The following is a 144,179-nucleotide window of genomic DNA, read 5'->3' as shown; positions in this document are numbered from 1 at the left end:
AAGGCTAGAGCTTTCACATTTACTCTACTTAATTATTTATTGATGAGGAGCTGGACTTGAGTACAGCACAGTCTCTAGGGAAAACTCAAGGCAAACACAATAACACTACATCAGATTGTACTTAGACGTATATGTTTAACCTTGGCAATGTGAGCTGTGACATTGAAAGCACTGCAGTATTCTTATGTATTGAATGACACCAACTCTGTATTTTGTAGCCTTTCTCAGACCAACATTTGCCCTTTGGGAGCATTAACAGTTGCAAAAGCGCTAGGAAGCGGTGGGTCTGTGGAAGAATTACTGTAAGTTCAATGTCATATTTATTGTTATCTCCTTGCAAAGATTATGTTCTGAACTGAAATTAACAACTGTAATTTCATGATTATTCAGTCATTATCTATCACTATTATCTGTTGTTTATAAAACTTGATTTGGAAATAATAACATTAAATGTTTTTTTTGGCCAAAGTTCAGAGCTACTGTACTGGAAGATAGCTCATAGTACAAGTTGATCCAGGGACTAGTGATGGGCGAATTTGTCCTGTTTCGCTGAAAAATTTGCGAATTTCCCATGGGCTTCAGATGGGGTTTTTTGCCTTCCCCTGGATCAACTGGCAGATAGGCAAGATAAAAAAAGTAAAAAGGTTGAACTTGATGGACTTGTGTCTTTTTTCAACCTATCTTACTATCTTACTATGTTACTACCATTTTCTGATTAGATAAAAAAACTTGGGAATGAAACACTGAGGGATTATTTATTAAAGTATAATGTTGAAATCTCGAAAAAAATTTGTTTTTTTTTTACTATAAATCTGCATTTTTGGTGGAAAAAAAATCTTGAATTTTTCATGATTCATAATACACCGGGGCTGAAAAAATCTGAATCCGAAAATCTGCCATCTCAGACCTGCCGAGGTTGTCTATAAGTCTATGGGAAAGGTCCCTATCCTATTTGCAAGTTTCTGTGGTGTGTGCTGGAATTAGTCAGAAAATCCGACTATTTCATGCAAAAATCCCAAAAATTTGGATTCAGGTTTTTGCTCGATTTTATCAAGTTTTTCACTGATCCAATTGAATTAAACTTTTTTAATAATAACTAAGGTCAAATTATGGATTCTTTTTTGGTGGACTTTTTTTTAAGTAAATATCTGAAAAATTCAGATTTTGATAAATACCCCCTGAGAGTCTGCATGTAAAAAGATGCAATTGTTGTAGTAAAATATGTCTATTTGTGCTTGATCAGTTTAGCATAATTAAAAAAATGACCAAAGTGAGTGTCTGAATTTAATCACTGTGAACTAGGTATAGACACTTTTTCTGTTTGCTTGAAAAACTGATTTCCAGAAATAAGATTCTATCTATTTTGTCTGAATCAGTGACAAGACTTTAGCAAGCTCAAACATTATCTACCTGAAAGTCTTTTTGGGGTCAGACAATTCTGTCTAACTTGTGTTTTGTGACCTGAGCTTTGGAGGTGCATCTACTAATATGACTGCTGCTGTGCTCTTGTTGTTCAGTAGAGTACACAACTGGGTATCCTATTCAGTGGATACCATATAATATAATTGACTGGAGCACAGTACTGATCTTGGTGGTTGCTGTTCTAAAGCTCAAACATGATCTACCTGATAGTCTTCTTGGGGTCAGCCAATTCTGTCTAACTTGTGTTTAGTGACCTGAGCTTTGGAGGCGCATCTACTAATATGACTGCTGCTGTGCTTTTGTTGCGCAGTAGAGTACACAACTGGGTATTCTATTTAGTGGATACCATATAATATGATTGACTGGAGCACAGTATTGATCTTGGTGGTTGCTGTTCTAAAGCTCTTCTTGCCGGAGAGTTCATGAGAGAGCGATGGAACTGCAAAGTCACTGTGTCCTTGACTGCCTGTGGCTTCTATTACAAGGCACAATGATCCTGGGTGTATTTGTACAATCCCTATACTAGGGCTTATCTCTGTCCTCATTCTTTGTTCGTGTCAAAGGGTATTGGGTTAAAACACCAATACAGATCTTTCACTTTTTTCACCTGAAAATTCAACTGTAGTCTCTCCGCTGGCATGTTCACCTGCCTACCTGACTTGGATGAGAAGCAATAGTGGGTGAATTGTGACATAAAAAATAGAAAAACCATGACCATGAACATGTCCATGTGTCATAAATTAATTGTTAAGTGAGCCTAAGAATAAAAGTAATTTTTCTTGAAAAAAAACCAAATTAAGTAAAATGTATATAAATTATATGAAAACTATGTTGTATATTGTTATATGTTCTTAAGGGAGTTCTGCATCTAAAAACTGATTTTGCTTAATGAAAGAAAATGTAAATCTAAGCAACTTTCCAATACACACTGTGTAGCAGAGGGTCTGGTTTATGTCTCTCCCAAAATGCCAGGATACAGCAGCTAATATATATCTATATCTTTACTAATTGTAGATTTTAGTATCACAATAGCCTTAAATATTACATTTGTACAGTTAAGGGATCCGTTATCCAGAAAGCTCCAAATTACAGAAAGGCCATATCCCAGAAACTCCATTGTATCCAATTAATCCAAATTTTTTAAAATGATTTCCCTTTTCTCTGTTATAACACCTTGCTCTTGATCCAAACCAATATAATTAATCCTGATTGGAAGTAAACCCAACCTATTGGGTTTATTTAATGTTTAAATGATTTTCTAGTAGATTTAAAGTATGAATATCCAAATTACGAAAATATCAGTTATCTGGAAAGCCCAAGGTCCTGAGCATTCTGGATCAGGTCTCATACCTGTACAAAAATTCATCCAAGCCACAAAGGCATTAACAGAATCAGCCATCATAACAACCTCACTGTCCTTACGGGGAAAAACCACCTGCCCTGCTTCAGAAGAAAGTTCTTTTTCTCCATTCTAATGTGGTGGCCTCTGGTGCGGTGATCCTTTTTATGACTAGTAGCCACATAATGAGTTGACACTTCCTAGAATTGGACAACTTATTATCTAGGTGCTATGTTCATTAAAGTGATACTGACACTAAAAAATGAATTTTAGCATATGAATGTACATTAAATGTTACCTATAGGTCATGGTGATCATTTTTTGCCGAAAGGTTTGTTTTTGTATATAATTGTTAGTGGAAGTTCCTAAGCCTGACTCTCTGACACTCTGACTTTGCCAACCTGACTGTCCCATCTCAGCCTGTTAGTTACAGTTTCTAATGCTAACGGACTCCTGCTGCACAAATATGGCAGCCCCCGCATACAGAAACATGGGGCATCAGACAGGTTATGTAAAAGCATCATGCAAATACTTTATGGCAAAGTTAGAAGTAGCTTGCAAAGCCAATATTATAATAGATGTAAAAAAGAGTTTAATTTCAGGTGTCAGTATCTCTTTAAGGCTGGGTATGCCAGTGCAGGTGCTATAATTAATGATTGAGAGAAATGGAAGCTACTCCATGTTTGGTCCTTGTGAGGTTGATAATTAGAGTTTACAACCCCCTCTTTCCCCCTTTGTTGTGACTCCTTTTTTAGCAGGGGACCATTATTCAGTGAGATTATCTGTGCACTGGAAATTTAGTTACATTTGTTACAAGGGCTAAACATGGAGAAGCTGCCTTGTAAGGCAACTTCTGAAATCCGAAGGGATCCCTGCCGTTGATTCGTATTCTTGCCGGAGGGAAGGCAATACTGGGAAATTAGTCGCCCCCACTAGAGGAGATTTGTCGATGGTCAATTTATCTCCCCGTCTGTCGCCCCTTAGATGGTGGAAAAGCAAGTCTCTGAGCAGTGTACCTCCTTTTTCAACATAAACACAATGAATAGGACTTGTCTGGAAGATATTAATCAATACTTATTATTCCATGGCCATTAATTCCACTGCTAATGCAAGGGAAAGGATTTACCCTGTTTAGCTCAAGAAATAACAAAAACCATAGATTTTTTTGTGATTATTGAACTCATGTTGAACAAGGAGGAATACTGTCCCTTTAATAGTGTCTGAAACATTGTAAAAAGCAGTATGTGGAGTGTATACACACTGGCAATTAACCTGTCTATGCTGCTATGCTTTTCTTGCAGATATTTTTTTTTGCGCAGTATTTTTGTGAAAGCTGCTGTGAATAAAAAGAGGCAATATCTACTGAAGTTAATCTGTGTGCGTAGTTGTCTTTCATTTTGGAAAAAAGGTGTTATCACTTCTGCCATTTGAGTGAAATCCCACAAAATCGGCAGCAATTGTGTTTAAATTTATTAATTAATGAATGTTGGAACGTTACTTATAAATTACTTTTTCTGTCATTAGGCAATAAATAATTTATGGGTGGAGGTCCTTTTAAACTGACTGGTGATTTTACTTTTATTTTTCAGTTCAGCAGAAAATAAGTTTGAAAATGAAGTTGCAGATCAGCTAGCAGTGGTGTTACCAGTGATGTCTTGAAGTATAAAGACACTACCTTGCTTTTACATACAACTTTGCCCATTTCAGCAGAACTACTGTATTCCTATATTGTGTGCCAATAAAGTGTATTTGGAGAGTGGCTTTATATAATAGATAGTATCTTGTTATTAGGTTAAAATATTTCATAGCTAATGGACCATTATCTTTTTAGAATTTGTTAATTAGAGTGATCATTTGAACTGCGAGCAAGAGATGAGGGGTCACATCCGTGCTGGTGTGCACCAGGCAGCCCTGTCCTTATTGCTTGCCATAGGGCAGATTGTAAGATATTCCGTCCAACCTAGCAGCAAAAATACTACCAAGGCAATATGCTTGGCTGCGAAGTTGTTTTGCCTCTGGCCCACCTCTGCTCCACTGCAATCCCATCTCTCCACTCCTCCTCGACAATTCTCCATCTACTTTGACCAGTAAAGTCATAGCCCTGCCCCTATTGCATCATACCTATTCCCCTTTATGGCACTGATTTGCCTATTTTATATCACTAATCTGCCCCTCTCAGTCCTGTACGTCATTTGCCGGTAAAGCCCTGATAAAAAGTTGGCAACCCTACTTGCGCATTTAAATGATGTGCAAGTTAGGTGGTGGGCATGGAGGGGAACCAGGATGCCTACATGCATCCCCTTAACCACCCTTTAGGAATACAGCATTGTAACCATTGGGGTCTTTCTTCTCTATTTTAACAAAAAAAATCTGTGCTTTTGGCCCCTTACTCATGGGGCAGGGGGCAAAGTGTAAACCATGGCAGCATGCAGACATTTATGGCATTATACACCCTGCCCATATATATGATCTGCAGTTGTTTGAGGGAAGTACTAACCCCACATAGCATCCCTGATAAACCACGGGGCACTGCCACCTGAGGCAAAATTCTCAACTTGCATCATGGCAGCAATACCTTTGGGAAGCTCAGTGCTAGAACCTTTTTTTCTGCTTTCCACTGCCAATGGTGAATATGGCTTTATATTTCATAATCATCCTTGGGAATTTAAAGGGGCAACCAAATAAAACTTTAATCAGGATATATATATATACTCACTTTGCTGATAGCACCCAGTCACCAAACACTTTTCTTACGAGTAGTGCCGGCCCGACATGGACGCTATATATATATATATATATATATATATATATATATATATATATATATGTGAAAGTTGTGCTCACCACTAATTTTTAAAAAACATTAGGCGGGGGTGCAATGAGGCGATGACCACAAAATACATATAGACAAATACAAGAGATCCTCTGCACTCAACCCATTATCAATATATTTAAGACAGAGACATTTTGTGCATACTGCTACTGAAAAATGCCTTACCCTTTAAACAAAACAGGGATTGTTTATCCATATATTGCAATATATTTAAGCTGGCCAACTACGTCAAAGTCATAATGGGTTGAGTGCAGAGGACCTCTTGCATTTGTCTATAAGTATTTTGTGGTCACAGCCTCATTGCACAACTGTGAGCACAACTTTCCCTTGTTTGTTATAGTTATACAGGAGCAGTGACCAGCTCCATGTTGTAGCACCCACCCTTCCCAGCTATAGTCAGGTGATCCCACTGGTGTCTAATAAAAGGGCAGCCAAGTTTGGGAGTTTTACTTTGAAAGCAGCTAGTAAGTTGCAGGTAAAACTTAGTCCCTTTGTAAAATGTATAATTAAGCAATTGAATTCTTAATGAACAGATGAAAATTGAGCATAGGACTGGCCAGATATAGGATGACTTTGACGTAGTTGGCCAGCTTAAATATATTGCAATATATGGACAAACAATCCCTGTTTTGTTTAAAGGGTAAGGCATTTTTCAGTAGCAGTATGCACAAAATGTCTCTGTCTTAAATATATTGATAATGGGTTGAGTGCAGAGGACCTCTTGCATTTGTCTATATATATATATATATATATATATATATATATATATATATATATATATATATATATATCTATATATATATCTAATAGTCTGGAAGCCGGCACTGCACGTTAAAAGGGTCAAAGTTGCCTGGGTGCAAAAAAGCCCAAGAATAAAATAGAAAAATAGAGAAGCTCGCACTCACAGGACTTAAAAGGTCAAAAAGGTGTTTATTTAGATCAAAAATCGACTAACGTTTCGGCTTGCACTCAAGCCTTTCTCAAAGTGAATATACAAACACTCACCAAACATTTAAACCCAAAAATGGCGGGGGAAACAGTGTGGTGTGACGTCACAGTGACGTTATTTGGGGATTTTCCACTAGGGAATGGGTAGGTACAAGTGCAAAACAAAGGAGGGGTATACAAAATACAAATATAAAGCAATATAAGCAAAAGAAAACAGTTGCAGAACAGCGTATCATAAATGACAAATGTGCAACAATGTATGGCGATATACACAGATCAAACATTAAACAGGGTACGTGAATAGTACAGCTCCGGATATGCGTCCAATCAGTATAGTCATATCTCAAAAGTTCAAAGAATAGGGTAAAATCAATAAAGCAGCGGTTACCGGTCTGCTGGAGTAACATCCCATTAGCGGCTCACTGTACCTTGCAGCGTGCAGCCGCAGCCAAAGTTCCAAGGGTCTCCTGTCAACTAGGAGAGACTGCGCTCGTTGTTGCGCTACGGCACATAATCCCGGTGGTTGCGGTGGCAGTGGGTGTAGGCTCTACCCGGTTCTCTGTCTCGCCCGAGGTCTGTGGGGTAGCTGTGCGAACTTCCCTTCACGGCCTCACTCGTTTGCTAGTGTTCACGGTCCGAGCTACCGCGTAGCGACCTCTTAGTGTACAAAGAGGTTATGTGGGGTCAAAGGGTACATAGAGGGGTGCAGTCGGGGTCATGTCCATATCGACATCACGACAGCGTCGTAGGTCCAGTAATTCGGCTGTTAGTGGCATTAAATTCCGCCTGTGGGGGTGTGCGGTTGCCATGCAGTCCGTGCATAGCAACCCTCCTCCTCCATCAATCAATCCCTTATCAGGATATATACAAAGCGACTCAATGTTCCCCAAGTCATATAACTGCGTTTAGGATTGGCCATGATAAGCAGTTTCATTATAGTACTTGTTACTATATATATATTGCCGGCAGTGGTGGGAGCCGTGTGTGGGGGACCCCTCGCTCAGGTAGCCCAGGCACAACAGGTGGCTAGGACAGATACTGTTCGTTACTCCCACGCATGTACCAGTGATACAAGTCCAGGGTGTGGTGTGGCAAAATCTGTGTCCCCAAAGGAGGTGAGGAGGTTCATTGTGGGGTGCCCTTTTGCAATTACTTGACAGCACAGCCGCAGTTTCGTTGAGGTTGCTGCAAGTGGCGCTGTACTCCATAGCCGTAGTTGTTAAGGTTTCAGTGCATAGCAACCTACTTCCTTGGTTGATCTGTGGGAAAAAGAGCACAAAGTTAGTGTATTTGCTCAGGGACACCTGGTATACACCGATAATATTCAGCCTTAGTCAAGGCTTGCGAATAGGAGCACAGCGATTGGGAGAGGAGCAATAGAGGCAACTTCTAGATCATGCAGTACAGTGCGATTGTAGTGTCCCAATAGGGTTCTAAACTATATATATATATATATCTATATATATATATATATATATATATATAGATATATATATATATATATATACATATAGATATATATATATATATATATATAGATATATATATATATATTGTAATCAATCTTTCTTACTGAAAAATGCAAAAATTAATTCTATACCAAATCAATATTCCCTGTACTCAGACTAATGGTTGTAACTCTATCCTGCTTTCTAAGTAAAATTGCTCTCCTATCAGTCTGAAGTCACCAAATTTGCCATTACTACCTCCTTTAGTGAATTCCTTGTTTACGCTCTCCTTAAAGGAGTCACAATCACTAGGCCTAGGGGGTAGCCCCCAATTATAATTGAGTCCTTGGACTGGTGCACTTGTTCACTGAAACCATTGGCCCAGGGTACTATTGTAGGAAGGCCACATTGTCATCCTCTAACGGTGGCCATACACTGGCAATTGATGTTGGTCCTTTAGACCTCACCGATCGATATCTGGCCAAGATATTGATCGGGGAGGTTTGATTTTTTTGGCGATTGAGGACCACATAAGCTAGTTGATGCGGTCCTGATCCCGTTGGCACCCATTTGAGTATGGCCATCTTTACTCTTCATGGATTCTTTGAATGAATTAGAGCCAAAAGCAGTCTTTTTGGTTCAAAATCCAGCTTTTCACTATGCTGCACATGTGCACAGCAAACATCAACCACAAGAGATCTCTATGTGGTAGAAGAAAATGGTGATGTGGCACTTAACGATAGTATGGTGAACCGCTGCTGCTTTTAGCAACCCAGCCACAGAAAGGGATCATCACTGGGGGTTTCAAGTTGTTTTACAGTGATTTGCTTACTTCAGACCTGGGCCTGCACTTCTCTTTCAAATATGCACACGCCTGTGTTACTTTTCTTCTCAGTGTTATGTTGCCATACACTTCCAGTGCCCAACAACCATTGTGGACAACAAGATGCATGGTCCAGTGCCAGCCAGATGCCCTGAGGCACTGTGTAGGCACTCTCCTCCCTGAGCGCATACACAGAAAAACGCACTTACATGTGTTGCGTACAGATGCTAGGGTAACAACTGAGAATAAGATCCCAGTCGGGCAACAGAGGTACATGCCTAGGGCCCCCTATTGTTACACCCTAGGCATGTGCCTCTTCCAGCCCTACTTTGGTACCAGAATCCATTGCTGGTCTCAGAAATGCACAAGCAAAGAGGATAATGGGACACCAGAAGAGAATGGTATTGCAGGACTGAGATTAGAACAATCTACTATTTATTCAAGCAGCTTTGTATGTATTGTAATGGAATTTTTCAATGAATATCTTCCAGAAGAGGCAGAGCCCTTGCTTTAATCAGCTGGGAGAACCCCACCCTAATATGCGTTTATAGAAAATTATACACTGGGTAACCTTTATATATAAAATATTACACATCTTGTTATTTATTAACTTTTCAGTACATCTAAAACAGGCTTTAATCTGTAGAATGTTTTCACTACATAACATTATTGCTTTTCATTCATATCATTTACAACTATAGATATTTATGGGGTATATACAAATTCACACTTAACAGAAACCAATGCCAATCTGCTTTGTGTGGCATCCTATCATTCATATAATGCAGGTATATATTTTACTGTATGGAAGGCAAAAGATTGGGGTTACTTTAGGCCAGTTAACGCTGCCTTCCACAGCGCGAGCTCGGTTTTGAATACAGATTTTGAGTGCAGGGCCAGTGGTGTAACTAGATGTTACTGGGCCTCACAGCAAATTAATTTTAGGGTTTAAATCGCTCTGGGGCCCTATACCTCCTGGGCCTCCTCTGCCAGGGCCGCTGCTACCATGAGGCAAAGTTAGAACCTTCTTCAGGCAGCAGAGAGCCCTGCCAGTTACAAAGCGCTGCTTTTTTTTGTAACTAACAATTTTTATTAGTTTTGAACAGTACAAAGTGGTTATGCAAGTATGGCAAATTAATCTCAGAAGTTATACAATAACTGTATTCATACCAGTGAGATTATAACCACTTTGGGTTTAGTAGTTCTGCTTGTACCATAATTAAAAGAGGAAGATAAGAAAAGAAAAAGAAAGAAATAGAAAGGAAAATGGATGTGTTGCAAGTAGTCCATGGTATATGTCTATATTGAGCAAAAGAAAAGAAGGGTTTTATTCAAACCAATATAGGCCCATAATCTGAAATGACTTGCATATGGGTGTCTCATGTTGAGGAAACATTTGGTGAGTTGGTTAGTCCTCTTAGTTCCCATAGATCCCATATTTATAGGTGTAGTGGTAAGTTGTTGGAGAGTGGGGATTCCCAGTTCCCACTTTTGGTGTTTACTCGTTGTATTATTTCTGCTAAAGTGGGTGCATTGGGAGTTTTCCATGTAGATGCTATCGCCAAGTGTGTGGCTGTATTTGGTTTATAGGCATTTGGCCACTTTTATGCATCTAAGGGAAAGATTTCCCTAACAGCAAACTCAAGATAGCTAATGGTGTTTGAACAGAAAAAAATACTGCTGAGCAAGTTTATCACTTCCACCCACAGTGGTTGGATGATGGGGCAATCCCAGAATTTATGTCTCAAAGTGCCAGTAGCACTGCTGGCTTTACAACATATTGAGGGATGATCAGGAAAAATTTGTAAAGCTTGTCTGGCGTATGGTACCAGAACATTAAAATCTTAAATATGTGTTCTTTTTATATGACACATGTGAATATCTTCCTAGCATTTTCCCATATGTTTTTCCATTTTGCCTCAGAGAGTGGTTGTGGGAGAAGCGAGTCCCATTTATCCATGTACTTATGCCTAGGTTGGGATCCTTGAAGAGGACTAATGAGGATATTATAAAGAGCAGAAATTAGGTCTTTTTGTGGAAGGCCCTTGCTGGCCAATCTTTGAAATGCTGTCGGTTGCCTCGACTTTGCAGAAATAATGTAAGGCTGTGAAAAAATGGTGAAGTTGAAAATATTCAAAAAGTTTTAAGTTAACAGCTGGGGCTTTGTCTTTTAGATCTTGAAACAAAGGCATCCAGTAGGTCTGAGGATCTAGAATATCTTGTCCTGTATGCAAATTTGATTCTGCCCATCTTTTGTAGAAAGAGGGAGTTGTTGAGTATCTCCACTAGATCGATTAACCTTCTGGTATTGTCCCCAGCCTGCCTCTCCAAGACAAAGCCAACCGGGTCTTTACTTATTTGCTTCGGTAAAATTATAGCTAAACTGTTGGCCAGTATCTTGGCGACTAGCTTAACGTCCAAGTTCAGAAGGGAAATGGGTCTGTAATTAGTGCATTGGGTAGGGTCTTTACCCTCTTTTGGTGTTAGAGAGAGGTATGACATCTGGTTAGTGGTTGGAATGGGGGTGAAATTGGTTAAATAGTCTTAGCAAATAGGTCGAACGTATTGCCTGGTATAACTTGTAGTACTTATAAGGGAAGCCATCAGGGCCGGGTGTTTTGCCATTAGGCATACTTTTAAGAACAAATGTGAATTCTTCAGAATCTCTTTATTCAGGGACTGTAGGTCCTCCTCAGTGAGTTTGGGTAAGTCCAAGTCCCTAAGGAAATCTTTTATGAGGTTTGTATGGTCCTTCGTAGGAGGCAGATTGTACAGGTTTAGATAGTATTGATGAATTTGGGCTCCTATTTGATTGGGATTAAAAGTTATATTGCCTGTGGGAAGTTGGATGCAATTAATTCTAGGTTGGGTCTTTTGATCTCCTAATTTCCTGGCAAGAAGGGTGTGGTGTTTATCAGCTTTTTCGTAATATGTTTGTTTAGTCCAAAGGATGGCTTTATATACTGCCTTATGATTAAGTGTTGCTAAGTCTTTCCGTGTTTGAAGAATTGGTGTCAAAAGTTTGTTTGTGGTAGTTGTATTGTATTGTATTGTGTTTCTAGATCTCCTATGCAAAGCGAGATAGCTAGAGGCAGCCAATTTCTTTTTTATTGGCAGTTACAAATTTCTGGGTTTTATCCTGGAAATTCAGCTCCGCTAGTGTAGAGAGCACTGCCCCCCTTTGACCTGCTCCGATGCTGATTTTTAAATTTGGAGCGGGGTCAGCATCTAGGCTGCTGCCTCAGGCGGCCACAGCCCCAGAATTGCCCCTGGGGTCTGCTTCCTATATAGTTACACCCCTGTCTGGAGCATTAATAAAACTCTCTGTGTGATGTTACACGAACATGTGTTAAAACCAGTTCAGCAGTTATTAATAACTGTCACAGCCAAAGCGCTTCCTGGTACCACATGGGTTTAAAGCTCTGCACTGGCACCTGGTTTTGTTTACAGAAATTTAAGTGGAAAATTCAGTGTTGTAAAGATGAGATTAACGTTAATAAATGTGTTACATAACTGTTTCCCTTGTTTGTCTTTAAGCCGTCTTCATGTTTCAGAAGTGATTTCCCAAGGAGCATTTGTTTGCAGGAGTAGGACTGGGCATCAGTGCAGGGCCACCCAACCCACACATTTCCTAGTGGCTCGCCCCTACCAGCTGCTGTTTATTTGATGGGTTCACAGTCTTGGGGCATCTGATGACATCACCAGTGAGGAGTACACACTGACAGGCACTGACAGGTTGCCATGGCAACTTCCGTTTTAGCAGCAAGTGAAAAGAACATTTTATTTTGTTAGCTTCCCATGCCAGCGTTAATATCCTGTGTACTGACCTATGTTATTGCCAAGCTCAGGCTGCGTTGGCACCAGGTTCCTGCCATGTGACTCTAACAATACTTCTGTGCAGTGTTACAACAATTATTTGTGTTATACAGAGAATTGTGTGTCTCTTTTAAATAAAAAGGGAGCATGTTTCTGTGTGTTGTTCTGGGAGTTGTATACATTGGATTTTTGTTGTATAAAGTTTGTCAGTTTGTCTTATATATTGGCCACTGTGTATCTACTTTACAGAGAGAGACTCGTATATCTGTATGATTTGTTAGCAGGGCCTATCTGCATTATATACATGTCGGTGTGTTAGATACTGATGACTTAATATTTATTTCTATTTATTATAGATATAGGCCAGTTTATCTGTGTTATATGCAAGAAGGTGTTTCTGTGTTATACGGGCTGTGGATTTGCTTTATTTATAGGTCAGTGTGTGTCTTCATTATTTAAATTCCAGTGCATATCTCTGTTTTCCAAAACAGAGATTATATTATAAGTATATACAGTATGTCTATTATATATAGACCAGTGTATATCTGTTATATACAGCACACTGCCTATCCGTATTATATACATGAGATGCAGCAGCTTGCAATTATGGTTAGAAAGCACAGATGATCACATTTTCCAGCAATAATCACAACCTGTGGCTAAGGGCAATTCCCACTGCCCTCGAAGCGCAGCTATTTGTGATGATTTCAGCAGCAGGGAAACACCTCACAGTTGCCGACTTGACACTAAAATGTAAGATGGCCATACAATATATTTATATTGGTTTCTAGCAGTGTGGGGGAAGCAGAGTGGCTGTACTTTCATTCATCTAATATTTCCAATACAGTATGTATTTGCAGGTTGCAGTCCTGCAACCTGGGAGCAAATGGTGGCAGTGCCTTTATAAATGCTCTGATATCTTGCCAGCAGATAGAAGACATTTGGTAAATGCATTTAATTACCTATTTTCTGTTATTTTACAATATGGCATATAGGAGAATGGACAGCCATTCTAATCAATGGAATTGTAAATTTCTCAAAAACCCTTATTACTGCAACTTAAAAAAAGGAAAGGAATAAGAAAGTAGTATGAAAATAACATAATGCTCTTTTCCATTCCCTAGCAAAAGTAGTTTTACTAACAATACTTATCACTTTCATATATCTCATTGAATGGCGACTTTTTAGTATATTGCAGCCATCGGCTACTGACTACTAGTTCCCTTGTTCTAAACTAGTCCATAGAAAGAAGATTTCCAGGCACTGAACTAGGAAACATCTCTAACTGTCTGCTTTTGTTTATTCTGAAGTTCTTGGTATGGTATATTGAGTCTTTCTAGGGTTCTTTATATAAAGGGGACCTGAAGTCAAACTATAGCACAACAAAAAGAAGGGACATGTTTTGTTCTGCTAAACCAAATATTTTGATTTACTATGTAAATAGTGTCAATGTAACAATATTCTTGAAGTATGCCATGTATTACAATGCCCATAATGGAAACATATTTGGGGAAACATGCCTACTGGAATTTTCTAGAAGACTTCAACATTTTAACCAACTTAGGAAGATAAAGTATGTGAACTTTTAATTTTGTAATTAGTCAAATACCTTACAGGGGACCCTTTCTAAGTTTGTTTCACTGTAGTTCTAAATTGGTATTTTCCTTTCTTAAACCGCAGCATTCTTCCCACCAACATTAAGGGGCCCATTCACTAAGCTCGAGTGAAGGATTCGAATGAAAAATACTTCGAATTTCGAAGTATTTTTTGGGTACTTCGACCATCGAATGGGCTACTTCGACCTTCGACTACGACCTTCGACTTCGATTCGAACGTTTCGAACGAAAAATCGTTCGACTATTCGACCATTCGATAGTCGAAGTACTTTCCCTTTAAAAAAAACTTCGACCCCCTACTTCGGCAGATAAAACCTACCGAAGTCAATATTAGCCTATGGGGAAGGTCCCCATAGGTTTGCTAACCTTTTTTTGATCGAAGGATTTTCCTTCGATCGTTGGATTCAAATCCTTCGAATCGTTCGATTCGAAGGATTTAATCGTTCGATCGAACGAAAAATCCTTCGATCGATCGAACGAACGTTTAGCGCTAAATCCTTCGACTTCGATATTCGAAGTCGAAGGATTTCAATTCGAGGGTCGAATTTCGAAGTATTTTTAACTTCGAAATTCGACCCTTAATGAATCTGCCCCTATAACTCAGTTTCAGTAACAACCATTATTTCAATGAATGCAGAGTGAACAGTTTGCTTTATTAACTAATTAAATTATTATGTTTAAAATGAGTATAACAGGTCTCCCAATTACTATCCTTATACTGTAATACTATATATTTACATACCGTAGGTAAATTTGTATGTTTACAACTTAATTGTGCACAACTCATTCTCAGGATAGGTTATGAAGATATCACAACTTAATTTCATCCTTAGTGTTAAGGGACATAGCTGATGCACTGATACATCTTATAATGTGTGTATATACTGATGACACCTACCAAAGTTATCATTTGCTTTTAAACTTGGAGAAAAAAAGACTATTACTGGGAAACTGTGGATATGGAAAAGTGGATTATGTAACTGACAGGCAATAAAATATAATTCATAAGAAGCCAGAATACAGATTTTAATGTATTTTATGTTATTTTTAGAAATGGGATTATAGAATAGTATAGTATGTAAGTGATTCAAAGCTGTAATCTTTGTACCGAATGCAGCACCTATTTTGCTAAAATAATATTTAATGGGAGAGTGCAGAACACAATATATCACATTAGTCACTGAAACAGGTGCTAGTGGCAAAATAAAAAAATAAAAAAGATTTTAAAGGAGAACTAAAGCTTAACTAAAGAAGTAGGCTATTAATGTTGTACATTGTGTTTGGGCTTCTATACCAGCCCAAGGGAACCACAGCCCTTTAGCAATAAAGAAATGTGTCTCCAAAGATGCCCTGAGTTACCTCCCTCTCTTTTTTGCTGATTTACTGCACATGCTCTGTGCTGCTGTCATATAAATGTCACAATACTGTATAAGGCTGATTACTAATTAATACAGATAATTATTACATGGCAACACAGAAAACCAGTGCAAATAGCATCAGAATTTCATACTGTAATCAGCCTTGTAGCATCAGCTTATATTACAGGCCAACCTCATTTTCTACTTGATAATTTCCGGCGACCCCTAAGCTTAATTTCTCAACAGCTGCTCAGAGCCCACTGAGTATACGAGTCTCGCAGACACTTTCGCCATGTGGAAAGTTTGAAGTCCTGGATTACTGCTGCTCTTGACAAGCTGAAACTTTAGGCTGGTGGAATAAGTTCTATATATAAAATATGACATTTTAAGCCATATTAATTTTTAGGGTTTAGTTCTCCTTTCAGGTTGATTATGTGCATCAAAAGAAAGAAAAAATAAAATTTTGCAATTGGTCAGCACTCACCAAACATTTATGGAAGAAAATTAATAGGTTGCACGTGTAGAGCTGTTCACTTCAACCCGAAGATACAGTATTAATAGATGTCACAGCACCCTCCGTAGATTCAATTTAAAAAGACTTTATTGGTTTACATGGCTGGGATCTCCAACAAGCAACAACGTTTCAGGCCCAAATACAATACAGCCCTATCGCAAGTTAATGATCACTTTAAGTCATACAGTTTTATACTTTTTTTACAAAACGCCTGCTACAGGCCAATAGTGAGAATATCATCTGACAAATAAAGGACAGATCAATAACAAATGTAGCAAAAATTTTAACAAAAAAAAGTAACAAATACGCCAGACATACTACCTTCATAAATACAATGTGGTATAAACAGAATGTCAAATACAAGAGTCCTCTGCACTCAACCCATTCTATTGCTTCATTAATGATTTTAGCCACAGCCTGTACTATATTTAGAAACAAAAGTACTTCTTCTCCCACTACTTCTCGGTTGGTACTGGGAATCACTGCCAGAGTTCTTAATACCCAGCCGTTGTTGTCTCAGGAGGGATTCAGGATACCCTCTCTGGAGAAATTTAATTTCCATCTCATCCATGCTTTTAGTTATAACATTCTCATCTGAAACAATCCATTTCACCCAAAAAAATTGAGACTTTGGCAGTGATTTCTTTGTTTGGATTGAGTGGAAAGAATTAAAGTGGAGCAGAGTATTTTTATCAGTGGGTTTGACAAAGAGATCAAAACAAGTCTTCCTTCTCTCTTTATCACCAGAGTGTCCAAAAAGGCAATCTGGTCAAAATCAGAATGAATAGTAAATTTAATGAAGGGGAGTGCAGTATGCAGTATAAATGTTATTATGAAAGGCACCTAGGGTCCATGGGGCCCCTGTCCAAAAGCGAACACCTCCTATATATAACGAAACCATATAATACATGTTGGAACAAATTATTTGGATATATGAATTTGCATTCAAAATCATTCACAAAAATGTTTGCATAGGACGGGGCCACATTGGACCTCATTGCCATACCCCTTATCTGCAAATTAAATTGATCCTGAAAAATAAAGTAACTGTTGTGTAAAACCAATTCAAAAAAATTGTGAAACAAACTTTTTTTGTCACCCATCCATAGAAGTATCGTGCATTATCTCAGTACGAACCGCCTCCACACTCCCATCATGTGGGATGGAGGTGTAGAGGCTCTCCACATCAGATGGCTTAACAATTAAAGCATCATTACATATAATTTCCTGTAGTACTGTATATTCTTTCGCAGTCATTTTAAGAATTGCCCCATTTTTTTATTTAATCTCAAGATCAGCAATGTCACATTTAACCTAGGACATATACTGCAAGTCTCCACAAAAGTATTGTCCACATCAGGCTTGTAATTGCTCAAAAGTTTTTGCCCCAATAAATGTCCTGCAAAGGTATTGACACCCAAACCAGTATCACCCGTATCCTTAGGGAATTGTACTTTTGATTTAATGTCTCGAAAGAAACAATACAGTTCTAAATCCATCTGAAAAAAATCAGGACCAGTCATTACTCCAAAAGATAACCCCTTTGCCATAACGTGCTGCTGTTCAACTGAAAGAGAAAATATTTACCACCGTCCCTGTCTTTCGAAGTATGCTGGACGGCCTCTTTTCTTTGTTGTGCTTTCAGTTGTCAGCGATCCACTTAAAAAAGAATATGTAGTAGACACCGAATTAGACCACGTTGTGGGGAAGGATCCCTTCTGGTCTATACTCTCTGTACCAGACATTCCCCAAAGCCACGTGTAGTGCCTCCTGGTATTTTGCGCATTTCCTTATTCCCGCGAAAAACGGGACAGTTGGGGGGTATGCATCGGTACACCTGGCCAGTGCTGAAAATTAGGAAAACTGGTGGTAGAACGCAGTCTATTGTATCGCAATGCATGGCATCTCTAACTGTTCTGTTCTAAGACGTTTTATTTTCCAAGCTTGAAGTTATGTCAAATATCCAACAGTGTTTCCAGATCCCTTGCTGTTGGCTTTGGAATCATGTACTTATGTATTGATGTACAGAGCATATATAGCACAAGACAACCCTATACATTCATAACAGTGCAGTTTCCCAAATGTTAAACTACCTAAAAGATGTTCTTTCAGTATAATACAGTATATATATTTTATTTCTAATTAGATTTTTGTTACAGTCTAGAGAGAAACCAGATAACTGAACAAGGGGCTGAAGCAATAGGTCAAGTTCTGAGTGGCTCTACTGGGATAAAAGTAATCCGTTATGTAAGGATTGGGTCAGAGCCGGAACTAGGGGTAGGCAGAGTAGGCACGTGCCTAGGGCGCAAAGCTGGGGGGGGCGCCAGGCACGTATCTGCTCTGACGCCTACCCCAATGTCTGGTCCCGTCTCTCCCCGACTGCCATGAATATTTTTTGGTAATAATGCACTTCTGCGCATGTGCGCTCGAGCGCACTTTGGCGCATGTGCGCTCGAGCGCACTTTGGCGCATGCACACACGAGCGCACTCAGCCGGCGCCGTGCCCAGCCGGGTTGCCTAGGGCACTTGGCTGGGTTGACCAGGCTCTGGATTGGGTGATAATTGCATTCTCTATACATTTGTTTCATGTAAATATTCAGGCCTGTGCCACAAGATTTTACCCTTTTCTAATCACTCACTGGCTCATTGGACAGCTGGTTACAAGCTCCATATTAAGTCCTACAGATCTGCTGTTGTGGTTATAATCCCATTATAAAAAGCCAGAAGGGGGCTCAGTTTGGCAGCCAAGAAAGCATTGTATCACTTTAAATGGGCATGGCATGTCAAGCAAGCCAGTAAATTACACACAGCTGGGACCACATTCTGTGTTCGTGTAAGGGGGCCCTGCACTAATTTTTATATAACTTGTAGGGCCCTGGCCATCAATGTTTTTTTTTTATAACTTGTTGGGACTCTGGCCAATCATTTTTTATAACTTGTAGGGGCTCTGGCCACCAATTTTTTTTTCAATAATTTGTAGGTACCCTGGCCACCAAACTTTTTTTTTTAAACTTTTAGGGGCCCTGGCCACCAATGTTTACACACACACAAAAGTGTATTGTTGATGAGGGAAAGAAAAAAATAAATCAATAAGCTTAACAAAAACACATACACATATATATGCAACTATATAATTTATGTGTGAATGATTCCCTACTTTGCACTAAATTTTACATGTTTTCATTTGTATGAATGTTTTAAAGTTTGTAGATTTATTTAAACGCTTAAATAAAAAAAATACAAGATAAGTATATATGCATTGACTGTATATACATTCATAGAAACCGAATAAAAGACTGTGAAATGAAGTACAGTATGCAAAGCGATTAAAGCTTATTAGACCAAATAGTATGAACTGTGTTTGTATCCTAGTATAAACCCTAGAAATGAAAATAAACTCTTATACTGTGAAGCCTGTAATATATTATGTGTAACCGTAAACCCCATTCCAACACAAATTGCAATATTGTAAAACTAATAGCATGAGCATCCTCACCCATAGATAAAGTCATGATGGAGAACTTAATGTTGAATGATCACAGAGAAAGAATAATGAAAGAATAAAGAAGCACACCAACAACAGTTAGATTAAATTTCCAGATAGTTCAATGGTTATAATGATAATTTGAAATATTTTAAACTAAAACGCAAAAGGGAGGGATAGCAAATATTTATGTATGTGCATAAATGCATAATATGGTAAATAACCTTTAAAGAATGAAACAATGGCACAAGGCATGATTTCAAGTGTTTTGACCCTTCAGCCCTGGGATAGATGCAATTTTGATAAATTTCCCTGTAGCTACTAATCAATGTGGGTACTAGCAGTCCAAGCACAATATGCAATATAACAAAGTGGGTATAAGTACAAGAATACATTATATAGTAATAATTGGTGAGCACGGGCACTACAAGCCTATTATAAGTTGTAGTACCTTCACAAACACTGCCTCACTTTATTGCTCTGCATCAGTATTCTGCAATCTCTTCTCTTTAGCAGTTTTCCATTCAGACCATTCTCATGCATTTTCTCCCTTGCTTCCCATTCATTCCTTTTCTGCTCATTTTATCTTTCTTTTCTTATATATTCTGCCTTTTCCTTCTGCCCTCAGACTTTGTCCTCCTCTCCTTTTTATGCCACACTTTCTTTTCCTAGCATCCTAGCGTTCCTGTATCCTCCCTTCAACCTTCCCTTTCCAAGTTCCTTTTTTATTTTACCCACTTACTCTTACACTATATTTTGCTCTCCTCCAATTTGTCCTCCTCCTCATCCCCTTACCCATTTTCTTTTGATCTCCCTCCTTTCATTATGTTCATATCAGCTCACTCCACTCTTAGTCACCTTTTGCTGCCACCAACTTTGATCTCATCCATCTCTCCAAAAAATTTGCCTCAATATTTTGCAGGAGAAAACCTATATATTTACTCCACACCCTCCCACTGGGAGGTTAACTCCACAGTTTGCAAACAACATTATGGGAATACAAAGAGCAGTTGAAATCAAAGACAGTAAGAGTCAGGATATGAAGCAACTACTTTAATCTGTAATCTTTATCAAGGGTATGAAACTTGCCAAGGTTGCAGGCCTGCATTGCTCTGTTGGCGTCACATTACCCTTTTACACCTGGGAAGTCACCATTGATCTTGTTCAGTAAGCATCTAAGCTTTGATCCTCTCTGGTGAGGACTTCCCTGAAGTTTTATAGGTATGGATAATAAATGATTTATGCCATTTGGTCACCATCTGCTTTCATTTGGCCAGTAAACAGAACAGAGGGCTTTTCTGCTGATTTCAAATTGCATTTGGCTTTCAACTAAACAAGAGCACAAAGTCTTACATCTTAAGAATGCCAGCTTGAATAAAATGCATTAATGATATTATAACAAAAATATAGGGAGGTAATTTATAACAAAAATTAGGGAGGTAATTTAATAAAAGTTAGGGTTTGAGCTGAAGAACAATATTGTGTTTTTTTTCAATAGATGTAAAATGTTCCTTAAAAGGAGGTTGCACATTTCCCTAGTGTCAGACTGTGGTAAAGGGCTTTCTTGCAAGATAGAGTCATGAACATTAAAGTATTCAAAAGGTGCAGCACAAAGAGTCAAAGAACAAATTATGATCTGAGAACAAAGAAATATTCAAGGTAGGAACAACAACTATGGTTGAAGGAGAGATATTTGTTACTACTTGAAGGTAATGACTGCCAATGGCCTGCCTTGGAAAGTTATAAAAGTTAAAATATCTCCATTAAGAGTAGAAGGTTGATGTCCTTTCTAGAACCCCTTTGTAGAAATAGGACCAAAGAACCATGACTGGAACTGACCATTAAAGGAGAAGGAAAGGCTTCGTACACTTGGGGGTGCCAAATGTTAGGCACTCCCAAGTGATTGTATTGACTTACCTGAAACCCCGGGCCAGTGCAAAAAACTGCACTGGCCCGGAGTTTCAGGTAAGTCAATACAATCACTTGGGGGTGCCTAACATTTGTCGATCCTCTTCCGTCTTCCTCTTTCCTTCGTGCGGCTGCGCATGAGCAGTAGAACGTAAAGCTGAACTTTAAGTAAAAAGTCGGATATTTTGTTCAACTGCGCATGCGTTTGCCCTGGGAAATTTGAAGAAAGAAGACACCAAAAGAGGATCGCTCCATGGAGCTCACTGGTATAACCCCGGGCCGGTGCAGTTTTCTGCTGACGGGAGCACTGGCCCGGGGTTTCAGGTAAGTCAAAATAATCACTTGGGGGTGCCTAACATTTTGCACCCCAAGTGTATGAAGCCTTTCCTTCTCCTTTAAGTATGGAGGCTGTAAATGAGAACCATCCACTAAGCCATAGTGCTGAAGTGCCATCCTGAACTGACTACTTTTAAATACTTTTCACCCTGTGTCCCCTGGCATGCATTAGTTGCATGTTCTAAATGACACACAAGCTAGTGATGTTCCAGAGGGTGACCATGTGCCACTCAGCCCCTGCGTCTTCTGTATGAAGCACTGGTGAATGTAGGTTAGAACTGCATACATAGAGAGTAGAGCCTTAAGTCACAAGAAGCAAATTCAGTTGGTGCAAAGTCCAAAAAAACCACAGTGTTTTGCACCTTTTTTGTATTTTTTTTTTTTACCTCAATTTCATAAAGTCTTTCAAAAGTCCAAAAGTATTTCATGTAATGGGCATTTAAAGATAAATAAATAAAGAACCTGCTATTTTAATTGAACCAGGCGAAATCATATTCCTGCTAAATTTCACAAAAATAGATGTACTGTGTGTCTGCTGGAATGATGCAAACCATCACCCTCCTTTCTAAGTGATTACTTGTTTAAAGGTACCAGAAAAGTTGAGAAGCCTGTTACCTTATTTTTTAACTTCATTATACAGAAAACAAAAACTATCTTTTGTTGCAGATTAAACATATATTGAAAAATTTAATGAGATATACAAAATTTCTATTATTGTTAAATCCAAGACCAAGCTGTTTCCCATGAAAAACAGATTATAATTGGCTCTCAGTTAAAATAGCTGCATCCAGTTCTTGAGTCATCAATGTCATAATCTGAGATGGGTTCGTAGCATTGCTGGCATCTTCACTGTAAAATAAACAGTAGAATATAATGAGCGAGCTGAGCAGAGAGGCTTAAAAGGGCCCTGCATTTTATTTTTTTACATTGGAATTAATGCTGGGACATGTTCCGTCATGGTGAACCATGTAAGGCCATGTAATAAAATTTTGCTCCATCCATACTTTAGGACATTTATAAGGCATTACATTTATGGGGTCAATACCTCCAGAAATATACAGTATGACAATTTTATAATATTAGATTTAATATAGCATCATCTAATTAAAAGAGAACTAAACCTCCCGCGATCTTAAGTCCCCACTGGCCTACCTCTGTTGGCCCCCTCCCTGCCTCCCCCCCGCATAGTCTTAGCCCAGAATTTTGTGACCGCACATGCAGAGTGAGCACAGCAGAGCTCACGGGCGCCATCTTCTTCTCTTTCATAATCTTCCTGAAGTGAGAGATGCGCAGTTGGAGCAATCTTCCGGCCTCCGACAACTGTGCATGCGGCAAATCCATACTAGCTCTTCCATTCCACACTTTGCAATAATTTTAATACATCCCCTGTATCCTTTAAATAGGAGTCCAGTCAAGTTAATATATATATATATATATATATATATATATATATATATATATATATATATATATATTTGTAATTATACCTGTCTGTTTATAATGTTAATTACTGATGGTTTAAATATATCTTTCTTGGTACTTTCCAAAAGTAGGTGTGCAAAAACTCCTCATAGCGTTGTTTATGCATATACTTACTCTTTCATATATGTGCAAATAGAATTGTGAATAAAAATGTTTATAGTTCACAGTGGTTATGAATTATCTTGTGCTATTTTGTTCAAGTAAAATTTGCTGAATTTTGCAGGATGCTACCCAGAAGTCACCTTGTTGGTCCCAGAGGACATATTTTATTTAATTATTTAATTAACATTTTAGGTTTTGGCTTTTCTCCTGCAGCAATGTTAATTAAACGTGTCACAGGACAACTACTGTATATGTTCCTGCAAAATTCAGCTTACTAAAGGGAAATGTTTTCTGTCATAAATGTGTGGTATTTGTCTGTACAGGCTAAATGTTAAAAGGTTTCTCCTACTATGGACACTCTATAGCCCTAATAGGCTATGCCTCCGGTGATATGCCATGGTTCTAGTTCATAGCTATTTTTTTCTGTATGGGATTATATGAGGAGAAGGCTAATTAAATGGAATAAGGAAATATGTAGCATGCCTGCCAGTGAAGCAAGACAGTAACATCTTTACAGTACTGTATCACAGTACCTTGCAGTGCAGCCATAAAGAGTCAAAAGTCCTGGGAAATGTACATGACTAGCCCCATGTCAGATTTCAAAATTAAATATTAAACAATGGATTTCAATGCAGAAGGAGCACTATTAACCAATGCAATTCTTTTTTAAAAAACAATGTTTTCCCTTTAATATTGCAATTTTTATGCTATCCATAGGGAAAAGTATATGTGTGGATATTACAGAAATAAAAATATAAAGTCTGTCTGATGCTTAATCCAACAAGTAAATTTTCTTCTCCATTGTGTGTGCATGTTTCACATTCTTCTACTGAACTTATGTCCAAAGATATTTTCAAGGAAATATATGTAAACATATATAAAATATATATAAAATAAATATATAAACATATATAAGTTATATAAAATATATAAACATATCTTTGTCATGTACAATATTTTTCATCCTGTGCATTTGAAGTGCATCTCACAGTGAAAAAAAACTTGATTCCTGAATGCTTGGATCATAGCGTTATTTCACATAAGGCAATGTCCCACACCATACTGGCGTGCCAATGAACTCCTAGACTAACTGTCAATTACATTAGCAGCGGAGGAGTAAAAAAATCCTGTTGAATAGGATATCAGCATTGTAATCATTAAGCCATGTACATTCAAATGCATCTTGATTTGTGCTTTTTATTTCTTGATCGGTAGTTTCCCTCTCTTTCAAAGCCATCTCTATAAACAGAGAAGAGCCACCAATATAAGAAAAGCAAATACCCATTTCTGAAGACCTTTTAGATAACATACAGTGTGTTTACATGTGGAAGCCTATCCAGGCAGGGCAGCCATCGGGGGGGGCAGGAGGGAGAGTTGTAGGGGGCCCGAGGGTAAGGGGGTCCCGGCCATGCCACACTTACTTGATTAGCTGGGCCCCCCATCTTTCTGAGAGCTGCTGACTTCGGGAAGGCATGGACTATTAAGGGGCCCTGGCCACCAATTTTCTTATAATATGGGGGGGGGGCTGGCCACCAATTTTGGCCACCAATTTTTTTTTTCTCATGTGGGGTCCTAGCCACCAATATTTTTTAATGGGGGGGCCCTGGCTACAAATGTTTTTTTTATGGGGGGCCCTGACCACCAATATCTTTTTATTTTTTATTAACATGTGGGAACCCTGGCCACCAATATTTTTTTGGTTTTTTTACTGTGTGGTGGGGGGCGGACCTGTGGGGTGGGGATGGTGGACCTGTAGGTGGGGCTTGCGGTGGGCGCAGCCCAGGGGACCCAGGAAATTTTGTTGTATGGGGCCCTGTGATTTTTGATGGCGGTCCTGTATCCAGGTATATAATTACACTGTAATGTGTTTTATTTATGTGCCCAGCAAGAATAAAAATCTACTACAGAACATGTACATTAATAAGGTGTGTTGCTCAGCTGTTGTTTTGTTTTTCTATTCATGTTTCATCGTTTCATTGTCTCTGACTACAGGGTGTGTACAAAAATTGCGGATTATCCTACTTGGCTTGCTCAATCCGTTTAAGGGCTTTGTCCTTTGCATCAGGGGCAATCCTGGCCCCTCCGCTGCCCAAGGCAGCAGCATTTGCTGCCGCCTCCCCCGTGCGCTTACCTTTTTGCCCCTGAGGGGGTCTGGGGGGGGTCCACCAGGGCAGCAGAGAGGACCAGTGCACTAGTGCAGAGAGCCTTACTGCGCTCTCTGCGCTAGAAGAGCCGAATTTCCAGTTTGAAAAGTGGAAATTCGGCTCTTAAAGTACCAGGAGCTGCATTTTTGCCGCCCCTGGTACCTAGTGGGGTGCTGCCGCCTGAGGCGACAGTCTCAAGTCGCCTCATTGGCACATCGCCCCTGCTTGGCATGCAGGTAAATGGATTATAAAGGTATCTGAAACTCTTGAAAATGTTGCAGAATATGGAGGGACTTATTCTGTTGAAAGGGGTATAACTATGATCAGCCCAGACAGTGAGGTGGTCCATAAGCAGTTATAGACATTCTGGTCCAAAGGGTAATAATACAAAAGGTTGTTGGGTGCTTAAAGAAGTATATTATGAATCAGTATAAAAATGCTGCACTACTTGGTTCTGTAACAGGTAATATTTAGTTGTCAAAACCTTACTCCACTCACTGAATATCACTAACGGACAGAGGATTCAGTGTGCTTACATTCATGCAGAACTCCTCATGCTGTGTTCATCCCATGCAAAAATAAAAAAATATATAAGGCACATTAACTCATAAAATAAAAAACACTGTTTATTGAGCCAATAAAGAACACAGATGGCTGCTGTGTAATGGACGCCTAACGTGTTTCAGTAGCCTATGATAAGGGGGTGTTACCAAAATGAGTTAGGCGTCCATTCCAAAGTAGCCATCTCTATTTTTTTAATGTTTCAATAACCAGCGGTTTTAACTTTATGAGGCAGCGTGCCTTATATTTTTGTGGTTTCTGGAAAATGACAGAGGGGCTGCTTTAAGATGCCATAATCACTTTTGGGCTGATGGGGGGGGGTGAAGATGGCACCCATGAGGTCCGCTCCGCTTACTCTGCACCTATACGTGAGTAATCCATTGGGGGCACTTTAAGGGGTTATCACCCATGCGGGGGGAAGCAGGGAGGGGGGACTATGTAGGGTGGTGGGTAGGGGTTTTATTATTGGGGGGTTTGGTTCTCCTTTAAAGGATAAAAGTATACCCTGCTGTGCCTAATTAGGATATTGCAAGTCACAAAGTAAATATCTGGTTATACATTCACAAGGCTACAGACCCAAGTGCTCTTGTAACTGAACAGAAATCTTAGTATGGGACTTTTTGGCTATTACAGTAGATGCAAAGAGACCATGAAAAATATTGATACATTTGAGAAATTGTGATGACAAATAACAATTTTGAGCAGAATATTTGTTAAAAAAAAGTAATATAAAATAACGATATTAAAAATGCATCTGACATCTTCATTGGACTGTATATACATTATGGAAAAAACAATGGCCTCCGCAAACAATAACGGATTTGGCTCAGTTAAATAATGACCGAGCTGCAAAAACCCAGCAGGTGAGGAAAACACCTAGCCATAAATGCTTCCCTCTTCTTAAATGTATGAGTGGGCTCACCATGTGCTCCCATGGAAGTGAATGATTCGATTAGTGGTGTTATGCCCACCATAAGTTACTGTAGTTAACTGCACTGGAGCAAATGAATTCTATGTAAGTAAATGTCCCCCATGACATTTATCTTGTAATGTCATAGGGCTTATATCCTACCGAAGGGCAGACTGAATTCCAATTATTTGTTGGTATGTAAAGGGATGGAGCTTGATGCCTGCCAAGGCTGTCAATCTCAACCATCCCAGTTTATTTGTCACTGGTCCCTCAATTATGAACTCTAATACTGCATGAGTATGAGCAGCATGTGGCGTAATGGGGTCCTAGGTTTGATTCCAGATGGAATAGTATCTGCCCTTTTTCTTTACTAGGTATTTCTGCCTGGCTTTGGAAACAGTAGGCCTAAATTAAAGACTGGATAAAAATTTAAAATGTGCATTTTCACAACAAAAGCTGCTCAGTGACATTATGCAGATTGACACCGTGTCTTTCAGTACACTTACACCAGTCCACTGAGTAGATGGGAGCGGATCAGCTTACGCCTACACAGGTGGAGAAACAGCCTTGTGTGGCACTAGCCTTATATCTGCTGCCAATACAATTTAAAGATAGGAAGTCACTTTTCTATTACTACATTATGCTATTTGATCTATTTTATACAGATATCGGATCCGCTATCCAGAAACTCATTAACCAGAAAGCTAAAAATTATAGGAAGATCATTTCCCATAGATTGCATTTTAATTAAATAATTACAATTTTTAAAAATAATTTTTCTTTTCTCTATTGTAATAAAATAGCACTTTGTAGTTGAACCTAACTAAGAAATAATTAATCCATATTGTAGGCAATATCCTGTTGGGTTTATATATTTTAAGAATTTTTAACAGATAACTAAGATATGGAGATCCAAATTATGGAAAATTCCCTTATCCGGAAAATCCCAGGTTTCCGAACATTCTGGATAATAGGTCCCATACCTGTGCAAAATCTGGTCATAAACTAAAAGAGGTTGGCAAACAAGCAGATCTTTCCCCCTACGTGCCCACCTAAGGAGGACGATATTGGGCTTTAATCTGATGGTTGGCCCTATGTCCAAATGATTGGATTGCAATGATGGGAATTGAGCTGTGGCAGCATAGATCGCATGAACTCGTCCATGCAGCCCCTGTTCCGCTCTGAATATTAAACCTGCTTGATCAACATCTGGATGATTTTGGGAAGGGATTTTGGGAAGGGTGGGCCCGTCGGAAGCTCCCATACATGAGCCCGATAAGATGCTAAATTGGTCTAAAGGGACTGAATTGGTAAATTAAATCTGCTGTCACTGCATTTGTAATTGCATAATTATTCTATACTAGTATGGAATATCTAGTATAGGTAAATCTAAAAAATAGTATGGAATGTATTACTTATGATGCTTGGGGCATTCTGTATAGTTCATTCTGTAATTTGGATCACCATATCACCACACCATTGCCTCATGCTTTAACATTGATTTTTTAAATTACCATATATTATAAAAACATTGACTCAAAATGAACTCTATGTGAAATGTCATTCCTGTATTTCGGAGCTTTCTGGGTAATTTGTGGCCAGATAATAGATCCCTTACTGGAGTATATACACATTTTATTTGATAACAGAATTTCCATCATAAGGTTAATGAATGTATAATCTGTACTTTGGTGCATACCATAAGATTTCTTCTGGTATAACATTATTTTATATATGAGTGGGTTGTTTCCTAGAAGATACATTTTAATGGGAGATATCTTATGCCTTTAGTCTTTGTTATTTGACTTTTACGGCATTCATCAGCCTACAGAAAACAGATGGGATAGTTATTCTGCCACAAACTGGGAATGGTTGCAGTGCTAATTGGAACCAGATCCTGCTTTATAATAATTAATACAATCACCCATTATGAGCTTTCTAACAGAATTCCAAATAATCATCTGACATAAAAAATAAAGCGGTGAGACATTTAAGTTTGAGAGATGGTAGTTCTGGTGCACATACAATGATGTCTCTTTGGGCAGAAAAGAATTCTAGAGGGATTACAGATTATTATTCAATAGCAGTGTATCGTATGTGTTGCTCCTGATTATGTGCCTAGCCACATCCAGAAACCTGTATTTCAGGTCAAGAGAATGGTAAAAAAAACATCACCCAATGAAAGCAATATCTCAGGCATTTGCCCTGCAAGAAAAAATACAGTTTATATTTATATATCTGAAAAATGCAGAAATTCTTCAGAATATTATTCAAAAGTGCTGTATTGCCTCTTGCACTTCACTGAATTGTACCATAAAAAATTAAAAAAAAAGAAAAGCTGCTAGTTAAAGCAATACAATATCACTTGCCCTACAAAAAAGATGTATTTAAAAATGATTTGAATGTTAAAATGAAGAATTTAAATAATAAAATTACATTTTTTTCCTTGAATAAAAGAAGAAGGTGTATAGTTATATAGTGTTTAGGGATACCGTTATGCACTGGACATGATATATCATTAGAAATCAAGCTTATGGGAGACAAAATAAAATAAATTATTTGGCACTATAATGAACTATTTATTTAAAAAATAGCAGTCACCTTTTCAGCCTCAGGGTGGTACCAGCATTACAATACAATACCAGCTTCATCCACTGTAACCTGCATATGGAGAGCAAAACAACAGACACCTACATGATAGAAGCCCTCCAAGCTGTATAGATCATGGAGGTTTACTGATGATAAAATATTGAAGAAAATATATGTGCAAGTACTTTATTGTTAGCATTTAGCATGTAAGCTTACTAGTGTATCATATTGTAAGTTTGTAGTGTATTGTGGAGAGGTTGAGCATTCTAATTTAAAGCTCTTTCTTTGTAAGACATACTATCACTTATTTATGTTTACCAATTATTTTTTTTCATGTTATTTAATATTGCTATCATTCATACATTTTTATCCCAAACCATACAATTAATACAGTATTCATTCATTAACGGAGTCTGCATTCTGCAGAGAAAACGCTTTGTTAAAATCCTTGCAAATTTGCTACAAAGATTATAATATATCCAGCCCCTTTATCATTCTTATAACTCCCTTCTAGATATGCAACAATAGCTTGGAGCAGATTGCCTGCATAGATTTCCTAGGATAATGGCACACGCAGTGTTGAAATACGCTGGCAGAAAAATGCTCAATACCCCTCCGTGCTGCTTGTCATTCACATGAATGGAATAAAAAGAGAATGTGCCTGCTTGAAAAGCTGCCATCAAACCAAATACATAATTACTACTCTAAAATAACAACTCACCCTACTGATGCCATTATTCAGAACCAGTGTAAACCACAATTTTGACTTGACCCTCTCTGCAGAAAATATTAGAATGACCTAATTTCTTAAAGGGTAAATCTACTTTGTTTTAATCCATTTGCCTTGCCACTAATGGAAATGTGACCTGCATAAATAAATCAAAATGTATTGCATTACTTGCCTATATACAGAGATCTGTTTGTACCCGAGATATGGGTTTGATATTAACACATCATAGGCTTGATGGAATTTACAGCTCTAGTGATTTCTAGAAACCATTTAAACTTGGAAAATGAGCTAACTGATACAACTAAAGCTTTCTTTAAAGGGGTTGTTCACCTTCAAACAACTAGTTGTTTTACGATAGATCGCCAGAAATAACGACTTTTGTCCAATTACTTTCTATTTTATATGGGTCACCGTTTTTCTAATATTGAAGTGTAAAGTGTCTTTTTTAACCCTCTAAAGCAGCTCTGGGAGGGAGGGTCACTGACCCTGTAAACTGTTAAATTGATACATTTAGTTGATACATTTCTTATCTTTGTCCCTGCTAAGCAGAAACTCTGTGTTTCGTTAAAGGCAGCTGTTAGAATTGATAACATAGTTGCGAATAGCCCTGAGATGCTGCTGAGAAATGTATCAAATACATGTTATTAAATGCAAAATTGTAACAGTTTAGAGTCTGCACCTGAATTACTGAGCTGCATTCAACTTTAAACTTAGATTTTGGAAAAACAGTAAAAAATAGATAATGGAAAGTAATTGAAAAAGTCTTTATTTCTGGGGCACAATCTGAAAACAACTGAACTGAAAAAAGTGTTTGGAAGGTGAACAACCGCTTTAAGAGGCATATTGCCTTTAACTTAAACTTAAGTATGATTTATACAGTAATGTTTCAATATTGCAATTTTCAGCTGGTCTTAATTTCTAGTTTTAATTAGCTGTATTAAGCTTTTTGTTTGGCAGCTCTCTAATTTTGCATTTCAGCAGATATCTAGTTGCTAGGCAAACTTACTCTGGCCTGGACTCTATCAGAAAGGAGTCTTGTTCTCCCCATGTTCTCCTCTAGGTATAGTTTTCTCCCACACTCCAAAATAACCTCAAAATAACAATGACCCTAGTGAATTAGAGAGATTGCGAAAAAGAGGGAAAGATAAAAGAAGCAATGCTAACTATAAATAAATAAATGCACCAAACAATAAACTGTCTTAGGTTTTATTTAAAAATATGTCCTTCCAAAAACACAAGGTTTGCATGGAGGTTAAATCATAATATTTAAAAGGGGGTTTTTTTTTTTTTTGCAGTGAGAGCTGTGAACTCCGTTTCTAATGCAGAAGCCGCCTGAGGCAGCCCCTGCATTGCTGCCCCCCCCTCGCCCCTCAACGATTAAGCCCCTCAACGATTACCTTTTTATGCACCGGAGGGGGTTGGGGGGCACATCAATAGTGCAGAGAGTGCAATTGTGCTATTTTGCACTCAGTGGCGTAACTAGATGTTGCTGGGCCCCACAGCAAATTAATTTTAGGGCCCCCAACATATCCAGTGTTTGTCCTGTTTTACCAATATATGTTCAAATTGCTCATCAATGAGAGCCTCATGGGGCCCCCTGTACCTCCTGGGCCCCCCTGCAGCCGCAGGGTCTGCTTCCTCTGTAGTTACGCCCCTGTTTGCAATATAAAGCCAAATTTCAGGTGTAAAAAATGAAAATTTGACTCTTAAAATGTATCAGGAGTGGGTTTTTTGGCCCTGGTACTCTGCTCGGTGCTGCTGCCTGAGACAAGTTTTTCAACAGTATCAAGGGTATGTAAAATTTACGTTTCACTGTAAATGGTGTTCTTGTATACAGACCAAATATTATTACACATATTAATTTCATGTTTAATAACAAAAATTAGGGACAAAATAGACCAGGGCATATATGTATATAGACAGGGTCGGACTGGGGGGCCCACCAGGGCTGCTGTCTTAGGGCCCCCATCTGCGCCGCTGAGGTTGCCACCTTTTCTGAAAAAAAATTACCGGCCTTCCTATATATCCTTCCTATATCTTTTTTCCCTATTAATAACATTGGGATCAACCGTCATTTTTACCAGCCAGGCCAGTAAAATACCGACCAGGTGGCAACCTTATGCAATCTTGCACTGCGTTGTTGCCATGATCGGTCCGAAGAAGGGTGGTCACCGCAGGAAGAAGAAGTTCAGGGAGCCAGTCTAGTCCCACAAGAGCCAGGGGTCCACCGGGTTCCAGGTTTTTTCCCCAGTGTCCCACCAGCCCAGTCTGACCCTGTATACAGAGATATATACAGTATATTATATAAAATGCTCAACATTCTACTCACTTCCTTGGTTGTTTTGTGCTTTCTGCTTTTCTTTCCTTATGTTTTAAGGAAATATATTAATAGTAAAAAGATGCAGGTTGAGAGTGTTGCTCCATTAAATAATGGTACCAGTATGATTGTAACAGATACAGAAAAGGCAAATGTGCAAATCAGTTCTTTTCTTCAGTGTATACAATAGAGGAGTCTGAGTTCCAAGGCTCACTTCATAGCTGCACTAAAGGCTCAGCTCAATCTAGTCAGGATATGATTCATAAAGCTTTAAAAAAAATTAATGTAAACAAGGCTCCAGGGCCTGATGGCATACACCCCAGGTTCTAAGAAAGCTTCGTTCAGTTTTAGACCAGCCCCTATTTCTGATTTTCTCAGATTTGCTTTCATCTGGTATGGTGCCTATGGATTGGAGAAAAGCTGATGTTATTCCAATATTTAAAAAGGGATTGCGATCTCAGCCTGGCAATTATAGGCCAGTAAGTTTGACATCTGTGGTGAGCAAATTATTTGAAGGCTTGTTAAGGGATCACATTCAAAATTTTTCCTAGTGAATGGCATTATGAGCAACAATCAGCATGGCTTTATGAAGGATAGGTCATGTCAGACAAATCTGATTGCTTTTTATGATGAGGTAAGTAAGATGCTGGACAGTGGGAGGGCTTTCTAAACTAAGGTCTGTTGGGCTTAATGAAGTCGTTTGCACATGGATAGGAAACTGGCTACAGGATCAGGTACAGAGTGGTTGCTAATGGTACATTCTCTACTTGGAGTAAGGTTCTTAGTGGGGGCCCTCAGGGCTCGGTATTGGGTCCACCTTTATTAAACTTGTTCATTAATGACTTAGGGGATGGTGTTGTAAGTAATGTATCAGTGTTTGCAGATGACACAAAACTATCCAGTCCAATTAATTCCATCCAGGATGTGGCATCCTTGCAACAGGATCTTGACAAACTGGAAATCTGGGCAGCTAAGTGGCAAATGAGATTCAATGTTGATAAATATAACGTCATGCACCTGGAATGTAAAAATATCCACTTATACCCTTAATGGGACTGCACTAGGCAAATCCATCATGAAAAGGGACCTTGGAGTACTTGTAGGTGATCAACTTGGCTCTAGCAAGCAATGCCAGTCAGCAGCATCAAAGGCAAATAAGGTCTTATTATGTATTAAAAGGGGCATAGAGTCACAGAGGAGGGGGTCATTCTTCCACTGTATAAAGCACTTGTAAGGTCCCATCTAGAATATGCCGTACAGTTTTGGTCTCCATCACTCAAACAGGACATTATTGTATTAGAGAGGGTACAGAGAAGGGCAACTTAGCTGGTAAAAGCTATGGAAAATCTTAATAATGGGAAAGATTGGCCAAATTGGGGATGTTCATGCTGGAGAAGAGGCGCTTAAGGGGAGATATAACTATGTATAAAAATATTAGGGCATCATATAATAATCTCTGCTTTATTTGCTTTATTTACCAGTAGGTCTTCTCAGTTGACACTAGGTCACCCATTCTGATTAGAAGAAAAGTGGTTTTGCCTAAATATTCAGAAGGGTTTTTTTACAGTAAGAGCTGTGAAGATGTGGAATTCTCTCCCTGAATCAGTTGTACAGGCTGATACATTAGATAGCTTTAAGAAGGGGTTGGATTGCTTTTTAGCAAGTGAGAGAATACAGGGTTATGGGAGATAGCTCATAGTACAAGTTGATCCAGGGACTACACCGATTTTTCCCCCTCTGAGGCAAATTGGAGAGGCTTCATTTGGGTTTTTTTGCCTCTGGATCAACTAGCAGTTAGGCAGATTAAAAAAAAAACAACTAAAAGGTTGAACTTGATGGACGTGTGTCTTTTTTCAACCTTACTTACTATGATACTATGTTTTCTCTGTATTTTTTCTCCTTGTTACAGCATTTCTTCTCTGTTGTTTTGCTTTTTATTCTGCTCCCACTTTTTTTTAACCATTGTGCTACCACATTCCTTCCTCTTCCACAATCCCAGACTTCCCCTCCCCTTTGTCTAGTTTTGTGGAACTCACAGGATGGCACACTAGCAAATCCATGTATAAATACTCCCAGAACTCATAGCAGGGTGGCACAGTGGCAATTTCATGTATAAATGCCCCTCAGAACTCATAGCAGGATAGCACAGTGGAAATGTCATGTATAAAAAGCCCCAGAAATCACAGCCAGATGACACAGTGGAAATTTCATGTATAAATACCCCCAGAACATCCAGGTAGCTCCACTCTCAGCTGCCACTTGATTATTTGACTGAGAGGGAATATTAACCCTACTTGTGATGGGTATCCCTCTGCAACACATATCATGCAGCTTAAATGCACTCTTTTCAGTTCACTTTCCTCCAAGACAGTGGTGTTTCCCAAACACCTTGTCACAATATATAAATATATATATATATATATATTTTTTCCTACTATATCAGTGAATGGTTACACCAGAACATAAGATGTTATAATGTGTGCACCTGTCTCATGTACAGTATATAATAGATCCATGAATATATTGTAAAGTATATCCTTATAAATGGAGCTTAGAGATGTAATCAGTTATAATTGAGTTGTCAATAGTATCACATGACTTCACGGGATAGTCCCGATTTTGACAGCTCAACCCACAGTTACTGAAATGTCCCAACTTTCTTTTTGATCTCCTGCACTGAACAGCTAGAAAAAGATAAAAAGTCTCTAAAACTTAATTGGCTTTCGGCAGAGAGCCCAGAATATGTGGCAGGTAAGCAGGTCTCACGGGGGAACTGACTTACAGCTTAAAGGGCAAACAGCAAAACTGATTACAGTTTTGCTGATTACATAAAACAATCTGATTACTGATTACATAAAACAATCACAGAACTGTGTTCAAACTTTCATAACCTGCCAAATTTTGTAAAATTGACATGGACCCCGCTCGGGATCAAGATTTCATCAAGTGCAGGATTCCCACCTCTCATCCCCACCCCTCCCCTCCCCTGTGACACAATGGCCAATGTGCTATTGCCCAGGATCAGACTGGGCTGGTGGGAGACAAGGGAAAAACCCAGTTGGGGCCCACAAGAGCAGGGGCCCATCGGGTTTTTTAACAGTGTCCCTCGGCCCAGTCTGCTCCCTGCCGAATACTATGTTACTATAAATCCATTCCCTGCTAAATTCAGTGTTGCATCCTCCCTCTCTGCCCCGTAACAGCAAAAAAAGTATTTGCGGGCGGAGGGTTGGGGGGCTGAAGGACGTTATGGCTGGGGCGGGAGGTTAGGAGGGGGCTTTGTGGCAGAGGAAGGGGGCCCAGAGGGGAGAGCAGCCCCCTAGTCCAACCCTGCTATTGCCCTACGTAAGAGGGTTTGCTGTTAATATAACACATAATAGGTTGGAAAAAGAAGAAGCAAACAGTCATGTACAAGGCTGTCCCAGCTACAACTAATATTAAGCCACTATATAGGTTATCTAGAAAAGCACACATTTACTTATTCTATACTGACTTATTCAGATACTTTATTGAGACTTACTGAGATACTTTAGAAGCAGGACAAATAGGAACAGAACTACCAATCCATAAGTACAGTGGCCCAAAACATAACAGGTTTTAAAGAAAGTGATATACAAACAATACTAACAATACTAACTATGTTACAATGTAACATACTGTATACATTCTTCTAACAAAATAAATACAGAGGCATTTTGATATAAGCCCTTACTGTTGCCCTTTTTGGGGGGAAGCTTCAGAATGGTAAGTGACCACCTTGTCTTCCACCATGGATGCCTATGAGGATTAAGTGCACGTTTTAAAACAAATCCACGCTAGGAAAAGGCAGCTGGGATTGTTTACAGAAAGATACTGATACAGTTTTCCAGAAAGTTCTGGATTACATGAAAGCCATCTCCAATAGAGCCCATTTTAATCAGATAATTATATATTTTTTATAAATGTTTTCCTTTATCTCTGTAATAAAAAAACAGTATCTTGTACTTGATCCAAACTAAGATATGATTAATCCTTATTGGAGACAAAACCAGCCTATTGGATTTATTCCATGTTTAAATGCTTTTCTAGTAGACTTAAGGTGGCCATACACGGGCCGATAAAAGCTGCCGACAGACCGAGTCGGCAGCTTATTGGCCCGTGTATGGGGCCCCCCGACGGGCTTCCCCGATCGAGATCTGGCCGAAAGTCGGGTGGGTGGAGAAGGCATGGCCAAGAAGCACCTGCATGTGAGTTGATCCCGGGACTGGTTAGGAAGCATTTTTGAGGCAATGTAATATAAGGTAAAGTACAGAACACTTCAGATGCTGCTTTCCTCTGGAAACTAGAACTGTGGCCACCCATGTCAAGGGTCCTTAGGTTAATGACTAGATCATTCTTTGAGCCCACTGGGACCTGTTGGGAGTCAATGGCATTGACTTGCCAATGTGGTCCTCTTCCATTGCCCCTGGTTACTACAATGTCCAAAAGCAAGCGGGGGGGGAGGGTGATTCATTATTGTGAAACACAAGCTACTGATTGTACTCTTGATCCTTCAAACTGCTGATTTTACATATGCCTTTGTATTTCCTAGGGTTCATGCCTGGTAAACTGCTGCTAGGCAAGGTTCTCACACTGTGTTTCAAATTGATTGCAGGAAAAATTGCATCCAAATTTCTTTGGTGACTTTATGCTTCCAGGCGGTTTCTTGGTAGACATTTGCTGGATCATACAGGAAAAGCACACCTTGGCTTGTGCTTGGGAATTTGGGATCTATTCAGTGTCGGACTGGGACGCCAGGGGCCCACCCAAAAACCTCAGACCAGGGGCCCACCATAAAACCTTAGACCAGGGGCCACTTTTAGTATTCTTCATCTCCTCAATCAACCTCTATTCTCCTAGTCTGTTTTCTTTACATACTATAATCAATTATTCCATCTGTTAAGCCTCTTTGTTCTCATAGAAATAGGGAATGGCCATGAAATAGGCAAAATATTTAGCAGCATGAGGGCCCACTGACACCTTGGCCAACCGGGAGTTTTCCTGGTATCCCGGTGGGCCAGTCCGACACTGGTAAGGGAATGCAACTCCAAAATTACAGTTTTGTCTTAACTATGTTTTAATTCTAAGCAGCTTCCAGTATTAATAGAGGTTTTTCAGTGGTTTTAATTTTGTTTGGATTTGAAACTGCAGAATCTGTCTGTCCTTTTTATTGGGCTAGACTTTTCCAAAACCCTTAGTTTGGACTGGCCCACCAGGATGTCTGAGAAAACGTTCCCAAAGGGGAGGAGCAGAGATAGACCGGGGGTAAGAGGAGTGTGTAGACAGTGCAGGTGAGTGAGGAGCGAAGAATTGGCCAAAGAGGTCGACAAAGAGACAGAGGGAGCAGAATAGAAATGTACAGATGTTGGTTGACAGACCAGTGCAACAAGGGGGTTAGATCAGAAGCGCAATTGGGGGGCAGGAGATAAGACTTCAGCAAGCAGGTAGAGCAGATGCTGGAGGGAAAGGGCATAGTTGGAAGATAACGGACAAAGAGTGCATATGTAGTAACTGGAACGGAGTGGGTTAAGGTGGAGAAGGTACAAATAGAGTGGAGGTAGCAGGCACATGTATGACATGGAGCGCAGGTAGACATGGGGTTCAGGTAAGTCGTTGACATAGTTATGGGATTTCGTTATGGTCCGCTGGATAATGTGTTAGAGAAAGCAGGAGATAAGGAAGCGCCAGGGCAGACGCAGAGTAGGAAGGAAGCAAAGAGAAGTGACAGTGCGAGGAGGGCAGTTGGCTCCACTCCGGGTTATGAGCGTATTAGCGCTTTCCTCTTCCCACCCAGAGGGGAGGAGACAGCTGCTCAGGCTGTGAGACAGCGCGGGACAGGGGCAGAGAGACAGTCCGATAGACTGCAGGATAACGCCCCCGGCAGCCTGACAGAGAACGCTGAGCGCACAAGTAGCTGCCGGGGAGAAAGAAGTGTCTGCGATCCTTGTGTCGGGAGCCCGGGGCGGTGTCTCACATGGCAGTTGTCGGGGAGACTGGGGAAGCGCTGTGATATCGAACGGTGAGTGTCGGCAGTAAGCTCTGCGCTGTGCCCCCGTCCAATGCCCTAACCTGCTCCTTGCTCTGATCTTTGTGCTGTACTCCAAGTGGAACTGTTGTTGCGTGTGTCCTGTGCCGTACTAAGCTTGTGTCTCAGTGGCACTGCACTCTGCGCTCTAGCCAAGAAGGTTGATGTTCGTTATTCAAGGCTATGCTGCACTTTTAGCACTAAGTGACCAGAGCGTGTTAGAGCTGTTACTTTCTGCGCATTTCGAATTATAACCAAATCACTGGGGGATGAATGACCAAAGTCTCTATAGAAAGTGTCCTTGTGCCTTTCCCCTGTGACGCACAGCTGGAAGATGACATGGTCTGACGCACGGTAAGTAACCCAACTGTGCCTGATCTCTCAAGTCCTCCTTATAATACAGTTACAGTAGTTCCCTTGCCTCTTCTTCCCACGGGCATTATACCGCTACATCACACTTTCCCACCACCTCCTCCAAGTCTACTGCCCCCAGGTGTTGCTGAACTACATCAAACCCTGGGGTTCATCATGGGTTTTGTTTCAGCAACAGTTGGAAGGCCACTACTATTCAATCAGGCGTGCCTAAGAAACAATGCAGTGTGCCAGGCTCAGTACTGTAGGTAAACTGGCAAAATGCTGGCAACTTGGAAGGATTCCATTTTATATATGAACTTTTGCCCAAAACATGCCTCCTTAGCACAGATGCCAGTATTATTTGAAGAGGAAACTTGACTAGTTAGCATTCATTCGAACCTCTTTTTTAGTATACAGTAAGTTATATAGTTTTTAAAAAAATATTTTGCAGGGCTGGACCTTCTTTGCAGCCTGTGCTATAGAAACAAATGGTTAAAAATGTGTTTTCCTTTAAAAAACATTTTTACACATTTTAAACATTTTTGTTTAAAAACAGCTATTCCATAAATAATTTGTGAATGAGTGGTATATATATATATATATATATATATCAATCTAAGGAGTCAGGTGCATACCTGGATTTAAATAGTTAAAATGTCCACATTTTATTTAAATACTTTTACAAAAACAACTGGTCGATGTTTCGGTCTTTCTCTAAGACCTTTCTCAAGACCTATAGAAAGATATATATATATATATATATATATATATATATATATATATATATATATATATATATATATATATATATTAGTGGGGTATATATATATATATATATATATATATATATATATATATATATATATATATATATATATATATATATATATATATATATATATATATATAGTGAATAAAGTACCCCCTTTTGTAAAATATAAGGATATTATAAGTTACCGAGGAGTTTCATGACCATATAAAAACACGAGGCCGAAGGCCGAGTGTTTTTATACAGGTCATGGAACTCCGAGGTAACTTCTAATATCCTCATATTTTGCAACTGGGGGTACTTTATTTATTATAATACACAAGTTTCGGTGAGTCATGTGACAGAAATGACATCAGAACTCACCGTTTATAACTGATGACATCAGAACTCACCGTTTATAAGGATATAATTTATAGGATATTCATGGCTTTTGTGTATTATATATATATATTAGTGGGGAATAGTGTATTAAATATTTACATACCTATATATTAAGCAATTACTTTTTTACCGGTCAGAAGCATATACACTTTGACAGAAGTGTATATGCTATTGTCCTTATTCCTCCCCCCTGAGTATGACGTCACTTCCTGAGTATTTTCCTACATCTGTTAATGGTACAAAAATATACCCACATAAAAAACTTTCTCAATTTACCTTTAAAGGTGAACTTTCACAAAAATGAAAATTTAATATAAGCTTCAGCATACTGAAATAAGAAGTTTTCTAAATATAATCAATTCAAAATTCTGTACCGTTTCTGAAATAATCAAGTTTATCTTCAATATTCCTCTCTCAGCATCTTTTTTTGTTTTCATTCTGACTTCTTGCAGGAGTTGGGTGTCAGATACTCATTGATCGTTAGATCCAATATATCTTATAAGGGGGCTCGTAGAAGATGTGTTAGATTTCACTCTATTAAAATCACCAGACATCATGTCTCTCTACATGCAAAAGGCAGTTATTTTGTTTGTACTGGAATCAGTTATTTGAGTGAGCTCTTAATTCATCTGCTAGAAAAGGAAGCCCCCTATAAGATATATTGAATCTAACTGTCAGTGACTATCTGACACCCAACTGCTGCAAGAAGACAGAATGAAGAGAAACAGATCCTGAGAGAGGGATAATGAAAATAAACTTAATTATTTCAGAAACAATGCAGAATATTTCATTTATTATATTTAGAAATGTTCTTATTTCATTATGATGAAGCTTATATTAAATTTTCATTTTCATGATAGTTCCGCCAATTTTTTTGCTCTGTTCCTTTTTATTGTAATAAAATGTAAGGTGATCACTCTTCTTTTGTATGCTTAGGGGAGGGGAAAAACCCACTTTTCTGCCTAAAATGTCTATTTTTTGGAATAACCTGTAGACTAGAGCTCACCCATTGGGATTTAAAGCAAAGCCCAGGCTGTTGCTGAGAAAAGTCAGATTAATGAATGTTTAATGTAACCTGAAATGTACCTGCAAATGATCTGTAGGAACTTTTCTAAGATCTAGTGATTGCTTATTATGTAAATACTCTATGAAGCAAGAAGAGTCTGCTGCCTTCTGGTCAGTAACCAAATGAATCTCGCCTTATCTGTTGGTTATTTATTTATGAAATTGTATCTCCTCTGTGTGCTGTCTATGTACACAACACACAGTACAGTCTACCGTTTATAGTTAAAGGGATACTGTCATGGGAAAAAATGAATCAGTTAATAGTGCTGCTCCAGCAGAATTCTGCACTGAAATCCATTTCTCAAAAGAGCAAACAGATTTTTTTATATTCAATTTTGAAATCTGACATGGGGCTAGACATTTTGTCAATTTCCCAGTTGCCCCTGGTCATGTGACTTGTGCCTGCACTTTAGGAGAGAAATGCTTTCTGGCAGGCTGCTGTTTTTCCTTCTCAATGTAACTGAATGTGTCTCAGTGAGACATGGGTTTTTACTATTGAATGCTGTTCTTAGATCAACCAGGCAGCTGTTATCTTGTGTTAGGGAGCTGCTATCTGGTTACCTTCCCATTGTTCTTTTGTTTGGCTGCTGGGGGGGGGGAAATGGAGGGGGGTTATATCACTCTAACTTGCAGTACAGCAGTAAAGAGTGATTGTAGTTTATCAGAGCACAAGTCACATGACTTGGGGCAGCTCGGAAATTGAAAATATGTCTAGTCCCATGTCAGATTTCAAAATTGAATATAAAAAAAAAATCTGTTTGCTCTTTTGAGAAATGAATTTCAGTGCAGAATTCTGCTGGAGCAGCACTAATAACTGATTCATTTTGGAAATTTTTTTTTTTCCCATGACAGTATCCCTTTAACTTGGGCAGTGATTTATTTCGACAATTCTGTATCACTGCCCTGGCAAAGAGTAGACCACATTATGGCTTCATCTAGATGTGGAACCTCACATCTTGTATATAAAATGGAGAGTTGCAAGTTGGCTGCACAAACTCCATCTTCCCCAGTCTTTTGTCAGTTTTCCGACACAGATCTTGCAGAAGCATGCACTGTTGAATCTACATCTGGAATCAATCAGATTCATGCTTCTGTTTGATTCGTATTTGTGAAACTGGCAGAGGAGTATCAGATAAAGTGAAGATGGAGATGGTGCATGTGAACTCTTCTGTAAAATTCTGTAGTTTTATGCTAGGTTCACATGCAGGAAAACTTTTGCATGGACTATATGCTGTGAGAAAGGAGCAGTGGAGGGGGTCTAAGGATGGGCTGGACTTTATTTATGGATGCACCAAAATCCGATCTTTAAAAAAACACAATTGTTGTGTGCCAAAATCATTAACTAAAAATACATATTTATATTTATTTGTTTCAGATATTTCAGAGACTGTTTATACATCTGTTCTGCGTAATTCCAACTGAATGATATTAAACATGGGGTATAATTCATCCTCTCTCCAATTTGTCATTTAAGAATGTTCTTTGGTGACCATGGTCAATAGAAGAAGAAAGCAGAATTAATGGGATGCTGGCTCTTCATTGTCATGGATATTTATTAGGGTTTATTTCTCTGCATGGGCCACTTACCTTCCACTTGTTATTAGGATTGAAAATAGATTGAAATGCAAACTTTACAAAAAATAGTGAAGACCAAGTAGAAATTGGTTGCCCTACAATCCTACCTAAAATATATATTCTTAATATTCTCTGTGCACACTGCACAGGGTAATTCCTTGTGTATTACAGAACATAATGTACAGTTGTCTTCAACTTTATAAAATGATAAATAGTTTTTTGGAGAACAGGACTTTTATTTAGAATAATTTTACTTCCACTTTTAGGAGCTCTTTGGCTCAACTGCTTTGGCTCACATGCATATGGAATACTCATGTGGAAATATGTTTGTTTCTTTAACGGAAAGGGGTGTGGACTTGTGTATAGGGTAAATTAACCTGTCTCGTTTGTATCAGGAACAAACACATTATACAGTATGGGATCTGGAAACCCATTATACAGAAAGCTCCGAATTATGGAAATCCAATCTCCCATAGATTCCGTTATATTAAAATTATCCCAATTTTTTAAAAAAATTTCCTTTTTCTCTGTAGGAATAAAACAGTACCTTGAATATGATCCAAACTATGCTATAATTAATCTGTACTGGAAGCAGAACCAGCCTACTGGGTTTATTTAAAGTGTACGTGATACTGTAGTATACTTAAGGTATGAAGATCCAAATTACAGAAAGATATCGAGAAAGCCCCAGGTCTTCTGGATATGTATTCAAGAGTTACTGTTAACAGGTTTCAATTTCAGGTATGCTGTTGTATATGAATAATGTTAATTTGCTACTGGTTCTTTAATTAGTACTGGTTCTTTTCAATAGTAGAAAATATACTATGTATTTAAGGTGTGAAGTTTAGGGGAATTCCAGCGGGATTTTTCACCATAAATGCAGGCCACTCCCAACGTGAAAGGAAAAACCAGAATCTGCGACGAGGGGTGGGGGGGGGCAGTTAGGCTGGGGGAGGGGGGTTTACGTGGGGTGGGCGGTACAGGGTTTTTTTTCTACAGGGTTGAATTCTCCTTTAAAGTGATCACTCTTAACTGGATGGCTCAGAACCTAAAAACAGGGGATACATATCTACCATCCATGATATATCTCCTCCGGTTTGTACAAAGGGGAAATAAATAGCAGTCTAACCTTGCTATATAATATCTTTGTGAGCTCAGTGTTGGCATGCTTCAAAGGAAACATTGAGAGGTAAAATGTAAGGTGATAATTACATGCAAGACAGACATTCTTTTTCTTTGCATGTTATATTCTAGTGTTTCTCAGTGTCCGTGTAAGAAAGTATGCAAAAATTATTTATTTCAAATTTCCATATAGGTAAAGATATTAATAGGAAATAATTTTCTCTTGACGGATTCTTAAGAGATGCCCTAGTTATCGTTTGTATTTTTCCATAAATTTTCTCCACAAAGACCTAAGAAAAAATCCTTTGCTTTTCTTGGATGACCTCATGACTTCTGTGATGTCACAATTTATAGAACATGGACAGTTTAACAAGCTTCTGTTGCCTAGAAACCATGACTTGCATTCTGTGGATTTTGTGCCTTTTCTTATTCATTTGCAGTGTGTTTTCAGCATTGAAAATAATATCCGTTTGGAAAAGAAATACACTTTCATTTAACCAAAGTCATTGAAAACCCAGTTGCTTTATATACATTGCCGTTACTGTTACTTTACAAACCTTCTCATTTACTCGGAGTATGAAGATAAACAAAACTGTCTATATATAGCTCTAACAGACATATTCCAGTGTAGAGTGTACAAGAAGGCATCATGTGCAGAGCCTTTCAGCACTGGCATATTTGTTTGCACATATCTTTGGGAAAACATTGGGAACAGTAAAATCTTTTATGCCCTTAAACACAACTCTGTATGTCCCTGCTAACCATTCCCATACCAGGAATAGACCGTGTCCCACTCCACACTGCTGGCTTTGTTCATGGCCATGGAAATAAAGTGTTTGCTAATCTGGGCTAAATATTCAAATATGATACCTGACCGTTTGGGTGCACTTGAGCTTTGTGATGTCTGTGTGTAAAAGCTTGCATGTTAGTGCATTTGTACATGTATGAGTAAGGTATCTTGGATGGTGTGTATGTGCAAATGTCACACACTCTACTGTGACAGATTGAAAGATTGCTGTACCTCTACACTGTTAGTTTCTTTTCAGTATTTCCATTTTGATGCTTTCTATACCAGTGTGTATGTAACTTCTCCAAGTGTTTGCTAAAAGAAGTTTTCAAAACATTTAATTAAAAGCATACATGTAGACTGCATATTTTTGATGGCAAGATCCCAAGGTTCTGCAGTTCACTCCCTTTGCCGGTATATGACCTGTTCTCCCTCAGATCGACCAAAATGCAAACAACCTTTTCTTCAATTGAAGATATACCAGCGCTAAAAGCTCAGGGTAGACACAAGAAGGAAATGCAAACACAATATAGTGTAGTAGTTTTTAGATCGAATGAAATATATATAACCCCTTGTGCGGTAGTTAAACTATGTGGTTTTGGGGTCTTCCACCAAGGGGTTAAAAGGCCATTTTCCGTGCTTTTGATAAATAATGTGGCCACCTCCTGTGTGGGGCAGTGGGTACTTACAGACGTTTATAAATATCACCAGCATATAATAAAATCCCTTGTCCTATTCTTGGTGAGTATATGGGGCAGTGGGTACTTACAGACGTTTAAAATTAACATCAGCATGTAATAAAAATCCTTTATCCCAGTCTTGGTAAGCTCCAGGTTTCTAAAAAGCATATGCTAAAATTGTGTAAAAACTTCTTTAATAGATTAAAAAGATAAAAACATAGATTGCACTCACATGTGTGTGCTTAATATAAGCATAAAAAGCAGTTTGCATTAGGGTTTCTCAACCCGCAGGACTTGAGAAACCCTAATGCAAACTGCTTTTTATGCTTATATTAAGCACACACATGTGAGTGCAATCTATGTTTTTATCTTTTAATCTATTAAAGAAGTTTTTACACGATTTTAGCATATGCTTTTTAGAAACCTGGAGCTTACCAAGACTGGGATAAAGGATTTTTATTACATGCTGATGTTAATTTTAAACGTCTGTAAGTACCCACTGCCCCATATACTCACCAAGAATAGGACAAGGGATTTTATTATATGCTGGTGATATTTATAAACGTCTGTAAGTACCCACTGCCCCACACAGGAGGTGGCCACATTATTTATCAAAAGCACGGAAAATGGCCTTTTAACCCCTTGGTGGAAGACCCCAAAACCACATAGTTTAACTACCGCACAAGGGGTTATATATATTTCATTCGATCTAAAAACTACTACACTATATTGTGTTTGCATTTCCTTCTTGTGTCTACCCTGAGCTTTTAGCGCTGGTATATCTTCAATTGAAGAAAAGGTTGTTTGCATATTTTTGATGTTTCCTTATGTTGACAGGCACAAATAGCCTGGGTCTATCCAGTTTATCCTGTATGTATGTATGTATATATATATGTGTATATATATATATATATATATATATATATATATATATATATATATATATATATATATACACACACTGGACCATCAGTCCCCCACTGTGAATTCAGTCCCCTTACTACGTTAGACAGGCAGAACAGTTGCTATAGTCCACTACAGCATATTTCCAAAATTGCAAGCAGCAACTGTTTATTAGAATATCAGAACAGTGGCTATACAATGGCTGTATGAAACAGAAACACCTTGACTCAAGTCTATTTTGTAGAATGCTCATTGACCACATTGTTGTTGACTCTCACTGGCTAGTGCCTGGGTGGTGTTGAGGTGTCTAGAAGCTGCAACAAATTGCATCCCAGCCAGTGAGAATCCACAAAGCACGCGGCCAGTACGTTTTGCCTAAAATATGAACATTACCAACTCATAGAAATTGAGCCTAAACAACTAGGTAGTGGAATTTATATTTTTAATTGTTGTCAATTAAAAGCATTATTCTTTGTTTAAAAATAAATGCTCATTAAAATTTAAAGAAAAATAGTAAAACATAGAAAACTTTTGAATAATCCAATATGCAAATATATTCACAGACTGGCACTACAGAGCTGCATTCTGAACATAATGAATGCTATACAAATGTTTGCTAAATATAAAATACGCAGCATTACTCACAAATCTCATATTCACATCACATGCTCTTGAACCTGACCTAAAATCAAGAAGTCACCAAGTATCCCATTTTCAAGTCATAGTAACTCTATTGCTGGGTGGTGTCCAACTTAAGCCAGCATTTAAATGGGAAATATACATTAGTTGCAGCAAATGTTTTTTTCTTTCATTTATTTTCATTCAAAGGGTATTATTATACTATTGGGTAGAGTAATGATTTGCTTATAGTGGACTGACTTGCCATGTTGTATACCACACCAGAACAATGTTTATTTTTAACCTGTAGATGGTGCTGTTCTATGGATCTCGGTGTAAAATGCCTTTAAGCAAAATGTCAGCTACTTTAATGTGTATAATTAAATTTGTAAACAACCAGCTTTGTTTATACAGTTGATAGTACCTCTTATTATTATTTAGACAATTTAGACAACATATAAAGGTGTATATTTTCCTTTAGGGATTTTTTTATCCTTGCTTATATCATTAGTTCACCTTAGAGGGTTGGTTCACCTTTAATTTAACTCTTAGTATTTAATAGAATGGCCATTTCTAAGCAACTTTTCAATTGGTCTTCATTATTTATTTTTAATAGTTTTTTTAATTAGTTGCCTTTTTATTCTGACTCTTTCCAACCTTTAAAGGAGAACTAAACCCTTAATTAAAAAAACCCTACCCCCCTACCCTACATAGACCCCCCTCCCAGCTTCCCCCCCAGCATAGCTATTACCCCTGGTAAATGCCCCTAACTCTTTACTTACCCTCGGTGCAGAATCAGGGCATCAGAGTTAACAGGCGCAATCTTCTTCACTTCGGTAATCTCTGGAAGAGAGCGGCATTTCGGCACATGCGCAGTTGGAGCAATCTTCCATTTGTGATAACTGCGCATGCACGAAAGTCAAGGAAAATGGCGTCGGAAGAAGACCCAAAGATTACCAAAGAGAAGAAGAACTCTGATGCCCTGAATCTGCACCAAGGGGTTAGTAAAGAGTTAGGGGCATTTACCAGGGGTAACAGCAAGGCTGGGGGGAGCAGGAGGGGGTCTATGTAGTGTAGGAGGGTAGGGTTTTTTTTTATTAAGGGGTCACTGACACCATCTTAAAAACAAATGCTCTGTAAGGCTACAAATAGATTTTATTGGTATTTTTTATTACTCATTTTTCTATGCAGGCTCTCTCTTATTTATATCCCAGTCTCTTATTCAGATCAGTCCATGGTTGCTAGGGTAATTTGGACCTTAGCAACCAGACTGCTGAAACTGTAAACTGCAATTGTGAAATAGCTCAAATACCCCAAATAATAAAAAATGAAAAACAAATAAGGGTTGTGATTGACTATTTGGAATCCACTATCTGGACACGCAGTCTAAAGAAGGATCTGTTTGGCACTACACCTGTTTTTAATGCAACCAAAACTTGCATCTAAGCCAGGAATAGCACCTGCTTTGAGGCCACTTGGATCAACAGTCAAGGTTTTAGTGAGCAACATGTTGCTCACAAGCCACTGGTTGGGAATCACTGCTTTAGACAGTGGCAAGACAAGCAACAAGGCATTTAATTTTTTTGCAGTGTTTCAAATATTTACAGTTCTTATTGTGCAGCTTTTAGGCTGAGAATATTACCTGTTATTTGGTTGTTGGGATTAATTTCCCGAGTTATCACAATGGAAGTCAGAAAAATTAATAATACAGCAAAAAATAAAAAAGAATTAGCAATAAAGAAATAATAATAATGATAGATTTGAAGCTTTTCATTCAAATTATTCTTTGGTTATCTTTGTCAATGGGATTTCAGATGACGCAGAATAAAAGGGAAGAAAAATATAAACCTGAAGGCCAATCGAAAAGCTCTAGTCCATGAATAACATTTCCAATATAAAATAATTCTTGAATGAAATAATGTGTGTGTAAAAAAAAAAGTAACCTTTTGCAACGGTGGAGACCAGGCAGGGGGGTGGGCTGTGACCTAGATGGGAGTGTCTATGATGTCAGGAGACGGGGCTATGATGCGTCAATTGCCAATCGCCGTGTCAATCAAGGGAATCCTGCCCGGTTTTCCTTATTTGGAAAACCGGGAAGGATTCCCTTGATTGACACGACGATTGACATCACAGCCCACCCCCTGCCTGGTCTCCACCGTTGCAAAAGGTGGCAACCCTATCGACAACAAATTATTCAGATTTGTAGGAAAAAGAACAAATCAGACAATGTAGTGGCCATGAAATGACAGCAAGTTATGTCCCGGGAATAGTAATGCCAGTCACCCATTGATATTGTCAGATAGGCAATACATGCAGAGCTATTATCTTTAGCCAACACAAATTTTCGAACCGGTTCGATCAAATTAACAACCAATCACCATGGTATGAAAAATGTCTGGATAATTATTCTGAGCCCACAAAGCGGTATGTTTATCAAAGAGTGATATTAGAGATCTCTACAGTCCGCAGAGTGAAATATAACCTCTCTCTATTCATTTCTATGGGATTTTTAAAAGTGTATTTATCAAAGGTCGAACTATAACATTGATAAATACTCTTTTAAAAAGCCCATAGAAATGAATGGATAGTGGCGGTATTTCACTCTAGAGGACTGTGGCGATCTCAAACTTCACTCTTCACTCTTTGATAAATATACCCACAAGATTACAATCGGTCATATGACTCTGTGGTATATTTATCAAAGAGTGAAGAGTGAAGTCTGAGATCTCCACAGTCCGCAGAGTGAAATACTGCCTCTCTCCATTCATTTCTATGGGATTTTAAAGGCATTTGTATCAAATGGTGAACTTTCACTATCACCCTTTGATAAATACTCCTTTAAAAGTCCCATAGAAATGAATGAAGCGATGCGGTTTTTCACTGTGCGGACTGTGGAGATCTCTAACTTCACTCTTTGATAAATATACCCCTTAATCTTTGCTCCTATGGCCATCTTAATCCTCTGGGATAACAAAACATTTGTCAGAACTAACACAGAGTCTCCCATTTATATTGATTGGCATTTCATAATTTTAGATACTTTTGTCTTATAATATGACACTAATGAATAATACATTTATATACAATAATTATGCACTTAATGAATTTTTAGAACCATTTCCTTTTTCTGTGTACAGCTGCGTTGTACTTGATCCCAGCTAAGATCATCCTTCAATCCTTATTGAAGGCAAAACAATCCTATTGAGTTTACTTGATGTTTAAATGAGTTTTTTAGTAGACTTAGTAGGGAGAGCCAAATTACAGAAAGGTCCCTATAATTCTGGATAACAGGCCCTATACCTGTATTTATATAACATCCTTGACACCCACAGTACTGTACAAAGTAAGATGATACCAAAACAATCATAACAGTTTAAATATTATGTCACGGTTTCAATGCATGTTACAATCGCATATTATTAGTAGACAACAGGGGGAGGTCCCTGCACCCCTAGAGCTTACAATCTAAAAGTGGATTTATTTTATTATCAAAGGTGATAAATTGCAACCAATCAGCGTGTTGTAGAAGTTAAATGAAAACAAAGATCTGATTGGTTTCTACGGGCAACTGCATTGGTATGATATGCCATTTGTTTTAGAAGATCAGCCACAGAGCCTTTGGGCTGCTATTTAACATTAAGTGACATAGAAGCAAGAAACAGAATTTGAATGCAAAATGGAAAACCATTTGGAGTAACAATTTTCCAATCAAACGTTGAATATAATTCCCAGCTAATGCATATTTTTTACATACCTGATAAGAGTGTTTCACTAAGTGACTAGTACAAAATGCAAGAACTCTTATGTTGATGATTCTATCCTTAGTAGGGAAACCATACATTTAGTGGTATATGGTGGCCAAGCATGCAGTGCTAGGAGGGTGGGGACAGTAGCAATCAAGTTACAGAAGTATGGTATGAGTTCTGTTATCCAGAAACCTATTATCCAGAGTTATGGGAAGGCCATCTCCCATCTCTCCAATAATTTTTAAAAAATATTTCCTTTGTCTCTATAATAATAAATCAGTACTTTGTACTTGATTCTAACTGAGATTTAATTAAAGGAGAACTAAAGCTTAACTAAAGAATTAGGCTAGAACTGCTGTTCATTATGTTTTGGGCTTCTGTGCCACAGCCCTTTAGCAGGGAAGATCTGAGTCTCCAAAGATGCCCCAGTAGCTCCCCATCTTCTTTTCTGCTGATTCACTGCACATGCTCTGTACTGCTGTCACTTACTGAGTTTAGGGACCAACTCACAATATACAGTACACATAGAATATAAATGTCACAATATAAGTCTGTATTAATTAATCCAGATAATTACTACATGACCGCACAGAAACCAGTGCAACTAACATCAGAATTTAATAATTAGCCTTGTAGCTTCAGTTTACATTACAGGCCATCCTCAATTTGTAACAACCCCTAAGCTTAGCTTCTCAACAGCTGCTCAGAGCCCACTGAGCATGTGAGTGGACACTTTCCAAGATGGTGACCCCGTGAGACATGTTTGAATTTCTGGATTATTGCTGCTATTGAGAAGCTAAAAACTTTACAATAAATTCAGTATATTAAATATGGAATTTTTAGCCATATTTGTTTTTTAGGGTTTAGTTCTCTTTTTTTTTTGTGTTTTGAGATATTGAGATCCAAATTACATAGCCCTTATTCATAAAACCCAAGATCCCGAGCATTCTGGCTATCCCATTAGGCATATTGTAATGTTTGCCTGCCCAAACTAAGCAAGTTGCTAGCTGCTTTATCTGATTGGTCATCCACTGGGTCTCCGCCATTATTAAACCCATGTGTGCAGGGCCGGAACTAGGCAGAAGAGGCACGTGCCCAGGGCACAAAGGTAGAAGGGTGCCAGGCACGTACCTCTTCTGCTGCCTTACCCCTGTTCCGACCAATTTGTCCCCCACATGTGACACATCTTTGTCACGTGCACTCTTATGTATGTACATGCGTGCTTAAACGTGCACGAGGAGGGGGCGGCGTAGTCGACTGGATTGCATAGAGCGCTTGTCCGACTTGGCCCGGCACTGCATGCGTGGTAGTAGTGTTTTTGAAGTAATGAGTAAGGCACAAAATGATCTCAAGATTGTTTTAAGGTTAAAGAAGATAACAGATGGGCACATGGAATGGTGATTCTATGTGCCAGTATTTTAACTGGTATTGGGAAAATGGATCGATGTATTTTTGAGAGCCGGAAGCCTGTGCATAAAAGATGCAGCTGTTATGACTGAGATAAGGAGTGTGGAGCAGCAAGATGGGGATAATCTTGGAAATTACTTGTCACTTGATGCAAGAGCCATGTTTCCTTGGATCCATTCTGTTTATGCTGTGCAGAAACAAAATACATAGCTCCTTAGATTGTGCCAATTTGTGCTAAATTACTTGACGTGATATTACTGCAGAGAGTTGGGTTCATGTACTAACAAACACAGAGGTTGCACTTTTCTGAAAACCAATAACAACCTATGGGTACCTTGTGTCAAAATGTATTGGTCAGGCCAGACTTTCTATCCATTAAAATCCATTTAGTTTATACTTTGAAATAGGTGGTTTCTGCATAACTAGTTAAATAGGAGACACACATGTCTACTGATGTGACCTTTGGGATTGGATTATTGCTTCATACCACTGTGGTCCATAAAAGATATCTGAGCTGAAGTGCATGAATATTTCCTGTAGTGCAGCAATATTAAAATAAATTAAATAATAGATATGTGTATAATGAGCCCCATCAGCGGGGGGGGGGTTGATATTGTTATTTGAAGAGGTTGCCAATAAACACTGGAAAATTTATACAGGCTAAATCTTTATTTTTCTCTACCTGTGTCATTCAGTCTTTGAAATTATTTAGATTTCTAAAATGCCTTGTGCTGTCCAGACCCCACAGACCACCTTGCATACTATATATATATATAGTCAATTGTGGTGAGCGCACTCTTACCGGATTTTTTAGATGATGGGTGCGTTGGTCAAGTTTTTTGCATATGTAGTAAAGAATGGACCCGCACTCCAATGTTCTTAGTGAAAAAGATGATGTGTTTTATTCACAATGCATATCCAACGTTTCGGTCCACGCTGGGACCTTTCTCAAGGACCCTTGAGAAAGGTCCCAGCGTGGACCGAAACGTTGGATATGCATTGTGAATAAAACACATCATCTTTTTCACTAAGAACATTGGAGTGCGGGTCCATTCTTTACTACATATGCAAAAAACTATATATATATATATATATATATATATATATATATATATATAGTCACCAAGATATTCTACCTCAAAATTCTCTTATGTAAACTCCCATACTATTTTTAATAACACATATGAAGATAGGATACTGAAATTATCACTGTTCTCAAAAACCAGTGCAGCATGTTCCAGCCTATAGATTTTATAGTGTGAATGTTCTAGAACACAGAACATTCCACTGTTAAAACAAAGGCACTGTTCCTAGTGTTACGAAGGATCAGAACAAGAATCCTCCCTACTCTGTAACCACCAATATATTCTGCAGCACTGTACAACAGATGGGTGAACATATCGAACAGACAGATAACATACAAGTAGTAACTGATATAGGTGGTAAAGAGATCCCTACTTACGATTTAAAAGTATAGAAATAATCTTTTAGGGAGTCTTTGAGCCCTCCCTGTTTTAACAAAGAGTGTAAATGAATCAGATAAACATTAAGGGGCAGATTCATTAAGGGTCGAATTTCGAAGTTAAAAATACTTCGAAATTCGACCCTCGAATTGAAATCCTTCGACTTCGAATATCGAAGTCGAAGGATTTAGCGCTAATCCTTCGATCGATCGATCGAAGGATTTTTCGTTCGATCGAACGATTAAATCCTTCGAATCGAACGATTCGAAGGATTTTAATCCAACGATCGAAGGAAAATCCTTCGATCAAAAAAAGGTTAGCAAACCTATGGGGACCTTCCCCATAGGCTAACATTGACTTCGGTAGGTTTTACCTGCCGAAGTAGGGGGTCGAAGTTTTTTTTAAAGGGAAAGTACTTCGACTATCGAATGGTCGAATAGTCGAATGATTTTTACTTCGATTCGTTCGATTTCGTTCGAATTCGAACGAATTTAACCAATTCGATGGTCGAAGTACCAAAAAAATACTTCGAAATTCGAATTTTTTTCATTCGAATCCTTCACTCGAGCTTAGTGAATCGGCCCCTAAGAATTGTGCTGACACTAAACATATTAACTGCTACCATTTGAAATAATCTAAATATTGATTGTGTTACTCTGAATTATTAAATGTTCTTGCTCTGTTAATGTGTGATTCGTACAATTATGATTAAAGTCTGTTTACATGAACTAATCTGATTTTTCATTTATACTGATCCATTGAAATTTGCTGGGCTACATTATCTGCTGTAACAATTTGATGAATCTTTCTTGCTCTGAATATATTTTCTTCTGTCACACAGATAAAGGGAAAAATACCTTTTTTTGTCATAGTCTAATTCAGATGAGCTTATGTTAATCGGTTATAGGTGGAAACCAGTATCTAAATATAATTTGCTTACACAGACATACAGTATATGATTCTACAGATTGCAAAAAGAAAAACATGATAGTGTAACACCCTCTTGGCCACCCCTTTGGGGCCAAGGTTGTACTGTTATACCAAATACCAATGCAGGTCCTGAGTCCTCTTTGCAAAGTGAAAGGGTACTGGGAAGTTCCTCTCTTGGCAGTGCCTCCACCTAATGGGATCCGGGAATACACCTGCGGGTGGCCCATTAGGAAAACAGTAATATACACACACAGTGCTGTATAACAAGATCAACTTTATGCCAGATTAAAGGCAAAGTAAACATTCAGTTTAATCATATGCATTCACATAGCATGACCCACTACCCTGGGGAACCTGTGATAGTCCCATCCGGCACCTCCCTGCCAGGCAAAGTCCCGCACTACTCCTTTGGCGGACAAAGAGTCTCAGTCCCTTTTCCCCAGAGATCACCATTGTTCCCAGGTAGCGCTAGCTGCCCAAACACCTTTCCCGCTGGACAAGTATTGGCTCCCACATGGCAGGCACACACAAAACCCATATTACAACTGGAGACACGCTGGATCCTTTCCTTTCCTCTACCATCCCACAGGCAGACTCACCCAGGGGCTCACACAGAGCTGGAACAGGCATCCACGTGATGACATCCTCAAAGGCTCCAAACTCTCCTAGCCGAGCACACAACTTGCTTTATCCACAAAATCCAGGTTTTGCATTTAGGAGCTTCAGACACTCCTGGTCTAGCTCCCTGACTTGGGGCTGCTGCACCCCAGCCATCCAGGGGCTCCTGCCCCTACATCTTTGCAGTAGACTCTGTCCACCCTGTCTCAGTGAAAGTGAAAGCAGGAATGGCTGTGAGCACATGGCTCTCCTATATATCCAAATGTGGTGCAGCGGCGACACCTTGTGACACCCTCCGGTATCTGACAGACATGCTACACAGGGACAAGTGCTCCAGACCCTCCCAAGACTCTAGGAGACCCGGTAGCTGCACAGGCAAGGGGATTTCCACCATGTCGTTCAGACCATAGGAGAATTAACCCTATGGGTCCCTACAATAGTCTTCCACTAAGTCAGTGGTCCCCAAACCAGTTAGTCACCAACCCCTTGGATGTTGCTCCCAGTGGCCTTTATACTTTATAAGTTCCTTGTTTGGAGGCAAGTTTTTGTTGCGAGAAAACCAAATAGCCAATTACAGCCCTGTTTGGTAAACCCCAGGAACATTTTTCATGCTTGTGTTGCCAACTCTGTTTACATTTGAATGTGGCTCATGTGTAAGATAAAGGTGGGGACCCCTGCTCTAACATATAGGAACTATTTCCCTTTGCCTGTCCCATAGGAATCTTTTCCCATTTCCTCTCCCTCCCAACTGTCCCTTTTTAGAGGGACAGTCCCTCTTTTGACAGCTCAACCCGCAGTGCCTCGTTTTTACTGGAAAGTCTTTTTTATCTGCACTGAACAGCCAGAAAAAGAAACAAAGTTTCTAACTTAATTGGCTTTTGGCAGAGAGCCCAGAACAGCCACAGCTGCATAAAAGATACTTTTGTAAAAATTCTGAGATATGCAAATAAGTAAATGCAACAATTTAAGATAACAGGTCCCTTGGGAAAGGTTAGACTCACAGCTTAAAGGGCAATTCACCTTCATTAACAATACTGTAATAACTGAAACAACCATAGAAATATGTTCAAACTTTCATAACCTGCCAAATTTTGTAAAATAAACATGGTAATTAGTGGGTGGCCACTTCAAGTATATGTATATATATATAATCAAAAAAATAAAAGTTTTTTCACTTATTTCACTATCTCAAGTGGAGTGCTGTTTTATTTGTTTGATTAATTAAGCTATGTTTTAACCAGCACCCAGGCAGTTGCCTGCATTACGAGTGTACCACTATAGACTCTATAAATATATATATAAATATATATAAATATATATATATATATATATATATATATATATATTTGAATATACTTGAAGTCCAGTGCATGCACTTACTGGATTGTAGATATTCCTGGGTGCAAGGTTCAAAATCGCTTTATATAATGTTACAGAAGGACCCGCACTCCATTTTGTGAAACAACTGTGCTTTATTTAATGCATATCCAACGTTTCGGCCCCCATTAGGGCCTTTCTCTTTTATATAGTTTTCAGTGATATATTTTTACTCAAGTTTAGCAAAAATGCTTGCTGAGACTGATGAGTTCTGTACATATAAGGCCAGCTTAATAAGAACATGCCTGATAGTTTCTTCTTGCATTTTAATGTTTGAAAGGCAACCTTGAGAACCCTTGTGTCTATGTTTCATACCCAAACTTAAAGGGGACCCGTCACCCAAACAAAATTATTCCAAATCCTATTTTATCATGTTAGTCAAGCAAGATGAACTTTAATTACACTGTATAAATGATTTGAATATTGTTTCCATCAGTCTGGGAACTCATAATTATAGCAACTAGGATGGAGCCATTTTGTGGACACTGTTATTAAGGCAAGCCTTGCATCATCTCAGAATCTTGTGCACCAGGGGACAGGGACCCAATGTCCATCTCCATGCACTGGTTACACAATTAAATCGTTAAGAGAGCTGGGGGAATGTGGGGAGAGCGGTGACATCTAGGAAGTTCTGAATGGAAAGTGAAAGTAATTGCTTGCCCCGCCTCTATATAGAGGCGGGGTAGGCAATATTTGTTTGACAGCTGATATTTTTAAATGTGTTTACAAGAGCTATGAATGCTTTAATAAAAAAAAGAAATTGGATTTCATGTTTAATTTAAAAAGGACTTTTATTATACAGATTTTTATGTCTGGGTGACGGGTCCACTTTAAGATGCTTAGATGAAAATTTCTAAACCTTGATATTGTAGTTGAAGGCATAAATGGTGTGGAGAACAAAACCCTAAGAACAACCGTAGGATCCCTCAAGAGTCTGCTCTCCCATCCCAGGAAGGGGGCCCCAAGAGGGGGCTGGGGTTGTCGTTCTGCTATGTGTTATATTCATGGGTGTCCACAGAAGGGGGCAAGAGGGGGACATTTGCCTCACCCTCACTTCTCCAGCTAGTTCCAAGAATTTGTTCGTAAATTTGATACCCAACAACACAAAACATGTTTTATACTTTTATACTTACAAGCCTTAATTAGGTTATTTCCGGCATTGTCATGAATTGGTTCATCTTCAGTGGGATGCTACCCTATGTGATATTAATTTACTTGCCCTTCCTGGAAAATTTTATGCGGACACCCATGGTTATATTATCTCAGGCCTTGTATTATCCAGTGTAGTCAATGAGACAAGTTAAGGCAGTAAAGATTTCCAGTGTAAAAATTAGTGTAAAAATGCTGTGTAAAAGGTAGCACATAATGCTGGTTATATTGGTTCTCTTACTGTGTCAAAATTTTGCATTCAGCTACACAATTCCATAAAATCGTTACACTGCTTAATAATTATTCTCATTGTACATAGCATACTGTGGCTTTAAGTTTCAATAGTGTGTTTCCATGATATTTTGTTATTTTCTCAGATCTGCAATGTATAATTGAGGATTCATTCAAAAACAAAGTATGGCCAGCTTCCACTGTCATATACAGAGAAGAAATGTGCAGTTTTGTATCAAAAATACAGAGAAGAAATTTGCAGTTTTATAAGCTGCCTATGTGTCTCATATGTGATGAGCACAACTTGTAAGCAGGACATGTTTTCTCTTTAACACTTTTCACTAATGTGCCAGCCATTTTGAGGAATAAATCAAAGTACATATGGTAAATTTTATCAGAATGAAGAAAAGAAACATTTAAGTAAAATGTGTAATTTTTATAATGTCACTTCTCAGCCAGAGTAAACAGCAGAAAATGGTTAAAATAAGACAGTTGCTTGATCCTAATCTAAATTGGAACATCCTAGAGAAGCAATGATCTATGAAATAAGACAAACAGGCTTTTTCTGTGACATTTCCAAGTGCTCCTTGTCATGTTGTGTGTGTTTATCGGGGATTCACACTCCTGCAGTCGAAAGGCTTTCTCTCTATATAACTGAAAATGATTGTGAGGCTGCCATAGCAACAGAACATGACCTGTCTGTGCTCAAGTTGAGGCTTCCATACCTGCTTTTATACATTGAACCAGTCCAGGAGAGAAACTGCACATATCTGCTACACTGACAAGTCTTGCGCGAATAGAAAGCGGCTCTGTAGGTCACTGATAGTTGCTAAATATATCTGCCTGCTTTTTTATCCATCTTTGCTAATCATTACATTACATTCATGTTAAGCAATGCCCTATCTATCACGGAATGAAAGCTTTGCATCCATGTCCACACATATAGGGGCATATTTATTAAGGGTCAAATTTCGAATTGAAAAAACTTCGAAATTCGAATTCAAAAAGACCAAACGAAATTAAGTCAAAGTTTTTTTGGGTCGAATAGGTCCTTTTTCGAATAGGTCTGTATTTGGCCGAATTCGAATTGTAAAAAGTCCACAAATTTACTCCAAATAGGTTCTAGGAGGTCCCCCATAGGCTAAAACAGCAATTTGGAAGGTTTTAGGTGGTGAATAGTCGAAGTCGAGTACATGATAAATTTTGATATTCAAATTTTTGAATTTTTTTAAAATTCGAATCAGATTTGGACTATTCCCTCGTCGAAGTACATGAAAAATAGCTCGAAATTTGAATTTTTTCATTCGAAAATTCACCTCGACCCATGATAAATATGCCCCACAATGTCTTCTAACGCATCATATCTGATAGTCCCCAGTTTGTTGTGTCACATCTCTTGTGTGCGCTGTGGCAAATATTTTCCGGTCAATGTCTTAGGGTACAGGCACTATATTAAGATTAAGTTGGGGTGCAGGGGTGGGTGTAATTACTAAGAACCTGGGACCTTCAAATTGTAAGTTTACAGCTATGGAAGGCTAGCAGTTATACTACACTGGGCAGGAGGCCATGGTGATGTAATCAATAACTCATAATGGGGCACACTTTTTACCCTTTGGAACAGATTTATCAAAATATGAGATTAGAACTTACCACAGAAAAACTCACCTACTTTCATACCTCCCAACAATTTGGAAATAGAAAGAGGAACAAAAATATTTGCTGTGCGGAGTTTTGTCAAATTGTTTTGGACCATGCCCATGTTTGTGACCACACCCCCTTTTTACCATGATCATTTTATAAAAATTTGGCAAGTTATAAATGTTTTAACATATTTCTGTGGTTTTTAGGTTTTATTACAGTTTTGCTAATGAAGGTGAATTGCCCTTTAAGCTGCAAGTCAGTTTCCCCAAGAGACATGCTTATCTTAAACTGTTACAATTGTATCTAAGTATCTATTCTGGGGTCACTGTGAATTAAGTTAGAAACTTTGTATCTTTTGCTGGCTGTTCAAAGAAAAAATAAGGGACTGCGGCCTGAGCTGTCAAAATCGGGACTGTCCTGTGGAAAATGGGACAGTTGGGAGGTATGCACTTTCTATTCATTCCTATGGGATTTGTAAAAGGTTATTTATCAATGGGTGAAAAATAGGGTTTACCATTTGATAAATATGCGTAGGAAAAATCACAGAGAAATAAATAGAAAGCGGGTGAATTTTATTGTGGTGAGCTCTGATTTCATATTTTGATCAATCTGCCCTTTTGCAACTCTGCATCATAATACTCCTCCTTTGTTATTGCTGGCCCATGTCTATATTTTTATTTGTTGTTCAAGTTGTGAATGTCTTGAATTCCATAGTTCCCAAATCACATTTATTTTAAATGACGGCAGGGGGAATGTGAGGACTGTAAAATAAATAGTCAAGAAAACCTTTATATATACGGATGCACCGAACCCCCGAATCCTTCACGAAGGATTCGGCCGAATACCGAACCGAATCCTAATTTGCATATGCAAATTAGGGGTGGGAAGGTGAAAACATTTTTTATTTCTTTGTTTTGTGACAATGCTAATGCATTTTCTGCCTGCTGGGGTACTTACTCATAGACTCCAACAGGCACAAAACACAAACTCTACTTTACAAACAAACCTTCCAATACACATGGAATGGTGCTCCGAATTTATTTAATTTTTGATGTGGGCTTTTGTGCACCATTCATTTTTTTGGTGAAAAAGCACTTTGTTTTGCCAAAAATTCACATCTTTTGCAAGGCAGAATTTTTCCAGTGAATGTTTGCCAATTTACTAAGAGCACATGAATGAATTTTCACCAAGAGAAATTTCTCCAGGATCCAATTGGCAAACTGCCATGATAGGATCAGCTACTTTTGCATCTCATTAATTAGTAACAGTAGCAAAAAATTAAAAGTCTGAGCGGTCTTTAACCACTTTACTTATTGGGGCTTATTTACCAAAATGTTCCTCAGTGCTTGCCTCAATTCATGTATTTTCACAAAACAACTCATATTTACTAAAAGTTGTAAGTGCACTTTTTGGTGCACATTTACCAAAGTGTAAATCAAACCTGCTAGGTTCACCTCACTTTGCCAGGTGTATTTTCACAACACATCTCCATATTTACTAAAAATCATAAGTTCACTTTTTCAAGAGAAATGTGGCAATATTTTCTTCTGTCATAAAGTCTCTGTAAAAATTCACCAGTATATTTTCTTGAGATCATTTTCTCTAGAGGATTTTCGCCAGATAAAAAATTAGGATGGAAAGGGCGATGTTGATAATAAGATTTAAAAGTGGCTGCTCTATCTTTATAATGGCATTTTACCAGCCTGCTCTTGTGCTCTTAGTGAATTGGAGAATTTTGACTGGAGTACGTTCTCCTGGAGAAGAGAGGTGAATTTATGCCAAGAGAATTTACACAAATCTTGCAGCTAATTTGTTCTGGTTAAATGTTAAAACAAATCTGAAATCTAACCAATGCATGACAATCCTCAGGTATTAATAATTTTATATATTGGTAATTTTCAAATTTTTAACTGATGCGTTTTGAAAAGAACATGTTTTCCGATAACAGGATCCCTTTAAGTCTTCCTGTAACAAGATATGAGGCCAAAAAATATTCTTCTGTATTTAGCAGAAAAATTATTGAATTTAATTTGTTCTGGTTAAATCCTTTCGTTGATATATTGGAACATACCAAATACAAATGGCTGAGGCCAGGTTCGCAATGATATGAATGTGAGGCCTGACTCAAAACCAATTTACATTACCTGGGTCAACTGCAAATCTGAATTACGGTGCTTGATTAAAATAGAGTCTATGGAAGCTTGCCTTGCTGTAAATTGGAGCCTTCTGGATAATGGGTTTTAGATTACAGATGCTATACACGTATTGGAGCCCTTGGGCAGGCTAGGATAGCCATATTCAACTCAGGGACCTCCAGTTTGAGAGCTTGTGCTGTAGAGAATGCCAATTTAGAGATACGCATAATATCAATCCTGTAGTGATATGCAGGTCCTGCACCCAACCCGCCCATCTCTGATGTTATGGAGGGGGTGTGGTAGGCCAATTCTCACGTTACTACAATATTTCCAAATGCTGTTATACGAAGAAATAATGTTTTTGTACACACAGTAAGTCATGCTGTAAATTTGTACCATTTATGTAAAATCTAAAAGGAAGTAAAACTCTAATAGAGTGTAATTAGCTTTAAAGGTAACAGTAATATAAAAATGGTAGTTTTATTTTCATACATTCATACTTGATGCATTACCAAGTGCACTTTTGCACCTGGAAAATGGGCTTCTGTGCCCAGAACTGTTTGAGAGAACAGAGAATGTAGTTACACCCCCCCCCCCTTGTTGAAATGGACTGGCTCATCAGCTCATAATAAAATGCACAGAAATAGTGTGGATTACTCACTGCATGGAATCTAGCAGAATGTGTTCTTTTTCTAAAGAACAAGCTAAAATGTCACACATATCAGTGCCATAAAAGTGTAACGAGATTGTCTCGGCTGGTTTAGACGTAATGTTGAAGCAAGGCAGCCTGCTTTCTTTCCATGTCACTTCCATACAACCTTGTGTAAGTCACTTTGATTCTTTTCTCTTTTTAGTTTTGTTTTACCAAATCGGGTCTAATGCAGTTTGTTCGAACACATTATGACATCTGGGCATTATCTCATTTTAATTACTTACCCTTACAATTCTGTAGTTGCTGTGCTACACCACCCAGAATCCTCAAGAAGCCCTAATAGTTGTCTGTATAATGAGTAGTGCATAGTATACAGTCTGTGCTTAATGGGACATTGACCTGATCATTTGTGATTTAGAGAATACACATTTGTACGGTCATTCTTCTTGCAAGTACAGTATAACAAGTGTATACCCCTTGTCCATAGATGTATTATTCAATCACTTTTTTGTTTTTATAAAGCGGCAATATTAGAAATGTCACATGAGGTTACTAGCTAGAGCAAAAGTGGCCCTAGACAAAATACAATAATATGACAATATTTTTAAAAACCTTCCTATCAACTGCCCAAAGAGTCCCTTTAAATAGCAGTTAAAACCTTAATAAACCCCCATCTTATTAGTCTGCATAGAAAAGCTGTTCTCCATCTCTTTCAGTCAGTGGGATTTAATGAGGGCTGTGAGCCCACTTAAAGGGGTGGTTCACCCTAAAGTTAAATTTTAGCATGTGTAAGAATGGCTAATTCTAAGCAACTTTTCAATTGGCCGTCACTATTTTTTTAAAATTATTTGCCATTTTCTTCTGACTCTTTCCAGCTTTCAAATGGGAGTCACTGACCCCTTCTAAAACCAAATGCTTGGTAAAGCTACACATTTGTTGTTATTATTACTTTTTATTACTCATCTTTCTATTTAGGCCCTCTTTTATTCATATTCTAGTCTCTCATTCAAATCAGTGAATGGTTGCTAGGGTAATTTGAACCCTAGAAACCAGATTGCTGAAACTGCAAACTGGAGAGATGCTGAATAAAAAGCTAAATAATTCAAAAACCACAAATAATAAAAAATGAAAACCAATTGCAAATTGTCTCAGAATATCATTCTCTACATCACATCATACTAAAAGTTAACTCAAAGGTGTACAGCCTCTTTAAAGGGGTCGTTCACCTTCTAAACACTTTTTCATTTGAGTTGTTTTCAGATTGTTCACCAGAAATAAAGACTTTTTTCAATAGCTTTGCATTTTTTTTACCCTTTTTCCAAAATTAAATTTAATGTTCCCACATTATCTCTGCTGTTTCAGTCTGGCAGCTCTGTGATCCAGGTGCATATTCTGAACTGTTTTCTGAACAATTTGCTACATTATTTGATACATTTCTTAGCAGCATCTGTTGAATATTAGCAAATATTATATCAATTATAATGGCTGCCTTTAATGAAACTCAGATTTTGAAGGTAAACAACCCCTATAAATATGTAACCTTCCTTAAAAAGACTTGCAGATATATGCCCTTTTATACCATTTCATTTTATCAGTTATTTTCTGCAAATTTAATTTCAGAAAAATTCAGTGATCTGTTTGCTATGTCTCAGCAAAGCTTATCTATCAGTTGCACTGTAATTGGTAAATCACCTGCAAGCACCTCCTGCCCCCTCCATGGCAGGCACAATGCCCCTCTCTCCTGAGACTGCCACTAATACCTGTAGTATTAAATCAGAAGTGTTTCCCTTGGACCTGGCACTGTGCTTTCAACCTAGAACTAGAATGCCCACTAGAGCATTCTTGGAGTGAAAAGTATTAGTACCAGCACTGGAGTAGATTTCCCATTTGATCAATGGCAACACCATTGGTGGCCCTGGACAATTCTCTGTCAACTAAAAAACACTGGCATGTACTTTCTGCCTTTTGATGCAAAAATACATAAGATGCACATTTTGAATGTGGTAGGATCTTTACTGGAGTGGGATTTAGATAATACAGTGCTATATCATCTGGATTTGTTCTAGCATTACACTGAAACCTAGAATGACATACAGTATATGGAAAAGAAAACAGTGACTTGCAAGATCAAGTGCTGTATTTTCATATAGTTCATGACGATGAAGAATAATTTGGTCATTCTTTAGCTTTTTACCTTTGTTTTATGTTGTTGCTGCTTCACCCAAAAATAAAGGTTTAGTGCAATTATTAATTATTCCCCAAGAAGCATTGAGACCAAATCCTTCAGAAAATTATATATTATTGTAGTCTGTAGCATTATCCATTGCATCATTTCAGTGCCTGTATGAATGAGTGTCTGAGCAGTCTAAAGGCAGCAGTGAATATTATCTTTCACTTGGGAAAATGTGCTCGATTTTCAGCAGTCAGAGATCCCCAGAGATGCATGGTAAGTGCTACATAGTTTAGCCTTGCAAGAGTAGGACCAGTTATGATAAGCTGTGAAACTGATATGCTCTATAGGAGCTTGTGCTATACAGTGGTGTATTCTATTCAGTGTATATTTTATTAAATATCATGACCCAGTTGGAACTGTGTCCCATAGTGACAAAGCTTTGTCCTGTGTATTGCATGCTTTCTTCATAACTGGCTCAAAAGTAATAACTATTTCATTGATTACTTGGTAAGAAGTGGTGCAGTTGTCTTCAAGAAAATGCTGGAACATACTGTATATGATTTAGAACTTACACTGAATCTGATACTATGTGCAAGCTTGCTCTCTCCTTGACTGCAAGCTATGGACTACAGCCATTTTAGGTGTATAAAGGCTCACTGCTGTATTGTTCTCTGAGCCCTGAGCCAGGAAATTGGCTTAATCAATGAAAAAGCTTTTATTTTACAAATACAGAGTTGCTATAATCAAGCATTTATTCATTTACATCTCTGTGTATTATTAGTTTATATAAAGCGATTTGTCTTGTTTCAGAGCTAATTGTTTAAAATTTGTAGTAGTAGCTCAGTAGAAGAGCAGTCTAGATGTAAAAGACTTAAAGGGACAGTATACACCTAGTTTTAACATGAGCACAGTGCATGGGGCTTGTGCTGAACATAGTTTTTGCCTGTTACATAGTTAAATTGGGTTGAAAAAAGACAAAGTCCATCAAGTTCAACCCCTCATGTCCCCTCGCAAGCGCCTTTTTTCCAGAGAAAACAACCCCAACCTTGACAGTCTACCCTCATAATTTAAGTCTTCCATCCCTCTAACCAGTTTAGTTGCATGTCTCTGCACTCTCTCCAGCTCATTTATATCCCTCTTAAGGACTGGAGTCCAAAACTGCACTGCATACTCTAGATGAGGCCTTACTAGGGACCTATAAAGAGGCATAATTATGTTTCCATCCCTTGAGTTAATGCCCTTTTTTATGCAAAACAGAACTTTATTTGTTTTAGTAGCCACAGAATGACACTGCTTGTTAAATACAAAAACCCCTAGATCCTTCTCATTTAATGAAACTCCTTAATTACTTGCATTTACATTATTTTTGCCAAAGTGCATAACCTTGCATTTATTAACATTGAACCTCATTTTCCAGTTTGCTGCCCAGTTTCACAATTTAGACAAATCACTCTGCAAAGTGGCAGCATCCTGCATGGAACCTATAGTTCTGCACAATTTAGTATCATCTGGAAAAATAGAAACAGTACTTTCAATGCCCACCTCTAGGTCATTAATAACCAAGTTCAAAAGAAAGGGTCATAGTACAGAGCCCCCGGTACTCCACTAACAACACTGGTACAATTAGAAAATGTTCCATTTACCACCACTCTTTGTAGTCTATCTTTTAGCCAGTTCTCTATCCAGGTACAAATACTATGTTCCAGGCCAACATTCCTTAATATAACCAGTAACCTTCTGTGTGGCACTGTATCAAATGCTTTAGCAAAGTCTAAGTAAATCACATCCACTGCCATCCCAGATTCGAGGTCCCTGCTCACCTTCTCATAAAAAGAAATTAAGTTAGTGTGGCAAGATCTATTACGCATAAACCCATGCTGGCACAAACTCATAGTATTATGATTTGCTATGAAGTCCAGTATCCCCTTCGAAAAGCTGTCCTACCACTGACGTCAGTCTAACTGGCCTATAGTTTTGAGGCTGAGAACGGGATCCCTTTTTGAATAACTGCACCACATTAGCAATTCGCTAGTCTCTCGGCACTATGCCAGGCCTCAAAGAATCCTTAAAAATTAAGTAAAGAGGTTTGGCAATCACAGAGCTAAGCTCGCTAAGTACCCTAGGATGAATACCATCTGGCCCCGGACCTTTGTTTATCTTAACATGTTATAGTCTCTTTTGAACTTCCTCGTGTGAACCATGCATCACTAGTTTTATTACTAGAATTGGGACTATCAAGAAGGAAACCTTCATTAACTGGTTCCTCATTTGTGTAGACAGACGAAAAATATGTGTTAAAGGAAAACTATACCCCCCAAACAATGTAGGTCTCTATAGAAAGATATTGCATAAAACAGCTCATATGTAAAATCCTGCTTCATGTAAATAAACCATTTTCATAATAATATACTTTTCTAGTAGCATGTGTCATTTTGTAATCATAAATAGAAAATTGCCATTTTAAAATATAAGGGCCGCCCCCTGGGATCGTAGGATTCACTGTACTCACAAATATACCAACAAACCATACATGTTAGGTCACATGAGCTAATTAACAGACAGAGTTGTGTCTTTTGCTTCAACACTTATTCCTGTTACAGTTAGAGTTGAAGTATTTCTGGTCAGGTGATCTCTGAGGCAGCACAGAGACCATCACGAAATGGTGGCTCAAGGCAAGAGATGTAAAAGGGCAATATTTACTTAAATATATATTCCAGTTTGGTAAGATTCTTTAATATGCCATTTAATATGATATGAACTATCTGTTGTTTAAGTGTTCATTTTGGGGGTATAGTTTTCCTTTAAGAATCTGAGCTTTATTTTTATTTTCATCAACCAGCTGACCCCCCTCTGATATTAAAGGTCCCACCCCTTCTTGCTTCATTTTTTTACTATTAACACATTTAAAAAATAATTTTGTATTCTTTTTACTGCTTGCTGCAATATCCTTTTCCATATCAATTTTAGCTTTCCTTATAGCTTTTTTGCATGATTTATTAGCCTCCTTGTAACTTATAAATGATTCGGCTGTCCTAGCTAACTTGAAAGCCATAAAAGCACGCATTTTCTTACCCACCTCAACACCAACACTTCTATTGAACCAAAAAGGTTTTGCTTTGCAACGACGTTCCTTGCTTACAAGAGTAATATACTGACATGTATATTTATTAAGCAGCATTTTAAAGACTTCCCGTTATTGTTCTATGTTTAACCTTGTGAAAAGCATTGTTTTCATTTTTGTTTTAATTAAGAAATATCTATGGTTCTGTTTTTTTCTGGAAATAAAGTTTGTTTTAAAGAAATAAGCAGTCTGATTAGATGGGAATTGGTTGTACATACATGCAAATGCTTTTGGTCTGTATAGTAAAAAATGGGGAGGAAGAAAAGGAAGGAGGTTGGCCTGTGGGGTATACCTCCACACGTATTAAAATTAGATCATAGGCATTCAATATTCTGTTAGGTGTTGTCCTGGGGTGTTGTCAATGGAGTCGGAGCCCTTGATAAAGGTCTGAAATGTTTTTTGAAAAATTTAAAATAAAAATCCAAAAAGGTTTGAAGTATTAATTTTGTTTGTAGTATTTTGAGAATTATACAGCCGTTTGAGAATTTAATTTGGAAAACGAAAGATAAACAAGCATTTAAAAAGCATTAAGTGCAAACAATGGAAGAATATGTGTTATAATATTTTTGTTATCCTTTTCTCTTGTAGATTGTCTTAAGTTATTGGAGCCGATGGCGTACACATATACTTCCTCCCCCTCAGGCCCTGTTGGGAGTCAGTACTGTGTCTATAGGGTGGAACTCTCAGTCTCCTGCCAAAATCTTCTGGATCGAGATGTGGCTTCTAAGTCTGACCCATTTTGTGTTTTATTTCAGGAAGTTAATGGGAAATGGTCTGAGGTACTGTAATTTTCACTATTCTGTAATACATTCATAAGATTTTGACCTCTCAATAGTAACAATTATAACTGTGAGTGATGAGATTCAATCTTAAAGGACCAGTAACACCATAAAGTGAAAACAATGTTTAAGGGGCCAATTTACTATAATTAAGATTTCTATTATTTTTATAAATCGTATATTTTCTCTAAAAAGTTTTCTAAAACACAAAAATTTCAAATTTATTAAATGTAAAAACCACGAAAAACTCAAATACAAAACTGTGCCAAGTAAGCGCTGTCGAGGTCCTATAGATGTCAATGAGAGCTGCACTGATCCCATTGGACCGTTTTTAATCAATTCGAACTTTTATATGTTTTTGGGAACTTTGCACTCATAATTGTCTGAAAAACTAAAATTTTCTTTTCCTACTTTTTCTTTTAATAGCTATCCACCATTCGTGGTTTTAGAGAAATATGGGGGACTCCTTAAACTGTTATCGCATTGCAAATTTTAATTGCGCGTTGCCCACTTTCAAGAAGTATTTGAGGGTGTAGTAATCTTTTGAAGCAAACGTAACAACATTTCCAGTAAGAAGTATTATTACATTCACTGGCGCAAACTATAACATTCGCAAACTTTCATTCACATTGGAAGTGGTCGTTAAACAGTTTCCAGGTTTGCAAAAGCTATATTAAATTAGCGCAAAGAAAAATTTGTTCGCACAGAGGCATAACTTTTCGCATTGCGAATATTTTGTTCTTGCCGACTTTTATTACATTCCCCCAATAGATTTTAATCGTGGTTTCATTAACCTCTAAAACCACTACATTTCATAAATAGACCTCTTAAAGCCTGTATTTCATACAGCACTATTTCTTGACAAGATATTTTCTATTTATTTTATATGTTTTTCGTTAGAGAGTTGTTTCTGGTCCTTTAATTTGCCTCAAGTCCAAGGTCACCTTCTGAAAAGCAGAACAGACATATGAACAAACACACCTGGAATATCATAAAATGTGATTGAAGTCAATATTACAGCAATACATTTCATATACAAACATGGACTTAGCAACTCAACACGGAGGATAAAACTTGTTGAAAGCCTCCCTACAAAGCTAGTAACAGAGCATCAGTCTGAGGGGATCACATTGCCCTCCTTTTCATACCTTCCAGGAAACTCAGAGTTTTATCTCTGGTTAAGAGACAATAACTGTGTTCAACTAACTAATCATTATTTGTGTTCAGTTAAGTAATCATTATTATTATTGATGAGTTGCTCAGAGGACCTAGTCTAGCAATTGGTATCTGTAAACAATGTATATTTTAGTAGTACATGAATGCCTTCTGTTTCTGTACATTTCAGGATGTCTCATACTAGATATAGAGAGACCTTTGTCTCTGAGAGAGGAAGGTCAATGATTAGTTTGACAAATCCTAAGAAAAGCAGTATGTGAGTGACATGAAGGAACAGTCAAAAACATTAAAAAAAATGTATTTTAAAATAATTAAAATTTACTTAGTATTGGATTGTGATACCAGGGGACCACCAGAGAACCTCACCACAAGGGCCCACTATACACATAAGCTCACCTGCTGCACGGATACCAAACTTCTCCCCCCGTCCTAGGGCAAAAGTGAAGTTTAGATCTTAGGCCAGCTTTTGCTGTAAGATCCCTACAGAAAATGTACAATGAGTGCTCCATTAACCCAAGCACTGCAGTAAGTTGACTGCAAAAAATAGGCCTAGTAACCCTAGACATGACAGAAAGATCACAGCAGAAATGAACAATGAGAATTGTATTAACCATAGATGGAAAGACCACTGCAGACAATAGACGCTACATGCCTGAGACATAACAAGACATATGTGAGAAAAGTAACTTACCCTGGTGGACCAATGGTGCGGCGGGGACGCCCGCCGCGCTGCTCCTCTTCAGCCGCCATTGCGGCTACTTAGGGCGCGCGCACCCGTGTCTCGGTTGTAATATTGACGCGGGCACAGTGGCGCGATGACGTCAGTGCGCAAAGGCACGCAATGGTGCGAAATTCAAAAGGGTATTTAAAGGGATCCCATTCTTTCACTCATTGCCAGTGATAGGTTTATCCTGTGGTGCTTTTGAGCCTTGTGCTATCTGTTTGACCCTGTTCCTGATTCTGATTGATTCTTGTTGTGACCCCTGCCTGACTTTTGACTATTCTGACCTCTGGATCCTGACCCTTGCCTGAATACCGACTACCTCTTCTGCTTTCTGATTGATCTCCCGGTTTGACCCTTGCCTGCCTGACTACGCTTATTCTCTGCCTGCCTCGAACCAGCCTGATCTTACTATGATTTTGACTTATTCCTTGTACTGTGACCTTCTGCCCAAAGACTCTAGTTTACAGTTGTACCCCTCTGCTTGTCTAGACCCCCTCACCTTGCACCTCTCGGTTTAAGACCTGGGGGCATCTGAGTAGCTGAGGGCTCCTTTCCGAAGCCAAAGGCGGCTTGGCATCGGTTCTAGATTTAGGGTGCCAACCGTTACAACATGCTTGTTTGATTACTGCAAAGGACTATGAAGAATTCATTAACCCCAGAATACTGAAAGTGGCAGAACCTAAAGGTTAGAATGACTGATTATGAGGGAAACATGGAGAGCAGCAAATAGTAAGAAGGGGCAGACAGTAAAATGTTAATATTAACAAAGAAGGATTTAGAAGTGGACAGAGTCCGTTGGGGTAATCAGCTACTAACAAGAAGAACTACTACCTGCACACCTACTCACCGTCCCCCACAGGCAGAGTCGCTCACCAGCTATCAATTCACTCCCTCATGTAATGCTCCTCTGAAGAATAGGATAGGATGGGCTAATTTTTTCACCGCGGAAATGACGGCCAAAGACTTGTATGGCGTTGTGCGTCAAAAAAACGTGTAACAAAAAAAATTTTGATGCCCATAGACTTTAATGGGCGTCGGCGACATTTCGCCGGCGGCAAATTTTTGGCGAAATGAAATGGGTCAAATTCGCCCATCCCTACTGAAGAACTCTGCAGTGACATAAGCATGTGCTGCACCACTTGCAGTGAGAAGTGGTGTAAAGGATATAAATACACAACCAAAACAAACCACTGATGCAGGAGGTGAGACAGGCTTGGCAGACAGCTATCCATTATTCCTTAGACCCACCAATCACCTCTCTTCCTACGACCCACTCTGGAAGAACCCAATAACGCACACCTCCATTATGTCCCTGTATTGAGATTGGGCTCTTGTTCAGTCTGTAGAGTGATTAAACTGACACACACAAGTAAAACAAACATAAGAGATTTATTGATACTTAGCTGAGGGACCCCTCCATAAAATGGCTCAGCAGCAATTCCAACATAACCAGGCACTCTGAAGTCCAGGCAGAAGTCAAAGAGCCTCCCCCCAAATGAAGCTTTATATATGTTTCCCCCACACAGGATATAAGAAGATTTATACATTTTAGCAGCTAGCATACTATATATGGTAAAAACTACACTTAGCATACTATATATAGTGAAAATCAAGCATTAACCAGTGTCACATTCCTTGAATTGCCAAAAGCTCTAGACGCCATCTTTAAGGTGTTGTTCTATTCTCTCTATCTTCTGCTCTGTGAATCACTCATTTTCCTTACAGTCCCTCATCTTTGGGCCAGGTACATACAAACACACACACAGGCTATTTTTTTTCCACATGAGCTAATTAACCTGTCTGACTACTTTTTTACTTTATCATTCTCTGAGGTACAATGCATCCCTCAGAGTTAGTTACCAATGTGTATGTAGTGCAATGTACAATTCATATACATGTTTAGATGGTTGGGCAGTATGGGTAAAATTGGCCAAATCGCCCAACCAGATGTGGTTGGGCTAATCCCAGTGCTCTCCACCTTTAAGGGGCAGGAAAATGTACATTATTTATGCACCTTTGTGCATGCATATGAGCATATAGAATCACAGCATATGGAAGCCTAGTGTAGACACAATACTTACATCTTGTCTAAAGGTCAGATTATAAACCCAAGGGCAACTCTCGGTATATCCATATGATTTACAATGCTTTCTCTCTGCTCAGAATAGTAATAATGCTGCAGAGGCTATATAAAGCTACTGAGTATTAGGAATAAAGAATGTGAGATAATTATCGTTTTTTTCTGTTGAGTTGCTGAATCAAGATTGACATATCTTGTCATCTGTATCCTAATAATCATTTCACATGCCTAGCTACTGGCAGATTTACTTCATAAACAGCACAATATGAAGTAACAAGAAAGTGTAGGCTTCCGTGTATAGATTTGTATGTATATGTATGTATATACTGTATATATATATATATATATATATATATATATATATATATATATATATATATATATATATATATATATACATACACACACACACACACGTACACACGTTGGGCCAAGGACAGCACTCCTAGGATTTAAAGAATTGGTAAACAAAAAATATAAATGCACAAAATGGTTTAGTACTCTGTGTTTCAGTCTCATACAGAGACCTTCATCTGAAGTGGTTTTATTATTATCAAGTCCTTGGAGCTCACTGAGCACTGAGCTCTGACAGAGCATTGAATAGTTAAGTCCAAATATTAAGCAGAATGCTGCATAAAATGAACACAAACCAAATTAATGGGAGCTCATTGACTCGAAAAAATAATTCTCTATGTTGCTACTGATTCAAAACTGATTTGTAAAGTTAGTTGTTTTGTTTTTTTCTACAATCAAGAACTGTTACATTTTGTAAAGTCTGGCTGGGTAATCATCTCCCATTATAATCAATGGTAATTACATTTGAGTATGGCCCACATTTTTGGGTGTGCGTGAGATTCTCATAAATTTTTCACTAATTTTCCTAGAGCTGACAAGGAACAACATGCAAAGTCCACACAGTCAGCTATTTTTTATCTTGTAATTAAAGGGATCATATGCCTTAAAGGAGAACTAAAGACTAACTAAAAAAGTAGGCTAGAAATGTTGCACATTATGTTTTGGGCTTCTGTACCAGCCCAAGACACCCACAGCCCTATAAAGATCTGTGTCTCCAAAGATGCCCCAGTAGCTCCCCATCTTCATTTCTGCTGATCCATGGCACATGCTCTGTGCTGCTGTCACTGAGCTTTGGGACGAACTCACAATATACTGTATATACAGAATAGAAATGTCACAATATAAGGCTGATTAGTACTACATGGCAGCACAAAAACCAGTGCAACTAGCATCAGAATTTGATAATCAGCCTTGTAGCATAATTTTCTCCTTGTAAATTTGAAATGACCCTTAAGTTTACAGGGATACTGTCATGGGAAAACATGTTTTTTGAATGCATCAGTCAGCAGAGCTGCTCCTGCAGAATTCTGCACTGAAATCCATTTTTCAAAAGAGCAAACAGATTTTGTTATATTCAATTTTGAAATCTGACATGGGGCTAGACATATTGTCAATTTCCCAGCTGTCTCCATTCATGTGACTTGTGCTCTGATAAACTTCAATCACTCTTTACTGCTGTACTGCAAGTTGGAGTGATATCACCCCCCCCAGCAGCCTAATAACAGAACAATGGGAAGGTAATGAGATAGCAGCTCCCTAACACAAGATAACAGCTCCCTGAAAGATCTAAGAACAGCACTCAATAGTAAAAGCGTCCCACTGAGACTGATTCAGGAGAAATAACAGGCTGCCATTAAGTAATTCCATCCTAAAGTGCAGGCACAAGTCACATGACTGGGGTAGCTGGGAAACTGACAAAATGTCTAGCCCCATGTCAGATTTCAAAATTGAATATAAAACAATCTGTTTTTAAGAAATGGATTTCAGTGCAGAATACTGCTGGAACAGCACTATTAACTGATGCGTTTTTGAAAAAACATGTTTTTCCATGACAGTATCCCTTTAACTTCTCAACAGCTGCTCAGAGAATACACTGAGCATGTGAGTGTCACAGACACTTTCCCAGATTGTGACCCCCTGTGACACGTTTGAAGTCCTGGATCATTGTTGCTATTGAGTTGCTGGAACTTTAGGCTAGTACAATAAGTTCAGTATGTAAAGTATGGCTTTTTTAACCATATTCATTTTTAGGGATTAGTTCTCCTTTAAAATTTAGTTCACTAAACCATCATAATTAACAGAAAATAGTTTAAAAAGTATCTGTTTATATTTATATACCTTTCTGGTCAAATATAGATTAAAAAGTAAAAAAACAGCACTCGACCCACTCCATTCACATACTTCCAATTCAATGATCCCCTCTGTATAAGTGTGTGCTACAGGCACATACAAAGCCAGAGGCTACACCACATCCACTTAGGCAGGCAAACGTGGGAGGCGCTCTTACTGATGTCATTTTGGCGCCATAATTCCTTCCTTGTTATCTCATGTCCCAAACTCCCCCCTGCCAGCACCAAATGCCACCCTGCTGCCTTCTCCATCACTTCTCTGCTGCTTTCCCTTATGGCCTCACTGATGCCTTCACAGATGACCTCCCTGCTGATTTCATCCATCACCTCCACCTGCCTTCCCCTATCACCTTCCTGCTACTTTCCCCAGTAACGTCCCTGCTGCCTTTACTGCTGTCTTCCCTGCTGCTTCCCTCATCATCGTCCCTGCTGCCTTCCCCAATTGCCCCTTGCTGCCTTCAATTGTACAATCCATAGCACAAATAAAAGTACTAAGTATAGTAGTCAATAGCAGTGAGAAAGTGTAAGTCTATTGCTTGAAAAAAATACAGTTTTATTAAAAAGGAAAACAAATCTTTTTATACGTTCCGCGGTCACTGTCAGTCCTACTCTCTGGTGCTTTAAGGGGCAGCCATTCCTCAACAAGTATGTATGTATGTGAGGGTAAGCCCGCCCATGACCCCTTTCAGTAGTTATCAACATCAATGCATCCAAGGGGCAGCCAATAAATTAAGCCTGACAGCCAGGCTCATTGTGATCCTGATCAAGAAAGAGGAGAGAAAGCTGCAGAAATGATCGCCTGTATCTCAAAACAGGTACAGACTGTTACCAGACATATTACAAAGTTGTTTAATTTAGTGCTAAGAAGCTATATATGCCGTATAATGACTTTAATAGTAAATGAGGTCCTAAGTATTTTCTAAACAGCTGCCTGGTGCTATATTTATATTTGCTAATTTTCCTCACTGCTGCTAACTTCAGCTCCGACTCACAGTTAGTAGGCTGACTCCACCACGTGCTCCTGTCGTAACACTCAAAAGTCATACAACAAACTTACCAAAAAGGATGGAGGAAACCTGAAAGCAGACCTTTGAATCAGTTAAATTTATTGAATCTGCTTTCAGATTTCCTCCATCCTTTTTGGTAAATTTGTTATGTGGCACAAATTAAGTCATTGTGAAGTAACCTTTCCCTGTATATTATTTGTAGGAAGGCCAACGCAAGTAAATAGAACTGGCATGTCGTGACTAAACTATGTATCATTTGCCTGTCTCTTCCCATAATAATTTCTTATGTGAAATGCACTGCATTTCTTCCTATGATTTACAAATGTTAATAGAAAATAAAAGAATTAGACAAAATATGTTGGGGAAGTGGGGGGCATATAAAGAGAAAACTATATCATTACTTTTGGAATCACGCTGCAAACGAAAAATTTGCATTTAAATAATGTACAGTCTTGTGGCTGCATTTTTATGAAAAGAATTAAATATACTCTTTTTCCTTTTTTTTTCATTGGTTTAATGTGGCCAGAGAGCAGCCTGATAATCTTCTGCGTGGGCAGCATTCCCTGCACAAAATAGTACAGTAAATGCAGCAGGACCATTTATCATAAAATTAGCCCAACCTTGTGAGTAATGTCATTATGGTATGTGCCTGGCTTTAAGCATCTCAAATAGTGACCTTTAAATCTGGCTCTAATGGAACCTACTGGGGCTTTCGTGGCTTCTGTAAAAGTATTTTTCTCTTTGAAAGAAGGTAAAGTGCTTGTACTTGGGAGAATGAGTTCTATATAATAATAGCCCTTATATCTATTTGTAGTACATTGCGTGACTAGGATTTGTAACAGGCTTAATCCCCTTCCTTTGTTAATTGACATGTCTTTGATACTAATTCTTCTCGGTAGAAAGTGATTATTAAAATTTATTTGTGAAATGCCAACCTATCCTGCAGCACTGTGTGGTCGTGTATGTGTGAGGGGGGTATTAAATACAATCATAAATGTTATAATCTGAAATAAAATCCGATCAAGTACAAGATCTACTGATCTAAGTTTGTATTCTAGATTACAGACTTTGCAGTGATCTCAGTGATAGTATAGCTAGAAATTTTAGCTCTTCACAGCAAAATATCCATATAGACTCTTCCAATTCCTTGAGGAATTGATGTGTTTCATAGTTACATTTTGATACCCCAAGAAGCCTCCTGTGCAGCCTTTGGCATTTTTGTTGTCTCTATTATTAAACCCCTTGGTCATCTATTAGATAATTAGATATGTTGAAATAAACATTAATTTATCTTCTATATATTATTTTGTTAAAGAACTATATAGCCCCCCCCCCAGAGATCTTATAGGGATCTTTTTATGACATTGCTCCTGTACAGTATTAAACAATTTTGGTATAACTGTACAAATGAGTAAAGCTTAAAGAGTCTCTTGCATCTCAACATAAGTGAACTGTGTCCCTGTGGGAGAAACAGGGCTGGATGCAGTAGGATCAAGACAAGGCACATAATACAAGTTGTGCTAGCACCATTGTGTTGGTTCAGCCTTTGCAGATTCCATGCATGATCCTAAGTGCAGGGCTCATGTACCTAAGAAAGTCTTGGAATTAAGACCATCTTATAGTAGGAAAAGAACACACCACTGGTTTGCAAGAAATGTGGCGGGGTGAGCTCTTTCCACCTTTCTCAGGGGTGGAACTTCATCAAGATCAGTCTTGATGAGTTGTTACTTTCAGGGTTACCTTAACACTTCGTGCCTACATATACATCCAACTTGTACTTACTAGATCTTACTAACTAGATTATTGACAGCAAGTGCATCAGAATGACTGAAGTTCCATACTTCTGTACAGTGTTTGCTAAGAAAAAACTGTGCTCAGTTTACCAATGTTGGTGCTTATTAGTGCCTATGAAGTATAAACCTCCTTTTTTAAGCAACTTATAAAGGGAGGTGTTACTTTTAAGTCTTCTGTGTGCTTCATGCATTCTCAGCTTCCCCCTTCAATAATGGTTTTATGTTACAAATGCTTTTTTTGTATTACTAGATTGACAGAACTGAAACAACAGTAAACAACCTAAATCCCGTGTTTGCCAAAAAGTTCACCATCAACTATCACTTTGAAGAGGTGCAGAAATTGAAACTTGGCTTATTTGACCAGGACAAGTCAAGCACCCAGCTCTACGAGCATGACTTCCTTGGGGAATTCTCATGCACACTTGGAATGGTGAGTAGGTTTCACAGATTTTAGCAAAACCCTTGGTATAAAACTTGATTCTCTGCTTCAAAGGAATTGTTCAGTATGAAAATAAAAACTGGATAAATAAATAGGCTGTGCAAAATACAAATGTTTATAATATAGTTAGTTAGTCAAAAATGTAATGTATAAAGGCTGGAGTGACTGGATGTCTAACAGAACAGAACACTACTGATTTTCAGCTCTCTTGGTTTCCACTGACTGGTTACCCTGGTGATCAAGCAGCAACCAATCAGTGACTTGGGGGGGAGCCACATGGGCCATAACTGTTGCTTTTGAATCTGAGGTTAAAACTAAGGATCAATTGCAAACTCACTGAACAGTTATGTCCCATGTGTTACCCTTTTTAATTGCTGACTAACTCAGAGTTAGAGAGCTGAAAAGCACGTGAGTAGTGTTCTGGCTATTATATCAGACATCCAGTCACTCCTGCCTTTATAGATTACATTTTTGCCTAACTAACTATATTAGAAAACTTTTTTATTTTGCACAGCCTATCTATTTATCCAGTTTTTATTTTTACACTGAACTGTTTCTTTAAAGGACTGCTTAAAGGATACAATAGGTAAATAGAAATGTTATCCACTGTGGATAGCTTTATTCACAGTTATACAATTGAAATTGCTTACTGTTATAAATCATTTGAGCTTCAGATAACTTAAAGAAACAGTGAGGAAAGTAATTGCCTGCCCTCCTCTACCCCATAGGCCTTGAAGGTGCTGCTGTACTCTCACCGTAAGGGTATTACAAAACACAGCAGGGAGCAGTCGGATTATTTAAGACTAGACATTAAGCCCGTTAAATTAACGGGCGCTAGAACATATGTAGTCAAACATTTATAAAAACAGAATTGTTCTAGTCTAAAAAAAAATCGCCAGAGACGGTCCGTGGGGCACATGCGCAGTAGCGCAATCCCACGGACACAGGGACTGGACGCAGAGACACTTCAACTTTATTATATAGGATGGGGCACATGCGCAGTAGCGCAATCCCACGGAGACAGGGACTGGACGCAGAGACACTTCAACTTTATTATATAGGATACGATTATATAGGATAAGGTTATTCCTATTTCTCTAACGTCCCACAGATACAATTATGCAAGCCAGCACAGAAACACAGAATATCCAGGAGACACACTATTACGTAAACATGTTTATGAAACAACCACACAGCACATTTTCCCCAATATTCATTTGACCACGCCCACGCATGTTCTAGGCCCGCCTACCGGCCACCTTTTGTTCTGGCAATTAAATCAAAGCCAAGTGACAGGAAGGCTGATGAAACCAGAATTTCAGTTTGCACATCTACCTCCGTCGGATTAAACATAATTACTTTTTCGCTACCACAGTTGTTGAATGATTTTTTCCCCAGATAGCGGATGTCGCTGCCCGTAATATAAACGGTCGCTTATTGTCGTTACACGTGTCATTGCGTAGTAGGGCGTGGTTTATGCTGGTATATAAGAGGCGGAGCGGTGCTTTAGCATTAGACAGACGCAGTGCTTCGAGACAGAACTTTGAGTTATTTTAAGGTTCCTGCTTCAACAGTGATTGAACGGAACCAGGGCCGGACTGGGAGAAAAAAGCAGCCCTGGCAAAAAAAAATCAAAGCAGCCCACTTCAGGTATGGGATTGTTTATCTGGAAACCCATTATCCAGAAAGCTCCAAATTACGGAAAGGCCATCTCCCATAGACTTCATTATAATCAAAATAATCAAAATGTTTAAAAATGATTTCCTTATTCTCTGTTATAATAAAACAATAGCTTGTACTAAGATATAATTAGTATTTATTGGGAGCAAAATCAGATTATTGGGTTTATTTAATGTTTACATGATTTTCTAGTAGACTTAAGGTATGAAGATCACCCCAGTCCAGGCATATGAGTTATTGAATTATAAATGAACATGCGCCCATAAGATTGATACTTTCAGGTCCTGTAAGGGCCAACTGCTGTGTTTTCTGTAGCAAACAAACTGACCATCAGTTGAACATGTGGAGTCTGTATGGACTGGTGATTGGCCAACCCTTTACCCATACTCCTAGTAGAGGGTCAACCAGAGCCTGCAGATGAGTTATGTGCACTGGGATGACCTAGGCCCCTTCTGATGAGGCTTCAGGAACCCCTATAAGTGCCAGAGAGGGCCAAAACCCTAGCCTGTTTTTAGTAGAGGGGCCTGTGAAGTGAGACCCGGTCAGGGGCCACACAAATTGAACTCATGGCGGCTCTACTGGGGGTCTGGCTGTAATGTCCATTTGCATAGCTAAAGTCTGTGAGACCCTATGGATAGGAGATCTGTATAGGAGATTGGTGGGATCCCCTCAGGGAAAACTGTTGGTCTGTTTGGCCAAAGACAAACAGCCTCCCCTGGCAGAGATGGCCGGCAGCGGCGGTCCCATCACTTTCCCCGGGAGTGTAAACAGCAGCTGATAGCAATGACAATCCCTGCAATTCGCCGGGTCGTAGGGGGGTGCCACGATGTCCAGGAAGGCAGCGGGCCCATCCAAAGGGCTGATATGATTCAGGTTCTCCCTGTGCGGAGCCAGCAGGCAGGGCGGGCTGTTATCCCCAAACTCTCCCACGGAGCGCATCGCTGCCCGCCGCACAGAGCCGCACTGGTAGGAGAGCAGCGGAGGGGTGAAAGTGAGAGGTTTCGAGGGGCTCCTTGCCTGCTGTCCCGGCCGCTTGCAGGCGATCAAAGCCGTTAATGCGGAACTTGACTTGCTCCCAGACCCACATCTTCTGCCCGCACCCGGCTCATTTTCCGCAGCTGACCCAAGCTCTCTGCCAACAGGCCCAGGCCAACCCCTCCGCTGCTGTGAAAAGTCTGCTAAGCCACCTTCTGTATCAGAGAGCTCATCTCGTCCCGATTCATCTCCCTCCGGCTCCTGTCAGCGCTTTGGCGAGGAGCTCTTCCGTGCTGCGTGCCTTCAGCGCTCCCGCTTGCTCCTTCTCAGCCGGGATACAGTATTGTGACAGCGGGTATGCTTCAACATTTTTATATCCGTGGGGCACATGCGCAGTAGCGCAATTATTATATCCGTGGGGCACATGCGCAGTAGCGCAATCCCACGGACACAGGGACTGGACGCAGAGACACTTCAACTTTATTATATAGGATTGCACAGATTTATATATGAATAAATGAATCTCAGACTAGTCAAACATTTGAATAACTGATGTTTTTCTTACTTACTTCTTACTCCCTGTACTCTTGAACATTATTCATTGGCTTTCTATTAATTTATTTACCTATCTATAGTTTAAAATAGGATTTTTCTGATAAATGACAGAAGATTGTGAGCTTATTTGACTAAAATGTCATGCATGAAACTAAGCGATAAGTTTACTATCCTTTATTTAAGTGTGTGGTTGTTAAAATCATCCATAATTCATGCCAAAATGTACTAAAGGTCAGCTGTAGAATTTTGTTGTCTACATATTACTATAAAGGACAGCAAAACCAGCCATGCAATAAATTCCTGGGAGATGAGGAAAATTGCAGCAGTAATCACCCTATCCTATACCTCAACCAACCTGGGAATGAAGGTTGGCATTTATACTCACTCTGGGTGCTTGGCAAATCGACACAACTGCATTGCCCAAGTCTTGAGTAACTTTAAGAGAATGTAAACCTTAAAATAAAATTTTATTTAACTAAAGAAAATGTATTTCCAAGCAACTTACCAATAACACTCACATACTTACATATTTTCACTAGTTATGTTATGTGTAAATTTAACTGCAATTGAAACCAATACTTGTCTGACCCTTTTTATTTCTGTTTTTTCCTCTTTTTGGGTCTGATTTTTAAACATGTTAGGCCAGTAGCAAAACCAGTGTTTTCATCACCACAAATGCTAACCTGCTCTATTTTATCTGCAGCATATCTGTAACATAGTAAGTTAGGTTGAAAAAAGACTCACACCCACCAAGTTCAACCTTTTAACTCTGTTTTAACCTGCCTAACTGCTAGTTGATGCAGAGGAAGGCAAAGAAACATTTGAAGCCTCTCCAATTTGCCTTAGAGGGTGAAAAAATTCTCCTGACTCCAAAATCGGACTAGTCCCTGGATCAACTTGTGCTATGAGCTATCTTCCATAACCCTGTATTCCGTCACTTGCTAAAAAGTCATTCAACCTTAAATGCTATCTAATATATCAGCCTGCACGACTGATTCATGGAGAGAATTCCACATCTTCACAGCTCTCACTGTATAAAACCCCTTCCAAATATTTAGATGGAACCTCCTTTCTTCTAATCGGAATGAGTGACCTTGTGTCAACTGGAAAGACCTACTGGTTAATAATAAGCATTAGAGAGATTATTATATGATCCCTTTATATATTTATACATAGTTATCACATCACCCCTTCTCCAGCGTGAACATCCCCAAATTGGTCATTCTTTCCTCATACTGTAGCTGTGATTTTCCTACCTTTTACCAGCTTAGTTGCCTTTCTCTGTACCCTCTTATTCAATAATGTCCTGTTTAAAGGGGTGGTTCACCTTTAAGGCAACTTTTATTATCTTATAGAATGGCCAATTCTAAGCAACTTTTCAATTGTTTTTCATTATTTATTTTTTATCATTTTATAGTTATTTGACTTTTTCTTCTGACTTTTTGCAGCTTTCAAATGGGCGTCGCTGACTCCCTTCTAAAAAATAAATTCTCTGTAAGGCTACCAATGTATTGTTATTTTTTATTACTGATCCTTCTATTCAGGCCCTCTCCTATTCATATTCCAGTCTCTTATTCAAATCAATGCATGGTTGCTAGGGTAATTTGGATCCTAGTTACCAGATTGCTTAAGATGCTGCTGAATAAAAAGTTAAATAACTCAACAATCTTTGATAATAAAAAATGAAATCCAATTGCAAATTTGGACCTAGATTTTACTATTGGGTGCTGTTCTTGGATCTACCAGGCAGCTGTTATCTTGTGTTAAGGTGGCCATACACTATTATATCCGCTCATTTGGCGAGGTCGCCAAACGAGCGGATCTTAACCCGATATGCCCAATAACAGCTGGGCGATATCTGGTAAATCCAAACGTATGGCCCTCAGATTACAATGCTCTGAATGGGCGCGACGGGTCGGAGGACTGCATCAACTAGCCATGCGGTCCTGAATCGGTGAAAAAATCAAACTTTCCTGATTGATATCTGCCCGATTTTCGGCCTGATATCGATCAGAAGGACACGTCGGGAGCCCCACACACGGGCAGATAAGCTGAATCGGTCTAAAGGACCAATATCAGCAGCTTTAATCTGCCCATGTATGGCCACCTTTAGGGAGCTGCTATCTGGTTACCTTCCCTTTGTTCTGCTGAAGTGCTGCTGGGGAAAGGGAGAGTCGGTGATATCACTTCAAATTGCAGTGCAGTAGCAAAGAGTGACTGAAGATTATCAGATCACAAGTCACATGACTGGAGCAGCTGGGAAACTGACAATATGTCTAAGCCCATGTCAGATTTCAAAATTAAATATAAAAAATCTGTTTGCTCTTTTGAGAAGTAGATTTCAGTGCATAATTCTGCTAGAACAGCACTATTAAAACTCTAAACTGTGTTTTATTAAAAAAAAAAAAAACAATTTCCCATGACAATATCCCTTCTAGCAGTGTAACCTGTGATCACTGGGAAAATAGTTTAATTACTTTTTATTTATCAATAAAGTCAATAAATATTGCATTATGGCATCTTCAATTCAATATTTACTAAGGTGACATGTGTAAACAGTCTGCATCAACACTCCTGTTTCTGCTTGGATTTGGCATGGTTACTCTGGATTCCTTCCATGCTCCAAAAACATGTAGAAACCAGTTAATTGTTTCCTGATAAACCTTACTGAAGTGTGTGAGCAGTGTAGTGGCCTTTGATCTACAGTGGCAGGGACTGATGTCAGTGCTGAAAAAACTGATGACTGATATTTTGGTGCTATATAGATAAAGAATATGAAAAGAATATGAGTGCACATATTTAGAGAATAGATGCACGAATACAGGGTTGCCCAAACGGTAGATCGGGATCTACCAGTAGACCTTTAGCTGGGGATCAGTAGATCTCAAGACACTGTCAACAAACTGCTTGTCTATTTCACCTTCCTATTTCATGCTTTTCATTCAGATAATTATTATGTTAAGTTATGTTATGTATAGTTGTTTTTTAAATATAGCAATACCATTTTCTGTTAAATCAATATAATATTTAAGTAATATTTTCCATGAAACAGAATGCTAATTTTATGGATGTAGATCATAATGGGAAACATCACTAAAAGCAGACCTCACATTAGTAAAGTATGGGCACTCCTGCACTAATATATTCCCTTACATGGGGTAGATTTGAAATCCTGGAAAAATATTAGGAAGCTCTATATTGGCCATCGATAAAGCAGCTGCTTAGTTTGGGTTTAATTTCTGATATAGCAGTGGAAATAACGAATAAGCAAAATACTCATTTAGTCTATTGCAGCTATTGTACTTACCATAACATTAAGTCTATCTGTAAAATGAAGTTTTGTATTGAATATCAGCAAGAACAGCATTTTATATATATATTTTTTTTGTTCCTGAAGACGGCTCCAGCGGTTTGAGCCGAAACGTTGAATAAAAGGTTTTCTATTTTTGTATAAAGACCTGTTGGTGCGGTTTTTCTCTCTTGCCTATGACTATTGACACATGTAACCAGCACACAGGCATTGCTTTTTTCGGTTATCCGTGTGCACTGTACTCAAATTTGCTATATATATATATATATATATATATATATATATATATATATATATATATATATATATATATATATATATATATATATATATATATATATATATATATATATATATATATATATATATATATATATACATACACACACACACACATACACATGCATTTATGCATTATGTACAAAATATGCATATTAAACATTGTACTGTATAATGTTCTCCATGCAAGCAGTGTTTAATATAAATGTGTAATATGTACTGTATCATCATATAACAAATGGTCTTAAAATATTCTAATTGCCTCCTATTTAAAGCGATTGTTGTCTTTGATTTCTCCAGATTGTATCCAGCAAGAAGATAACACGACCTCTGATTCTGGGGAACGGAAAGCCAGCAGGGAAGGGAGTCATAACGGTATAGCGGCTTTCTTTTTTTGTACTGCATGTGTCATTTTTAAAAGCTATTTGAACTTCACACTGCGTTAATCGGTTGATTATTCCACTGGTAGCAATCATTCTGTTTCTAGTAAAAGGTGAAAATCTGCATCGTAGCAACAGTAACATAGCAACAAGATAACGGAGTGTCAGGATAACAATATGTTGCAGGTCCCTCTATGCATGAGACAGACACGAGTGCCTGGTTCTTTCATTATGTCATCAATGTTGTAAACAAAGCGAACATTGTAAGATTTAATGGCTCTGAGCAGAAGAGTTTAATTTCATCCCTTCACTGCCAGAAGGGTTGGAAAAGAATAATACAATTGAGATAATTTAGCTCTTAAAGGGGGTTGTTCACCTTTGAGATAACTTTTAGTATGATGTAGAGATTGATATTTTGAGACAATTTAATTGCTTTTCATTTTTTATTTGTGGTTTTTGAGTTATTTAGCTTTTTGTTCAATTTGCATTTTAAACAATCAGTAGCTAGGGTCAGTAGCGTAACTAGAGGGGGGCGGGCCCTGGTGCATGACGCGCAGCCGGGCCCCGCCCCCCTCCGTACGGCCCGCATTTTCAGTGGCGCACGGGCTGCCAGGGGGGCCCTGAGGGGGTGCTCCTGGCAAGGGTCCTAGCAACCATGCATTGATTTAAATAATAGTCTGGAATATGAATAGGAGAGGTCTGAATAGCAAGATGAGTAATAAAAATTAGCAATAACAATACATTTGTAGCCTTAAAGAGCATTTGTTCTTTTGGAAAGGGTCAAAAGTGACCCCCATTTGAAAACTGGAAAGATTGAGAAGAAAAAAGCAAATAACTCAAAAAGGACAACATGTAAATAATGAAAACCTATTGCAAAGTTGCTAGGAATTGGACATATAACATACTAAAAGTTACCTCAAAGGTGAACCCCCCTTTGATAACAAAAATGTTGTCTTTTTATTATCTTATTATCTGCAAACCCTACAACGCTGCCACCTCTTAGTTGTTAGATACTTATAGATCGGGCAAGAACAAAAGGTCATATATCATGCACAGATTATCATACTAGTGCTCCTCTTTTTGTCCAGGGCACTTATTCTTCCATATTACAGTCTGAAAAATGTAGGTTTTATAGACTAGTTTAAGGTGTTTAGAAGAAATTGATATACTCTATGTATATTATCTAGAAATGGCATAGAAAATCAGTTTGTTTCAATAATGATATTGCTTAAAAGTCCTAATATTCATGCAACCTATGTATCTGTTTTTTAGGTAATTGCCCAGGAACTGTCTGATAACAGGGTTATAACACTGTACATGGCTGGGAGGAAGCTGGACAAAAAGGTATGGTCATTAGAGCTTTCTGACGTGTTTTATTAAAACATTGTATGTTTGTTTACCATGCACAGTTAGTACTTAATCTCCTTTCTACCTATTTACCAGTTACACTGTCAGTCAATCATCTTAAACATGTTCTTGTTGACACCTTCTACAGGACCTGTTTGGAAAGTCCGATCCGTTTTTAGAGTTTTATAAGCAAGGTGATGATGGAAAATGGATGCTGGTCCATAGGACAGAGGTAATTTGGGGGACTGATGCTTTATAATTTATCATATTCATAAAAGGCTTCATATGGAGTAAGAGAACAAACTTTATGACTGTGAATTTGGCAAAAAATTGAAGTATTTGATCAGTGATGTTCCTTTTAATTGGTACATTTCAGGTTCAGTTAACTTGCGGTATAAAGCCAGAAAGGGTAATAATCAGCCGGCATAATTTATAGTGTGGTTCCACCAGAGTTATTAAAGGGGTTGCTCACCTGCGAGTTAACTCTTAGGGGCACATTTACTTAGCTCGAGTGAAGGATTAGAATAAAAAATACTTCTAATTTCGAAGTATTTTTTTGGCTACTTCGATCATCAAATTGGCTACTTCGACTTCGAATCGAACGATTCAAACTAAAAATCGTTAGATTATTCGACCATTCGATAGTCGAAGTACTGTCTCTTTTAAAAAAACTTTGACCACCTACTTCGCCACCTAAAACCTACCGAGCACCAATGTTAGCCTATGGGGAAGGTCCCCATATGCTTTCCTTGCAATTTCTGATCGAAGGAAAATCGTTCGTTCGATGTATTAAAATCCTTTGAATCATTCGATTCGAAGGATTTAATCGTTTGATCGAAGGATTTTTCCTTCAATCGTTCGATCGAAGGAATTGCGGTAAATCCTTCAACTTCGATATTCGAAGTCGAAGGATTTAACTTTGATGGTCGAATTTCGAGCAATGGTAAATGTGCCCCTTAGTATGATGTAGAGCAGGGATCCCAAACCTTGTGAACCCGTGAGCAACATTCAGAATTAAAAGGAGTTGGGGAGCAACACTAGCATGAAAATGTTCCTAAGGTGCCAAATAAGTGCTGTGATTGGCCATTTAGTAGCCCCTATGTGCATTGTCAACCTACATTGAGGCTCTGTTTAGCAGTGCACCTGGTTTTTATGCAGCCAAAACTTGCTTCCAAGCCTGGAATTCAAAAATAAGCAACTGCTTTGAGGCCACAGGGAGCAACATCCAAGGGGTTGGTGAGCAACATGTTGCTCACGAGCTACTGGTTGGGGATCGCTGATGTAGAGAGTGATATTTTGAGACAAATTGTTTTTTTTAGGTATTTAGCGTTTTATTCGGCAGCTCTCCAGTTTGCAATTTCAGCCATCTAGTTGCTAGGGTCCACATTACCCTAGCAACCATGCGCTGATTTGAATAAGAGACTGGAATATGAGTAGGAGAGGCCTAAATAGAAAGATGAGTAATAAAAAGTAGCAATAACAATACATTTGTAGCCTTACAAACCTAATCTAATCTTTTAGTGAGTGCCCAAAAGACCAGATAATGGTTAACATACAGCTGTTTTCCAAAAAGACTAGAGAAAGATGAAGACAATTAGAAAAAGAATAACAATAAACAGAGAAGCAAAAGAGGAAGGAGAAGGAAGAGAACAGAGAAAAGCAGACATCACAAGAAAAAGGGAGATATGTTAGAAGATGGATGGGGTTACGTGAAGAAAGAAAATGGAAAGATTTGGAAAAAAACCAAAAAGGAGGTTATTAAATGAAATGACAGATAAAGTTAGGAACAATAAAAAAATAAAATCTACACATGTATGGGCAGCTTAAGAGGAGAAAGATGAAAAAGTGAGAAAAGAGCAAACATGGAGAGGAGGGAAGAAGAATAAAAAAACAAAGTATGGAATAATAAGAGAAAGAAAATGGTTGGTAATGTTTATCTGCTGATTATATGGTTTACAGCCTGTACCACAGGTAATGTAACCAACAGATGTGTTGTAGTTAACCTACCAAGGTATAAACTAATACTCTAAATTGTTGGTTTAAAGTGAATAAATGATATAATAATAAACAGTATAATTTTCTATCATCTTAAAGGAATCCAATACACAAAAAGATTGCTTAGTTTGTGCTTAATAGAAGGAAATACCAATGCCCTCATTTTATGGTAGCTATTATACTATTATCACAATTCCAGAAGGGTTTTACTAGCCATGGTCCCATTGAAATCATTCCACCTACCATGGCTGCTTGGCGATTGTCCCCTGCTGGGTCCTTCTAATGGGCCTTTGGCCTTAGAGAGCTCTGATCCAAATGCCATGCGTGTTGTTAACATTAATATTTCAGTTTTTAACAATGGAAAACTGAAAATTAATTAATCATGGTCATTTAAAGCATTTGTGAGTCAAACAAGCACGGCTGATAAAGGAACCTTAAATACATGAATTGGCTATTACTTTAAGCAAGGTTATGTATTCTTTGGGGGAGTGCCTGACTGACTGCACACAGATGAGTAGCTCCAGTACATCTTACATTAATCATGCACAATTGACAAGCACTGGATTTCCTGTAATTACAGACACAATTGTCGATGCGTTTGCATTTTGCTCGCACATATGTAAAATCTCAAGTGTTTTCATTTTCATTCAGCATGAACATTTCCTTTTACTTCAAGGTTATAAAATACACTCTGGACCCAGTATGGAAGCCATTTACAGTTCCTTTACAGTCTTTGTGTAATGGAGACATTGAGAAGCCTATCAAGGTACAAAACCAAAAACGTATATATTATGAGCCATGTTGCCTAATGGAGATTTAAGAAATCTTTTATTATGCTTTGATAATGACTTTGTGGTCTAGTTGATGTAATGTTACTTAGTAGACATTAAAGGGGAATATTATGTCTACAGCTTATTAAAGCAGCATATCATTACAGTTTTTTTTTAGATAAATGAGGGTTGGAGAAATCAGAACAAGCCAGATAATTGGTCTGCGTTATCCTGTTATCAATGCATTGCTAATATTAGCACTTTTAAATAGATGAACAAATATAAATTTGTTCATCATCCAAATGACAGAGGAACATATAACTGTTTGTGAATAGAGAATAATATACATTTTAAGATAACCAGTGTTTAACTGAGTGACTGTTCTTTAGTGTGTGTGGCTATGTTCCTGCCTCCATCATGTACAATGGGTAATGCAGAGGCCTTCAAATTTGTCATGCCCCTAGCTTATATTTGTACCAGATGAAAAAGCTCACTTACACACACACTGAATCATTTAATATTAGAGATCAATAGTGCTACATGCTAACAGAAAACTAAATACTGTATTTTCTGAGACGTGCTATATTGCGAATGAAAAAAAAAATCTGTTTTCTCATTGAACTTGCTTTAGCCCCACTGCCTTAATATTAAGGGATGTTCCTGACTGAGCAAAGGGTGGTGAGAATAACTAAACCAGTAATTAACTAGGCAGGGGAATCTCCACATTCTGCTCTGCTAACAAACCATAGTAACTGTAGCTAAGAAAGAAACTAAAAAAAACTGTTGGGTTTTCCTTTCAAGGTTGTGTGCTATGACTATGATAACGATGGAGGACATGATTTTATTGGAGAATTTCAGACCACTGCGATCAAAATGTGTGAGGCTCGTGATTTACAACCTGTAAGTACATACAGCCCTAGCCTGGAACCTTGTATGGCCTAAAGTTCTGCAAAATATTGCTTCTTTTTAGCTGGAAAATTATTCTTTTGCGTTTGTTGGTAAATTCATAACAACAAAAATAAAGGACCTCCAATCCCTATAAAGTTTGTTATTAGAAAAAGCTCAATAAAAGTACTTGCACTTCCATATAATTGCATTCTGTGTTAATGCCTTCATCATGCCTCCTGTTCCAAAGTAAATTCAAGCACATCATAGGGAACCCTGGTGGAGGTGGGTCCAGGGCTCCGAGTGTGGGCTGTGTTAATAGACTTGCACACATGTCATTTTGATAATGGGAAATTAAGCTACAGGTAATTCATTATTTAACAATGCAGATCATTTATCACCACAAAAGCAGTATGCCAAGTGCAATTTTACACGATTTCCAATTTCCACAGTTCAGCAATTCTTCACCTTAATTCCAACGTCCTTGTGTGTCACCAGGCGGAGTTGCCCTGGCTCAGTTGTGTACAATTCACAGCAATATTTTAAGTGCAACTGTGTCCGTTTTGACACATCAGTTGCTGTTGCAATGACACTAGAATTATGGGGGGATAATGCTGCATTATGGATAAAATGACGATTATGTCCAAATTTGCACTTTGCACACTGCATTATGGTTGTAAATGTCCCCTATGGTCACATAAGTAGCTTAATTTCCCCTTTTCAATTGCATTCATACATCATTCCCACCAATCTGTGCCCCAGTGAAGCTTAGTTTTTTGTCACATTAGCATATATGCAGAGAAAAACCATGCAAGCATGGGGAGAACACACTCTGTGATAGTGCCCTGCCTGGAATCAAGCCCAAGGCCCAGTAATGCAAGGTAGGACCACTGTGCACAATCCAAACTCTGTGTTTGCTTGTGTACAAGGCCTACCTTTTACAGATATACTGGGCCAAAGAAAACAAAAAGAAAAAATGAAATGCAATTCTTTTGCACTACAATAGCAAAGTGAGGATTAATTAGAAAAGGGTATCAGAATGTTAGTATGGCTGGTCCAGGGCATTCAGGGTTGAATCGAATTTTCAGGTTGAGGCTTTAGTAATATTGGTCTGACTTAATAGGGAAGATCTGACATCATTGGTGCTTTGTGACATTTTCATATATTGTAGATGTTTTAAAAAAAAGACATGCAGTTTTAAAACTTTAGAATATGCAATAAAAATAGCGATAGTGGAAAGGTGTATTTATTTATTAAATTATATATATATATATATATATATATATATATATTTATATTTATTAGGGATGCACCGAATCCACTTTTTTGGATGCGGCTGAACCCCCGAATCCTTAGTGAAAGATTCGGCCGAATACCGAATCCGGGGTGGGAAGGGGAAAACATTTTTAACTTCCTTGTTTTCTGACAAAAAGTCACACAATTTCCCTCCCCGCCCCTAATTTGCATATGCAAATTAGGATTCGGATTCGTTCGGCCGAGTAGAAGGATTCGGCCGAAAAAACTGGGGTAAGCGGTTAGCAAAGTTTGGGGCAGTTAATACATATCTGGCTGCATAGGTCAAGTATGTATGTTAGGAAAAGAGATTATCTAAAATGCATGTAACAGATAATAACAAAACAAATGTAAATGGAGTAACTGTTCAGAGATTTTCCACTATTCATATAATTTTGCCTTTCTTTTGTTCCCCTGTAACAGGTAGAGTTTGACTGTATCAATCCAAAAAAACAGAAGAAAAAACGAAGCTATAAAAATTCTGGAATAATAATTATTAAATCTTGCAAGGTAAAAAAAACTCTAATTTACTTATTACCTTTTGAAAGGAACAATTATTTTCTTATATGGCAGGTATTGCTACTTTTCAGAATTGTACATCCATTTACTGGTAAAAGAAACACTTATCTTGAGGAAGAACTGTAAAACTGGAGTGCAGGATTATGTGTGCACCTGCAATATTTTCTTTGCACAGATCAGCAATGGCCTGAATGTACTGCTTGGTTTATATTAGCATGGAAATTAGCATATCCCACCCATATGCACATGCTTAGGGCCACCATCAATAATATCAGGGTTTCATAAAGGTTATTTTTATGCAAGTTTATTTGGGGCCTGTGCTTGTATGTGATACACAAAAGATCAACTAGCAGTTGGGAAGGTTTTGCTAGGACGAAAGGTTGAAGGACGTGGATTTTTTTCAACCACAGCTACTGGGGCCCAATAACTAATCATTCCAATGCTGGAAAGTTCATGAAAGTAGGTGATAGCTTATATAATTCAGGTAATAGATCCCAATATAAGAAGCCAATGAAGTAGTTCACATAAATAATTCCATTAATTAATGTGCTGATAAATTAGTCAATTCATTAGTGGTATGTAGAGTTTCCACTTAGTTTCAACCCTACACACCTGCCTCTATCAAGCTGTTCTGCACTATCATTGCTTGATAAGTTACGTTTCTATGTAAGTCAAAGTATTTACAATTTACAGTATGTAAATTTGCACTACCCGGTGGTTCACTCTTGTCTTTGCTGTCAGAAGTTTTTAGCCCAGCTCTGCCAGTGAAATTAAAGCATAGCATTGTTGTACACAGCTGCTACAGATTCGTTTCGTTTTTCTGACTCCACAACTGAGCCTTTTAGAATACTCTAAAGTAACTGCCCCAAAATGGGAACCTCGGTCTGGCTTACTCATGTGCCCAGAATTAGTTTTCCATTGGCCATTGACCAGTAACCATGCTGTGAGTGAGAAGTCTTTATCTCAGCATACACCTAAAAACAACTTTGCTCAAAATGAAGACATGCATTATGTCTATACTTTCAATTTAAGAAAATCCATGTTTTAATTTTTTTGCCAAAGCACTTACTGGAAATAGGTTTTTTTACACTGAATGTCCTGCCCCCTCCCATTATAAATAGGGCAATTTATTCAGCACTCTATTTGTCTTTGAAAAAACAAACCTCTTCCGTCAGTTACAGGAAGTGCTATAGTGAAGTCAATTAAAAGCACTGGGAGAGGCTTTTATCAATACCATCAATTTATCATTAGGGATGTCGCGGACTGTTCGCCGGCGAACTTGTTCGCGCGAACATCGGCTGTTCGCGCTCGCCGAATGTTCGCGAACGTCGCGCGACGTTCGCCATTTTGGGTTCGCCTTACCTGGCGCTTTTTTTTGACCTCTCACCCCAGACCAGCAGATACATGGCAGCCAATCAGGAAGCTCTCCCTCCTGGACCACCCCCACACCCCCTGGACCACTCCCCTTCCATATATAAACTGAAGCCCTGCAGCGTTTTTTCATTCTGCCTGTGTGTGCTTGCAAGAGCTAGTGTAGGGAGAGAGCTGTTACTGATTTCACTGATTTCTTTGAGGGACAGTTGATAGTAAGTTTGCTGGCTAGTAATCTACTTGATACTGCTCTGTATTGGAGGGACAGAAGTCTGCAGGGATTTGAGGGACATTTTAGGGTAGCTTTGCTGGCTAGTAATCTACCTTCTACTGCAGTGCTCTGTATGTAGCTGCCTGCTGTGGGCACTGATCTCTTCTGATCTCATCTGCTGACTGCTGTAATAACCCAATAGTCCTTGTAAGGACTGCTTTTATTTTCTTTTTTGTTGTTTTACTTTGCTACTTTAACAGCCAAGTGCTATTAGTCTAGCAGTGTTGGGGAGTGGGACTGGTGTGCTACTGTGCTGCTCCTAGTAGTTCAGCAGCACCAACCCGAGAAAATTTTTTTAATATACATATAATTTTTTTTTTATTTTACTTATCTTACTGTTCTTTAAGGTGTCCAGTGCTGTTTGCTGTTCTTCATAGTAGTGCACCAATAGTAGTGCACTTGCAGGCATTATTTGCCCAGTGGCCATCTAGCTGTGTGAGCTTGTTCACATTCTGTCTAAATATCAATAATAATACCGTCTCCAGAAACACCACCTGAGTGGTTTTTCAAGCAGCAATAATATATTCCGTATCCACCACTGCTGTAGTGTATACATTGACCTTGCAGGCATTATTTGCCCAGTGTGTTCTTCATTTTCAAACCACTGCCACTTAGCTGTGTGAGCTTTTTCACATTCTGTCTAAATATCAATAATAATACCGTCTCCAGAAACACCACCTGAGTGACGTTTTTCAAGCAGCAATAATATATTCCGTATCCACCACTGCTGTAGTGTATACGTTGACCTTGCAGGCATTATTTGCCCAGTGTGTTCTTCATTTTCAAACCACTGCCACTTAGCTGTGTGAGCTTTTTCACATTCTGTCTAAATATCAATAATAATACCGTCTCCAGAAACACCACCTGAGTGACGTTTTTCAAGCAGCAATAATATATTCCGTATCCACCACTGCTGTAGTGTATACGTTGACCTTGCAGGCATTATTTGCCCAGTGTGTTCTTCATTTTCAAACCACTGCCACTTAGCTGTGTGAGCTTTTTCACATTCTGTCTAAATATCAATAATAATACCGTCTCCAGAAACATCACCTGAGTGACGTTTTTCAAGCAGCAATAATATATTCCGTATCCACCACTGCTGTAGTGTATACGTTGCCCTTGCAGGCATTGTTTGCCCAGTCTTTAACCAAGTGCCACCTAGCTGTGTGAGCTTTTTCACATTCCGTGTCCAGAAACATCACCTGAGTGACGTAGTGTGATTTCTGCCCTTTACAGCACAAAACGCAGCGCTGTGTCAACAATGTATTTTTCAGATACATTTTTGCCCTTGATCCCCCTCTGGCATGGCACTGTCCAGGTCGTTGCACCCTTTAAACAACTTTAAAATCATTTTTCTGGCCAGAAATGTCTTTTCTAGCTTTTAAAATTCGCCTTCCCATTGAAGTCTATGGGGTTCGCGACGTTCGCGAACCGTTCGCATTTTTGACGCAAGTTTGCGAATATGTTCGCGAACTTTTTTTCCGACGTTCGCTACATCCCTATTTATCAAGTGTCTAGATTGCCCTTATCAGACAACCTAAAACAGTATTGCCCTATGTGCGCTTCCTTCTCTTTTCTCTTTTAGATATTTTGTAGTGCTATAGTGAAACTAGTTTTATTTTCCTCCTTAGTGACAATTACTATAACAACCCTATGGTATGATATGGAAATATCTATATATTTCTTAATTAAAACAATCTTCAGAAACTATGTTCACCTTTGAAAAAAAAACAATAGATAGAATCTATGTTCAGCACATTCAAAAATTCTCATGATTAACAAAAATTAATATCAAATTGATATTAAAAGTGTATAAATTGAATAAAGCTAGTACGGGCAAAACAAAACTTTTCTCTTTAGGTTCGCTAGTGCAGAGAACACTGTTGCGCTCATTGCACCAATGCGGCCCCCCTTTGATCAGCTCTGATGCTGATGTTTTACATTCGGAGCAGGGGATGGCATCAGGGCTGCTGCCTCAGGTCCCTGATTATGGCATATATGCTCTGTTATTATTGTTTAGGTTTAACTTATTCTCCATATCCCCCACAGAGCTAGACAGAGCATAGCTATAAGTGTATTCATATTATACTGCACATCTTTCCTGGGTTTGTTATACTAAAGCATTACTAGATGCACTACTTGCCACCTAATTCTCTTTGTGTGTTTCATTTACTTTTACTTTTTTTTTTCTTTCAGATAACAAGAGATTACTCATTTCTTGATTATATACTTGGAGGATGTCAGCTAATGTTTACAGTAAGTCAGTTCCTGGCACATCCTGGGCTGTTATTTGCATTACTCACTTGCATTCATATTTTTATTTTACATTTTAAACATTTGCTATGGCTGAGGCTGGGGATAACTCATTCTAGAGTTGCATACACATTTACATACAAAATGAAGTGCACTGTAGATGCCATAGTTGCCTTTAAAGAGAGAAACAGCAAAACAAAAAAGTTAGCTAACAGTCTGTAGTATTCTGGAAAATTTCCATAAACATTATAAAACTGATCTTTTAAACTTAGGTTGGAATCGATTTCACTGCATCAAATGGAAACCCTCGAGATTCATCATCTCTGCATCACATTAACCCCATGGGAACTAATGAATACCTGTCTGCACTATGGTCTGTTGGACAGATTATTCAGGATTATGATTCGTAAGTAGAGAGTTAGCAGATGACACCTGTTTTCAACACAAAGTGCATATTCTGTATTACAAATTTGGGCTTACATAGCAAACCAACCCTGGCCCAGGCTGACCCAGCAGTTTATTATCTGTGTATGGAGCCAGGACGACAACCTGCCTTAACAATTTCTGGACAAGTATTGGCCAGATATATATATCAGTCAGGTCTGAAAATTCACAGAAGACTGTTACAGACTGTGGACGCAGTATTCACTTGATAGATCTGCTTAGATCCCTGCTGTCATCTCATTCTTGGCCTTAGGGCAATATTTTGAAATCAACCCAGTTTGGTCCACCACCTTTGCATTTCTCTATGTACAGTTGTGTTCAGAATAATAGCAGTCCGACATCGCTAACTTGATTACTCGCTGTTTTTGGTAGAAATTATATTTCTACATGGCAAATAATCTACTAGTAGGTGTAGTAGAGTAATGGAAAACCAACAGACCCAACAGTCATGACATGCATTTTGATGATTCTGTGTTTTTAAATCATTAATTGAGACTTGTTCAATAATAACAGTGTTCAAAATAATAAAAGCTTGTTTCAAATAATAGCAGTATTCAAAATAAGAATAGCTTGTTCCAAATAATAGCAGTGTGGAGTTCAATTAGTGAGTTCATTCATTCTGTGAATTCTGTGAAGACACACCAGTAAATGAGCAATATCTTGGTTCCAGACCAACAAGATTGACATTATCGAGTGGCCAACTCAATCCCCAGACCTTAATCTAATATAAAACTTGTGGGGTGACATCAAAAATGTTGTTTCTGAGTCAAAACCAAGAAATGCAGAATTGTGGAATGTAACAGGTGCCAGAAGTTGGTCAACTCCATGCAACACAGATGTGCAGCAGTTCTCAGAAACATTGCTTATACAACTAAATATTAGTTCAGTGATTTAAAGGAAAGCACAATCATTTTTCAATATAAGGATTTTGAGCTTTATTCACCTTTTTAAACACAGTGCTATTATTCCAAACACAACTGTGTGTGTGTACACACCGATTTTCAGGAATTTCTAGTGAAAATATTATTTTCTGTCCCATTATGTTTACTGCACTACCTGCTAGTTGCAAACTTTGAGTGTACCAGACACCAACTCTTCTTCAGGCTAGACTACAGTATACACAAAGCATTGGTTGCATACTTTTTAACAGATCTGTTTATCATCTAGCTTCTGCTACATTGCTTCAAATGTCAGAACCAAATGTATAGAAAATAGTAAGGAACAGACTGCTTCCAACAGCAAATACATGAAAAATGAAAGGGGTGGTTCACCTTTAAGTTAACTTTTAGCATGTTATAGAATGACTATTTCTAAGCAACTTTCAATTGGCCTTCATTTTCTCTTTTTTTATAGCTTTTGAAATTATTTGCCTTTTTCTTCTGAATCTTTCCAGCTTTCAAATGGGGGTCACCGACCCTATCATAAAACAAATGCTTTGTAAGTTAACAAATGTTTAGTGATTGCTGCTTTTTATTACTCATCTTTCTATTCACGGCCTCTCTATTCATATTTCTTTTCAAATCAATGCATGGTTGTTAGGGTCATACATACAGTTTATATGGCCATTTCTATAATAAGGTATGAACAGCTAAAACAGTTTGATATTTAAGATGAACTTACCTTAAAGTCCCATCTTACATCATCCTTAAGATAACTTGTTTCTCAAATAATTTTTGATCTACAAGAAGCCAAACTGCAGTAAAATGAGTTGCTCTGTCCTTTTCTTTTTCCTCTAGTGATAAATTGTTTCCTGCTTTGGGGTTTGGTGCACAGCTTCCACCTGATTGGAAGGTAACAAAAATTATGTACAGATAACAAGATAAAATTATATATATATATATATATATATATATATATATATATATATATATATATATATATATATATATATATATATATATTAAATAGAAGTTACAACATTGCATGGTTCCCACTGTGTGCTTATCTATTGGCCCATGGTTGCACTCCTCCAGCGTCAGGCTGGGGTGTGCGGGGCCACCATTGTGACATCAGTGCTACCTGCTATGCCACGGGGAGCAGTCCTGTATTGGAAGGGCCCACTGGGTTTTTTCCCAGTGTCCCATTGGCCCAGTCCGTCTGCACTTGCCCCCAAGTTTATCTACTTGGGCTATTACTGTTATCAAAACAGTCTGACTCAAGTTTTGATTTGTCAGACTAAGCAAATATTATAAAAATATATATATTATAAAAGAGACAACATATATAGCCAGCTTTAATGGAATATTGACCTATGACTGAGTTTTTAGTAGTAATGGTTATATTATATAATATTATTTTAGACATTTTCAAGTAATATAAAACATTTTCAGAGGCTGGAGCACATTCAGTTGAAAAAGAAATAAAATAAAAAGTAGGATAGAGAGGGCCACATGAATACCCCAAAACACTAGCTTGACATGGCTATTAGAGCGTGCAACTTTCTCATAAAAGATCCTGAGCAGGTTAAAAGAGACATGAGAGATGTTTATCAAAAGTGTCTGCAGTAATGACATTGATTTGCACCATCTGAAAGTATCTCAGTACAGCAGCCCTGCTGGGCATATAAGGGTGACTGTAACTTTCCTGGTATCTGCATGGTACAAAATAGAGACTAAGCAGTAGGTTTCTGTCATTGATTAAAGGCAGGCAGGGTTTACAGTGAAGTTTCTAAACAGACATTAATGTACCATAATCACAGGAGAAACAAATTAGTTATTTGTTGGATTTTCCACATCAATAGACACGTATATGTGTTATGGTACACACAGTGATTAAACCAAGTAATCTTTATATAAATATTATAAAAATTACAGCTTTCCTGAGTTACACAGTAATTGTGGATATAATTTTCATTTCAGCATTTCTTTTCCAGGTGTCTCATGAATTTGCCATAAACTTTAATCCCACAAGTCCCTTCTGTTCAGGTTGGTTTTTAGTTCCCTTTCATTTGCTTATGTAAATGTATATGATATCGTACTGTTCGTGCTTGGTGTGACCAAAAGATCTCGGTTGGATACCTTTATTTTTTCAGGATTTCATTCAATGTTAGCAGATACATCAAATATAGGAGTTTTTTTTCAAACTGATGAAGGAGCTAGAAGTAAGAAGAAACAAAGAGACAAAAAGAAAAACAGGATATAAGAGGCAAAAGATCCCTGGGGTATCAACAGAGCAAGAAATCCCAAACAAGAGATGCAAAGCAGACTGACAAAAGTTTACACAGTTTAGTAATTGAGTGCATATATTGTTGCCAAAGTCACTCAACTTTCTTATCTATCTGTTCATTCTGGCATATATCAGATCAATTTTAAAATATAGCCAACCACTGTGTTGCCAAATCACATACTCTTTATAGATTTCTTCAGTAAGAGTTAATGCCACTGATTCATTAACATGTTGCGCCTATTCCTGTACATCTTTGAGTTGCTCTGGCCAAGCAGTGATTTTTGAACTGAGAATAGTGGCTGGTATAATTATTTAAAAACAGTATGTAGAAAAAAAAATGCTTCAGTTCTGTAATAGCATTGCCATCAACTGGAAAACAGCAAATATATCCACCATAGCAACCCTGGAATGAATACTCAAACAAAGTTACCATTAAAAAAAAAAAAACTAATTACAACAGGATATCACTGATGCAGTCTATGGGGCAGATTTACTAAGGGTCGAATTTCGAAGTTAAAAAAACTTTGAAATTCAACCCTCGAATTGAAATCCTTCGACTTTGAATATCAAAGTAAATATAAAAGTCGTAGTATCCTATTCGATGGTCGAAGTATTCAAAAAATTACTTTGAAATTCAAACTTTTTTAACTTCGAAAATTCACTCGAGCTTAGTAAATCTGCCCCTATGTGTTTATAAGAAACACTAATACAAAGCTCACTATTCGTGCACAAGAAGACATTATCTTGATGGAGAAGCTAACATGCATAATTCCTAACTTTTTATAATAAATGTCTGTGGTGCCTTATTTGTTATGGTCTATGCCTATGCTTTCCATATGAGAAGTGGCCCATTCTTCAGATACTATCATCTGGGTGCCCCACTGCCATTGAGCCTCATTCACAGCTTGCTCTCAGTGTATTTGCCTACATTAATGGGGAACGTTTAACAGCATATACAGTGAATTTCTTCCTGTTAAAGGGATGTTTTCACATCTACACTTTCTTCTCTTTCAGGAGTTGAAGGAATTATAGAGGCTTACTCTGCTTGTTTACCTAGCATACGGTTTTATGGACCAACAAACTTCTCTCCAATAATCAACCATGTTGCGCGATTTGCTGCCCAAGCAGTACAGCAAGAAGCGGCAGCGGTGAGTAGCAAGCACAGCTGTCAAGGTTGCATATAAGGCAATGGGAGAAGTCCCAATGATTTTTTGATGTGTACTGGGTTTTTGCCAATACCACAAAGTTTTCGGGCAAAATCCTGATTTTTTTGTGAGAAAAATCTGAAAATTGGATGAAAAGTCCGAAAAATTGTGAAAATCTGATTTTTCATGATTTTTTTGAATTTTTTCCCGCAAACAAAATTTTCGGGAAAGTGTATTAATAAATAAGCCAAAAAAACCAGTGTGGATATGATCGGAGTTTTTTTCAGAAAATATTGAGATAAATTCAACTTTGATAAATAAATTTCTCACTGCTCAATGTCGGTCTATCCTTGATAGTTCTTGGGTCTTGTCCGATTTACTGTTCCTTGACCCTTGCCTGAACCGATCTTTGCCTGTTCCCTTGGTTATGCTTTAAAATTCCTGATTCTGTACTGTGCTGATTGGTATTTGGCCCCAGCCTGTTCCATAACTATGTTTACTCTTCCGGTTCCCTAGCCTGCCCAGGACCCTTGCTTTGGTTTTTCTCACTTTAAGACCGGACAGCATCTGAGTAGTGAAGGGCTCCTCCCCACATGAAAAGTGGCTGTTATAGGTGGAAGTGTGAGCCACAACCAGAACCTTGACGTTTGTTCTGGGTATCGGGATAATAAATGTGACAGTAAATAATGTTTGCAAAACCCAATTGCCATTCAGTTGCTTGGTTAGTTAAGGCAGGCCATACTGTCATGTCCTCTAATTAATTGAATGGAGATATTGTCATGTACTTGACGAATAAAAAAAACCAGATGATTTGGTATATAGATCTATGTTTGTAGGAAAGATTCTTCATCAGAATGACCATGCATGAAAAGACACCAGGCAGCAACCACTTGGGAACATCATATTTTGCCGCTATTGTTTATTACATTAGGGTCAGCTTGACTAACCACGAACAGTCATATGGTTGGTGTGACTTAGACAAATGAATCAAAACAACCACAGGCATTCGTAGTAAAATATGTACTGGTCAGGCCAGCTAAAGGTATGCAAGTGCTTACTTAAATATTTAATTGATCTGTTGTTCACTTGGGGACAGATAGATCACGCAGCCAATTACATGCAAGCATTCCGCACAGATGTTGCCAAAATATTAGCTAATGTGGTACCTGTAACAGTTACCATAGCACTATTCTTATTTTATTCCCATTTGTGAGAAAACCAAGCTCATCTGAATCCTGTATTCTTTTTGCAGCAATATTTTATCCTGCTCATTATAACAGATGGTGTCATAAGTGACATGGATGAAACTCGACATGCTATTGTACAAGCCTCCAAGCTGCCTATGTCCATTATAATCATTGGGGTAGGGAACGCAGATTTTTCTGCTATGGAGTTCCTAGATGGAGACAACAGAGTCTTGAGATCTAACACTGGCGAAGAAGCATCACGTGATATTGTTCAGTTTGTGCCATTCCGGGAATTTCGCAATGTAAGTAAAGGACTTCTAAAGTAATATGAATGAAATGGACAGACAGTGTACCAGTGTTTTTCCCTGCGCTTTTATTTACACCATATCATAGACTGAACACTACAGTCTGTCCTGCCGTGTCTTCTGGGTATTTTAGTCAATTATCACTATTATCTAACAAAACAACATAGTATTGGCATGACATTGTATTCGGACTCATACAAATGCCATAATAAAGAGAGAAGAACTAAAATAACATAGAAGTATTAGAACATTGTGGGGTCGATCTTTTTGTGTAGCTTGTTCTTGCCATTTTAGTCATTATCCCATTACGCCAGCGTTATATTTTTTTATTTTTAGCAAACACACTAGTATTCAAACATTAATGCAACTTGTTTTGTTTTCCATAATTTTCCCACATTCCAAATTAAAAAGTCATTTTTTATTTACTTGGCTTAGACACTTTGTAAATAACAAAGATCTTGTGATCCTGTATCCTAATTCCATTATCATGAAATGATTTCATAATCTTTCTTCTCTATTTCTCAGGCACCCAAGGAAACTCTGGCTAAAGCGGTTCTAGCAGAACTTCCACAGCAAGTGGTAGACTATTGCAAGAACCATAATCTGCCTCCTATTAAGTCGGACAGTGTTTAGCTGTTCCCTAAAACTGCCCACAAGCAATGAGACAGGCATTCATTACTTACATTTACCCACCATGACAAAATGTGGAAGTACCTCACTGCTTGCCACATTGTGAGGACATCACCCTCAGAACAAAGATCTGCAATTGCGTTTGCCAGTTTTTTTTTTTTTGGGGGGGGGGTTATCCTATTTCATTGTTTAAAATTAAAGTTTTTGTTTCTTGGTCAATAGATGGATTTTCAAACCATCTGGACTCCTCCTTCCCTTAACCCCACAGCCATATTTTTTACTTTCCTCATTAACAAGTAACGTCAAGAAAATAGATGCCTTCTTATCTATTTTAATTGATTTTTATTTGTACCCATGTTGTATTTGCCCTAAAAACTCAATACCTTAAAAATAATAATACATACCAATAGTGCCAACCAGAATTTCCCATGGAGGGCTCAGGACGCAGCCATAATGTGGCAAATTATGTTACAAAAAAAATATGCCCATGTTGTAGTAAAACTTAATATTTTAACCTAAAATATTTTAAAATATGTTCATTTAAAATATATTTTAAAAATAAAATACATATCATTTTGCAGTTCCACTTTAAGCCTTTCTTTGTTTTAGAGACCAACAATGCCACTGGAGTATTAACAACAGAGAAAGCTGGTTAGTTGCTTGGGTATAATAGTGCTTGTCTGACATTTTCAGTTACAGCCCCTTTGTAGATCCATGCTATGGCCAGGGAACTCCCTTAGCTCATAAATGTATACATATATACATTATAGGATAAAATTTGATATCCAAACAAGGCAGCAAGTTTTTAAGGCAGCAAGTTTTTATTTTATTCTCCTTATGATCATATAAGAACTTCTTTCTGAATAGTGATGCTTCCTTGCCAAAAATAACTGCTCTGTGCTGCAAATTGGCAGAAAAAGAACACATTATTTTACATTATTTTCTTTACTAAATGGCAATAAATCCTGTGGGTTATACAAATGCTAAAAAGTCAAGTGGGGCAGTTTACAAAGTAACTAAATAGCAATTCTTTGAATGTCAGCCTGAAATGCATTTTAGATATATATAGTGCATCACAAAGCAAATTGATATAAAGTGCATAGAAATGGCACTTTGCTACTCTTTGAAGCATTTGTGAGGAATCTGTTAGACCTGGATGTAACAATGGGGGTCTTCTACACTGCTCCAGATCACACTTTTCACTCTTTTGGAACTTGTCACTGTAACATACAGTTTCTCATTACAACATGTGAGGCCACAGAACATTCACATTTGGCCACAGCTCTAGGGTTTGTGTGTAAAACAACATTCCTATATAGCCATTTTTAGTTGTGTCCATTTAATAATGACCACTCACTCAGGGTCGGACTGGGGGGCCCTGGGCCCACCGGGACTGCTGTCCAGGGCCCCCCTCTGGACCCCCTGGCCCCACTATAATGGTGGCACTTTTGTCCCAACGGAGCAGCGCTCATGCAGCCAGAGCCGCGCCGGCGTGCAGCCGGAGCCGCACAGCGCGCATGAGCAAAGTGCGCTGTGCAGCGCCGCATATTGATTTTATTTAGAAAGGCCCAGGAGATTGGCAGAGGGGTCTGGCCCGGTGGGGGGCCCATTAGGGCCAGGGCCCACCGGGTTTTTTCCCGGTCTCCCGCCGGGCCAGCCCGACCCTGCACTCACTTATATGGATTCCATGAAAATGCAACATTTTGTATCGAATAATGCATTTTTATATAACTTTTTGTACATTTAATTGTATTATTAGAAGTATGAAATGAAGCCTCTTAATAATAATGCTAATTTCCAGTGTTGAAGGGTGAGAGGATTTTAGCTTTTTATTATTGCTAAATTTATCACCTGCCAAATGGTGACAAAGTAAAGTTTGGGGTCAATCCCAGTACAATATATTGCACACACAATATTAATTCCCGTGTAACCTAATTTTGACTCACATTTTTTCCACACACTATTTTCTACCCTTTAGCTTGCAGGTTGGTATGTAAAGCACAGGGATGTATAAGATTTTACCCAGGGTCTCGCGCAGGAAATGAACATGGCTGCACATCATTACAGGTTTGTTATACAATCTACTGCAAAAACTATAAGAATTTACTGAGCTTTTAGAAAGAACAATTCTTGGGGAGTTCTAATGTGCCATTCTATACCATAAAACAGGATTGTGTTTTGTATGGCATGGAGATGACAGTGGGCCTAGGGCTGGCCTCAACACAGCAGACAATGTTTAAACAAAAATAATGGCTAATGTGTTAATGTGAAGTTGTTGCGAAGAAGTCCTTGTGCAGAATATAAAACTGCTTCATTGTTCTATCGTTCTATAGCTACTTTTGTCAGTTTTACTGCGGAACAGATCATGTAATTATTCGGAGGCTTTTGCTTTTGTCAGTTTCTCTGTACATTTAGGACACCTCCTAAATGTTGTCACCATTTCATAGGTGTATTTACTTACAATGAGATAAAAGCAATTCTTTATATGCCAAAGTTGTGTTGCAAGCAAAATGCCAATGAAGCATTGCAGAGTGAAAGTGTTATAGACTGATATATGGGCATTTTATGTACAGGTGTACATTTCTGTATATAGTTTCATGTGCTTGGCTTTCTGAAACAGAGGTGTTTCCTACAGCTTGGCACCAGAGTAAAAACAGCGGTTGCTGCACCGGCAGCGCAAGCTTCGACAGATCTTATCGGAGGTACAATGACATTTTGTATGTGTTTTAACTATTGTATTTTGCAAATATGGTTTTGGCTTCTTTGTGAAAGCTTTGGTATTAATGTATTTATTCATTGTTAATTATCTATGTTGACGTGATATTTTGTACAACGAATATTTTAAAAATGACATTTTATTTGAACCGAGTCTGTTGTTTTTTTGGTTTTTTTTAAAATCTCATTCACTTACACTGACTGGTCTTTGTGTGCATAATTTATACAAAGCTGCATCACTTTCAGAAAGTGCAAAGTATGTATATTTCTGTATATAGAAATACATGTCCAGTTAAAGCACAATTTAGAAGTGGTACTAAAAGAAGCAACATTTTTACTGCCAATATATGACACTGCTACTATTTAGAGGTACACATAAGTCAAATAACATTGGCCTTCCTGCACAGGTTGTTCTTCACAGGTTGTTAATATTCTCAGTATGATACACAGGAGACACACTGTTTTCAGATCTACCATACTAAGGGGGTGATTTATCAAAGTTCAAATTTTAATTTTTGCCACAATTGTTTTGCACAAAAACATAAATTCGAATTATAATTTCAAAAATGTTTGGTATTTATTAAAGGAGAACTAAAGCTTAACTAAAGAAGTAGGCTGGCAATGTTGTACATTATGCTTTGGGCAGTGGTTTAACTAGAGTTTGTGGGGCGTCCCTACAGGGGAACTTTCAGGGGCCACCCAACGAGGAATGTGGGTGCGGGGACTGATTGGATGAAATCGGTCAAGCATATTAATACCAGCTGTGCAGATCTGTCAATTTCAAAGCAGGAGAGATCAGGAGAAACATGGCAAGCTGTGCTCGCCCCTACAAAATTTTCAGACCCAAGAGTGGTCAGGCGAAACACAAGCGTACCTGAAACCACTGTTTTTGAGTGTTTTTGCATATGCGCACATCCAATTTCGCCTGCAGAAAACTTGGGGAATTCCTATTAGACTGACGGCAAAATCAGGTAACTCCTGGGAAAATGGGGGTGACAGGTGTGGCTATGCCAGTACAATCACTGTACATATGGCCAATAATCACTCCATTAATCCCAGACATGACAATAAACCCACTGAGAAAATGACCAATGAACAGTCCATAACTCCAAAACCGGTTCCCTCTGACTCCAACTCCAACTGACAACATTAGCATCTCTGCATGTACAGGTTGTTAATGAAGACAAAAACAAGACTAAGAACAGGTAAAGCTGTAAATCAGCCATGAAACTGAAATCATTTACCTAATTATCCCACACAGTCTGAAAAGCAGAAATAAACTGTGATACCTAACTCTGCTGCATTTAAACATAAACTGACAAAGCTAGTTGAGCAGGTAATATGGCCTTTAGGGCAGGTTATAGCAGCACCAGAAGCAAAAGAAATACATTAACTTCATGCTGGAGAATCATTTTGTCTTACGTATGATATTTAGCATGAAAACATTCCCTAACTCTCAAGAATGGTCCATACCTGCTTAAGACAAAGAATAAGTGGAAATTGCTATTCATTTTAGTACAGTTTGGCGAATAGTGGAAAAACCCTGCAGACATATGACCCTACTCATATGCAGATATTATACATTCAAATAATAAATGCTCAGGACAGTTGTTTGAATTGGCTTTGCAATGGAGCACAATTGGTTCAGGAGCAGAGACCTCAACATAAAACTTGATCCTCACTTGATATATGAGGAAACTATCAAAATGATTTATATTTGTGGGTGTTTAACCTGTCCACATTCTAGTAATCTGCTTCCCCAAATCTCACTTTCTTTAAACCTCACTCAGAAGTACAGAACTATCTCACAGATGTAGAGAAACATTAGAGTAACAGTTACCCTTCTATAGTTCCAGGGGTACAAGTAAGCACTCACCCCAAATGGCCTTCAGGCTTGGTCCCTTTAGCTCAAAACACGTTTACAGATATGTAGAAACATTGGGGTAAGTCTTCCTGCTTTAGTTCCAGTGGTACCCAAACATGGTGCCAGCCATTCTGTCCTCCCCCTAACTGCTGGCAAACAAGCAACTTCAGCTTCATTACTATATTGCATTTATACAGACAGACATGCTATGCTTGACTTTATAGAAACTCTTCGCCAGTGATTATGGCCCTGTCCCAGTGAGCTTACAATCAAAGGTCCCTACCAACCTTATTAGGAGCCAATAAAAATGGATGTACGTTGTTGGAGTGTGAGAGGGACACAGAGGAAATGTGTACAACCAAAGGGTTGTGCCTTAAATTGCATCGAACTTGGCACCCCAGTAATAGTGATAAGCACTGCATGTATTGGATTGGAGAAAAGCTGATATTATTCCAATATTTAAAAAGGGATTACGATATCAGCCTAGCAATAATAGGCCAGTAATTTTGACATCTGTGTTGGGCAAATTATTTGAAGGCTTGTTAAGGGATCACATTCAAAATGTTGTCCTAGTGATTTGCAGATGACACAAAACTATCCAGCCCAATTAATTCCATCCAAGATGTGGCATCCTTGCAACATGATCTTGACAAACTGGCAATCTGGGCAGCTAAGTGGCAAATGAGATTCAATGTTGATAAATGCAAATTCATGCACCTGAGATGTAAAAATATCTAAGCCACTTATACCCTTAATGGGACTGCACTAGGCAAATCCATTATGGAAAAGGACCTTGGAGTCCTTGTAAATGATAAAAATGTCGGATTAATAAACTTTTTCTTTTTATCCTTATTCGTTTCTTGGTATACAAATCCTGTGAGTGCCATCACTTTATACCTTTTATGAATTATTCATGCATGAGCACCCAGGTCTCGACTATCTTCAGGGTGTGCGGCCCATCTTGATAGAGGTCCCAGACGGACCGAAACGTCGATTAAATAAAGTAAGCAAATTTTAAAGAAAAATCCTGGTGTGCATCAGCATTCTATTACTATATAAATCTCTCTGTTTTACACCCAGGTATAAGTTTATTTAAGTGTGTGCTCAAGCCTTTATATATATATATATATATATATATATATATATATATATATATATATATATATATATATATATATATATATATATATATATACATAATTAATTCCTTTATTAAGTACCTTTAAATAAATATGTATACCTACTTCCCTTACACTATGTATTAGTAATATAATTACTGGGGTCCCCGGGGAAATCCCAACCCTTACCCTGTGGAAGGGAGTAGAGTGCTCAATCTAAGGGGTTGGAAGTATCATTTAAAACCACTACTGTTTATATATGCCCCCAAGTCATCTGGCATAATGTATCCGTTTGGTTGAACACCAAACAGGGACCCTCCTTCCCAGGGATCCCAGTTATTATATTTTCCTCTACCCCGCTGCACTTCAGATGAGAGTATAGGGACACCACCATATGATTATGTAATTTATATTACTTATTATATTACTTATGTTGTTTCTTGTTTTCAAATAATTCCTAACTGCCAGTGTTTGATGTTGCTAAATAAGTGGGCCAGTTACACAATATGTTAATATTAAAATTACTGGGGTCCCTGGGAAAATCCCAACCCTTACCCCATGATAGGGGCTAGAGTGCTCAGTCTAAGGGGTGGAGGAACTATTTAAATCCACTGCTTTTATACACTCCCTCTAAGACAGCCGGCATAGTAAACCCTTTTGATTGAGCACCGAATACCCCTAAACAAGGACCCACCTTTCCAAGGACCCCAGCAATTATATTTATCCTCCAACTCACTGCACATGAAACAAAAGAAGCAGGGTCAAAGCATGACCCTCTTAGTCAGATGAGATAAAGGAACACCCCATTTGATATATTAATGTGTAGTATGTATATGCTTATCTAATGGTAGCTCTTCCCCTCCCTCTCTCTCTCTATCTCTCTCTCTCTCTACAAATATGTATATCCAATATTCTCTCACTTTTTAGCAATACCTATTATTCTTATGTAAACTTTTTTAATGTATCTAATCTTATTTTATATATCTAAGCTATCTAACCTATCTATATCCATCTCCCTTCCATATCCATCTATCCATATCTCTCTCTCTCTCTCTCTCTCTCTCTCTCTATATACATTTATTGATCTTATTTATCTATCATATCTAATGTCACCTATCTTGCTGTTTCTGTATCTATTTATATCCATCTCCCTCTATTCATCTATCTAAAGCTCTCCCTATTCCCCTCTGTGTATCATTTATCTTACCCATTAATCTATCTACTCTGTCTATATTACAGTATCTCTTCATTTATCCCCTCTATAGCCATCTAACTTTCTATCTTGATCTCCCCCTTGCTCTATATTTTTCTCTCACTATATATATATATATATATATATATATATATATATATATATATATGCGCGCTGGGCCAAGCTACTGGAGCTCCCAAGACAGAGCGCACGCATCACCCGCACATTTGCTGTCCTATATTATCATCATTTTTATTATATAGCACCAACAAGATACGCAGTGCTTTATAATATATACAAGCATACTGTCGGCTTTTAAAGTGGACAGTCTTACCAAGGAGGAACAGTGCATAGCAAGTTAATTGGTGTTATAGGTCAGAACATTTATTGATCAGCATACTTCCAGCTAATATGAACAGTGGTTAGAAGCACATAAATGTACTTGATGGCCAGGCTAAGGGTGGCCTTCAGAGGTAGTCTGAATACTTTAGGGCTATCGTGCAAAGGAGGGCAGCTAAATAAGCTCTTGCTCACAGTTTGTATAAAGGCCATGTATAGACTGTTAGCAGACCCAACCAGCAAAATTGGCAACAGTGCAACACACACACACACCCAACTAAAGGTAAAGAGGAGAAGCAGAGACAGAGGGATAGAAAATTTGCAATGACGGAAGTAAGCATCAAAATCAATAGAGAATAAAAAAACATACTAGTTCGTAGAACACTAGACGCAGCAAATGAGCACTTTGTCAGCTGTAGCTTAAACAGCAAATTACTATGCATAATGAAAAACTCATATTGTCCACTGAGAGAATGACTTGTTCTACTGGGATCAATTTGCAAGTTTTTGTCTATATATAGTCTCAAGGACTTTATGCCTTGTGAAGAGATAATATTAAATGAAGCAACCAAGGGATAGGGTCTCATTAAGGCCTCTAGGCGGGGATACAGTGTCCAGGTAGTAGATCCACCGGGATTACCGTTGTGGCAGTGCCATGTCCCTATCACCTTCCCTGAGTAGGGGAGGTTGAAAATTAATTACCATGCATTTAAAGGTTGGCAAAGTATGTTTCTTTAATAAAAAATGTCTTGCCACAGGTTGTCGGCTTTGCCTTCCTTAAGGGCCTTGCTTATAGTAGAGGATCTCTATTTGTCTATATCTCATGTTATAACTATATTTAGTATAGTATATTTAGTTTAGTATATTTATCCCCCAACCCCCTACTATCTCTAAATAAATATATTTATACTGTATATGATTTGGGCTCCGAAGATATTTTCCAATGCAAGTCCAAAATCTGCTATTCTTACATGGCCTTTGTCCAGAAGAATGTTACCTGGTTTAAGATCTCTATAAAATAAATGTATGGATCAACTCATGCAGCAGTGTAGAAGAGACAGGTAAGGAGTGTATTAGTGTATTAGAGGAGTCAGGCCAGGTTTATAATAAATACAGTGTGCAGGGACAAAATACTTCAGAGTATAATGTATCTGTTCAAGTGCAACACATTGTAAATCAGATGTGGTATAATCTACATTAATGGATTTAAATTGATCAGATTATTGGCAGATAAATTATTCTCCCTTCTGCTATGTTTTAGGGATAAGTGGGGCATTTTAAAAAGCCAATAATACAAATTAAGATCCTTTGTGCCTTCCCCAGATAGACATGTTTTTTGCTTGCAAACAACCCTTAAAAACTGCTCATAAATAAAATAGGCCTTAAACTGTTTAATCAATTAAGCCACATATTGCCCTGAAAAAAATTGATAAAAACCGAGCAAGATGAAAATTAATTTTAAAAAGTTGCACACTGAACAACTTACCCACTGTGTATCAAAACTGGAAATTACATGTAGCATCATATAAAGTAGAATATAGATTATCTGAATGGACTTCATTTGTATGTCATGGCAGGGTGCAAGGTGGTAAAAATCTGCAGCACTTTTATTTTAAAGGTAAGTCATGTTTCTGTATTGTAAGCATCTGCACCATCTAGTATTTTTGCAATAAGTCAGAGGGTAGGTAAAGGTTTACTGTGCAGCAACTATTTCATTTAGTTGTTGAGGAGGAGCTGGTCCCAACATTCAGTGAGCCACTGCAGACACTACCCACGGTCAGGCATAGGGATACCCATTACTGAGTAAAACAAAAATATGTAATTCTTTCATTCCTAATGTTATTTTTATACTAAATGTGACTTATTTTACTTGATTTCCAAATTATGCAGATTCTAGGGAACAACACAAGTTACTACTAGACAATTAAATAAGAAAGAATAACACGGCTGCCATCATTTACAACCCTTAACTCTTGTTCAGAGCTGATATTTGGATAATAGTGTGCACTTGTACATTTAGGAGTCTAGGTCCTAATTTATTGGTATTAATAAAATTTACTACTTAAGGCAATGGTGCTTCCATGTGATTCTGGGTGTTTTGTTCCCCAAGACATTTACAGATCTGTGGGTAAACACAGCAGAGTGTCACTTAAAACATCCAGCAGGAAGCAGTAAGAACAATAATTTTCCAATAGGTGAGTGTAACTGCAGGTCTAGGTGCTTGCCATAGTAATTAATAGGGCAATTCTTATTGTTTTGGTTGCCATCTTTAAAAATGGAAATAGCATGATTTATAAAGTCCTGGGATAGCTCTATGTGTCACCTATATGTGCCAGTATTTTTCATCTACTGATCTTCTCCTTGTTTCAACATCCTCCTATGAGTATACTATAAGCACATTTAGGTACTCATCACTGGTGAAGTCCAGCACAGAAAAAAAAGCCATCAGTAGAGTAAGAAACAGATGGACAGAAACGGCAAATAGAGTGTTGAATAATGTCTTAAGGAAAACAAGCACATCACAGGAAGAACCCTAATTAAAGCTGATTGGCATAATTTACCAGACAAGGGCCCATGTGTATGACTTTTACCAAATATGGGCTAGTTTTCCTTATATACATAATTAAGAAAAAATGGGCAATGTTAATTAATTGCGCCCTTCATTGGCTAAAAGATTTAACAAGTACCACTGAAAGTAATTTTAGTAATGTCATACATAAAATAGCTGCTACAATAAAAAATTTAATTATGCACAAATGTGCACCAACAGTGCATATGTGCATGCAACAGAAATGATCTCACACAAAACAGGTTCCTAGTTTTTTCTCTTTATATGATCATAGTATAGTAAATGTAAATAATATCTAATAATCTGGGCATCTCAAATATTCTCCATTCCCCAATTTCATTCCCAAGTCTTCTTCCGTGGGCTAATTCCATCATAAAGAAGGCATGGCTCTGGTCAGGGCAGTCATCAGAAATCACAGGGCCCCCTGGATGAAACCAGGGTGAAACATAAAAGTTTTTTTTAAAAACATTGGTGGTCAGGGCCCCCTATAAGTTTAAAATAAATTGCTGCCAGTGGAACCCTGGGGCCCCATTACAAGTAAAAAATAAATCATTGGTGGTCAGAAGCTTCTGATGAAGTGGCAGTGAGTCACGAGACACGTTAAGCGGGCAGCCCCACAGGAGAGATGCTGCTGTAATTTTCAATGGATTTATAATAAATTTGGACTTTTTTGACATATTATTCTGGCTCTGCGGTGCTCCATTCCTCTACATTGATTTTGCCCTGGATTGCCGTTTGGGATAGCGGTCTGGACGTTGCAGCACGCAGAAGCTTGGCTGTGTACTGGTAAGTGCTCCCACTATCACTTTGTTGCTGGACTGCTTCTATTGCAGGCAATGCCTCATTCAGAGCAAGGTTCAGCACTTTGTACTCCTCTCCAAAAGCACAAAGTAGTGCTCTGAGTGCTTGCCAGCTCTTGTCACTACTGCCAGCTTTTATGAATGACACATCCTCTTATCAATCCATTTTTTAAGATGACACACACACTGCACACTTTATTTTAACCTGATTCTAGATGACCAACTGAATAGAATTATTTTTATGGTGTGGTGTGAGAGAGTGACCAAATGTGTAAAAGGTGAGTTCCAGTGTGGGAGATGTAAGTTTCAAGAGAGATGTCTTCTCTACTTAAAGGATGTTGCTGTCAGAAATCATGGGACCCCGTACATCAAAAATTTCTGGGCTCCACCACAGGCCCCACCCTAGACCACACACCAGAGTAAAAAAAGCCACAAAAACATGGGATGTAAAAGCCCATTGGTGGCCAGGGTCCCCCCTACAAGGTAAAAAAAAAGGTGGTTAGGGCCCCCCCATAAAAGCTAAAAAAAACTTCACTGGTGACCAGGCCACTCCTACAAGTTAAAAAAAATTGGTGGTCAGGGCCCCCCTTGAAAGTTAAAAAAACCATCACTGGTGCCCCCCCCCTACAAGTTCAAAAACAAATTGGTGGCCAGGGTCCCCCAACAAGGTAAAACAAACCTGATGGTCAGGGGCCCCATAGAATATTTAAAATAAACATTGGTGACCAGGGTCCTATAGAGTATTAAAATAATACATTGGTGGCCAGGGGTTTAATAAAATTAAAAAAAATACATTGGTGTTCAGTGGAATTTACCTCAGGTACTTCTTCCTTGTCCTCGGCGATGACAGCTTCTTCGGTTTCCTTCTGCTCCTTTCATGGCTTTGGGTTTTTTTGTGGCTTTGCCTCCGTTCAAGGCTTCAGGTCTTCGGGACTTTGTGTCTACGGGGTTTTCGGCGTTTCGGGTTCAGTCCACACACTGTCAAAGGGGGCCTATTTAATTCGGAAAGAGCAGCACAGCAGGACCCCCTTTAGGTCTGAACAACTGTACCCCCTGTGCTCCCCTGATGGCGGCCCTGCTTGAAGGAACAGGCAACCTAAGCAGTTCAGTGGTCCAGCTCACAAATTGGAGCTCAATTTTCACAGGTAGGATATCCCGTGGAAAGGTATTTATTATTAGTGGAAAGCTTAGGAAGGTCTCTGAGAGCAGGGTACAGAACATAAAGACGATGTGTATGAGTTAGGAACTCCCAGCTGGGGTGCTGCCTGCCACTGCAAGGAGCAAAGGGAGCATTCAAGTGACAAGAGTCTAAATGACTGAGGAATAGAGGATTTGGGGGATGAGCAATCCCCCAATTGACTAAATAATGTACAGATGTGGCTGCTATTATTATAAAAAGTAGCAATATGGTCATATCAAAAGAGCTAAACTATAATTGCAACCCTGTCCAACTATTAGAATGAAACCATGAGTACAGATGCAGCCACTTTGGTTTGTCTGTTTGACACAGAATAACTAAACACAGATATCCCATTTATCTCATTTAACACAGAAAACTGCGTCACAACATCCCATCTAATTAAAGCATTCACCATTGTTCACAATGGTGCTTTGGTATGCTAATGAAAAGGTTAAATGCATTAAATGAGTTAAGATGACTTTAGATAACGCAGTTTCTTCAATTAACCATGAGTCATGACGCATTTATCTCACAAATCCAAGTGGCTTCATCTGTATGTTATTATACTAATGTCAATGCAACTCAATCAAATATTTGTTAATGGTTAAAACCATTAAGAATGAGAATATTTTCAGATGCCTTCTCTACTTCTTTCTCTAGATGGGGATACAATGTACCTATTGTTAACTACATGGATTTCATATCAGGGATACCCCTGACCTTCACTTTAATACTAGCTATAGATTATTGTGCCCAAAATCAGAAATCTTTCCAAAATGAATGTTTTGAGAGCTAGGTCACCAGGGCATAAAATTGGACTCTTTGCAGTTGATGTGCACTAGCAATGCCGATGAAGCTCTACCTAAACTGTAGAACCCATAGAATAATGTAGAAATATCTTTCCTATAACTAAAACTAATGTAAAACCCAAACCAGATGATTTTAAATTGAAAAGAAATTAACTGCTACTAAATCAATATAGATTTGACTGGATATAAAAAAAAAGAAATCATTATATATTTGGGCATTTATTAACCAAATTCCCTGCACTTGGTCTACAACTAATGTAGAAGACTAATGGGCACAATTACTGTCATTTGAACTGAGAAAGGAACTGCTGCCTGAAATTCACTGCAATGGCTCATGCTGGACACTTTTTCATGGACACAAGGTTCTGCACTGATTCTGCCAGTACTTTGTGATATGAAAATAATATGGAAATGGGAGATTATTGAAGAAAATGCAGAAGAGAACTTTAGACTTTTATGAAAGTGCTACATTATGCTAATACTGGTCCTGCTGAAAGTACAACTGGTTGTTGTAACTTATGATGCACACAAAATATAAATCTGTAACTGGAGCAGCACAATGATTTGTTTTATGACAGCCGAAAAAGATACCTGGTTAGAGATAACTTCTTGGCTAGTATAATAAATCATATTACACGTGTCCTTGTTCACCTTTATATAATTATCATTATTTCCTCTTTTACTGGATTATAGTGAAAGGCTTCCAGGGGCATCTTCATGAAGTACAAGCCTAGGAGAGAAGCAAGATAAAAAGCAATGCAAGAAAGAATCCAAAGGGTTAATGTAAAATCATGTAAACAGCCTGGTAGGACATTGCCCAGAATTTCCTTTGCAACCAGTCCTGGGTATTTTGTTCAGAGGTAAGTGCCTGGTGGTCCTGCTATTCACATAACTCAGCTTCGCTTACCTCAAAAGTGGAGCATTCCTGCAGAATTACCATTGCAATGCAGGAAGTTAGTATTGGATGCCATGCCTGTTAAGACATGGTGAGAAATGGGCATAATTAGAGCAGACCAAAATAGACAAAAAATAAAACATAAAATTCAACTGCATTTTTTCATCAGTATCTCCTACTAGATGTTGTTCCATTTCTGAGGATTACAAGTTAGGTGTTGACATTTTCAAACTGGCACCAAGCATTGCAGACTCAGTGCTGGCCATTTGCTAACTACAGAAAGACATGTTGCATTATAGGCAAAGAAATGGGCAGATGGGGTGTAGCCACATAATGTATATGTGTGTGGATACATCCAAAACCATATTTACAAATAAATAAATGGAAAATTGTCTCAATAGCTATTAAAGAACTAAATGCCCTTGCAGTTGGGGCCCCCATCCACTGCCCCCCCCCTCTGATTCCTCCTTGCATGGTGTTGCACTGAAATGGGTCTCCCCTCTGGCAGGGGAGCCATATCCGCCAGCCTAAGTATCTTCCTGAAGTGATCGCTGAGACATTTGCTTTTGGCGCATGCGCAGTTGGAGTTTAAAAGCTCAGTAAATTACCAAAAAGAAAGAATAGGATCTGGAAGATACCAAAGCTAGCGAACATGACTCCCTTGTGCTGTTCTGCATATGTACTTATGCACAAAGTGTCCAACAGGAGGCATTTATAGTATGTAGGAGAAACTGGGACCACTCACCATTGGTTCACAATAAACAATAAAAGACTAGACACACCAGTAGGCAAGCATTTTAACAGTCCATACCACAGCCTGACTTACTTCAAAATCACAGTTGTCAAAGGCAATAGTAAAACAGAAAATGATGTTTCTACCTGCATATCTGACGATTCAGCTCTACGCATGTGTATTGAAAACGAATTATCTTTCCTGCGACCATTTTCCTATGGTCATCCTAAGTCTAATTGGTTCCTTATCTGGAGCCCTTTGTATAACCCACCACTACATAGGTCTGTCTCTGTTTACAATCTATGTAATGCATATGTGTTTTTCCTTTTGTTTCTCAGTTTTTTGTGTACAAAATGCTGTATATATGTAAGAGCCAACGTAGCTTCTTTGCAAGCAGCTTTGAAGATGGAACTGCTGGTATCAGTATAAAATGTATGTTTTCAAATGCAAGGAGTTTGACTGGTGAAATGGGAGAGCTGGAGGTGCTGGCGCTGGAAGGCAAATATGATGTAATTTATGTGGCCGAAACATGTCTGAAGAAGTTGAATGACTGGGCAGTTAATATCAGCAGCTATAGTTTGTTTCGGAGGCAATAGAAAAGGAGGAGGGGTATATCTGTTTGTTAGGCAGGATTTAAAAGCTAATATAAAGGAGGGGGTGATGATATAGTAGTATATGCTATAGACCCCCTAATGTAAGTGGAGAGGAGGAGCCTAAGTGCCTGATGCAAATAGAAAAAGCTTTTAGTTAGGGGAAAGTAATAATAATGGGTGATTTTAATTATTGACTAGAGCAACAGTACTAACAGTACAGTTAATACATTCGTTGCATGACAATTCTATGGCAAAGGTTGTTGAAGAGCCAACCAAAAACCATGCTATACTAAAGCCAATCATCCAAAATGTGTAAAATGTGTATTTCAGAAAAGCAATTTTATAGCTCCTTAAGGGCCTTTCAGAGCATAGATTGGGGCATTATATTTTCTGCTAAAAACACAGAATAGAAATTGTTGTCATTTAAAATATAATATTGTAACTGTTTTTCCTCACAAAGAAACTGGACGACTTCGGAAATAGGGTAGGCATTTCGGGGAGATTAGTAGAGAAGATTTGTTGATGGGCAGCTAATCTCCCCATTTGCCACCACCCTTAAAGGGCAATTCACTTTCATTAGCAAAACTGACAAATTCATCAGAATGTATACTTTCCAAAAATATAGGGTTTTGGGGAGTCTTTGTGCTGTTGGGTGGGTCTTGTGGCACACAATATGAAGTCAAGGGTCTATGATCACAAAAGGCGAATGGGCAGCGGAGAAAATTCATATGCACTATTTTTATTTGGGGTCTGCACATGCCAGATGCCTTGGTATATCTATACATATTGGGCATCAAATTGTTCAGTAGACCCTTGGTGTCAATATTTAGGGTGTTTTCCAGTTGTATGTAAGAAATTCGGTGAGATCAATGTGGCTAATTGCAATATTTTTAGGCGATTTTCAGAAATGTCATAAAAACCAATGCCTTTAGCGTAGCTTTGCAGTATGGTAGTCTGGAGTAGAAAGACATAATTACCAATTTTTGATTCATCAGAATATGTACTTTACAAAAATATATGGTTTTGGGGGGTCTTTCTGCTGTTAGGTGGTCTTGTGGCACATAATAAACTGCCAGGAGCCTTTGTTCACAAAAAGCGAATTGGCAGCCGAGAAAATTAATTTTCATTTGGGGTTCGGACATGTCAGCAGCTTTGGTATATCTATGCATATCAAACTGTTCAGTAGACCCTTGTCGTCAATATTTAGGGTGTTTTGCTATTTCATGTAAGAAATCGGGTGAGATATATGTGGCCAATTACACATATTTTTAGGTGATTTTCATAAATGTAAAAACCGCTGCCTTTATCACCAAATTTAGGAAAGGTTTGCTGCTTGGTGCTTTTGAGTAGAAAGACATTCGGGGGAATGTGTACTTTCCGAAAATATATGGTTTTCTAGGGTAAACTTACTTTTTTCTACCTTTGCCCCCCCAAAACTATGTAAATGTGTTGATTTTGCAGTACTTGAAATGACAGACCATATGGGGGAGGTTGTATTTTGGGGCCCCTATATGCCACGTGTTTAGGTAAACCTATACATATTAGGCATAAAACTGTTTAGAGGACCCCAGGCTTTCATATTAAGGTTGATTTGTCTTGATACCTAAAAGTATGTGGGAAATACGATGCTGCAGGATGGAAATTTTGCAATGATTTTTGGAAATGTTACCAAAATCACCAAATTTAGGAAAGGTTTGCGGCTTCGTGTTTTGAAATAGAAAGACATGCATACCCAATTTGGATTCAGGGAAATGTGTACTTTCTGAAAATATAAGGTTTTCTGGGGTGAACACTTTTTTCTACTTTTGCCCCCCCCCCAAAAAAAACTAAACGTGTTGATTTTGCAGTACCTGAAATGACAAACCATATGGCAGTGTCTTCATTTTGGGGCCCCTATATGCCAAGTGTTTAGGTACACCTATACATATTAGGCATAAAACTGTTCAGTGAACCCCAGGCTTTCATATTTGGGGTGATTTGTCTTGATACCTAAAAATATATGGGAAGTACGATGCTTCCCATGGAAATTTTGAGGTGATTTTTGGAAATGTCACCAAAATCACCAAATTTAGAAAATGTTTGCAGCTTGGTGCTTTGGAGAAGAAAGACATGCATACCCAATTTGGATTTGGGGAATGTGTACTTTCTGAAAATATATGGTTTTCTGGGGTGAACATTTTTCTACCTTTGCCCCCCCAAAACTATGTAAATGTGTTGATTTTGCAGTACTTGAAATGACAGACCCTCTGGGGGTCTTTATTTTGGGGACCCTATATGCCACGTGTTTAGATAAACATATACATATTAGGCATAAAACTGTTCAGAGGACCTCAGGCTTTCATATTTTGGGTGATTTGTCTTGATACCTAAAAGTATGTTGGAAATACGATGCCGCAGGGTGGAAATTTTGAGGTGATTTTTGGAAATGTTACCAAAATCACCAAATTTAGGAAAGGTTTGTGGCTTGGTGCTTTGAAGAAGAAAGACATGCATACCCAATTTGGATTCACGGGAATGTGTACTTTCCGAAAAAATATATGGTTTTCTGGTGTGAACATACTTTTTTCTACTTTTGCCCTCCCAAAACTTTGTAAATGTGTTGATTTTGCAGTACCTGAAATGACAGACCATATGGGGGGGTCTTCATTTTGGGGACCCTATATGCCACGTGCTTAGGTAAACCTATACATATTAGGCATATAACTGTTCAGAGGACCTCAGGCTTTCATATTTTGGGTAATATGTCTTGATACCTAAAAGTATGTTGGAAATACGATGCCGCAGGGAGGAAATTTTGAGGTGATTTTTGGAAATGTCACCAAAATCACCAAATTTAGGAAAGGTTTGCAGTTTGGTCCTTTGGAGTAGAAAGACATGCATACTCAATTTGGATTCAAGGGAATGTGTACTTTCCGAAAAAATATATGGTTTTCTGGTGTGAACATACTTTTTTCTACCTTGGCCCCCCCCCCCCAAGATATGTAAATGTGTTGATTTTGCAGTATCTTGAATTACAGAACTGATAGCTCAAATGCCCCTGTATGCCACATGCTTAGGTAAACCTATACATATTGGGCATCAAACTGTTCAGTGGACTCCTGCCAATCATATTTAGGGTGTTTTACATTGGTACCTAATGATGTGTGAGAGATATGATGCTGTAGATTGGAAGCTTTGAGGTCATTTTTCAAAAAAAATCACCAATTTCTATAAACCATTATAACTTTAGTATTGCAACTTGGTAGTTTGGAGTACATAGATATATTTACCCATTTTTGATTCTACAGAATCTGTACTTTCTAATAATGGGTAGTTTTCTAGGATAAACCTACAGTTAGTGGAATGTTTGGACTTGAAATGAGAAGTATGTCGTTTTGTGGAACGGTGCTTTGGAAATTTGGTAATGTACTGCTCCTAGATTTTGATCTATACAAGTGAGAAATCTCCATAAAACGGTATATATTTGGTATTGCCGCGTTCAGGAGACATAGACCTTTCCAAATCGGCTGTATTCTTGTACATAAAATGATGTTTCTGATATATGTGATTGTTCTTTGTGAAACATGATTTTTTTCATTTTATTAGTGTCAGGGAGCCGGGAGCTCCCTCCAGGGAGGTAGTCTGGATCAAGAAGGAAGCCCTCTTGAGGGAGCAAGGTCGCGGTATCCAAAGGGTTAAGCAGAATCAAGGTCAAAGTCCAGGCAAGAGTTCAATGGCAGGCAGATCGGGATCAAATAACAAGAGTCCAGGCAGGGGGTCAAAACCAAGGCAGGAGCAGGAATCAGGATACAGGAAACACAAACAGGAACCCAGGATTAATGGCAGCAAATCCTATTCTTGGGCGCCGTCACAGTGTTTTGGGCGCCCTTTTATGATGAGATCCCGGCACCAGAGATGACATCATCATACAGCGACGCTGCAGCCATGTGTTCAGCATGGGCGCCGCCATCTTGGATCTTCACTGTGACCGCCGGGAATGTAAACAGCGCCGTCGGATACTTCTGGGTCGGGTACGTCTGGCAGTCCTGACAGTACCCCCTCCCCCACGGGGGGCCTCTGGACCACCAGGACAAGGCTTTTGGGGAAACCTGGCGTGGAAATCCCTCACAAGACGAGGAGCATGAACATCAGAGTGTCCTTCCCAGGAGCATTCTTCAGGGCCAAAGCCCTTCCACTTGATGAGGTACTGAAGAGAACCCCTGGTGATTCTGGAGTCAAGGATCTTTTCCACCTCATATTCTTGTTGACCATCCACAGAGATAGTAGGAGGGGGAGACTGGTCAATGGAAAAGCGGTTGGAGGTAGCGGGTTTCACCAAGGAGACATGAAACACGTTGGGGATTCGCATCTCAGGGGGAAGCTGAAGTCTGACAGCCACAGGATTGATAATCTCCAAGATGGGAAATGGACCCACAAACTTCGGACCCAACTTGGGAGATGGCACCTTCAGACGAATGTTTCGGGAAGAAAGCCAAACTTTATCACCAACCTTGAAGAGAGGAGAGGACCTACGTCTCCGATCCGCGAAGGTCTTGTGCACAAGAGCACTCTTCTCCAAATTAGACTTGGTTGCAGCCCAAATAGCGGACATATGGGCCGCATGGTCATCAGCGGCTGGGACATCAGTCAAAACAAAGTCTTGCGGAAAGGCTTGAGGATGTTGGCCATACACAGACATGAATGGAGATCTTCCAGTGGATGAATGACAGGCATTGTTATGAGCAAATTCCGCCCACGGGAGAAGGTCAGACCAATCATCTTGGCAGAGGGAGACATGATTTCTCAGGAATTGTTCTAAGGCTTGATTCACTCGCTCCGCTGCCCCATTCGTTTGGGGATGATAGGCAGAGGAGAATTGGAGAGCAATACCCAAGACCTTGCATAAGGAACGCCAAAACTTCGCCGTGAACTGGGAACCTCTGTCAGAGACAATCTCCGCCGGGAAGCCATGCAGGCGGAAAATGAATTGAATAAACAACTGTGACAACTCCACTGCAGATGGAAGCTTCCGTAAAGGGATGAAGTGGGCCATCTTGCTAAAACGATCTATGACGACCCAGATCACGGTGTTCCCACTGGAGGGAGGAAGTTCGACTATGAAGTCCATTGCCAAATGCGTCCAAGGACGAGAGGGGACAGGCAAAGGCTGTAGTAACCCGCTAGGGCGAGAATAGCTAGGCTTGGAAGTGGCACAAACGGTACAAGCAGCAACAAAGTCTTTGACATCTTTACGAATAGTCGGCCACCAGACTAGACGCCGTAAAAGTTCTAGAGTCTTAGCAGGACCAGGGTGTCCCGCTTGCTTGGAGCTATGAGTCTGTTGCAGGATAGGCAGACGAAGTTCAGGAGGTACGAATGCCATTCCGATGGGAGTATCAGGAGGAGCAGAAGATTGACCAGCCAGAATTTGATCAGCAAATTGAGGGTATAAAGAAGCGATGATCTTGACAGGAGGAATAATTGGCTCTTGTCTTTCAGGAGTACGATCCACCGGAGTGAAACTTCGAGACAGAGCATCGGCTTTCGATTCTTGGAGCCAGGGCGATAAGTCAAGACAAAGTTAAAGCGAGAGAAGAAGAGAGCCCACCTTGCTTGTCTGGGATTCAGCCTCTTGAGAGATTGAATGAACTCAAGATTCTTATGATCCCTGTAGATCGTGACTGGGATCAAGGAACCTTCAAGGAGGTGACGCCACTCTTCTAAGGCAAGCTTGACAGCCAGGAGTTCTCGATTTCCTACATCATAATTATGTTCGGCAGGAGAGAACTTCTTAGAGAAATATGCACATGGGTGCAACTTTCCATCAGAGGGATGTCTTTGGGACAAGATAGCTCCATCTCCAACTTCAGAAGCATCCACCTCGATGAAGAAAGGTAACTCCGGATCAGGATGGCGGAGAACCAAAGCGGAAGTGAAGGCATCCTTCAGGGATTGAAAGGCTTCAATAGCAGACGGGGGCCACAAGCTGGGTTTACCCCCTTTTTGGATGAGGGCCAGGATAGGAGCAATGCGAGAAGAGAACCCCTTAATGAATTTCCGGTAGTAATTGGCAAAACCAATGAATCTCTGGATTGCCTTAGTGCTCAGCGGTAGGGGCCACTCTTGGATTGCAGACACTTTCACAGGATCCATCTCGAAACCCTCTGGGGAGATGATATAGCCCAGAAAAGGAATCTTGGACACTTCAAACACACATTTCTCCAGTTTGGCAAAGAGAGAGTTCTTCCTCAAACGAGAGAGTACTTCCTTCACCTGGGAGCGATGGCTTGCAAGGTCCTTGGAGAAAATCAGGATGTCATCTAGGTACACGACCACAAACTTTCCCAAGAGATCCCGGAAAATGTCGTTCACGAATTCTTGAAAGACAGCGGGGGCATTGCAGAGACCAAAGGGCATTACGAGGTACTCATAGTGCCCATCACGAGTGTTGAATGCTGTCTTCCATTCGTCACCTTCACGGATGCGGATGAGGTTATACGCCCCACGGAGATCCAACTTAGTGAAGATTTTAGCCCCCTTCAGTTGGTCAAAAAGTTCTGCGATCAGAGGCAAGGGATACCGGTTCTTAACGGTGATTTTATTAAGACCCCGGTAGTCAATACAAGGACGTAGGCCTCCATCCTTCTTCTCCACGAAGAAGAATCCAGCCCCTGCAGGAGAAGTAGAAGGGCGAATAAACCCCCGCTGGAGATTTTCTTGGATATATTCCTTCATGGCAGCGGTCTCTGCTGGGGAGAGAGGATAAGTGCGACCTCTAGGAGGCATGGTTCCAGGCAGGAGATCAACTGGACAATCGTAGTGACGATGAGGAGGGAGAAATTCTGCAGACTTTTTACAGAAGGCATCAGAGAATTCCTTGTAGAAGGAGGGAAGCGTCTTCAAATCTGACGTAGAAATATTCACCCTCTGGATGGGTTCAGCAGGAAGGCAATGCTGTTGGCAGTATGGACTCCAACGGGAAACCTGCCCTGAGGACCAATCAATGATAGGGTTATGCAGGCGTAACCAGGGAAGCCCCAAGACGACTGGAACAGAAGGACAGGAAATAATCAGGAACGATAACTTTTCTTTGTGTAAAGTCCCAACCTGCACAGGCAATTCCCCATTCGTCATAGAGATAAACTCGGATTCAAGGGGTCGGTCATCAATGGCGGTTACTCGAAGTGGAGGAGTCAATGGAAACGGGAATATTCATATGTTTGGCAAAGAGAGCGTCCATGAAATTTCCGGCAGCTCCAGAGTCAATAAAAGCTGAGCCAACAATGGTCTTAGTGGACAGACGGATCTGTAAAGGCAGAAGAAACCGGTGAGAGTTCTCTTGTGACTTGGGAGTAACGCCCCCTACATGAGTCTTTCCAAGGTTACCTTGAAGAGAGGAACTCTGAGGCTTCACAGGACAGGAGTTGGCAAAGTGAGATTGACCCCCACAGTAGAGACAAAGTCCAGCCGTACGTCTCCGGAGTTTCTCCTGTTCAGAGAGGCGAGCTCTTCCGACTTGCATAGGTTCCTCCGGAGGAATAACAGAAGGCTGCTGGGGGGTAGGAGGTAATAGAGGTCTTTGAAAGCAAGGAGCCAACATGGGTTGAAATTTCTTGACTTGGTCCCTATCAGCTTGATGTTCTCTCTGACGGGTGTCCACCTTGACAGACAAAGCAATGAGGTCTTCAACCTGCGTGGGTAATTCACGAGAGACCAGGTCATCTTTGAGGCGGATAGAGAGACCATTATAGAAGGCAGCATGATAGGCATCATTGTTCCAACAAGTCTCTGCAGCGAGAGTACGGAATTCAATGGCATATTCTGCAACACTGCGATTTCCTTGGCGGATCTGGAACAGACGAGAAGCAGCGGTCGCCACCCGACCGGGAGCATCGAACACAGTCCGGAATTCTTGAAGGAAGGCTTTGGAATCACCAATTAAAGGAGACTCCTTCTCCCAGTGCGGAGATGCCCATTCGAGCGCTTTCCCTGCCAGACGAGTGATCACGAAACCAAACTTTGCTCGCTCAGAGTTAAATTCTGCAGGTTGCAGGGCGAACCGAATCTGGCACTGATTCACAAAACCACGACAGGCTTGAGGGTCGCCACTGTAGAGAGGCGGTGCAGGAATACGTGGACCAGAAGTGGAGGACTGTGTAGCCATGTCGGCAGCAACTAGCGTGGGCGTTGTCGGCGTTGGAGTAGTCAGCGTCAGCATAGATAACTTTTCCAAAATCGACGTCCAGCGTGCGTCCGACATAATTTTGCCGAGCTTCGTATGCCTCCATGCGAGTATGCAGACCTCGAAAGGCCCTGCCGAAATCTGGCTGAGCTTCCTCAGTGGGATCCATGGCCCAAGAATAATGTCAGGGAGCCGGGAGCTCCCTCCAGGGAGGTAGTCTGGATCAAGGAGGAAGCCCTCTTGAGGGAGCAAGGTCACGGTATCCAAAGGGTTAAGCAGAATCAAGGTCAAAGTCCAGGCAAGAGTTTAATGGCAGGCAGATCAGGATCAAATAACAAGAGTCCAGGCAGGGGGTCAAAACCAAGGCAGGAATCAGGATACAGGAAACACAAACAGGAACCCAGGATTAATGGCAGCAAATCCTATTCTTGGGCGCCGTCACAGTGTTTTGGGCGCCCTTTTATGATGAGATCCCGGCACCAGAGATGACATCATCATACAGCCATGTGTTCAGCATGGGCGCCGCCATCTTGGATCTTCACTGTGACCGCCGGGAATGTAAACAGCGCCGTCGGATACTTCTGGGTCGGGTACGTCTGGCAGTCCTGACAATTAGACACTTAGAAGCCTATATTTTTTTTTTTACAGAAGTAGACTTTCATTAAAATTCTTGCATATTTTGAAAGCTCAGGTTGTCCTGAAAAAAACAATATATTGTTTTTGTGGGTAAACTAAAAGACCCCCCCCCCCCCACAGGAAAGGCCCTTAAAGTGAAAGAGTACAAAATGTCTAAAAACTGCTGCAGCTTGGCAGTAGATGTTCACATTTAGGACAAAAACAGCTGGCAGAGAAGGGGTTAATCTCTGCCAAACATTCAGAGCAGCGTAAACAAAATACGTGAGGCAATGCACACTGATCGCCATCACCAACACAGAGACAACACAGAATTCATTCCAACCAATTTCGCCGATCTCCCAAGGCGGCAAAATGAGTGCAACACAGTGCTTAATTACATGTGGTGTGACGCGAGATAACATTCTTGACGTCTGGATTATTTGCAAGGGAAAATTACGGTGCTGCACGTTAATTGTGCTTCTGTACTTTTAAACATCAGTCTTGGACTGGAGGCTGTGTTAAGAAAATCAGGACTGTTAGGCGGTATGTCACTGTGCTTTTATTTTATTATTATTCTTGTCTTATGGGCTCCAAATATCTCCTACCATCTGCATCTCACTGTAACATCATCATCATGGCACCTTTTATCCAATTCTCAAATTCCATAGAGATCTGCATTGCTCTGGTTCAGTTTTCCCTTTTCAGGAAAGAATCAACTATGGGTTCAGTGCAGGTTATAATCTCTTTTCATAAACAAGCCCACAAGCAGTAGCGATCCTAGAGGGGGGCGGACCCTGGTGCGTGACGCGCAGCCAGGCCCCGCCCCCTCCGTACGGCCACATTTGTTAGTGGCGCATGGACTGCCGGGGGGCCCTGACGGGGTGCGGGCCCTGGCCCGCTCGCACCCCCTGCTCCCCGGTAGTTCCGCCACTGCCCACAAGCAGTGGCGATCCTAGAGGGGGCGGGCCATGGTGCGTGACGCGCAGCCGGGCCCTGCCCCCCTCCGTACGGCCGCATTTGTTAGTGGCGCACGGACTGCCGGGGGGCCCTGAGGGGGTGCGGGCCCTGGCCCGCTCGCACCCCCTGCTCCCCCGGTAGTTCCGCCACTGCTCAGAAGCCTTTAATTTGTGAGCTCAGTTTAAGGAGGCTCTTCTAAGCATATTTATGTTATGTGACTAGTTTAAGCTGGCAACCATAGATTTGACGGTATGACTGAATTTTTACTTATCGCTCCAATTGATCACATAAAAAAAAACATAAAATTATCTGACAATAGGATCAGTTTTACAAATACACCATTCAGGACAGCAGTGATATTCTTACTTTCTAAAGTTAAGAATCCCAGGGAATGGAGAACCCAGGGCATCTGTATGAGCCTAAGGCAACACCAGTCCTTTAGTAATGAAGAGCTGTACCTCCAAAATGCTTCGATGGCTCCCCATCTTCTTTTCAACAGATTTCCAGCATTTTGTCGAGGGGGGCAGTGACAGAGGGGACGGCCGGAGTAGGAAGAGAGCTTAATGGTGGGAAGTTGCACTACAAGTGACAAAGCTATCCTTATTATGTTTTTGTAGAAGTCTTCTAATAGTAAAGTCCAAAATTAATTATAGACGTGTATATTTTCTTTTTGTTATCAGATTTTGAACTGAAATGGAAGATTTGGAAGACGTAAATTTTACTCTATCTGTGTATGTATCTAGTACATAAAAGACAACTTGTTAGCTTTCCGACACTTATCAAATGGTTATGACCGTTTGCCTGTAAAATATATTTTGTGTTTCAAACCAGGTTATATGTGCTGACTCAGCCAGCCCTGATAAAATTGGGCCGATGCTCCTATTAGCAGAAAACTGCACTGGTCAAGGGTTTTTCCAGCAAACACCGGATCGGTGCAGTTTTCTGCTGATAGGAGCATCAGCCCAGGGTGTAAGGTAAGTAGATACAATCACTTGGCAGTGCCTAACTTTTGGCACCCCCAAGCAAATAGGCCTTTCCTTCTTCTATAAAGGAAAAGGGTCAGGAGGAAGCTTTATGTAAGTGGTATGGTGAATTATGGTGGATTACTTCAGCATAGTTTTATGGACAAGTATTATCATGAATTTTAAGACACCGAAGAAAACAAGTTAACATACACTACAATTTTCAATGACTATGTAAGTTACAAACTGAACCTGCCAGTACTACTTCCATAATTGCAGTACAATCTGTGTATCAGGGTACATTGAGGTTTATCGGGTTGATAAATGAGATGCATGGTATGTTTATGGTTGCCCAGCTGCCCACGGCTCTATAATCATCTTTGTAGTAGGTCATTTAATAACAAACCAACCCAATAGCTTGAGGCTTAGAAACCACCCACTAAAACAGAAATAGATGGAGAGTACCTCTAAACCACAAGTGATTTCCCTACATGCATATAACATGCATGATAAATGCTTTATCATGGATACTTTACCAAAGTTTTCAGAGGGGACAATAAACTTTGCGGAGTAATCCAAGAACATAACACATACAGTTGGTGGAGAGGATCTGAAGCCACTGAGATTATCAGTCTACTGCTTAATGGTGTGCAACTGGTTTCTCACATTTCCTTCATAATTTGGGAGTACAGTTTGTATATTCATTTGCCCATTTGTTACTTCTACCACAGTTATCTGCATGCTTCTGTTGATGACAGCTTTGGGCTGTTTTAGCTCCATTTAATAGTATGATCAACTTTATCATCTGTGCTGACTATTTAAAAAGCAATCAAAATCTGTGAACTGAGAAGGTAGTGCACCATTGAAAAACCCAAATCCTGAACTCACTCATTGTCTGACATAATTGTGCAGGGCACTAGTCTCTCAAACCCTTACAGAACCTAGGTTTATTTTTAACTATTTTACATCAATGCTGAACCCTCCCCTTTCAGTAACCATCAATCATCAATTTCTTCAATCCTGCAAATAAAGAATGAAAAATAAACACTTGAGAAATCATGGTGTATAATTTCCTATGTTGGTAGGCTGCACTGCATTCATTAATGTATAATCATAACACAACCAATCCCTTTCATTATAGTATTTCAGTAGTATATGATTTACCTATGTTGGTAGGGAAAATCATCTGCCATAAAAATGCATTTGCTGTTAAAGTGTATTGCCTGCCAGTCTTACATGGGTGTTTTTAGATTGGCTTAGTGGAGAAGTATATTGAAGAGCAGCTGCTTCAGTGAACCCCTGCATTTAACATGTCTGCATTAATTTCCTTAATTGCAGTAAGTAATTATCAGTTTGGGAGAAATCTGATTGTGTTTGGGAATTATTTTTTTCTGTGCTCTAATTTTAAAGGGTTAAGTTGAGGTTTCCACCTTAAAAGTACTGTGTCTTTATTAACCTAAAATAACTAATTGTTTTGTGTGTGTGTCTGTGCTCATTTGTTCCAGATGCCATTGTGAGGAAATAGCTGGTGATATTTTCGATAAACTTCTAACATTTACAGACTTTTTGGCTTTTAAAGAGATGTTTCTTGACTACAAAGCTGTAAGTAGTATTTTTACTAGAGCACATTAAAGCTATACAGAAAAGGTGCAGTGCAGGGAGTTTGTGTTCGATACTGGGGCGAAAAGGTTATGGATATTTAAAAAAAAAAAAACACAACACAAACAAGTGAGTACTTCACAATTAAATGGGTCATAAAATGTATTTTGTTCATTTCACTGCCAGCACCTTTTAGCCTATTCACACCACTTGTTACCAGGAAGCAATTTGTATTGAATAGATCGGCTACCCAGAAACATAGAACCCACGTCTTTCATACATTAATGTTGACACCATAGTGTCTGCATATGCTGGATAGTAAAGGGTCACATGTTTGCAGTGGTTCGTTCTTCAAGAAATTTGTATCAGAAACCACAAATTTTAAGAAAACAGTAGCTCCCATCATCTTCTTCATTGCACATGCTAGGGAACGATGTACAATATACTGAATCTATATAATAAATGCCACAAGATAAAACTGAATTATTTACTAATCAGATTATTGGTACATGGCAGCTCAGAAACCAGCGCAATTAGCATCAAGATTCAATAATCAACCCTGTAGCATTTGTTTATATGGCACCACTTATTTGCTGCTTGATGATTCGTGATGACCCCTAAGCTTGCCTTCTCCACAGCTGCTCAAAGCACAATGAGCATTTGTGTGCCACAGACACTCATAATAAAATCCAAGATGGGAAATTCCTCTGGCAAATTTGAAGGCCTGGGTCATTACTACAATAAAGAGATACGGAACACTTAGACTGGTTTAGTAGGTTCAAAATCTAAAATACATTTCTAGCGATATTCATAACGTTTAATACTTCTGCTCCAGCGCTTTCCTCAAAGTTGTGGTTTCTCCCTTCATTGGTTATTGAAGAACCCACTGCAAGTAATGTATGTCACAAGTGATTTTTAGATGCCAGCAAAACACTCTGTCCCAAAGACTGCCATTGCTCAAAGTTTTATAAATGTTGACTCCTTTACACAGCTCTCTTCTGGAGTGTGGTAGGAAACTCGAGTACCAGGTAGAAAATGCTCATAAGCACAGTAACAACATACAGACAATCCTGTCTTTAATCAATCCTAGGATCCCAGTGTTGCATACCATCATTGCTGACTATTGGTCCACCATACACTATAAGGTTTTATGAATCTGTTTGGGCAGAGACACACGGGCAGCTTCGGGCGACTAATCTCTCCAAACTGCCTCCCCTGCCTTATCGCCGTCGGGTTGGCACTCGGAGCGATTCGTTTTCCGATGTCACCCGGTTTCCTTGTGAGGCGACTTTGGAAAACGAATCACGCAGAGTTCCATCCCGCCTGTGATTTGTATTTTAGCCAGCGGGGAGGCAGTTCGGGAGATTAGTCGCCCAAAGAAGCGACTAATCTCCCTGAATCTGCCTGTGTGCCTTCACCCTATATTAATAACCTGTAACTACAAGTTTTCTGATTCCTTGTTTTTTCCGCTGCAGGAAAAAGAAGGAAGGACTGTTGACCTGAGCTGCGGCTTAGTGGTGACACCTTTAATCAGCTCTTCGGTTTCTTCATCGTATTACAGCTGCTGTTACTCTTTTATTGTATTATCTACATTTTGTACCTATTTTTCTATGTAAATAGACCAAGCGTATTCTCACAAACATTTCCAAATTTGTCTGGATTTTATTTTTCCAAAACAACCAGAGGTATTGTAGCCTAATACTGCTGTTTGGCCTATAAAAGGCATACTTGGCTGGCTGCACTTCTGTCTTTGGATCAAATAACCTGGTTGGTGACTACAGCAAACATGCAGGCATCATTAAACGAATCGATCATTTTTGTAGAAGGTTATGGCTGGTGATCTTACTAGGATCACTAGCTGTTGCATTCTACTTGTCCTGTTGTATTTATTATTTGCAGCAAAATACTTGTGTATGTAGAATTTAATTCAAGTTGAATCTAATATCACAAATGCTGCTACATGTAAATTCCGTTCCCTGAAGTCACAATAATTAGAATGTTTAACATTTTTCTGTCGATTGTGCCTTTTTTCAGAAATTGCAAAACCCTTATAAAGGAGTATAATATGATGTCAAAGATAACTAGCGATGAAGCTGTGCATTGCTGGTTTTCTTTTTTTTTTTTATTTTGCATGGTTTCGGGAGCACCACTAAGGCAGTATATTCACTTCTAGCCATAGTCCCCAGATGGATTTAAATATATCAGGGCATCTGCAGGCCTGGTATACCAGTTTTTGTTAGGGTAAGGGTACCCAAAGCATTGAGACATTTGGGACACTGGTCAGAAACCCCAGAAAAAAGCTGGGCTAATCTTTGTGGGGTAAGAAACACTCAATTGAATCTGTATGCATCTGTCTCTACTAGAGATTGAGTTTGGGTACTAAAGGAAGGGCATCCTTTCACATCTCCTCTTAATCTGGGATATCTTCACACAATTGTTGTCGGCTTTATTCAGTTGGGCGGCGTTTGGCTGCATTAATATAATGTATAAGGAGGCTTTAACTTTTTGTAGTTTCATTGATCACTAGTGGTCTAAGAGGGGATTGCGGCATGTTTTAGTGGAAAATACCTAAATAACATATTAGCTGGGAGTTGGAATTAGCTTGGAGCTCAATGAATAGTTCACATTGCCCACCAGTTATGATACATCCTAGTGTTTTAACTGCTGTAGTTGCCCACCTAGCAATACCGGGTACTGAATTGAAGTGCGGGAGATATTTATTGCCCCACAAGTCCATTTAGACCAGAAAGGTTGTTTTTTTTTTTTTAAAGATGCGCAAGGTTTCACTTGCACTGCGTTGAACTCCATGTCTGCTGAATGGAGAAGATAAGACACGAAGGTCTATTGTGCATGTCCCTTCCGTTTGATATGATTGGCTGGGAAAATGTAGTCAGCCGGATAAATTATATGCTAAGTGGGAAAGGAAGGGCATAGGCAGTAGTGCTTCATACCTGAAGTTCGTTTTTGGGTTACTGTCCAGGAAACAGAGGGGAAATAAGAGAAGCTTTTCACATGACTGATGTACTGCTTCATTGAGTAATTGATCTTTAAACTATTAAGACCAATTGAGAAATGTTTCTAGTAAAGGGCTATTCATATTCAGGCACTTGTCTGAAAGTGAAAAATCCCCTTTAATAAATGTTACTTTTAACAAATCACCTTTAATAATAACCCAATCAGTTCATATGTGCTTATTATAATGGTGGTTTTTGTATAGGGCATTTCACTTGTTTTACAATTACACGGTCACCCTTGGAAACATGGGCATAGGCACATATCCAAAATGCTGCTTGCTGTTTATTACAGAAGCTTTACAGCTCCTGCCAGCACTGTTGTGAAACTGTTTCTATATCTCAAGGTAAGAGATAGAACAGAGGAATTCAAGTGAAATGCCTCCCTCTTCATCTAGAGTGCAGGGAATGTGGGCTGCAGAGTTGTTGTTACTTCAAGTATATTATATATATTTTTTTCATATTAAGTTTTCTGCACGTGAGATAACTTAATAGGTTCATATAAGAATAAATATTTTCACTTTTGGATGTTACTGTTCCTTCAACAAATTAATGATGGATGGGGTCATGCAAAACTCAACCTGCATCCAACCCAGGTGGCCATAGACGCACAGATAATATTGTATGAAACAAATTTTCGTACGATATTATAGTGAAGAAAGCAGAACCGACCAATATCGGTGTATGTGTGGTGAGAAACAAGCCGAATGATATCAGCAGAAGACTTGGATATCAGTCGGTTCGTTGATCGGGCTGGACGGAAAATTTTGAAAAGGCACCCGAACATTGGCCATTGTTAGTGCTGAATCATCAGATACAGGTAGAATTTTATTGTTTCTACCTGTATATCTGACAATTCCGCTCTACATGTGTGTGTTGAAACTAACGATCTTTCGTTCCAAGAAAGATCGTAAATAGTTACTTCTATGGCCACCTTTACACACAAAATGCTACCACTATAGGACCGACATCTCACTTAATATGCTAATTATCCACATGCCTCTGGTTCCAAAAGAAAGAATCTTGTGGAGCACATGAGGAGGGTACTTACAAAGTCTAGCCAGCACCCAACCAATTCCTGCAATAGTCATACAAATTTGAACTCGAACCCTCTCTGTTTCATGTTAACCTGCGTATCACTATAACGAATAGCTAAACTAGAAAAAAAAGGAGGCCATTAGGTTTGAAAAAAAAAAATAAAAAAAATAAAGGTTACAATAAATTATCTTGGTGAACAGGCACAAAAAAAACCATGTTGTTAGTAGTGTAATCACTGGCTACTTATTTAGCTTCACTTTATAACATGAGATGGCTCTCAATCTCATGTCTCAAGAATAAATGAACATATGAACACTTGATGCCTAGCTTTATGTTCTGTATTCAAAGGTTAACTAATGACCATTTGGTGCACACCATTTTCACTACATGGAAACTCAAGTGTTAAGTGGTTTCTGTATGTATGGAAAGATACTAATGCATAAAAAAAATTCAAAGTGATTTTTTCTGTGTTTAGCATGGGTTTAGCTTCTATTTTACTTGCAAGGCAGAAAAAAGGCAATTAACAATTGTTAAAGGAACCAATACCCCCAGAACACTGTAGGTGGCTTGGCCGTAACTAGGGGTAGATGGTGGCACATGCATAGAGCACAATGCTAAGGGGGTGCTGGATATGTACCTCTCCTGCAGAAAATCTCCCTGCTTGTCATGCAGCAGGAGGTGTGGAGTGCAAATGGAGGCCATGTGGCAGGGGCTTGCCTTGGGCTCCCTGCCCAGTAGACCTAGAACTGCAGGTGTCTATAAAAACACATTGCATAAAACAGCCTATATCTAAACCACTACTTCATCTACATAAAACATTTTCATGAAAATATATGTTTCTATTAGTATGTACCATTGGGTAAACCTAAAAAGAAAACTGCCAGTTTAAATACTAAACACCCCCCCCTCCCGATTCTCTGTACTGTACAGTTAACTTTTAAGGTTTATTAAATCAACCTAGAACCAGAATGCATCTCACTACAGTTAGGTCCATAAACTTTTGACAGAGACAACTTTTTTCTCATTTTGGTTCTGTACATTACCACAATAAATTTTAAATGAAACAGCTCAGGCTTTTAACTTTAATTCAGTGGGTTGAACAAAAAGATTGCATAAAAACGTGAGGCATTAAAGCCTTTTTGAACACAATCACTTCATTTCAGGGACTCAAAAGCAATTGGACAATTGACTCAAAGCTATTTCATGGGCAGGAGTGGGCAATTCCTTCGTTATTTCATTATCAATGAAGCACATAAAAGCCCTGGAGTTGACTTGGGGGGGGGGGGGGTGCTTGTATGTGGAAGATTTCAGACAACATGTGGTCAAAGGAGCTCTCCATGTAGGTGAAACAAGCCATCCTTAAGCTGCAAAAACAGAAAAAACCCATCCGAGAAATTGCTACAATATTAGGAGTGGCAAAATCTACAATTTGGTACATCCTGAGAAAGAAAGAAAGCACTGGTGAACTCAGCAACGCAAAAAGACTTGGACGTCCACAGAAGATAACAGTCGTGGATGATCGCAGAATAATTTCCATGGTGAAGAGAAACCCCATCACAAAAAAAGCCAGCACAGTTGCGTGGAACAGCTCATGATCCAAAGCGTACCTCATCATCTATAAAACATGGAGGAGGCAGTGTGATGGCTTGGGCGTGCATGGCTGCCAATGGCACTGGGACACTAGTGTTTATCCATGATGTGACACAGGACAGAAGCAGCCGAATGAATTCTGAGCTGTTCAGAGACTGTCTGCTCAAATCCAGCTAAATGCAGTCACATTGATTGGGAGGCGTTTCATAATACAGATGGACAATGAACCAAAACATACAGCCAAAGCAACTCAGGAGTTTATTAAAGCAAAGAAGTGGAATATTATTGAATGGCCAAGTCAGTCACCTGATCTGAACCCAATTGAGCATGCATTTCACATGTTGAAGACTAACCTTTGGACAGAAAGGCCCACAAACAAACAGCAACTGAATGCCGCTGTAGTAAAGGCCTGGCAGAGCATTAAAAAGGAGGAAACCCAGAATCTGGTGATGTCCACGAGTTCAAGGCTAAAGGCTGTCATTGCCAGCAAAGGGTTTTCAACCAAGTATTAGAAATGAACATTTCATTTGCAGTTTTTTAATTTGTCTAATTATTTTTGAGCCCCTGAAATTATGTAATTGTGTTAAAAAAGGCTTTAGTTCCTCACATTTTTATGCAATCTTTTTGTTCAACCCACTGAATTAAAGCTGAAAGTCTGCAGTTCAACTGCATCTGAGTTATTTAATTTAAAATTCATTAATGTCCTGCACAAAACGAAAATTACAAAAAATTTGTCCATGTCCAAAGATTTATCGACCTAACTATGTTATGACACAAAAAACTACAGAAAACCACTTCAATGCCAAAGTGCTCTTGAAACCTTTTTTAAAAATGTGACTGTAGAGAGACAAAATATACTTGCAGGTGAACACAAATCTTTTTTTTACATGTACCTATTTACAGCATGAATAACTTTCAATTAACAACATTCATCAGTACAAATACATGATTAAATAATTATATGGTTGGTCACAATGTCAAGAGAGGCTTGGAAAAAAAAAACTGGAATAAGTCGCTTATAAATATTGTAAAAGATTTCCAAATCTTATAAACCACTATTGAGTACAGATTACAAAAACCTGGACGTTTACACCTGTATCATTTGCTGAAGATGTAACCAATATTCTTTGGAATAAATTAAGTCCTAAACTTTGACTCGCTAACCACTATAACTCCATAATCCACTTTTAATAATGAAAACCACTGACCAGCAGGCGGCTACATGAATTAAAAAAAAAAATTAAAAAAAAATTGGTCAAATACTGTATTTTGTCTGGCAAAAATAAACACTTTAGAACATTGTACAACTTTTTTTTTTGAAAAAACAATGATGCATAAATTTAGTGCAAAACAACCCCCCCTCGCCAAAAAAAGATGAGATCATCCAGAGTATCTAGTAAATGCTCTGTCTGCTCCGTGTCAATCTCTTCATGCCGATGACAGACCGGGTTCATTCACATTCGATTACTGCTATAAAATATGGCCATTTTGTCAAAGCAGAAAAAAAAGTGATTTGCAGATATTTGCATTTATCAGTTTGTTGTCCTTTTCAAAGGGAAAATACTCTCTCTTCCACAAATGTCAAGATATATGTGAAATCTGTCGGACTCGAGTTTTTATCTCTTGGCGGCACAATGGGCAAGTTTCAAGTTGCAGGGCACATTCCATGCAGATATCACTGGGGGGCGGGGACAAAGAAAAAAAAAAAACCAAAACATTTACTATTAATAGTTATTTTTTACAGTTCGTCATGTATTAGAACAAATAATTTTTGTTGATGGTTTAAATTAAAAAAGAATACTGTGAACGGGCAGCCAGCGGCATATGATGTCCTCTACACCCCAAATTGGAGAATTGTCAGCTTTTATCCAGAAATCTCAGAATTGTGGCTTTCTACCATAGACTTAATTTTAATGAAATAATTAAAGTTTTTAAAAAAGGGCCCATACTTAAAGGGGAACCATTGAGAAAATGAAAATTTAATATAAGCGTCCTAATATAAGAAACTTTCTAAATACAATCAATTAAAAATTCTGTATTGTTTCTGAAATAATCAAGTTTATATTCACTATTCCTCTCTCAGCATCGGTTTCTCTTCATTCTGTCTTCATACAGCAGTTGGGTGTCAGATGAATGATCAAATACACAGTATCTTATAGGGGGGCTCCCTTTCCTAACAGATGTATTAAAGCTCGCTCAAATAATCGATTCAAGTACAAACAAAATCTAACGAAATAACTACCTTTTGCACAAATTCTGCGTGATGTCTGGTGATTTTAATAGAGTGAGCTCTAATACATCTTCTAAGCAAAACGAGCCCCCCTATAAGATATATTAGATCATTCATCTGACACCCAACTCCTGAATGAAGATAGAATGAGGAGAAACAGATGCTGAGAGGGGAATAGTGAAGATAAACTGGATTATTTCAGAAACTGTAAAATAATTTTTAATTGGTTGTGAAAGTTTCTTGTTTTAGTATGCTAATCCTATATTCAATTTTCATTAGTTCCCCTTTAAATATGCCAACCACACCAAATAAACACTCAAGGTCCCATTCTTACCCATACTCTGTACAATGTAAAGAATTCTGAATATGTAGATTACCAACTAATGCAGCATTTTGCTCTCTTTCAAAAAAAGGGGTCGCTGACCCTGGCAGCCAAAAAAATATTGCTGTGTGAGGCTACAAGTTTGTTACTTTTACCCTTTAATTCTTATCTTTCTGTTCAGGCCTCTCCTATTATTCAAACCACTGCCTGGTAGCTAGGCTAAATTGGACCCTTGCAATCTCATAGTTAGTTAAATGCCAGATTGGAAAGATGCTGAATATGAAGAATATGTATAACAAGTAAACATAAAATGAAGCCCAATTGCAAATTGTCTCAGAATATCACTCTTTTGTACGAATTCTCTTTTTGTACAATGTTAAAAGTGGAATTACTTTACAGAGGACAAAGGCCACACAAGTAGAAGCCTATATAGTTGCTATCCATCTGCCAATTGCAAGTACTCTTATGTTATCTTATTTTAACATTTATTAATAAGGTTATCTTAAGGTGAACACCCCTTTTACTGCTCTGAGAACAGTCTGTATTCAATTTGGCAACAAATGTGGGATTTGTAATGTACTTAAAAAGTGTGGATTAAAATGATTCCTGTTTACACCAGTAACTTTTCAATAATGTATGCTTGCTGCTAGCAAAGGGTTGATGGTACATTGCTTCATTCACATGTTCATCGTTTTTTCTGTTCAATTAACCAAAATTAAACTTTTCTCTGCTTGCTAAGTTACTAGACTGGAACAATCTTTGCTAGATAATACCCATTTGTACTGTCAAACTGCTCCTTTCCTTTTATCCTTCTACCATGCTTCTAGCCCTCTTCCGTTTTTTTGTCCTGCCCAGAACTAATCCTTCATTAGCGCATTCCCTAGTCCCTCAATTTCGTTGGATGCGGAGATGCATTGTGGGGATGGGAGGTTAAACTTAATATTTCATATCTCAAGAATTCCAAGAAGCAGCATCTTCTCTATTTTATCTAAATTACTAATCTTGGCTGTATGCTTTATTTAGCTAAAAAAACAGTTATGGCCCTTTTTCCTCTCCACTGGGTGAAGACATTCCACCTGCAACCCAGGGCTTGACAAGAAATCTCTCAGTGCCCCTTAAAGTGGACCTGTCACCCAGACACAAATATCTGTATAATAAAAGTCCTTTTCAAAATAAACATGAAATCCAATTTCTATTTTTTATTAAAGCATTCATAGCTGTTGTAAGCTCATTTAAAAATCTCAGCTGTCAATCAAATATTGTCTGCCACTCCTCTATGACCTGGGCATAGAGGCGGGGCAGACAATTATTTTCACTTTCCATTCAGCATTTCCTAGATGTCACTGCTCTCCACATATTCCCCCGTTCTCTTTACCATTTAATTGTGTAGCCAGGGCATGGGGATGGACATCAGGTCCCCCATTCTGGTGTACAAACAAGACTCTGAGATGATACAAGGCTTGCCTTAATATCAGTGTCCAATGTCTGCTCGCTGCTTGCTATAATTTTGAAATCACAGACTGAAGGAAGCAAGATTCAAATAACTTATATAGTGTAATTAAAGTTAATTTTGCTTGACTAATGTGATTAGGATTTTTAATAATTTTTTGGGTGACGGGTCCCCTTTAAGGGTGGTTCACTTTCAAGTTAACTTTTAGTATCGCTATAGAATAGATAATTCTTAGCAACTTTTCAATTGGCCTTCATTTTTATTTGTTATAGTTTTTTTTTCTCTTAAATATTTCCCTTATTCTAACTTTCCAGCTTAGAAATGAGGGCACCATTAATGCTCTGTAAGGATAAAAATGTATGGTTATTGCTACTTTTTAATTATTCATATTTATAGTCAGGCCATCTCCTATTCATATTGTTCAAACCAATCATAATAGGGCAATAGGGACCCTAGAAACCATATTGCCAAAATTGCAACTGGAGAGCTGCTACATAAAAAGCTAATTAACTCAAAAACCACAATTAAAAAAATGAAAACCAAATTGTCTCAGAATATCACTATATCATACTAAAAGTTAATTTAAAGGCAAATAACCTCTTTAAGCTATAGTGCAGCATTCCATTCGTGTCAGGTGACGATCAATCAAATGCCTTTCTCTTGTCAAAGATTTTAAAACCTTACTCTCATTATGAAGACCAGGTTCCACCCAATATCACACTTCACTCACCTGTGTCCACATGGTCTTAGTTCCGTGTCTGCTAACTCGTCACAGCAAAGGGTACAGCAGTTTTCTCTAATGCTCACTTGTTTTAACAACGCCAGCCTCCTGTGCCTGAAAGAAAGCAGTAGTCAAAAAAAATCAGTTTCCGTTAATGTGAATTTTAAACTGTAAAAAGGGTTATCCAAAGGCCAAGTTTAATATTACTGCCTTAAAATTTAGAGGAAGCATGACGTCCTAAACAAACAAAAAAAATTAATTACTTGGTACAGCTTCTTAATGGGACAAAAACATTTTTATTCTGACAATTTATGTTGAAGTGTTTGATTTAAGCAGAAAAACAATCCTTTCATATTTTAGCATTAGTGGCCCCAAGCATCGTCTTAACTGTTAACAAGTGTCATGTTCATTATTCATGTTTATGGGGTTAACAAAAGGGTTTCTTTTTCCCCAGTCTCTTATCTACCAGCTCTATATACCTTTAGAAGTACAATTCCCTTCACACAGATTTTAAAGGTATACTGTGTAGAAGGACAAAAATACAAGAACAAACAAGCTAAACCTAACAATAGGGCAGCATCATAAAGATTACAAGAGGGAAGTAGAGGATGTTACTGTGGATACTGGAGATCCTTAGAGGGTCTTGGAAACAGAACATGTGGCAAACAGCTACCTGTGTTCAATGGAAGAACTGCAAAGCAGTTGAAAACAGGCTTTAGGAGGTAACTTCATAACAAGAATACACTGACACTCACAGCTGGTTCAAGCAGGGAGATGCAATTGCGTGTTTATTTGCAGAAATGCAACGTTTCGTGGCTATACCCCTTTGTCAAGCATTTTAGGAGGTAACTGCCAACACAGTGGAATGCTATTAATTGAAAATAAGTAGAATAATCATTTGTTTCTTAAGATCTGTTAGCCAGATACAAAAATCAGATAAAGCTTCATAGCTTATATCATAGAGAAATATCTTGGTACTAGAGACTGGGCCACAGATGCTTCAGTCAGTAAAGTGCCATTGTCCCAAGAGTGGGCAGTGGTTTGTATGCTCAATGCCAATTAAAACTCACTTAAGGAGGTAATAAACTTTTAATGACCATAACAGTAGTTGCAAAAAAAAACAAAAAAAAAACAAAAAAAAACTTACAGTTCACCCGCATTGGCACTTTTCCAGAAAAGCTGGTCTATGCATTTCATATGGAGTAAACTGAGGTATCTTTACAGAAAAGATACATATTCTCATAGTTAGTTTTCCATATGAGATTACATTGACACACTGCCACTGGACATTAAAACCCAAACTGCTTTCAGACTACTTTGGGGAGAACCTAACTAAACAACATGAGTGTCAGATGGGCCTGGTCCCCGCTTTCTTAATAATGTTTCTTTCTCTCCTTACTATAGGATTCCTACCTTTTTCCTCCCATGCTTTTCTTTCGGTTTCTTTTTTTCCCTTCTTTAACATTGTAATGTAACAATCAAACAACAGTACAATGACCATGAACAGTAATGCTTACACACAAAATCAATCAACCATGATGTAAACGTTATGACATTGTTTATTATGTCTGTAAAATGCACTACATGACAAAAAAACAAAACAAAAAAAAGATATGTTCCACACTGTAACTGAAATAGAAAGAAGTGGGAAAAGACTGAAAGGGTTTGAGCAGACAAGGCCTACAAGTAATGGGTAAACAGCATCAAATATATACAATAAGTATAATGTTTATTTTTACCTGGGCAATATAACTTTTTCTTCAGGTGCCAAAAATGCATAATCATTGAAAGTGCTAAATTTACTTGCAGGCGGATATTTGAAGGGTTTTGCTCCAAAATTAAACTCACATTGCTGATAGGACATAAAACTTGCTGCAGCAAAGAAACCAGATCTGGGAAGAAAGAATCATATGGCAAATGGTCAGTGCTGCAAAGTGGTCCATTTATTTTTTAATGGAGGAAGCAGGCTACACTACATGCAAAGGCAGGGCTATTTACTGTGAGGCCAGTCCAACATACAGAACCATTGGGGGGCCTGCCAAGTTTCGTTCTCTGATAAACTAAGCAGAAAATTGCTGAGCTCTATAACTTTATTTCACAAGGACCCTTCAATGTCTTATTACACCTCTGAATACAAGGCAGTTGGTAGTGCTAAACCTACAGACTACAACTGTGTAATACAGTGGTGTGAAAAACTATTTGCCCCCTTCCTGATTTCTTATTCTTTTGCATGTTTGTCACACTTAAATGTTTCTGCTCATCAAAAACCGTTAACTATTAGTCAAAGATAACATAATTGAACACAAAATGCAGTTTTTCAATTAAGGTTTACGTTATTAAGGGAGAAAAAAAACTCCAAATCTACATGGGCCTGTGTGAAAAAGTGATTGCCCCCCTTGTTAAAAAATAACTTAACTGTGGTTTATCACACCTGAGTTCAATTTCTGTACTCACCCCCAGGCCTGATTACTGCCTCACCTGTTTCAATCAAGAAATCACTTAAATAGGAGCTACCTGACACAGAGAAGTAGACCAAAAGCACCTCAAAAGCTAGACATCATGCTAAGATCCAAAGAAATTCAGGAACAAATGAGAACAAAAGTAATTGAGATCTATCAGTCTGGTAAAGGTTATAAAGCCATTTCTAAAGCTTTGGGACTCCAGCGAACCACAGTGAGAGCCATTATCCACAAAAGGCAAAAAAATGGAACAGTGGTGAACCTTCCCAGGAGTGGCCGGCCGACCAAAATTACCCCAAGAGCGCAGATACAACTCATCCGAGAGGCCACAAAAGACCCCAGGACAACATCTGCAGGCCTCACTTGCCTCAATTAAGGTCAGTGTTCACGACTCCACCATAAGAAAGAGACTGGGCAAAAACGGCCTGCATGGCAGATTTCCAAGGCACAAACCACTTTTAAGCAAAAAGAACATTAAGGCTTGTCTCAATTTTGCTAAAAAACATCTCAATGATTGCCAAGACTTTTGGGAAAATACCTTGTGGACCGACGAGACAAAAGTTGAACTTTTTGGAAGGTGCGCGTCCCGTTACATCTGGCGTACAAGTAACACAGCATTTCAGAAAAAGAACATCATACCAACAGTAAAATATGGTGGTGGTAGTGTGATGGTCTGGGGTTGTTTTGCAGCTTCAGGACCTGGAAGACTTGCTGTGATAGATGGAACCATGAATTCTACTGTCTACCAAAAAATCCTGAAGGAGAATGTCCGGCCATCTGTTCGTCAACTCAAGCTGAAGCGATCTTGGGTGCTGCAGCAGGACAATGACCCAAAACACACCAGCAAATCCACCTCTGAATGGCTGAAGAAAAACAAAATGAAGACTTTGGAGTGGCCCAGTCAAAGTCCTGACCTGAATCCTATTGAGATGTTGTGGCATGACCTTAAAAAGGCGGTTCATGCTAGAAAACCCTCAAATAAAGCTGAATTACAACAATTCTGCAAAGATGAGTGGGCCAAAATTCCTCCAGAGCGCTGTAAAAGACTCGTTGCAAGTTATCGCAAATGCTTGATTGCAGTTATTGCTGCTAAGGGTGGCCCAACCAGTTATTAGGTTCAGGGGGCAATTACTTTTTCACACAGGTTTGGATTTCTTTTCTCCCTAAATAATAAAAACCCTCATTTAAAAACTGCATTTTGTGTTTACTTGTGTTATCTTTGACTATCTTTGACTAATAGTTAAATGTGTTTGATGATCAGAAACATTTTGTGTGACAAACATGCAAAAGAATAAGAAATCCGGAAGGGGGCAAATAGTTTTTCACACCACTGTATTTGTATTCTAAAGGAAAAGCCAACACTATATCTCAGTTATATCAATGTAAGAGGTTAATGTAGAAACATATCAATGCCAATCAGCATCTAAGTAAAGAGCGGTGTCTCCTACATGACCTCACTTGCCTCACCTATTAGCTCTGTAGCAGCATCTTTGTTCTACTTGTGCAACTAGTAATACGACTAGTTTAATTCAAGCTCAGAATACCAAATTTCAACATAGAACACTGTGAATGAGATGTTTAGATTCTGTGATCCTAAGTGGTTGGGGGAAATTGTCCCTGAAAGTAAGAGGCAGACTATTTGGGCAATGACAAATGAAGAGATTAGTCGCATTGCAATT

General features: G+C 38.8%; 2 protein-coding genes and 1 pseudogene across 3 annotated transcripts in view; 1 reads left to right on the top strand and 2 right to left on the bottom strand.

The window, feature by feature from the left end:
- Nucleotides 1-37,981: 37,981 nt before the first annotated feature.
- Nucleotides 37,982-102,720, top strand: cpne2.S (copine II S homeolog). 2 transcript variants are annotated; one of them, XM_018260452.2, is made up of 16 exons: nucleotides 37,982-38,714; nucleotides 68,206-68,396; nucleotides 77,631-77,810; nucleotides 84,919-84,993; nucleotides 86,271-86,342; nucleotides 86,494-86,577; nucleotides 89,017-89,106; nucleotides 89,912-90,010; nucleotides 91,712-91,798; nucleotides 95,646-95,705; nucleotides 95,975-96,108; nucleotides 97,883-97,937; nucleotides 99,019-99,070; nucleotides 100,326-100,459; nucleotides 101,709-101,945; nucleotides 102,474-102,720. In XM_018260452.2, exons 2-16 carry the CDS (start codon nucleotides 68,229-68,231, stop codon nucleotides 102,579-102,581), a joined length of 1,635 nt encoding a protein of 544 aa, XP_018115941.1. In that variant the 5' UTR covers nucleotides 37,982-38,714; nucleotides 68,206-68,228; the 3' UTR covers nucleotides 102,582-102,720. The 2 variants fall into 2 exon arrangements, with proteins under 2 accessions (XP_018115941.1, XP_041417062.1); XM_041561128.1 differs by lacking the exon at nucleotides 37,982-38,714 and adding an exon at nucleotides 38,762-39,074.
- LOC121393219 lies at nucleotides 80,058-80,850 on the bottom strand (annotated as a pseudogene).
- Nucleotides 102,721-136,126: 33,406 nt separating the features above from the next.
- Nucleotides 136,127-144,179, bottom strand: part of rspry1.S (ring finger and SPRY domain containing 1 S homeolog) — a 50,572-nt gene continuing 42,519 nt past the window's right edge. The window contains 3 exon segments of the mRNA NM_001094129.1: nucleotides 136,127-136,996; nucleotides 140,051-140,155; nucleotides 141,781-141,933. Coding sequence (NP_001087598.1) covers nucleotides 136,900-136,996; nucleotides 140,051-140,155; nucleotides 141,781-141,933 — 355 coding nt within the window. The 3' untranslated portion in view covers nucleotides 136,127-136,899.

This window comes from Xenopus laevis, chromosome 4S (genome assembly GCF_017654675.1).
Source record: "Xenopus laevis strain J_2021 chromosome 4S, Xenopus_laevis_v10.1, whole genome shotgun sequence".
In the NCBI taxonomy this organism is placed as follows: Eukaryota; Metazoa; Chordata; class Amphibia; order Anura; family Pipidae; genus Xenopus; species Xenopus laevis.
This window is presented reverse-complemented; position numbering and strand designations above follow the sequence as displayed.

Coding starts and splice junctions, on each gene's coding strand:
- cpne2.S (XM_018260452.2), top strand. CDS start 68,229: ATGGCGTACACATATACTTCCTCCCCCTCAGGCCCTGTTGGGAGTCAG. Junction 86,578..89,016: donor TGCTGGTCCATAGGACAGAG/GTAATTTGGGGG, acceptor TTTTACTTCAAG/GTTATAAAATACACTCTGGA. Junction 96,109..97,882: donor ATTATTCAGGATTATGATTC/GTAAGTAGAGAG, acceptor TTTTTCCTCTAG/TGATAAATTGTTTCCTGCTT.